We start from the raw sequence: 144,179 nt of genomic DNA, 5'->3' as shown, positions 1-144,179 counted from the left end.
GGGGGTACGGTTGGGTGGGTGGGGGCAGGATCAGGGCAGAAGAGCAGGGTGGGAGGGGGAGGAGACACAAGGCTCTGACAAGAGTATTTTCTCCAGTACCAGGTTTCTCTCCTGGTTCTCTTTCCTGAGATTCAGAGGAGAAAGAGAAAACCCGGCCCTGGCAAGAGGGCTCTCGCCAGCACTGAATCCCCCCCCCCCTTCCAGTACTTCTCTGAATCTGGGGAAGGCGGGCCACCTTCCCGAGGCTCAGAGGAGAAGAAAACCCGGCACTGACAAGAGGGCTCTCGCCAGTGCTGTGTTTCTCCCCCTGGTTTTCCTCTGAGTCTGTGGAAGGCGGGTTGCCTTCTCCAGGCTCAGAGGAAGAGGCACACACTGCTGGCAAGCACTCTCTGGAAAGCACTCAGCAGAGGTGTGTCTCTGTCTCAGCCCTTCTCTCAGCCTGTGGGTATGGTGGGTTGCTGAGCAAAGGGCCAAGGTAGACCGGGGGTGGGGAGGGAAGAGGCCAAAGGGCTGCTTCTGGCCTGTGGGCCTGTGGGCCTGGTTTTCCCTATGCTTCTGCAAAGGTCACTTACAGGATTCTAGCATTAAGTTCTAAACAGCCATTTCCTTCAAGCAGGCCTTTCCATTTCCGTCCTTCAAGCTTTCACACATTCTTCCCTCATGGTACTATTGACCTCAATATCTCATGGCTACTGAGCATGGTTAGTGTTCCATGTTCCCAACCTAAACTAGAGATGGGAAAATGTATGGGATTATTTCTTCCCAGGTTGAAAAACAGGATTCCTGAAGATCAGGAAACTACAAAGAAGAATAGATCAGCAAAATGCATAATTTTCATCCCAAAAAATTCTAAAGGAATTATTCTGCCAAGGAAAACATTTTAATGATTAAGGGTCTGGAGAACAAGCCCTATGAGGAGTGGCTTAAAGAGCTGGGCATGTTTAGCCTGCAGAAGAGAAGGCTGAGAGGAGACATGATAGCCATGTACAAATACGTGAAGGGAAGTCATAGGGAGGAGGGAACAAGCTTGTTTTCTGCTGCCCTGCAGACTAGGACACGGAACAATGGCTTCAAACTACAGGAAAGGAGATTCCGCCTGAACATCAGGAAGAACTTTCTCACAGTGAGAGCTGTTCAACAGTGGAACTCTTTGCCCCCGGAGTGTGGTGGAGGCTCCTTCTTTGGAGGCTTTTAAGCAGAGGCTGGATGGCCATCTGTCGGGGGTGCTTTGAATGCGATTTCCTGCTTCTTAGCAGGGGGTTGGACTGGATGGCCCATGAGGTCTCTTCCAACTCTACAATTCTATGATTCTATGATTCTATGATTAAGCAGTTTTGCAAAACAAACAAAAACAGAACCTGTTTCCCATGTCAAAAATGAGGTTTCTGCGCAGAAAACACTGTTGCCTCCTCCCAAACCATGTTTTTTCTATGAATAGAATAAATAGTTCTCAACACTCTGAATACTTTTCTGATAGCAGGGAGAAAATTCTTTCCACAGTGGGACAAAACTACTGAAATTATTCATCCCCATATATTAAAGATAAAATAATTGGAGATTTGCATCTCTACACCATACACACCAAATTTTGTCCCATTCTGGGAACTAAGCCAGGTCAGCCCTGGTCAGTACTTGCATAGGGTACCATCAGGAGATACCGGGCATCTTCAAATAGGGTTTGGGAATAATCCATGCAGAACAGAGAACATGACCCAACATAGCCCAAGCTAGAAGGCCAGGGTGAACATAACTGGGCTTGATGTGTGTGACACCATTTACTTTTATTAGTGGCTGCAGAAGTCCTACATTCATAAACACATACTTAAATTTTGTTCAGCTACCAATTAACATTGGTCTGTTGAATAGAGAGCAGGCAACAGACGGTACTTAATGACATCACCCGCTGCAATTGGTTGAGGCTGTTTTAAATTACATGTTTCTCCTTTTGTTCCTAAGGGGCCATTCTGGCAGAGGCTGGCAGTAGCATTTTCACTAGCCATAACTCCTACATACAGAAATTGTGCATGAGTGTGTTCATACAAATAGTGGTCTCTGTGGTTTTATGTCATGGGCTGTACTGTGAAGGCTTTGGTTTTGATCCCTTATGGTCATTTGACTGAAACAAAGCAGCCGCTTTATTTGCAAAAAATAATTTTCCATCATTGTTGACAATAATTATACAGGCGTAAGAACTGTATATGTCAGCTGATAACCAGCTGACACATATAACCAAGTCTACAAAGACGTCATCTCTCTTGCTTTAAAATAGGATGGGGTGTAATTCAGATTTCAACATGTTTATGGGGTTCAATGGTTTTTGGTGGGGGAAGGGTGGCATTGATGGAGGAATAAAGTCTATAAGGTTATCTATTAAAGATTAAACTGTGTTTTGAGTTTTATTTTGCTTTATTTTCACCCCTTTTAATATCTCTTAATAACAAGCATAGAACAAACAGATACCCCACACCTTTTTTTGTTTGATAAAAAGAGATTTTATTCTATCACAAATACTGGTATCTCTGACATTAAATGCAATGCATTTTTTCAGCAGCTGAAGCATAAATTCAGACAGCACGCACGCACACACACACACACACACACACACACACACACACACACACAAGGTTATGTTATAGAAAATCAAAAATATAGTCAGCCAACTATAGCCAAAGGCCAAAAGAGCCAAGTTTCTTAATCTGATCCTAAAACCTCCCAGCTGTTGGTGCCTCCAAGAAGGATGTTTGATAAATTTGGAGTCACAGCTAAAAAGACCCTACTCCAAGTAAATACTAGCAACTGACCTTCAGTGAGAAGGGGCAGAAAGAGCAAACTTATAAAAGCTGAATAGAACTCCAAGGATGACCTTGGAGATGTCTACGGACAACGCTGGCTCTTCAGCTTAGAAATGGAGATGAGCACCAAGCCCCAGAGTCGGACACGACTAGACTTCATGTCAGGGGAAAGACTTTACCTTTACCTTAAGACTGAAATGGCCAAAGAAAGAATTAGTAGTATTTTTTGTTACTGCTTTAAGATTAATTATAGCCAAAAGATGAAAAGAAAATTATGATTATGAAATTGATGATTGGTATAAAGAGGTGTGGAACATTGCAATAAACAATAAAGTGATTTGTGAAATAAAATGTAAAAAGGGGTGAATAAAAAGAAATCATTTGAGGTAATATGGGGCAATTTCTTAGGATATATTTGTCAAAGAAAAAGGAATAAAACCATATCAACATACACTAGTATTTTGGAGGAGAGGTCAATATAAGAATCATTAATATTAAGGATGAATATATGCCCCATGGGTGGTGGGTGCACGTAGAGATTACATGTATAAAATAAATGTTTAATTGTTTAACTGATTCATTGTGTATGTTTTGTTTTAATGATAGTTATGTGTGACTTGTATAATTTACTGATTATGTAAAAACTTGAAAAAAGAAAGACCTGCCTTGAGTCTCAATTCTGGGAAGAATTATTATTATTATTATTATTATTATTATTATTATTATTATTATTATTATTATATTATTATTCTAGTAGGCAGTCAGATGTTCCACTCATTCCAACTTTGCATTTGGCTTCCTTTGCTTTCCTCTGCTCAGTCATTTGTAATCATTATGATGTGGGCGCATTAATGTGATGCACCTGTCCTCTGTCTATTTCTGGCACAGTACAGTCTGTTGTACAGACTAAATTGTGAATTGCTGGCCAGTAAAGCAGCTTGCTTGGGCGTCAGAGCCTTTTCTGAGGCTGAAATATCTTCAAGGAGGAAGAATCAGGTGATATTAAAGCAAATCTCTGAAGGCCATGGCAGAGGTCAGGGAGAATGTTAGTTCTGCATTGCACCATGAACTGTTAGGAGATCAATAACAGCAGACACGACTAGACGTAATGTCAGGGGAAAACCTTTACCTTTATCTTTACCTACGTTTTTGCAGTCTACACTCCAGTGGTGGATAGTGCTAAAGGCAAAATACTAGAGCTAAACATACTCACATATTTTTAGCTTGCAACTTTTAGGGTCTTGCCTTGAATCTCAGTACCTGGGCCTTCTTCTGCAGTCATTAGGGTGAGAGGAATCTCAGAGTTAGAGCACATCTTGCAGTTCATACACACTTGCACATTGCATTCAAGTCAATTGTTGAAGAGTTATATGTTCGTGAGCCCTTCTGCTTTAAGTTGCTTTGGCACACCTTCCTAGACTCTTTTCTTAAAGACGGCTTAAACAATTTCCTTTGGTCAGGCTAGAATTCCCATGCTTTTATATGCATGCTTTCAAAGGTGTTAAAAACAGACCTGGAAAACACAAAATTTGTTTTGTCAAAACAATGTTTTCTCGTTTTAAAAAGATTAAAGATAACTCTTTACAAAAGTTGTAAAAAACCACAAAAGGATTGTGCCATGGAAATGTTCTTGTGCCCCTCTGAGGACTCTCTAGGGATGAGAATCCCCGCATTGCTTCCTATGCTTAGAAAACCAGCAAGGTTTTGTTCAAAGCAGTTTGTGGCATGAGCACTAAGGCACTATGCCTTTTGACTGCTATACTGTGGGCACATATTTGGAAAGGAGAAAATATTTCTAGAGTCCAAATCATCTACACAACCCTAGCCAAATCCTAAACTTGGATATAGACCTGAGGACTAGACAGACTTAAATCAAAGCTGTCCAACTGTGGGCACAGAACTAAAGTAGGACTGTGAAAAACTGGTTTTCAGTAATCCAGTTATGGTTAAAACCAAACAGACATTTATCTTATTGTAATGCATATTTTAGTACACCAAAATTTAAAAGTTGGGATTCCCATGTTAAAACTAAAGGCCTGCGGCCTAAAGTCAGACTAGTTATTTTAAATGTCACTTGAAATCAGTGGCAAGCATCCAATCCTTCTTTGGCAGAAGCATGATTCAGCAGGTGGTTTGAAAAAGCACTGGTATGTACCAAACAGCCAGCTTAATTGGCATCTGGTCTCAGCCTGTGCATATCTGTAAGATATTTTGTCCAGAATACCTGGCCGTCTTTGGATAGCACATGGTATAATGCAAAGGATGCAGAAAGTACCACGGATTACATCTAGAAGCAATTCAGAAACCATATCTCCCTTTTGTTTGGTGTTATGATGCCATTTGGTTGTGCCCTCTAGCATTCTATCAAGTTGAGGTTTCTAAGTCATCTTCGAGGGAAGATCTATGTACAATGTGTTGCAGCAGTCCAATTGTGAGGTAATCGTATCATAAACCAATGCGTCCAGGCACTCCCTATCCAAGAATAAATTAAAAGCTGAAATTAGTAAAAGGCACACAAAGCCATCAGGGACAAAGCTGGGTCCAGGAGTTTCCCCAAACTTCATGCTTTCTCTTTTTAAAGCACAGTATATTCCTTTCTACAACTGGCTGTAGCCACAGTGTTCAGACCCAAGCAACATCTGCCTATCCTGCAGTGCTTCTACTTCAGTTTATGCACACATCTACAGTGCAGTTCAAAAGAACACTCTACACATGCACAGACTTTCTAGGGCCTGTAATGAAATCAGGATGACTTTGTAATATTACAGGAGTGCCAGCAGAAGCAAACCCACTGAAATCTGAATAAAAGGATGGATTTTCTGTGGCAGTCCTTTGAGTGAGGCCAAGAAAACCAGTCTACAATCAGAATTCTACCTGTGGGTTTTACATGTTCCCAATATTAAATACTGGCCTTCAGCATTGTATAGAATGTCTATAATGGCATTATTCCAAAAAGAAAATTGGATGCACTGCAAAGCATTTGTAGATCTTCAATATCTGCAGGCATGGCGAGGCTGAATTTTCTTTTTAACAGACCCATTTAGAAAACATTCTCTCTCTCAAAACGTCTCCCAGTCTAAACAAATGATATCCACTGAAAAGTACCAACTCTGACAAGGAGCGTATCTGATAGTATAAACAAAATGCAAACATCTGCCAGTCATTTGTAAAAATGGTTTTGATTTGACTATATCAAAATAAGGAGGCTTTTTTATATTTTTATTTTCTAGCCCAACTCCTGTGGTTTTTACATATGTAGCTTTAGAAATCAAGCACCATTTAGTAAAATGCAAAAGGCATGTTGACAAGGTTACTGCCTATCAACATAGAGGGGGAAATGGCAACAGGGTGTGCAGATTTTAAAAATAAGGTCTATTGTGTTGTCCTGACATATGGTGGGAGCAAAACCTGGACAGCTCTGAATGCCAATGGGAATTTTGCTAGTAATATAGAATGGAATATGACATCAAGGCTGCGCATAATACTTTACTAGGCAATAACATATATTCCTGTAAGACAGTGGTGTGCAGAGGTCTTCCAGATGTCTTTAGCTTACAACTCCCATCTGTCCTAACTAGAAAAGTCAATCATGAGAAATTATTGGAATTTCAGTCCAAAATCATCTGGTAGGTCCTAGTTGTCCATCTGCACATAAGAGAAATATATATTGAAAATCCTCTAGTTAATTAATACAATTAAGCTAAGTTATAGACGTACATGAGTATACAGGCAGTCCCCGAGTTACAAGCATCCAACTTACAAATGACTTATAGTTAAGAATGGGGGTGAGATAATAGGAAGCGAGAGAACTCTACCCCTAGGAATGGAAATTCACTCTTGAAAGAGTTATTATGGGGAAAAGGTGGCTTCACTGAAGCTTTATCACCAATCCTTGTTTCCACAGCAAGCCACTTTTTTCAAAATCCAATTATCACAGGGACAGAAAGTGAGGTGAAATCTTCTGAACAGGAGCACAGACAACAAAAGAAACATTACAGGGATGTTCATCTCTCCCTATGCTATCCAAAACACACACACACAAACATATATGTATATAGCTGGAGTTACACTTAAAATTCCAACTTACATGCAAATTCAACTTAAGAACAAACCTACAGAATCTTGTTCATAACTTGGGGACTGCCTGTATAGGATAAGTGAAATAAACCTAGGAATCTGCTGTATGCCCATCTAAGTCAGTCAAGTTTCCTGCTGTTTATGTTAGACAGATATGTTGGTCCACAATTGGCTGAGGATGTTGAAGACAATAGATTTAGGACCTCATCACACCTTTTTCTTTTTAGCATCCTAGAACACTAAAAGGACAGCCCAGCAATGGATGGGCATGCTGCCCATCATATGATGTCGCTGGGGTTCCTGTGGAAACCCTGCCATCCAACAGGAGTGTTAGCATTATAGGACACTTCCCTCCTAACACAGGAAGGCTGAGGTGCTGTTCTGGCTCCAATGGAGCCAGCACATTTCAGTGCCACTTAGGCGCCACTTGCCCCATGTGATGGAGGACGTTTCACTGCTTGAGAGTGGCTTGCAGGGTGACAGAGCCACCCCGCATCCCTGCCGTTTTGCAACGGAGTTTGGCTATACAGCACGGGGGGGGGGGGCATCATCTGTGTGATGAGGTTATTAGAGGACACTAGGTTCAGGATGGTTGACCTATTTTTCAGAAGTTCACCAGGGTCTTTGGCATCTCTGGATTTTGTTCCCACTCTTATGCACTTAGTATGAAAAGGCTCCCAGTTCCACAAATATACTATTAGAAATATTTGCCCTCTGGTCACCTCCAGAATATTCTTCCTAATATTATGGGGAGATCTTAAGAATTATGGAGGTTTGCAAATGCTCCAGAGCTCCAAGGATCCACTTCACATGGAATTCTTCCTGCACCTTCCAAAGCTACTTCAGAAATGTTTATGAATGAGTTCCCAGAAAGTGGTCATTATGTCCTCCATGGTACTTGGGAATGTCGGAGCAGAAACAAGTCAGCTGCATAGTAAGGCTGAGGTTTGACATTTGCTCTTCTCTCTGTTGATTGACTTACTTTTAGACATTCTGCTGAGTAACTGTTCAGTAACTAATAATGCTGGCAATCTTTTTCTTGAGGGTCTCCCATGTCCTCCGAGGACCCACTGCACGATATGAGAAACACTGCCATAGTGTTTTAGCCAGGGTAGCTACTTACTCATTATTCATTAAAAATAACCACTTCAGTTAACAGAGTACAAATGAGGGCATTGATTTGCATACATTCTAACTACATTTTAAACAGAAATCTACTTATCTCATTATAATGGATGGAAGAAGTCAATTTTTAGCTAGAACACAAATACATGAGGTATTGTACATGTAATCTACTGTTGTCCAAAATTTATTAGATAATTTTTAATGAAATTTTCAACAGAGGAACTTGTCTCTTGCTACCATCACCTCAGGGACTAGTTCATCCACAGTTGTGTTTGCATGTAGTAAATCTTCACCTGTTTCAACACCTCAAAATGATTTGCTGTCTCTAGGTGTACTAACAACATTCTTTATGTGAGAATTTTATGGCTTAAGAACTATAAAGGGGCAGCTGCCGCCATGGATTGATTAGCCAGAGCTTACAGCTCTTGATCAGAATTTAAATATATAGAAAACCAATTGCAGTCTTGTTTATGTAACTCGAGATAACATAGGTGTTTCTTTCTCTGCTCCCTGGTTACTTGGGAGATTTGTCTTATATCAGCAGTTGCTTTGCAAATCCCCTTTTAATATTACTGCATGTTGAATTGGGACCATATTGAGCACTCTGGAATAATGTTTTTTATCCAGTGATAAATCAGAAGGATCCAATTCTGGACTGTGTCTTGCTTGAAAAAGTACCAACACAACAGAAGAGAAATGTTGAACAGGTCCGGTCCTCCCATTAGTCATAATTAGCCAATGTGTCAAGTGGAAGATATCTTCCCTTATCTGTTCTTCCTCAGTACCTCCCTCTCTGTCGTCTCCTGTGTTGGCAGATAGACCTGTGTCTTTTCCACAGACTCCCCACAAAGTAATATACCATTGTTGAGGTAAGATTAAATTAGCAGTCCAAGGACCATCATCTATCTCTCAGACAAGATATGAGGTCCACTTGTCCTTTTTCTGCTTTAGGATTTGGAGTAACCCACTGTTGAGGTAGCTTTGATCTGTGTTGGTTACACCCCATTGAGTGTGCAAAGACATTGTAAGGATGATGATGATGATGCTGATGATGATGCTGATGATGAGTCTCCCAGTATGAGACTCAAGACAGCTTAAAAATGCTTAAACAAGAAAAACCTAAAACCTGACAATAAAAAGGTTAAAAACAGAATTATTGTTTATATTAACATATAAGTTGACCTCACATATACATTTTGGGGCCAAAATTATGAATTTTGATAAGATCTGTGGATACATCAAAGGTCATGCTGCAGAGAAAAGAAAGCACCAATGCCACCTCAGGGAGCCATCTATCCCTGAGGTGGCATTGGTGCTTTCTTTTCTACTCTAATGTAGAAACCTATTTCAGATAATCAAGCAAAAGATTTTTACCATGGATTTGTCAGATCTGATAGATACCATACACAATTCAAATAATATGTGGGCTTTCACCCCATTTGTCAAGCTACAGCTTCAATACCTCTTGCGTTGGCTTCTCCCCTATTGCCTATGAATCATAACATCCTTTAGCTCACCCTTCATCCTGGTTTCTCATGAGAACAACCTTAAGACTGCACCAGATTCTCGCAGCTGCATAATAAATCTGCCAAACCTAGATAAATGTTCTTAGCTAATGAGAGCATTCCTCATAAGCTTCTACTAAATCGTGCAATATCAACATGTTTAAAAGCATGGCAATACCCATTATATGCATAGCTTTATATGAGTATAAATATATGAGTACACAAATTGACAGAAATACAATTATAACACGCCTCAAGAAAACATGGCAGGACTTAAGCTCCTTACAGGTAACCATGCAGCAGGACTATGGGTCATCCTGGCTGTAGAGGAAAAAAAATGAGGTTGTTCTCCAACTGGTCATGGCTGGCCTTCCCTTTCTGCTTCCAGTAGAGAGGCTCCAGTGACTTACTAGAGATCTGAGAGGATGGTGGATGTTCTTTTTATCCTTTTAACCTTACCCCAGGTACTGCAAAGTTTCCCAACCTTTAAGAGTTCAACTGGGAAGATTGTAGAATGTGACTCTGGGGTATGCTTGTGCCCCTTCCCTTCTATTTTTGTGGACTTCAAACCTTCCTGAATCTCCAAATGGATTGTTTTCATGCCAAAACAGTTGGTGCTCCTGGAAGCTTCCGGACACAACTATTTTCCTTTTAAATGAATTACAAGGCTTATCTGCAGTGCATAACATAAAATAATGCCTATTTATGAAAATCAAAATGCTTTGGAGTTTCAATTTTATTTTTTCAGTAGTCCACATGGCATAAAAATTAACTGTTTTCTTATCATACTTGCCCACCTAAACCCTACCCATCAGCCATTTGTGCATTTTAAGATGGTTGCCCTGCAGGCATGGGGACCAAAGAAAGGATGGCAATCCTCCAGTGGCAACACTTAAGAGTTTCTTGAATGGTCTTTCGTCCCTAGGTATGCTTGTTAGACAGTATGGGATGAACTTGGAGAAAAATAAGACATCTGATTAGCAGGAATAGTTTTAATTTTCTCTGTGAATGTGTAGTGGTGTCATTCTATGACATACTATATATTTAATGTAGAGCCCTTCTTATATCTTGTAATTCCCCCAATCAAACAACAGGAATTTCCAAGGGACAAACACTGAAGACATCTACTTTTTTTGGGGGGGGGGGGGGATAAAATATTGCACTTCTTTGGGCTTAGGAGTCCAAAAAGAACCTTTTTTTTTAAACACTCATGAATTAACTGCCAACGCTTCCTCACAGGATAGATCCTGACAGATGGAGAGGAGCAGATGTGCCCCATATCCTTCAACAGCTATGTGAATGCATGGTGCTAAAATTCCATCTCCGATTCAGCCACCTACCTAACTCTACTCCTACGGCTGACAGCTCCCAGTCCGTGAATATTTGACTTTGCAGCTGACGAGGTGAAGGAGTCAAATGAAAGTAGGCTGTGCAAAAGGGACAATCATGCTGACTTTTGTCCAGCTATGATTTTTTTTAGCTGACTGAAGCTATTATGGCACCACAAACTACCCTACTAGAAACTTTTAGAGGATCCTCACCAGTCAGTCACCAATTCTCTCATACCAGAAGCGACCTGCAGTTTCTCAAGTCACTCAGGACTTGAAAAAAAAAGTCAGTGAATGTAAAAGGTCAAATGAAGTGTGAATTTGAATCCATTTCAACCACAAATACCAATAGTTTGTTATGAAAAAGGAGTTTCCGGCTTACCTGATCTTGTCATCTTTGCAGGTTCTATTAACATGCTGATTTCCCAGTGGGGCAGCTTAATTAATGGTTAAAGGGATGCGAGATAGCAGTTTATTTAATCTCCAAGTTTAGAAAATCCCTTTGTCTAATCTTGCAAAACTTTAATCACAGAAGAATCCTTTATATGATATTTTCTTGGGAAAGTCTTGCAGAAAAAAACCCAAATTTGTTTCATCACATTGAGAACAATTTTATTAAAGATAGAAAATATATTTGCCATTTTTTTTCCTGACTGAATCATAGGTTTCTCTCACATAAAAACATGGCAAACCATTCCCTGACCAGAACAGCTCTTATACTTGATTTTAGTAAAAAAAAAAAAAAAAGTAATAAGATCAGAAACACTTTGGAATGTGCAAATATTGTATGAGAATGGTGAAGGCTCTCTGGTTCTTTGGCATCTGGATTTGTGATTTTCAGTGGCTGAAAATCAATATGCCTCAAATTAGTAAATAGTGGTAATAATATGGGTCACGATTCTCTGCTTTTGTTTCAATATCCCTGTTAGGTCCTGGAGTTGAATCTCTGTGAATATAGAATACAGCAGGTCCACTGTACAAGCAGTCCCCAAGTTACGAACAAGATAAGCTCTCTAGGTTTTTCTTAAGCTGAATTTGTATGTCAGATTTTTAAGTGTAACCCCACACTTTTGACAGCATAGGGAATGGTTAACACCCCTGTGGTGTTTGTTTTGCTGTCTAGGGCCTTGTTCAGGAGATTTTACCTCACTTTGTGTCCCTGTAAGAACTGAATTTTGAAAAACGTGGCTTGTGGAAACAAGGATTGGTGATAAAGCTTCAGTGGAGATACCTTTTCCCCATGATAACTCTTCCAGGAGTGAATTTCCCTTCCAAGGGGTAGATGTCTCTCACTTCCTGTTGTCTTGCCCCTATTCTTAACTATGAGTTGTTTGTAAGATGTCTGTATGTAACTAGATGACTGCCCAAGTTGTATTTGTTTTTCTGCAGCAAGGAGAAAACTGGAAATTAAGGAGAATGGGGATGAAAAAGTCAAATGTTTATTTCTTTAATTTATGACAGCATTCTCCCAGTTCCTCTGTCTCCGTCCGTCTGTCTGCCTGTCTATCACACACACACACAATTGGGACAAAGGGAATGAAGTTGTCTATCAGCTGCTGAATTCTGTGTGTTGATATTTCTGTTTCTTTGAGGAAACATCTTGGTTAAATGGTAGGGAATCATTTTTTATGGCCAGCTTAAAGTCCACTAAATAATGAGGTGTGTTTAATGTTGAAAGTGGTGTGCTGTGATAAATGTTAGAGAGCAGCTGGGATTGGTGGCCCCTGATCAAGAAAACAAGCAGTTTGGTTACCAGAAGGTTAACTCCTCAGAGACTAGGAAGGACAATACAAACAAGTTGTAGTCATTTCTCCTGACATAAGGTTTGCTTTGAACAGCATCCATAAAGCTGAACTTCACAGGGAGGTGTGATTCTTCTCAGTGATTTACTGTTCTTGAGACCAAGAGTCTATCTCGTGATTTACACAGCAAATGAGCAATCTGACATCGGAGGGACTAATTGCTTCCATTTATCAAGCTTACCAGAACATGTTCAGGAACAATGTCTCAAGTCACTGCCTTCGTAAACTAGCAAAGCTCTGGCTTAAGGGATGATTGTGGAGCACATGGAGCATATGTCTTGGATATTGGTGGTAGTGTTCTAGTTATTTTTGCCTACAGTGAATTCATTTTTAAAAAGTTGTATAGTTATATTTCTAGACCCTGTCTAATGGATCTAAGATGCGGTTTTTGTCATGCCTGTTCCCTTCACCTACATATTTTTATTTTTACAAAAATTATATTCCCTCAAGGCTTGTATCCCATATTTGGCCATTCCAAAGTTTTTCAGCCTTGTGAGATAGGCAAAGTTGAGAACAAGAAAGAGAATATGACTAGTCCAAGGTCATTTGGTGAGTTTCATGGTTCAGTGGGGACTACAACCTGGATCCTCCAAGGCACAATCCAGAAATGTAGTTTAATTGCCACACTGACTCTCACAATAATAGAAGGTGCAAGTAGAATCTGCAACAGAAAGTTGCAATTTATCTCAGCAGCTCACCCAGCATCCTGAGGCCTACCATTATCCAGATACTGGATTATTATTATTATTATTATTATTATTATTATTATTATTATTATTATTATTATTATTATTCCACATTTCACAATCCACTGATTCCTAGGTTGCTGTTTTCTCACTTTTATTGACTTGTAAGAATGCAAGAAGACCTCTGCCAACTCAGGCCAGTAACCTATCTAAGTGCCGGCAGTGGCCATCTGGTTGCCTTCAGTAATACTACAAGCAAGACAGCAATGACACCTTGTTGTTCATATTTCCCAACACTTTCAGGCATTTTGCCTCTGATAGCAAAAGTCATAGATGACCATCACACAAACTCCTCATGGCACAGTTTCTCGGGTGAGAAAGGTGGAGTAAAAATGTTGCAAATAAATAAATAAAACTGAAACATGCAATCTCAGAGTGGTCCAGATGACAAAAGTCATTAATGAGCAAGAAGACACAAGCTGGAAGAGGCTGCACTTTCGCCTAAACCTATGGGGAAGGGCAAGGTTTTGCACTCTCGGTTGCTTCCTTTCCACTGAGCTAATTGTGTGTACATTATATTTGAGCTCATTTTGCAGTAACTGAAATTAGCTGAGTACAAAGGGGAATAGTGGAGGAAGAAAGCGAAGCTGAAACATTTTAGAAACCACTGAAAAATGGACAATAGTGGATTTAATCAGGAATGTTCCTGCCACACAGTTGGGGGGTATACCATCTGATAATCTGTCCTCCACTAGCATATCCAATCTTCTTTTAAAACTATGAAGGCTGGCAGATATCATGACATTTTAGTATGTTAAATAAATTTAAAAGTTCAATTGTACACTGCATGAAAAGATACTTCTTTTTATTTAGACATCTTTCAACACCAGGAATAGCTTCACCAGTGGGATTGCCTCTGTGTTTATTTGGTTTGTGTCACATGCATGTAAAGAGGCTTGTGTGTGTGTGTGTTGCTATCCTAAGCCCCACACTTTCTAAAGTAAGTACTTTTAGCATTTGAGATTGTCTGAAAGTTACACAATCTGATTTGGCAAGCTTTGCGGTAATTCTAGACAGGGTTTAGTTACGCATTCTAATGCATGCTCAGGGGGCCTCAGAGTTTCACAGATCTCAGGGTTGAGCCTTCCCACAGAATACTGGCTCTCCTGAAGTAGTCGTGCTTAATCCCGGCTCAAATTAAGATCAGCTCTTCCATGCAGTTGCAGATGGCTGGAGGAAGCCAAGTCTGAGCTGGGAAAAACTGATTTAAATTATTAGGTTGCTTAATCCTTAAACAAATTTTTGGCAAGGAAGCAGCATATTTAAAAAACAAACACAAAGCCATTTAATCATCTTGGAAATTAAAAAGAAGGAGTGAGTCAGACTGTTGGTCAAGAGATTGGGTTTCAAAAATGCATTGCATGCCAGTAATAATTAGTGTGTCACCTCCATTCACAAGGAAGGGGGTTCAGGGCCCTTTTCTTTTGACAATGCGTAAGTGTGTGTCCACACACACATTTCTGGTGGGTAAGGTCTCACAAAAGATGAATGATGTAGAGCTCTCTTTTATTGATTCTGATTTACAAGCGATAGGTTACATAGGGACGTTGTGAAAGACATGCAGAACCATGACTGAAAGTCAACTCAGATTACTCAATTCAGGCCACACTTTCTTGTTCAATGGGGTATTAACAAATATTTACATTTATCTCAGCAGAGGTTGTAGTGGTACAGTTAGAATCCATAACATTCCCTCTTTTGAGGCTAATAATATACTGTATTTCCATTATACATATATAAAAATATGGTCTAGGACTGCTTTACAGCTGAAACAGAGACAGAAAGAGGGTAGGACTTAGTGAATTTTCATTCTTCCATAAATTTGTTAATGTGTATAACACTCGGAGGGCTGGAGGAATACTTAGAAGTGCACCCTCCAGCCCATTCCAAAGTCTCTATATCTCCCAGCTTTTTGTTTTTTCATGTCAGGAGCAACCTGGGTCGCTTCTGGTGTGAGAGAATTGGCCGTCTGCAAGGACGTTGCCCAGGAGTCGCCTGGATGTTTTGATTGTTTACCATCCTTGTGGGAGGCTTCTCTCATGTCCCCGCATGGAGCTGGAGCTGATAGAGGGAGCTCATCCGCACTCTCCCCGGGTGAGATTCGAACCTGGCAGCCTTCAGGTCAGCAACCCAACCTTCAAGTCACAAGGCTTTAATCCACTGCGCCACCGGAGGCTCATCTCCCAGCTGAAGCTACTGCTATTAGGCAGAGTGGTTATATGTTGGCTGCTACTGATAGGCTTGTCTTGCTGAACTCTATAGCTGTTCATTTTTATCATGCAGCTTCGCCCTTTATCACCCAAAAATAGTCTGTTAGATTAAAGAACACTTTCTGATCAGTAGTACTGAAGCAGGATTATCTGACGGTACATCTGGTTTCTACGCATTGGAAAGGGACCACTTTGTCTATCATTTCAAGGAAACAAAATGTTTTGAGCCATGTCATGGCTAGGTAGCATAACTTTTCCATGCTTTATCTATGGACAACATTTGCAATGCTGGTGGTTGCGTACATCTAGCTTTTAATGGCAAAGAGGTAAGTGAACTCATTTTTGCCCTTTCCTGCTAATGCAGATAAACATCTGAGTTGTCCCTTAGAAATTTTATCTATATTTCTGTCAGTATAACTGTTGAATTTATCTACCAGTGTAACTGCTTAGTGAAGAAACGGCATTAAATGATGCCAAAGATAAATCTGTAAGATGTATAGAAACATCAAAGCTTCTTTCGGATCTTCCACAATTGTGCTCAAAGTCTGAAGGTCTTCTGCATTGTTCATTCCTCTCTGTAGGTAGACCCCCATAGATGTTTGGAACCAAATGGTGAGATTAAACAGTCCCATTTATAGTGGGTAATTCTGTCCCATAAGACTTATTTCTTCAAGCTTTATTCTTTGAAAAATCCTTTAAAGTTTCCAGTCTCGCAAGAGCCTGGTGACCTGCTATTCACTGATGGTCATATTTCCCTCAAAGACAGGACACACCTGCTTTATTGCTCTCTTGTGTTCGTTAATATATTCTGCATACTTTGAAGTAAATCAACAATATCTTCTTTGGCTTGTAATTGCATTGCTTCTTGGAATATAAATACATAAAGACGTATTTTGAAATTCTTTCTCTGTAATTATGCAAAATCACAGTCAGTACTCAGAGAGCAGTACTACCTTTTATAGGGTTCTATAACTATTTAGAAATCTATGGCTACAGGACCATCTCTCGTGAGAACTTTCGATTCAGATTATGAAGAAAGATTCCAAGCTTGGATCTGCTTAAAATTTTAATTGCAATATATTAAAAATTCATCTCCTGGACACTTACTAAACCTGCTGCTTTGGGAATTCAAATGGAGCCCGGCTATTATAATACAAGCCTGGGGAGCTTCTTGTAAAAGTTTTAATTATCACATTAAATAAAACATCACTTGTCTCTTTATGGGGTACATCAGCTTATGCAGCCTTTCTCCTGGGTTTTAATAGCTTAATAAAAGTTACCATTAATAGAGAGCTAGATTCTTTGTATGATTGTTTAGACAGTATTGGAAATTTGCCTTGTACTTGATTAAGAAGGGAAAAATACATTCTTAGTCTGGTCTATTGTAACATCTAAAGCCATTTCAAAGCATCATTCTGACTAAAAGGGAGCTCGTGGCCACCGTTGGGTGCAGAATTTCACTTGCAAAGTCCCACCTCAACCTATGAACTGGAATAATTCTTTAGCCCAGATACACATGTTTTCTGTACACAGAGCCTTTTCCCCATGTGATGAAGGAAAACTTTTGCTATTAGTTGATTAGAAAGAGACACATTTTTATTCATTCTGGGCATCTTGCTTGTGACGTGGATTGTGACATTAGGGAAGGGCCTGTCAAGCCTCCTCATACTCCTCTGGATTTGCCCCCAAGTATATTTCCAGATGTGATGCCATCTTTGGGCAGTCTCCTTTCTCCCCTATGTTTTATGCTTACATTTTTCACAAGATGTCTCTAAAAGAATCTGAGCAATGGGTGTTGAACAAATTCAGGGCCTCTGCTTTTTGGATTGGAGCCCTTCAAACAGCAGGGTGTCCAAATCCTATTTAACCATTATAATTTTATTGTGTGTATGTACCTGTCAGCCTATGATGCCACCATATGTTGATTTAGTTGCCTGCCAACTTATTATGGCATCACATATTTCACAGGGTTTTCCTAGGAAAGGAGCACTCAGTGGTTGTTCCAGTTCCTTCATTGAAAATTCAGCCAAAAGCAATGGTTCTCACCCTGGGGTCCTCAGATGTTTTTAGCCTTCAACTCCCAGAAATCCCAACAGCTGGTAAACTGGCTGGGATTTATAGAAGTTGTAGGCCAAAAACATCTGGGGAACCCAGGTTGAGAACCACTGGCTTAAAGCATTTGGTATTCCCATCCAAGTACTGACCCTACGTAACTTCCAAGATCAGATAACTTACCTTGCAATTCTTTAATATATTTACTAGAGAGCATGTCCCAGTGTATTTTTACTCATGTGCAAAAATGATGTTATTATTGGAATACAAATAGAGAAATCTGATTTACAAAATTAAAGAATCATAGAATTGCAGAATTGCCCCCAATCTAGTTCAACTTCTTGCCAATGAATTACACTGACTCTTTTTTAGAGAGAAAAAGCAAGAAACAAATAACAACAACAACAACAACAACAACAGCAACAATTCCCCAAAGCATTGCTGACAACTGTTTAAAAACTTAAGATGAAGGAGAGCCGACCACTTCCAAAGGTAGCCTGTTGTGCTTCTGAATACATCATGATAATGTTCCTAATGTTTCATCAGAATCTCCTTTCTTGAAATTTGATTCCATTGTTTTGGGTCCTACATTCTGGAGCAGCAGAAAATAAGCTGATTTAATCTTAACTAAAGTAATATTCAGTCTGTGGTCTGTGACCAATGCAATTCAAAATATTTATTGGTATTAGTCATGGGACACTGCAAGCATGTAGTGGCTAAAGTGAGCGCATATCTTTCTTTTTTTCAAGTTTTGTGCAAATAAATGCATGCTGCACAAAATGCTTATCTTTGAAAAACACACTTTGGTCAGTGGGGAAACTGTGTTCAAAATATGTGTGCATGTGTGTACCTTCAAGTTGCAAGTCCACTTATAATAAATTGCATAGCCAAAGAAAGCATGTCAATTAGATACGTTCACAAATCAATTCTCTCTCTCTCTCTCTTACACACACACACACACACACACACACAAAGCCTTAAAACATTTTTCAGCCCATTACAACAGAAACAAAATGCAGGTTGGATTAAGACATTTGGGCACTAGAACCTGTCTGAATTTGGGGACTGAGCAGTATCATCCCTGGTTCATACTTGGATGGGAAACCTCAAATGAATTCCAGGTGCTGTAGGCTGTATTTCAAAGAAACTTGTTCTCATCATATATCAACAGATAATTTGAAGGCACACACAAACACACATACACAGGTATAATGAGCATACTGCTAAGGCAATTTTAACACCTTAAGCAACTCTTCCAGGATCCCTCTCCGTTCTGGCGTGCTTTTTACAGGTAAGGCTGGATCTACATCTCAGATTATCTGCTTTGAACTGGATTATTAATCTGGGATAAGAAGATAATCTAGGAACAGATATAGGGCAGTGTAGATCCAGCCTTGGTTACATACATGTCATGATTGATGAAGGCATCAGAAGAGAAATGCCTAATAGTATGCCTGTGACTTCTAGCCTGCACAAACCCAGCCTATGCTACAGCATCATGGTGTACTGAACTGTAATATTTATTATAATCTAATTGCTGTGAGTTGCATTAGTGACCATGAGGCTGAAATACAGGATAAAACTATAGGGATGGAGCCAGAAGATTACAGCTGCCCTTCCCCCTTGCAATGCCAACCAGACTATTATAGGATTTGTTAATAATATATAAATTTAGTAATATCACAAATGAATATCCTATTTTCCTTGGTTTATGGTAAAATCTTTGGGTATGGAAGGGTCCAGTTTACAGATATGGAAGGATTGTATGTGAAACTTATTGAATCAGTTTGTTAGCTCCTTTGTCACATGGGTTTATGGAAGTATTTATTTTATCGTTGCCACTTTAAATGTGAATACCAATCATGAAAATTAAACACGGTAAGCTTCAGAGTTGTGGGCTCAACTCTTCCTTTCCCTCTTTTCTATTCATGTTTCACGTTTTTTATTTTAAAGAATCCACATTTCTTCATATCACAGGGAACTGTAGTTTGTTCAAACTTAGCATTACTGAGGATAATTTCATATTCTGGTTAGTTCTGAAACCACAGGTTAATCAACCCACAGTTCTCCATATTTGTTGTTTGTATATCATGGGAAACTATAGTTATTTTAAAGTCAGAAACAAGTGCTCTTAGCTTCCTTTTCTGAGCTATTAAAATGGAAGGGGGGTAGATCCTGAAGAAAAATGCACAAGCCCTAGGTGTGATATACTTCACACACATGGTAGAAATGAATGATAGGCCATGACGCACGTGAACAAAATATTATGTTGAGGCAAGTGTTGGCTATGATGCACGTGAACAAAATATTATGTTGAGGCAAGTGTATGTGTGTTTGGTAAAATATATGTTGAGAGCAATTTATGACATCTTACTAGAAGCCAGGTAAATCTGATTTTCTTTTTTAATAATCCTTTTTTCTTAACCAAGATTGCAATCTGTTTGCTGTATCAGAGAATTGGTTTCCTATATTAAAACACATCTTTACCTCTGCTACTGGTTTAGAAATACCACAAAATATGCAAGCTTTTGCAAGGCCTTAGGGAGCACCGCTAGTTTAAGCAACACATGAAAAGTATTTATGAGTCTTTTTTATGAGGTGGTCAAAGCAAAGACCATCTAACATGTAACATAAGATGGCTAGAGAAGAAAGGTTTCTCAAAACTAGTTTGGAGGGTTAAGCATGAATGGAATTTTATTTCAGTTTCTATTGTTTATATAAATTAATGACGTTTTCAGATGGGGTCTTGAATGATAACACAGATCAAGGTAATCATTCCAGCAACACAATGCCCTGGGCTAGCAATAAAATAAAGTCATTGAAATAATTTTAAATACATATTTTTAATGAGGAAGGCAGGTTTAAAACAGAAATGGGACAAGGCTTTTCAAAAGAGGTGAAACATACCAGACAAACCCCAGCCTTTCAAACAGATTTCAGTGCTTTAAAGTAATTTCTATAGCACTTGTAATAAGAAAAATGCCTCAGAAGTTGTATTGTTTGCTCTCTTGGTAACTTGTGAAGTAGGATGCCAGTATTCCCCATTTCGCAGATGGTGAATTAAGCAGGAAACATAGGATTCTGGACCACACAACAACAGAGCTAAAGCTGGCGAGTCATTTGAGATGTTTTAGTAATAATAATTAACTTTCCCAAAGTCTAGTTCTCCACATTTGCAGGTTCAACTTTTGAAGGTTTGATTATTTGCAAATTTGATTAATATGTTCTCTTTAGGAATCTTTAGGCTCTCCAGCATAATGCTATGGTCAACTTCCAATGGATGTATTTTCCCAGGTTAAAAAACAAATAGTGCTTTTTAAAAAAATATGGGGAGGGGGGAAGGGAGCTGTACAGCTGTGTTCATTGCACTAAAAAGTGATGTAACAGACAGCTGTTCCCTTCCACACAGCTCTATAAAATCCCACATTATCTGCTTTGAACTGGGTTATATGGCAATGTGGACTCAAATAACCCAGTTCAAAGCATATATTGTGGATTATCAGCCTTGATATTCAGGGTTATATGGCTGTGTGGAAAGTCCCTCAGAGAACTGCATTGGAGGGTGATGGATGCTCCATCACTGGAAAGTTCAATGCTAGACGGCCCTCTTCTCAGAAATGATTTTCTTTGGATTCCCCTGGCAGAAATCAGACCAACTGACCCTTGGGTTTCTGTCTGTGATTTAGTAATTCAGGTCTGAGCCACTAGTAAAGTATTCCAAAGCCCCAAATTATTTAGAGTACTAACACATATGGAAAATAACAAACAAAAATTAAAGGAAAAAAAACATACTTTGTGGAATCTACTTACTCAAGGATGAGTCTGAGTCACAATACTGCAATGGACTTTTTTCCTTTCTGGTTTTTCTTTTTCTTTTTAAGATTTTTTAAATTAGGGTCAGACAAGTAGAATATAACATAACTAGCTTTGCCCGGCCAGGCGTTGCTGTGGCTTATGCTTTCAGAGTGTTGCTCTTTATTTACTGTCCTGATTTTAGAGATTATATTGTTCTGTATTATTATTAATCGCTTTGAATGCGATTTCCTGCTTCTTGGCAGGGGGTTGGACTGGATGGCCCATGAGGTCTCTTCCAACTCTACTATTCTATGATTCTATGATTCTATATCACAGTAATTATTACATATTATATTTATAATCTTATATTATCTGCTTAGAACTGGATTATATGAGGCCCCTTCTTCACAGCTGTATAAAATGCACACTGAAGTGGATTATATGGCAGTGTGGAGTCCAGATAATCCAGTGCAAAGCAGATAATATAAGATTATAAATGGGTTATATAGCTGTGTGGAAGGGCCTTGAGTCTACGCTGCCATATAATCCAGTGCAAATTAGATAATCTGTGGAACAGGCCGAGGCTAAGTCTGCCTGTCCCCTGGGCTGAGTTGGTTGCTAGGAGACCAAGTGGGCAGAGATTAGTCCTCTAACTGGCAGCAATTGGATAAAAACAATTATTGCTCTCCTTCTAATTAGGACTTTATTTTTCTTTTCTTTTTGTTGTATCAACCTAGAGGCATGGATGATGGGTTGTGTTGTCAAATTTCGATGTTGGGGGGCCTGTAGTTTTGTTGTTTTGTTGGTCGCTGTGATGCCATCACTCATTTATATATATAGATCTTATTTCCTCCTGAGAAAGTTTAGAAGATATCATGGGGTAGTCATCGGGAGTAGGGAGCAAGCTTGTTTTCTGCTGCCCTGGAGACTAGGACACGGAACAATGGCTTCAAACTACAGAAAAAGGATATTCTACCTGAGCATTAGGAAGAACTTCCTCACTGTGAGAGCTGTTCAGCAGTGGAACTCTCTGCCCCAGACTGTGGTGGAGGCTCCTTCTTTGGAGGCTTTTAAGCAGTGGCTGGATGGCCATCTGTCGGGGGTGCTTTGTATGCGATTTTCCTGCTTCTTGGCAGGTAAGCTTGCATAAGGCTTTTTACCCTGTTGGCAGGACATAAAGTTGTAGAAGATATTTTAGAAAGTAAGATGAATCAGTATAGCTTACCTAAAAGCATAGGTCTTCTTTCTGTTTTACTATGCTGCCTCTTGTTTCCTTTTGATATCCATACAACTGTTTACTCACCAAGCTACAATAAATCTGGGAAACTGAATTTTTGGGGGGAGTGTGTATGTGTGCATGCACTCCTTTCTCCTTAATCCTATTACTTTTTTCTCTTATTTGTTTCCTGATTCCATCGCTGGCCAGTCAATTGATTATAGTCATTCTTTGTTATTGAGTTGGCTGTGAATTGAGCTCTTGGCTGGCTAAATCCCAGGAATCCTCCTTTGACTACTTAAGTGTTTTTTTTACATTTTCAGAGGCTTGGCTCCCATGCTTTCTGAGAAGCAGGTGAGAAGTTCTCATATGGTAAAGAATTCAATTTCCTGACATCTTTTTGTAAGTCTGACTTATAGCATCACAACGCACTGTTTCACTCTGTTGTATAAATTGGAATCCTTTTTTTGCCCATACAATGAACAACAGCCCACCAAACCCACTTTGTAAGGTCATGAGGGACTGTGTAGAAGAAGTAGTTCTCAGAAGGGAGCAAAATAGCTAGAGAGGCATGCATGTTTCCTCTTGCAGTTTCTTGGCCAATTAATCAAAAAAATATTTTCCTGTGACAGATCCTATCCCACCTCATGTCTCAGAGAGAAGAGAAGTTTAGATGTATGAGGGAAAATGAACCATCCACTGTTTTTCATTGCACCATTCCCTGAAACCAATAACATTTGTCATATCCCAATATTCTGCTCCTACTTCAAGTCACTGATACCTTTATAGGATGACAGTACTGGGGAATTTTACCAACCAGCCCACATTTGACCATCAACTTAGTATTGAAACCGGGCTTGGCTTGGATTGGGTCTGCTGACTTCTCTACCGACGCTCTCTACTCTGTTCCTCCTGGGCCTTACTGGGGACTTTTGTTTTTGCTTTTATTTTGTTTTCAGATTTTATTTTTATTTATTTATTTTGTGGGGACTTCTCTTAATTTTCTCGCTGGCACATGTTTCTCACTGAGCTTAGCGAAATATACTCTGTAATTGATGAGTCTCCACAGCAATTGTAATTGGTTTTAAATGTTTTTAATGCTTAATATTTATTTGTATCTTATTTCTGGATGTTATTATGCTTTGCGTGATTTCTGTCTTGTATTTTATGTTAAATGTGCTTTGATTTGTATTCTATTCTATTTATATACACTGTGTATTTGCAATGTGGCAGTGAAATGACCAGATTGTCAGCAGCTCTGAGTCCCCTTCAGGGTGATAAGAGCGGGGTAGAAATATAGTAAATAAATAAATAAATAACTATGGTTATTTCTTAGGTGGGTCCATATCAGTGGAATGATCCTCTTTAGGTTTGAGAGGCCTTTAAAGCAATTATCAAAGGGCTAAGTCTATTTAAGGGGACAGGGTTCAGCAGCTACCTTGGATAGTTCCTTGAGAATGCAGACTAAAACCTGGTATGGATTCATCACCTCACTGATATGGAGCCCAGCCCACCAGGCTGCTCAGTGCTCATGGCCTTACAGTGCATTTGACCTTAATTCATTTCAGTGGGAATTAAGTACATTTGTACATATTCTGCAGCCTGAAAATGGCTGCAGAATCAACTATCATGTCAGACTACACAGAGAAGCCATTGAAATCCACAAACATGTGGAAAATTTCAACAGAAAGGAGGAAACCATGAAAATGAACAACATCTGGCTACCAGTATTAAAAAACTCAAAAATCCGAACAGTAAATAAGAAGCAACACTCTGAAAACAGAGGAGTTCCAGACATGAATCAATCAGGGGCAGCTAACGACTCTGAACAAAGGATGCCCCCCAGGCAGGAAGAAGCCAGGAGATGAAGCTTTTCAATGCTAATTAAGGTGGTTAACTATAACATTCACACTGGCCTTCAACTGAAAAGAGTTCTTCTCTCACCCTGGACTTTCCACAGATATATAAACCTTCCTTGCTTAGTTTCTCCATACCTCACAACCTCTGAGGATGCCTGTCATAGATGTGGGCGAAACGTCAGGAGAGAATACTTCTGTAACATGGCCATACAGCCCGGAAAACATACAACAACCCTGAAAATTGTATATTTTTACAGTGTGTGCTTTGTTACTGTTGGCGCATGTGTAGATGAAACAAAATTAGAACAGATTCTTCAGCTATCATTGCTCTATTGCATTTCAGTCTGTTCACAAAACATTTTGATGGAGAACAGTGATGGAGGAATCCTTGCACTGATGTAAGAAGCTAACCAGCAGATCTGGACATTTTCTCAGTCCACTAAAGTCCACTAAAACTAATATTAGAGGTGTGCATGGACTGAACGGGGAGGTAGAATCTGCTTCCCCTGAGATTTGCTGACAGGCTTTTTCTATCAGCACAAGGATCCAATAAGATCTTGGCCCAGGATTTCATTTTGCCATTTACTCTGTGTGATTGCTTACCCAAGCAAGAAATAATTTATGCTGTAAAAAGTGTTTTAAATGCAAAATCCTGGTTCAGCTTTACAAAATTAGCTTTCTACTCTAACCTTCTGTAGAGTTCAGCATCTTCATTTAAATGGTGTAATGTTTTCAGCCTTGGTATTTGATACAGTGGGAATACAAGATTTCAAACACTTTACAATAATAATGCCCCTTTGTTCCATTCTAGATGCAGATGAATTGAAGTACCTGAAATGTACAAGATTTTTCAAAAGCTGAATGTTTTCCAAAACAGCTTAAACATTCCTTCGTCTGTCTCACTGTGGAGTCTAAGCTTTAAACCTTGTGTGAGCATCTGGCATGTTTTTAAGTTCTAAAATTGCTTCTAGCCAGTTTTCTTTCTTTTAAAAAAAACATACAAGTAATGCTCAAAACATGCTGGCAAACAGAGAAATTCAGCATGACGCTCCACATTAATTCTTAGACTGTGGCTTTCCATTGCATGCTTGTGGTATTCTTTCTAAATAGTACAAGGACGTGGAATTTGTAAGCTTCTAGCTTCCTGGTGATAATCCTCCTAAGCACATGGTTTGTGAATCTGGGTGACAAACTGATTAGTGATACCTTTACAGAAATAAATGTTATATCTGAAATGGTGTTTTAACATCATGTTAATAACACTTTAAAATTACTTTGGATCTATTAAATCATATATAAAGTAAAGGCTGGGAAGGCAGAGTTATTAAGAGCATGAATGCTTTGGCGTAAAGGCAATACCTTGGCCAAAATTGAGGCACTAATATTAGCACTGTGGCCAAGGAGCCCATGACATCAGTGTGTGTATCTGTCTCCTCTAACATTATTTGGCCTACATTGGTTAGGGAGATTAGGATGAGGCTGAGCAACCCAAGTATGCCCCCAACCCAGTTAAACCATTGGAGCCCAGTTTGAGGAGCTTAGTATGTTCATGTTAGACTTGTGAACAGCAATGGATATGAAAATGAATGCTGAAAGACACAGTCACAGCCTTCTAGAGTTATGTGTTCATAAGTGATTTGTATTCATGGCACCTACATATTCAATAGCATAGGTAATACATACGAATGGCGAAAACCTAACAGTTCTGACTTACTGGGCAACAACTACTGTAGGCAATTGAGGTCTCTTCTGTCTATTGGGACTCAGGAGAGTGATGTTTCCACCTCCTCCTGTCAGCGATCTCTGGTGTGACAGTGAAGAGCTAGATCTTCATTACAATTATATTGGAGATTGCTCTCAGGAATTGATGGATATGTCAGTCTACTTCATACTGATTGACTGGAGATCAGACCCTTATTGCTTGCAGGGACTTCTATCCAGTAAGTCAGGATTGGGCAGTTGTGCCGCGAGATACTACATGGCTGTAATGGGTGGGAGGCGCTGCTTTCTATTGATTATCCCTAATTTATTTGGGTGCAGCAACCATCTTGTTGCAGTTAAAGCAGGAGGCATGTGGTAGGTTATGGAAGTATATCCATTTCATGTAAAATTTCCATAGATGACCTATTTTTGCACAAGATTTTGACTATTCTTCTGTATGCCAGTATATACACACATCAAAAGATAATAATTGAATTAGCAAAAACTTCTGGTAATTCTGTGTATTAAAAGCATATTACTGGGCTCAGAAACATATTACATCTCTAACTTCCTGTTCCATACAATCCAGCTTGTTTTTATAAGCATTATTTCGTTCTTGGCTCATATATTCTCACTGAGTTATCACAGTAAGGACACAGAAGTGTTCTTTATTATTTTTAAGTGAACCAAGGCAGCCTCTCACTTATCAGGTTCCTTATTTGGCAAATAAACTCCTGCCTACATTCTAGAAAACAGTGCTGTACAAGTTTACATTTGATGGTTGGATTCAGAATTAAAAGAAGCAGAAATTGTAGAAGAATCGACAGAAGAAACTGGAGATGTGTCTCAAGTTTTTTCATGATAGTTGTTTTATTAGTAAAAATGCCTTACATGTTTTAGTTTGTGTGTGCTCATAGGATCTTTTCAGGTACTTACATAAAATCATAAAAAGACAGCACATAAGTATATAATGTGACATTACAAAAATTGTAATTATATATTGCCTATAGCCTATATGTTGTTGTCAACTGCTGTCAAGTTGACTTTGACATATGGTGATCCAATGAATAAGTTTCAGGGTCATGGTTTCCTTGATGTACATATTCAACTGTAATGTGGTTTTTCTTATTTTCTATTGCCTTCTATTTTACCCAGCATTACCTTTTCTAAGGTATCATGTCATCTCGTGGTATGTCCAAAGTAGTACATTCTCAGTTTAGTCATTTTGGCTTCTAGAGAGAGTTCAGGCTTGTTTTGCTATAGAACCCATTTATTTATCTTCTTAGCAATCTAGGGGATCCTTTTTTAAAAAATAGTTAGATGTAAGTAATTGCATATACACAACAGGAAAATATTTTTACCTCATATAACACATTCTGTTGATTACATTTTATCTTTTACAGTTCTATACATCTATTACTTAATATTTATACCTAGCCATTTTCCTCCTTCCCCTTCCAACCACCCTTTTCCCTCTGAGAACAGATGCGGCTCTGCTCATTGATTCATATTATTTGTTTGATCATGAAGATTTTTTAGTTCAGTTCAGTTCCTTATATTTTTCTTTCCCTTTCACTCTGGCTATAAGCTTTTTCCACTTCAACTCCCAGTCCACAAGCATTCGGTAGATTTTACCATTTGCTCTGACATTGCCAAATTAGAAGAGATCCTGTAGGACAGTTATAGATGCTGTATAGTTACAAATTTGGCAGTATTATGTCCAGCACAAGCATAATGCTTGGTCAAAATTTAAAGTCTGTATTTTTTATTTTGCATGGAAATTGTTGCAATTTGAATATTGCCATGATAAGTCATGATACATTTTGATGCACACTTTGAGTCAACTTATTGGACAGGATTTTGCATCCACAATGGTAAAATTAATTTCATCGGAATCAGCAGAAAAAAAACTGTACAGGATTTCAATTTACTAGCCACTCTTATACATTTAGTTTCAATTTTATTAGACCCCAAAATGAGATTTCTTATTCGACATAAAAGTCCTTAATTACTTCTAATCGAACTGGATGTGTTGAACTATTTCCCTGGACCAATGGAAACACATAAACAAAGGCTGGGATATTTTACTCTTGTAAAATCTTTCCTTTTAGCTCAGTTACATCTCTATGTATATGCTTTTCCTAACTTCTGCTTCAAAGATGTAACCCTTTGTTAAATGTTTTCATTCATCCAGTAAATTGTTTGAGATTTCCAGGCCCAGAAATGTCTACAGTTTGATCCAAATACATGTGTATAAGCCATAAGCAATGTGCTAATGTAATAATGATTTTATGTAATGCGATATTATGTATTTAAGTGCTGTCTTTTTATTTTATACAGGTCTCTGAAAAAGACTCTAATAGTACCCACAGGCCAAAATCTATCAGGCTTTTTAATAACTCTCTTCTGAGCACCTTGAGATCCAATGTCTTCTTGGGACCCACAATTAGCCATGCTTATAATAAATCCTTTGAAATCAAAGGTGCTTAACTTAATGTATATGGTAATTTCCATACACACACACACACACACACACACACACACACACACACGGCAGAAGAACAAGCCTACAAACACTCACATGTACTTGTATATGAATTATGGTATTAGCTGTGCAAAGGCGGTCATTAAGATGTATTCTTTATAAATTACAGTTGCATATCAATTTCTTCCAAGGAGATGAAAGCAACTTACATATTTTCCTTCTCCTTTCCAACCCTGCCTTCATTACAATTCCTGTAAGAGAAGTCAAGCCCAAGGATACCCAAGCAAGTTTACAAGATAATATATCTTATAAGATTTAGTCTGACACTCTAATTACTTCACTTCACAAGCTCAGTACAATGTTAAAAATATAACGTGTGCACAATAGCATACAAGCAATAATTACAGTAAGCCAATGTCCTTGATATATATGCATTAAATATGGTATCTTGATGATTGTGAAAACATACCCACACTGATCTTGGATTCCTTCCATTTGACTGTGTACCAAGGTGGATTTTTCCAGCTTTAGCTGATAATGCTAGTTACACCCACTTCTAGAAGACAGAGGGCAAGCTAATTTTCATTTATCCTTTGGTGACTTCTATAAGTAACAATTGTAAGAAAAATAATCTGTGCTTGTTCACTTGTGAGGTAGGTTACACTAATAGTGAAATACAGAAGGTCATATTCTCAACTTGATGCATGTTTAAAACTAAAATTTTCAAGCTCAAATTTCTGGCCACCATATCTAATATAAACAGATATGATATATCTCAAGGAATGTTAGAAATCAAACACAGGAGAAAGGTGTTTAATATGTCACAAATCAATTTTATTAATTTAAGCACAAAATGAATGGAGGAAAATATCTGTACACAATTGTGGACACAACACACTTTTTTGTACAATAAGGCCCAGACAAAACCTTTTTTTAGTCAGCATGTTGACTATAAAAATTGAAATAAAGGAAAAAATGTCCATCTCTATTTTGCTTAAAGCAAAAAAGGAAACAAAAGACTAATTACAGCCCCTGTCATTAAAATAGTTATGTATGTGCTTAACTTTACATACTATGAGTAGACCATGAATTGGATTGCTCTTGGTATATAAAGTTATTGACCATGGGGTGCCATATTATTATCAAACAGTTTGAAAAAAATCCATAAAATAATTATACACTGTAGCAGCAATATGCATCCTCCATGAAAGGAAGAGTTACCTCACAGCTACTGTTGTTGTTTTTCTAGCAGCTGGCTTAAACATTGGTTTATTTCATAAAACAAAAATCCAGAGGTTGGAAAAAGAACTAGAAGAACCAAGATATAGAATAGATACTTCACTGGCCTGGCATGAAAGTTCAGGCTAAGAATTTAGACCCATGGATGAAATACAGACTTAAAAGGGAGCTTCTCTTAGCCATGCTTATAACTTCTCCCAACACTCCTGGTTAAAAACGCTGATGAAATGGGGAAATGCACAGATGGTACTAATGTATACTTCAGCCACAGTTATGGCAGGAGAAAGAAAAGTATGGATAGACTAACCACGGGTAAGAAAGCACCATTTGATTATCTAAACCAGCTCAAAGTAAAACAGGATAAATTGTTCATGTTAATCATATTTTGCAGAAGATGAGTATGGTTCAAATGTGGTAAAAATAGTTACAAGCAATCTAAATATAATTGGCAATAATGGTTTTAGTGAGCCCATTGCCAGCAATGGACTAATAGAAAAATCTGGATTACTGATATGGGATGGTAAAAATTAATGATGTCAAAAATTAGAGGGTCATAAATAAAAGAAAATTATTTTAAAATGCCCACACATTCTTCCATAGATTGAATGTTTTACACCTGTAAACCATTTATATTTGAACTCTCATCCTAAATATAGAAGTAATGGGAAAATGGTCTGCTTTGCCAGTCACTGTAAACCACCACTCATCATCATGTTCTGCTTTTTTACTATGTTGTCAGAGCCATATTGGTTTGCTTTAGAGGCGCTCATCATAAAACACTAACTCTCATTCTACTCTATTCTTTGGCAGACTTCAGTGTGAATGTTAGAAAACGTTTTAGACATAAATTGAGCCCTTTTTTTGAGGGGAGGGAGCAAGAGAGCAACAAGTTCCAAATGATTCATACTTAATATATATTACCTGAATTCTAGAAAGAGTTATTCTCTTTCTACTCTAAAATTAAGTGGACACTTTTATTCGAACTTTGGTTTTCTTTAATTAAGTCAACATACTTAATTTTTTTCCTTCCTTCCAAACTCAAGATTTATTAATAAAGAAAATAAGTTGGATTGAGTTTTCTTCCTCTATGTGGTCAGAACTGGTCAGAACTTCCCACTGGTGGAAATAGAAGGGAGATTTCTCCACTTTCTCTATAGTCCTTCTCCACTGTTATGGAGGGCCACTTTTCCAATGCCATCTCCCATCCCAGCAGTAGGGTTCTTTCATTGGGTCTAAAAAGCCTTTCATGAATGGAGAGAGTCCTTTCACCAAAAAGAAGACAATTCTGCATCCAATCTAATGAAAAGAAAGAGCAGAGTACTGCTCTTAGTTTTCAGGCGTGTTCTGATACATTCTTTGTATCAGCAGAAAATACGCACGTATATTTAGATTTCTGTTTTTCTTAGAAAATTAATTAAAACACTGAAAGATCAACCAGCCCTTCATTTGCATGTACTTCTCCAAGATAACTTGCCATTTAAACATGTAAACCACTATCAGTTGATGTGAGTGAAATATATTTTGCACTTAGACCTATTGACTCAAGTACAAAATGTAAACCAGAAGCCAACCCATGATGAGCAAGATTGCAAGAATGGGAGATATAACTAGTATTTTGGTATAACACATTTGCCAAGGAAAAAAAGTTATAGAAAGAAAAAAGAAATAAAAGAGCGATACCTTATTGACACTTGACATCCATGCTTTTGGTCTTGACAAATTGATCTAAAAATTTCCATTATCTACATATTTATACACAATACTTTCATAAGGCACAGCACAATAGTTCGTGCACACACTGCCTCATACTTCACCAAAAAGCCATTACTACCTTTCAATAGTATTTGCCTAAACAATATGTAAAACATCATCCATTCATTACAAATTTACACAAAAACATTCTTTCTGTACACGATTGTCTCAGTGATGTACCTATTCGCTTAAATTAGACATACTTTAAACTACTTTGCATTGTGCTAAAATCAAATAATTTTGTTATCAGAAGGCAAAAGACACATCGTAGCCATCCATTTATCATACATTATCCACATTTAGATGATGATGATGTCAAAACAGAGTCTGTTCATAAATAAGTAAAGATTTACAGAGTACCCTGGGTCAGAGAATTAAAAAAAGTAAACCTTTTTATGAAATGTATCCATGGGATTCTTTTTTTTAAAAAAAAAAAAAGCTCAGTCTTTGTTGTGCAATCAAGTTTGTTGTACTTCCGAAGTTGCATGTGCACCACACTGAAGATCCTAGAAACCATAAAGCATGTCCGAGTCCCTTCACAGGTATGAACCTTTCAATGTAGCAAATGCGGAAAGGGCACATTGTTAAAACATTCTCACCATGGCTTGTTTTCTTCGGATTCACAGTACTAGAATCAACAGCTGTTTCTGAAGAAAGCGACATGCTCCTCCATTTACTTGAAGGGCAAAGGTTAAGACCAGTTGCAGCTGTACATCAACATGATGAAATCACAAAAGTTCTGTAGCCCAGTGCTAACACAAAACACAGGCACACTGTCCATGGGCAAGAGGGACGTTGTGGGGTTACAAAGTGCTATTATAAGTACTCCAGTTCCAAGGCATGATGAAGGGCCATTAGGTCAGAGTGGCTTGTAATCCTCCAGAACGGCATGGCATGCTGTGAATGACACAAACACAACATAAAGAGAAAAAGCAAATATATTGTTTTATAGGAGTCTTGCAATATCTCTAGCCATCCCATTCCAGAAAGCAGGTGGCCGAGAATACACCGACATAAATGTATCAACTAAATACAAAAGGTCAATGTTGACAGAGATATAATATATTAAAACTGATTTTCCACACTGAGTGTAAAATCACAGATATTCTTCTATTTTGGCTGATTGTGTAGGGAGCTTTTGCAGCAATTACTACAAACAACTTCAAATGGTAGTTATGTGACATTATTCAATATTTTTTTAAAAATGGGATAATAAAATGCTATCCCGGGGACCACTGTCTGGCTACTGTGATGGACTGGATGAGGGCTAACAAATTGAAGCTTAATCCAGACAAGACAGAGGTCTTCCTGGCCAATTGTGAGGTCGATTGAGGTATAGGGTAGAACCTATGCTAGAAGGGGTTACACCCCCTGAGTACACAGGTCCGCAGTCTGGGGGTCCTCTTGGATTCAGTGCTGATGCTTGACACCCAGATGTCAGCAGTTAAAACTTGTGCGCCAGCTGCAACCATACTCTGAGAAGCCTAACTTGGCCATAATGGTCCACGATTTAGTTACATCCAAACTAGATTATTGCAATTCACTCTACATGGAGTTGCCTTTGAAGATGGCCCGGAAATTGCAACTGGTACAAAGGTTGGCAGCCAGGTTGCTAACTGGAGAGAATTATAAGGAACAGATGACGTCCCTATTAAAACAGTTCCACTGGTTGCCGATAAATTTCCAGTCCCAATTTAAAGTGCAGGTTATTATCTACAAAGCTCTAAACGGTTCAGGTCCTGCCTACCTTCACCACCGCATTTTCCTTTATGAACCAGCGTGGACCCCAAGATCTGTCGGGGAGGCCCTTCTCTCACTCCCGCCACTGTCAAAAGTATGGTTGGTGGGGACAAGTGAGAGGGCCTTCTCAGTGGTGACCCCCTGGCCCTGGGACTCCCTTTCCAGGGAGATTAGGCTAGCACCCACTCTGCCCACCTTCCACAGAGACCTCAACACCTGGATGTTCCAGTGTGTGTTTGATAATGGTTATGCCTTTCTCTATGAATGCCCATCCCAAATTGGCCATTACAATGAACTCAGCGCTTTATTCCTGCCCCAGCACTTTTTGCACATGCCCATGCCCAGCTCTCTCCAATTTCTGGTCTTGCCTGCCTAACTCCTGGTTTGGGTTATTGATGTTCGTTTTGATTTATTTTACTCGTTGTTTTTATATTCTGCTGTTTGTAATTGTTTAATCAGATTGTTATATGTGTATTATATTTTTAAATGTGTTTTTAGTTCGTAAACTTTGTTGTACTGGGCTTGGCCCCACTTGTAAATCGCCCCAAGTCCCTTCAGGGAGATGGTGGCAGGATATCAAAATAAAATTATTAGTATTATTATTAACTCCAACACTGGGATCAGGGCCCTCATGTGGTTGAAAGATATGAGATTTAATACAAGACATTGGCCCAAAGTGTTCACCTCCAAATGGATAGAATCTTTCTATCCTCTTTGTCTTTTGACAATACATAGGGAAAATAATTTCTATATGCATTTCCCTATAGTAGTGTAAAGTAAAGTAAAATCATTCATATTGCGCCAAATTGCTATGTGTGTGTGTGTAAAGAAATCCTTGCAAAGATGTTTGCAGGAGATCTCTGCAAAAGAGCTCAGCTTTGCAGAGAGATAAGCCATGCCTAAAGCAACAATGTATCTGTTTGCTGGCAGATGGCTGGTTTTGTCAGTTGGAATTTGAGCTTGCTGGGAGTGCACAGAAATTGAGAGGCTCTCTATATAGCTACGGTCAAGTAGCTGATTAAATATGCTATGCTGTATATATTTTGAATGCTGATTGATTAGTTATTGATCCTATGCAACTACAAGGACATTGTACGATTGCTGAACTGTTTATTTGACTTCAACTCAACAAGTAAAGTTTCCTTTTGTTCTTTCAATTCCTCTGCCTGGTCTGAGTCTTTTGCACATGGTGTTCACTGGACGCTGCTGATTCCACTGTACACTCACCTGGTAACAATTCATACCAGCAGTGCAATCCTAAACTAAGAATCCCTGCTAAGTTCCCTGGAGCTTGCTCCCAGAATAAGAATATGTATAGAATTGGGAGTTGGTAGTGACCCTGTGGGCAGGCATCACAGATTTATAATTAATAATAATAATAATAATAATAATAATAATAATAATAATAATTGAAGTCCTCAGGAATATACACTGTGTAGTTTAAATCAAGGAAGCTTATGGTGACTGGGCACATTCATGGACTGCAAAAGGCCTATTTTAGTATATGTTTCTGCATTTGATCTATTAACATTAATAATTAAGATGGGGCAATTCATAATTTCTCTACTCCATAGTTTAAAAATCTCTTTAAAATCTCAGTGAAGAAATAATTTTGAGTAGTATTTTTCTCAGAAAGCAAACAGGACAATTTATTTAAAAGAAAGGAAAAGTTTCCAACTTTGCATAAAATACAGAAAGACACAGTTATACACAAATTATCTAACATTTGGGCTCAAACAGTATATTGTTCACTGTCAAAACATTTTTATAAATTTTGTTTGCAGATTAAATCATTCATTAAAGCAAATATTCAAAATATATCACTGTGTTGCCCAGACCATATTCAAGATAATCGTCTCCCAGTGGTTCATATTAAAATGGCATTATTCAAGTTGACCTATAACAGTGTTCCCATATGGAAAATTTTACAGCTGAATGTTTAATTTTCATTCTACTAGCTAAATAAAGAGAAAATCTGAACCTAAACCATAAGCATGTTTGTAAGACACCTGTATAAACCAAAGACTGACCAACAGGAAAAAAATACAGATTATATCATCATAAAGAATGAAAACGTGATTTAAAAACTTACTATCCTTAAGTCATTAGGCAGACTTTTCAAAGTCAGCAAAATATCTTTCATATGGATCAGGTTGAGAACCTAAAGAGCTCCAGATGTTACTGGCCTGCAACCTCCATCATCCCTGACTCCTAAAGTTTCTTGCTGGGAGTTAGAGCCAGACAACATCTAGATGGCTATGTATTCTTCACCCCAATATATTCCCAAAGATAAAAAATATATACATAGAAAACAATGTTCTAAGCCTATTAATCATTCCAGTCTCTCTTGTTTAGCATCAGAATTTGGGCCCCCTTATGGCAGCCATTATCACACTTGCCAAAAAAGAAGAAGAAACCACATGATTAGGTCAAGGCTTCAGATATCATTTCTCAGCATCCTCATCACAAGCACCTCAGAAATATTTAGTCTGGCCACTACTAGGCTGCAGTTCTTTTGTGGGGAAGGGGGCATAAACAGCTGTAACTATGATGACAGGCTACAATGCAGAATCTTGGTCAATAGTTAATTAAAGTATAGATCATTACAGCCAGATGCATCTTCTTCAGAAGCAAAGAGAAAAACAAGAGGCTTGTTTGCTTCCCAAGTCTATGGTCACTTGCCATCAGTAAGCTTTGAGCAGCTTGTAAGGAAGGTCTGAAGACAACTGACTTTTTAATGTTTACTTTGGTTTGTTCCCACTATCTGCTTATGAGAAGTTTAGTACCTTTTGGGGCAGAGGTCCCATTTAGGCTTATAGTGAACAAGGTGTGAATTTAGCAGTCTATAAAATATTACTTTGGATCTAGCTATGTATTGCATATAACAAAGATTAACAGAACCGCTGGTACCTATCAAGAAAAAATAGTTTATAGCTGAAGTGATTTTCAGCAGGCAAAAGCAATGGTGGTGGTTTGTGTGATTGACTAACTTTCTATCTGCCACTTCTTATGAAAAGCAATGCCTTTGATGCTTTCAAGCCCTTAGTGCAGTCATTTCAAGTTCGTCAGTACATAGCCCATATACGCAATGGGATATTAAATGTATAAAAGGGAAGTAATAGTTCATGCTATGGTCAGACCTCATCTGGAATATTGTGTCCAGATGTGGCCATCATTGCTTAAGGAGGATATTGACTAACTGGAACATGCTCAGAGAAAGGCAACAAAAATGTCCCCAAAATGGGAAATCAAGCTCTATGAGAATGGCTTAATAATCTGGGTTAAACATGATTATAATGTTTAAAAATCTGAAGCGATGTCATGTAGAAAATGGAGCAAGTTTATTTTGTGTTTCGCCAGAGACAAGGCCATTTAACAAATGGATTCAAATTACAATAAAAGTTTCGTCAAAACTTTAGGAAGAACTTCCTGGTGATAATAGAGTAATTTGACAGTGGTATCAACTATCTCAGAAAGTAATGGACTCTCCTGCTTTGGAGATTTTAGAAAAATGTTGAATGGGCATCTCTTTGGGACCTTTTACTTGTGGATTCTTGCATGGCAGGGGGATATACTAGATGGTCCTTGAGGTTCCTTTCCAACATTATGATTCAGTGAAAACAAGTTTAAAAAGTTTGTAATGCTGTATCTGTGTTCTTCATACCCTAAGCAAAAGTTCCACCAAATGTAGACTTTCCCATCAAACTGTCATTTAGCATTCTGGAATTAGATGCGTGAAGTAAGAACAGACAGTCACTATGGTAGAAATTCCAGACCATGGTTCATCCCACATAAACTCACTGATCATTAGTGGTTATTTCTATGACCATTCTTTCTTATGTTTCTATAGAGAACAGCAGCTAATCCTTTTGGCCCAATTTAATAAGTACTCACTTGCTACTTGAAATGTAAACACCCTCCAAGTTGCCCATATTTCCTGTGGCATTTACAGATTTTACATTACCACAAATTCCAACCTCAAATATCTTTAAGTCTGTTCATAAATTTTTAAAAATCGAAAGACTGTAATTTGGGAATAGCTAGGCCAATAACCAACTATTCGGGCAAACATCTGCTGCCTCTTTCTAGATGTAATTTTAATGGCCTTTAGATAAGTGAATTCCCCAGCATGACAAACTCCTTTCTTCCACTCCCATTTGTTTTTTGGGAGTCAAGCACGAAGACAGAATACTATGCATAATGACCTGGACTTTTTACCATCTCACCTGCATCAACTGTTCTGTGAACTGCTCCACATAGGTTTTCTACTTTTACTGCTTGCTTGAATATTTTAACTATCTTATAAAATGGGTTTATAGGAAATAATAGGTTATGGAAAGGTGACAATGCCACGATTTAGTCAAGACGAATGAAACATAAGAGAGTGTTGCATCCTGTGTGAATTATATTTATTTTAATCAACCAAAGGGGAAGCTTTTCATTGTAAAATAATTCTACTAAAATATATGCAAATTCCTTTTCTTACAAATTCAGTTACAAGTAAGAGCCCATAAAATACAGCCCTTTCTGTGTTTTGCAATATGTACCAGTACCAGATATGCTGGAACATGTTTAAATTATTTTAAAAAATAGAAATACACAATCCCCCCCCCCCAGTTTTGTAATATGTACATGAAAAGCTTTAAAAGAATTGGAAAATTTATAGCACAAGGTTTCTATTATGAGATTAAGGATTGGTATCTGATTTCCAACTAGTGTCTCCTTCCAAATTTCCAGAAGAAAGTAAGAAGCAAGTAGATAGATATACCCTGTTTTCCCCAAAATAAGACAAGGCCTTATAATAATTTTTGCTCCAAAAGATGCTTTAGGGCTTGTTTTCAGGGGTAATCTTATTTTTCCAAATTGAATTTTTAAATGAACTATATCTAGGGCTTATTTTTTAAATAGGGCTTATATTTCGAGCATCTTCAGAAATGCTGAAAAATCATGATAGGTCTTATTTTTGGGGTAGGTCTTGTTTTGGGGAAAGCAGGGAATATATATTAGAATATTATAAACATAGCTACCATGACCATGATAATATGAAAGGCTACCTGAATATTTCCCAGCCCAGTCCAAATGTCACCATTATGTATCTCATCTCTATCACACATGAAACTGGTAGTTATGTAGTACAGGAACTTTTCAATACCAAAGTACTGTACTGGAATCCCATATGTTATATCTTGCCCCTCAGTTTTTCAGAGGTAAGGTTCCACGCAGTGTTCTCTGAGCTGGCATCTCCGCTGGATGGAGTTTAGAGGAAGGAAAGAAGAGACTAGAAGCATCCAGTTGAGGAACAGCTAGCAACTGAATGAGCTGTTTGGTTTCTTGATTGTCAGCTGGTGGCTATGATAGGAAGCTGGCTTGGCCACTTGAGCCATATCGCAACCAGGACTATATAAAATTAGTTTGCACAACATGTAAATGCAGCTTACCCTCAAAGTCATTTTAAAAATGTATCTTTGGGATCTGGCTGTTCCAACTGTAAGCTTGGTCTGCATTAGAAACAAAAGTATGCACTTCTACAGTGTGCTGCAGATGGTGTTACAAAGAGTGCAGCCTGGGCTCCAGCTTGCCTCTCCATTCAAGTCTTTGCCAGTTTGGGTCAACAGAATAGAGAAACTGCATTTGCTGTGGTGGGCAAAAAGCCAGCACAGTTTGTTCTTTCCCCAAAAAGAACAGGGAAACTTGGAGGAAAATCTCCCTGCTGGCAGCTATGGGAGCAACAGAACCACAGGTTGTCCTTTATTATTCTGGCCTTGAGGCAAAGCCACAATTGAGACCTTTACATTGAAGGCATATAAATATAGTCACGGAGAACTTGAAAAGTAGTATTTTTGAGGTGAGGTAAGAATCTGAATGGTTGTAGATTCAGGAAGATGTTTTGCTTAGACATGAATACATATAGTTACCACATTCCTTGTTGATATAATCCCACTGAATTTACTGTTTTTTTGCCCACAGGAAAAAAAATCTGGCTCTTCTGGATTAGAAGTCCTACCGGCAACATTAAGGAAATTCTTTCAGAGGACCTTCAGTATTATCTGATCTTTTCAGAAATGTAGAAGCTTTCATGTGTTTTGTGAAAGGCCATTCCAGAAACTGCTTAACTAGAACTAAATACTAATACAAGTGGCAAATGATTTCTTTGGCAAAGGAGCTTTCCAACATCATCACGTGGAATAGAATCAGGAACATGCATTTGATTCAGACAAAACAAGAACCAAACCTAGGAGCGTCAGACCTGTTCTGACGTTATTTGAGGCAACGGGATTTCTCTCCTAAGCAATCAGAACTAAAGCCTAGCCAGACCCAGAGAAACATTTGGACTCTAAAAAGATCGGGGAACAACTCTTGTCTAAATACAGCATCTTTTGCATTTTTCCCCATAAACATTTCAAGAGAGGGAAAAGTGAAAGCAAATGTATACATTTTAGTAATAACCTCATAAAACTCACAATTCTAGCTTCCTTTTTTCAACGGGGAGATCAGAAGAGACAAGAGAGAGAAATCCAAACCCGCATGTAAAAATAGCATTGCTTTGTAGGTCTATAGACATTTCATGACAGTCAAGCATGATGCAAAGAATGAGATGTACAAGAATGCCCCAATGAAGTAGTCATATTCTTCCAATGCCACCATGTTGCATTTGTAAAAAGTCAATGATTTTCAAACATAACTAATTTCCTGACAAATGCAACTGCATTTTGCAACTTTTTTGAATGGCAATACTTCTCCTGTATCAAAGAAAACATTCTAGGACTATCTTCCATCTAAACTACTGCCACAGACTTTCTGAAAACACCAGCTTTGTCATCACAAAGAAAGCAGGATAATATCTTCCAAATCTTTCACAAAAAGGGCCTTCAGGCCATCTAGACATCTGCTTGATGTAAAACTATATAGAGTTAGAATTATTAAAAGTTCCATCAGCCTGAACCATCATAATTAATGATGATGCTGGAACACGCAGTCAGAAAACATCTGAATGCAGGAGCGGCCAATGAAATTGACAATGCCAAAATTACCATTCAACCAACAATAACTGGGAGGAGCAACATTAAAACTCAGAATGGGTATGCTATTTCTCATCCCTCAGCTAGAGCACTTCACAATAGATGGCTTCTCAGTAGCCAACCCTCAGGGGAAATCACGAATTAAACTTATAATGAAATCCTGTACTTATATAATCAAAGTAAATTCCATGGCATTCTGTGAGCTTTAACCTCAAGTTGAAGAATCTGTGATGAAAAGTCAATGTAACTTAAAATTTTGTTCTGGAAACTGAAAATGTTGTCTTATTACCTTCTTTGCTCCTTGTTCTTCTTCTACACCATCTCCTATAACAACATACACTACTTTTCTTCCAAACCTTTGAATTATGCGTTCAAAACAGCTTTCTTTTCCTGAAAAAAAGAGCACACACAGTTTGAAGCTGTGCAATGGAAGTAAATGATCAAACCCCAATTTTGAGCCATTATATACCACTGTATTAATAACTATTAATAAAGCTATAAATATTTCACAATGTGATATCATTATATCAAAGACAATCACTGAAAATAAAATCAGGATCTTGGACAGTCTACAAATACTCCTTTTTGTCTTTCTTGATTAGGTTTTCACTATTCTGGTATTCCAAGCTGAAGAATACTGTTATTTCCTGAGGATATGCCTTGGTAAGTTTACCATTATTTATCCCTACTTTTATTATCCGGGAAAGTTGAGGTGGTATTTCTGAACTTGCATATTTATAGCCCTATCATTGTTTCGTGGTAATACAGCTTGGCTTGGAAGTGAAAAGAAACCATCAACTCTCTATTTCTATCATAGTAGTAGAGACTCATAAAAATGCATATCTAAGTGAAACTAAATAACAACAAATACACCCATATATACATAATTTATAACCTGAAGGAAAAAATATATATTTTAAAGCAAAAATGAGCACTTATGAAGGTCTGTTGCAAATTTTGCCCACTTTTGTGCTTTTGCATACTGTATCCCATCTGACTCCCTATGAGCCTGGAAATCCCCAATGGGTAGCTGCACACTCATGAGCCTCTCAGGTTCGATCTGTTCTTTAATTACAATTTCTTCATCATGGGAATCCCCCCTCTGGGCAAGTCACATAAAGTGGTCATCTTCAATATATATGGCCAATTTTTGGAGGGGTTATGTGAAGTCAGTGCAGGTGTGTGGGACCATGGTGGTTGCCTATAGCTCAAATTTATTTTAAATAGAAACAGCACTTTTAAATTAAAAAAAAAACACCAAAATAGGAAAGAATAAAGATGGAAAGTTTCATTTTTTAAAAAATAAGGGATTCAACAAGCCATGGCTGATAACAAATGAGAGACTCCCTCCTGGGCACACACAAGACTGGGCGACTTGGAAGGCGCTGAACAGACTGTGCTTTGGCACCACAAGATGCAGAGCCAACCTTAAGAAATGGGGTTACAAAGTGGAGTCCATGACATGTGAATGTGAAGAGGAGCAAACCACAGACCACCTACTACAATGTAGCCTGAGCCCTGCCACATGCACAATGGAGGGCTTTCTTATAGCAACACCAGAGGCACTCCAAGTGGCCAGCTACTGGTCAAAGGACATATAGTATAATGCCAAGTTTTTAATTTTGTTTGTGTTTTCAAATACATTACAACTGTGCCCTTGGTTCGCTTCTGACATGATAAATAAACAAAATAAATTAACAAAGCAGTTTCTAGTGTATCATATGTAGTCCGTATTCAAAGAAAGAAAGAAAGAAAAAACAACAATCTCAATGGATTCATACAAGCTCTTGGACACACCTAAAGTAGATCTTTGGATCCTGGCCTATATATAAATATATCTCAGAGGAAGCAGCTCTAGAGTCTCCCTTTAACTTGGAGAACTTTAATGGATACTGTAAAATTAAAAGAACAAAAAACAAATAGAACACTGTTATACATAAGGTTCTTATACACCCAAGCCATCAGTGGGAAGAAATGGGAAGCAAAAAGCAGCAAGTGACAGATGTAGTAATGGGCCAGACTAGAGGAAACAATCTTCTAAATTAACTTTAATGCTTCCTGTTATTAAAATTTAGCTGAAGATTTACAGACACAGGAAATTCTGCAGGTTGCACTATTTTGAAGTGTATGAAAACACAGAATAATTAGAAATTATATTTCAGTATTGGAAAAAAGAGAGTAATAGCTAAATGTTTGTACTATCTTATTTAGAATTATAATTTCAATTAATAAGCTCTGCTCATTGTTAGAGTAACTCACCTATTTTAGTTGCACTGTAAATATTTTCGATTGGAAATGCTACACCTAAGCCATATAGCAAGACTTTTGCAAGAGCTGGAATAAGCTGAGTAGTCGTCACTAGAATATTCACACAGTTTGTCCTAGAAGAAAGTAAAAATATTCTTAATAAAAGCATACTAATATAATCCTAGCATAGCTAATGGTGAGGACTGCTTTGAGCTGTAGCGTAATAATATCTGGAGAACCCAAATGCAATCTCTGCTCGAGGTCAAAAAGGTAACTGTTAAAGGGATGCTTTAGGACAAGAACAATAAACAAGGATAGAAATCTACTGGCCCATTCTTATTTAAATGCCATATTTCAGGGCTATAATTTGAAATTACATAGCAATCTACAGCAGCATGTGTAGATTGCTATGTAAAAAAATGAAATGTGAAAAGTAAAAACTAAAAATGTGGGTTAGAGGAAAGAATACACATTAGACATGGAGATGTAGAGTCATATTTTTAAAATGCACTCATTTTATTAATGCATATTGCTTTGGATTATTATTTTGCTTTATCTTGAATCCACTTACCTAGAGTGAATGAGTGTTAGTGCTTTCAGTGCAAGTGTTAACCAAGAATCTGTAAGGGCTTCAATTTCTGCTCTAAGCTGCAACCAAGCTTCTCTCTTTGCTGGACCCAGAAGACCTGCAAAGAAAAAAGTTCAAGCACTGTAGTATTTGCATTTCAGCTAAGATCACTTACCACATCTTACAGTTCTATAGTGTCCACAGTTCTAAGTAGCTGAGTAAACAAAGCCACGTTGAAAAGGTTGAGAAAGCAGTGAGACAATTATTATATAGGAGGGAGCATGACGGGTACTTGCCTCCAACGTTATTTTTGTAGGTGTTGTAGATTTCTTTTACTCGTCTGTATCGGAAGGCCAGTTTTCTCATCCAATCCACTCCTCCGCGCACACCCGTTGCTAAGCATAAATTAGCACTGGTAGCTGCTGCAGGGAAGCCATCTGTTCCAAAGTTATAGGTGCTGATTTTAGTTGCAAGAAATAAAACAAATATCATGAGATTTTTTCCCAGAGAAACTATAACTGAATATTTTACTCAGAATTCAGTTCCATTGTAAAAAGGAAGTGAAAGAAAAATTGTACTAGAATCATTATTATTATTTCGCAGTCTCTGTTGTGACTTGAATCAGTTTTGACTTACCTTAAGTCCTGGCCATTGTCATCTGATGAAACATCATCAATATGAACTTGGTCACACTCCTATAATAAAAGGAAAGTGCCACTATATTTACTTTTATTTTATAATTGTAGATTAATATCTATTGCCATTGGATGATTAAAAAGATTAGTAAAACAATAGATACATTTATTTCTATAACAGAAGACATGCACACTGTTTGATGCTGCACTTAGGTGGAAATAATAAAGATATAGTTGTTTATAAAAGATAGCAGTTAAAATAATTATCCTGCAAGTCCCATAAAGCTTCCAGCTACTTAAAGTTGTTTCAAGCAATGCTGCATATGCATAACTAAAACCAGACATTTTTGTAAATGTAACATATTAGAAAAATTAAACTAGATGCTAACCACCAATGAAATTATGACCTCTGATTGCTGTTGAGCCACACACCAACACAGCCTGAGGCCAATGTTTCAGAAGAACGCAGACAGAAATAAAATTAAGCACTGTAAAAAAAATCTGTCTTTTTCTTCATTCACTTGAGAGTTCAGATTTCTTTCTCTCTTGCCTCACCACGTCTTATGGTTTAAACCATTAAAACAGCAAGTCCAAAATGCAGTTTTAAACATTTACCAAAAAATATCTACAAAATAACCCTTTTTCTCTCTTGAAATCATTACACACAGCATTAAGCATGCACATTTGTTAAGGGGGTTTATCTGCCCAAAAATTGCTAAATGAAAACATGCCATTTGTTTTAACATTGAGTTGTGGAACATCAATTACTATTTGCATCTGACATTTGGCGAGCAAATAAAATGCCTTTCAGGATGGCAGTTTAATTTGCATTTGAGTTATGTATCTCAGTTATTTAGAAACAACCTTCTTTTTGCTCTTAATATGAATCTCAACAGCAAAGATTATCCATTTTAGAAAGCATTAAATACATTGGAGTCACATATTTCTGTGACTGATTCCCTCTGAACAAATTTCTTGCTCTCTCTATGGACTTGTGATGGAAGGAGGGGAGATAGAAGTGGAAAGAAACTCAAAACAGCTGTTCCTTAACAGAATTAAAATCATGACCCTTAACCTCTGTTCTAAAACATCTATTTTCCAGCCAACTCTCTCCCAGCAAGAAGTGAGCTCCAAGGAGGAAAAGACTTTGACCTCATAACCTTCTTCTCCTCTCTTGAGGTCAACAACCTTAGATAAGAAAAAAAGGAAAAAGTCTATGTGGCCTCACATGATGACTTGGAACATAAGTCTTTTGAACACAGATTGCCTTTTGAAAATATAGTGCAGAAGAGCACAACACAACAAAGTGCTATGGATGGAACAAGTTAGAAGGATGTCTGAAAGAGAAAATATTATCCAGTGCAAGTTTGCTCAACATGTAGTACCTTAACAGAATTAAGATCAAGCCTCATCTTAAATATATATATATATTGAAAAGCAATTGTTTTTCATTTGTCAGCCATTTGTACAACTCTTTTCTTTATAATCAAAGAAATTTGAAATCAGAAATAAAATATATGGTAAAAACTCAAGATATCCTATGCCTGTGCCTAGTTTTAGAGCTATAGTAACACGAGCATCAAAATAATCATTCAAATGGGAATAAATTAATAATCTCATCACACTAGAGCATGAATCCACTTTAAATCTGGTTTCTGCCTCCTACAGAATTCTAGGGTTAGTAGTTTGGTGAGGCCCAGGACCTGTCTGGCTGAGCTGTTTAGAGCCCCCTCCCTAAAGTGGATCCAAGCTCTAGTGTGATGAAAATATAAGAGAGCACTTTCATGCCCATTACACTTTGGTTACTCAAATCATTCTTACTCTTTTTAACTTACAGCAAAACATTAATACAATTTTAGCTTTGAAGAGGCTGGAAATAATGGAGAGAGTGAAAGAGTAAGAAGTTGCAAAACTAGACTGATTCCTATCCCACCTGAATTAGCAGAACCAACAGAATGTAATTCTCAGCATTATTCTATGAAAAGGCCAGGGAACTGTAGAACAGAAAAAAGTAATGGGTTGAATCCAAAGGTGTCACTGCTCTGAATGGAAGGGATGTGAATTGTGACAAGCTTCCTTGAATAGAAGTCCCCTCTCCCTCTTGGTAATTTCCAACACTTTTCTGAGCAGTTCCACAATACTCCAGGGAAGGGTTTCAGGAGTAGAAAAGGATACAATGTGAAAGATGAATCACAAAAGTAGGTGCACTGGTTTGCAGATACATCTGATGAAATGGGCTAGGGTCTATGAAAACCTATGCTATAACTTTTCTTTTTCTTAGGGTGCATCTGCAGTGAGAAATTAACAGTTTGGCACCACTTTGATTGCCATGGCTCAATGTGACACAATTGTGGGAGCTGTAGTTTAATAAGGGCTTTGGCCAATTTAGAACTCTAAAGACTATAGCATTGACCCATGGTAGTTAAAGTGTTATCAAACTGCATTAATTCTGCAAAGCAGATGCACCCTCAGTGTCAAAGATGTATAGAATTCCTTGGGATCAATTTACAGATTGCAGCTATGGGCAAAACAAGGATGGCTGCCACCTTCCAAATGTCCAGTGCTGTTTCTGTTTCCCATTAGCCCATGTAATTTTACTTGTTCTAATATAGAGCAAAAAGGTGAGCCAATTACAGTTGGGTGACAAGAGGCATGACTTAGGAACAAGTGAGCACTTCATTGACACCCTCTTCATGGCCCTATGAGCTGCTTCTTGCACCACACAAAAGTTTAGTCAGCTTCTACACTGCCATATAAAATCCAGGTTATCTGCTTTGAAGTATAGCCTCATTTTTTAAAAATTTACTGATTGTACACTTACCACTCTAACATGACATTGGAATCCTTTAATTCACATATGACTACAATCTGAGTAAAGGCAGCCACAATGAACCTCTTTTCATGAGGATTGTAAGATATATTGATGGCTTGATAATGACCACCTATGGAGTTTGTGACTAGGACTGTGTTTTAGGTCCTGTTCTAATATTACGGCTTCTGAACTATTACAAGGTCTCATATAAAGATAAATGGAATCTCTGAAGTGTGGCTAAGAACAGTGGCCATCTAGGCAATAAAACATCCCAACATTTTCTACCTTTTGACAGTGAGATTTTCCTCAGATAGCATTTCAGGTGTTGAGTGAGAAAAAGACAAGCAGGATGGATTAGAAAAGCACTGTTGGGGCAAGAGAGAGATCTTGATGTCAGGGGAAGGAACAGTGGGGGAAACAATTCAAAACAGAAACATATGTGAACAAAACAAAATGATGGAAAGAAGGAAGATTACAAAGTAAAAGAAAGGCGGGAAAGAAATACCACAAATTGGGGAGATAAAGAAGCAAAAAGAAAACAGTTCAGCAGGTTCTGGTTTAATAGCAACAACAAAGGGATAAAATATATATACATAAATACTTCATGCTGGCAAAGAAACTAATTGTCTAACTCCTGAGACAAATGCAAAAAAATAAATCATTAAACAGCAACTTCAGCTGACAGATCCAATTAGCTCCTAATTCTTAACGAATCTATTGTGCCTTTTCTGTAAACATCCTGTGTTTATTTTCTGTCTTTTGAGGACCTTTGTGCTTTGGAGGAGGTTTTAGAAGCATTGTTCAGAATCTAGGTTAGGCATAATTTACACAGGTTTACAAGCTTTAACGATTTGAATACTGTTATTTGCTGAACTGAGATAATTAGGGCTTGATTTAAAAGAACCTCAATTAAGTGTTATCTTAGTGCTATCACTACACTTTTGAAAGTATCTGACACTCACAATTTCAAAAGCTCAGAGGATTCTGAAGCATTTAAAATAATGAGCACTTCAAACTACACAAGCAAATACAAAATACCTCCACTGGATGATAAAAATGTGTTTTTTATACATAACATGAATATGATCTATGACAAGAATATAGATGCTTTATCTAATTTATAATGGTAAAAAGATATATAATTTTAATAATTAAATGAATATTTCAGTCATTTCTTATTCAGTCTTCTAAATGCATTGATCTATATATTTTGAAGAAAATTGAAATATTTTCAAGAAAAAACAGCCATGATTTTTTTGCATGTATAATGCACATTTCAAAACCATGCAAAAGTCCAATTCTGCAAAGTTACTGTATGAGTGTGTTCCAGAAAGGGGTATTTCAGAAAAGACTTGATGCTGAATTACTCTGTCTCATTAAGGCAACCCTCATGTATTTGAGTTCAGCACCATATTTGTGCCATATTATTACCATCCTTGCAGTTTCCTAGAAAATGGTGCACACTTTGCTCTAGCCCATGTGCAAAATATTTTCATTAAGTATGGAAAGATCCCTACAGCATTATAAAACTACCTCTTTGCATGTTTCAAAACTTCAAATTAAGAAATACTATCATATTCAATACTGGGTTTTATCTTTGCTTTTGACAATGTTTCTTAATACCTAAATGTTTATGTTCCTATTCCGGCGTTTGGTCATTTTTTTGGTGCTGGTCATCGACCATAAATATATATATAATTTGGGAGCACATAAAGTCTGGAGAAAGGATGTATGAAAAATGTCTAAACCAGCCTTCCCTCATAAACCCATCTTAACATTATTTCTACTTCAAATTATGGAGCTAAGATCCAAAACATCTAGAGGACAAAGTTAGAGAACAATGATCTATACTGAACATTTAAATTTCATGTAGCTACAGCAGCTTGGATAGGAGTTAAGGAAAGAACAACATAAAGATGCTTTAGTGCTCATTATACCTCAGAAAAGGAGCCGGAACTACTGACCTCATTGGTCAGGCTAATTTCGGTGGCATATGCCGGTCCTTCTCCATTTGCATCACGGAGCCCATTGACTCTCATCCCACAACGTAGACCCACTTCTGGCATGGCTCAGTTGCTTAAATGGAGAGGAACTCACATATGCTGCTGTTGCAGCAACATAGGAGGCTTCCCGTGTTACACTAACAACAATGGGGGAAGCTGGGCAGCAGGCGCTTCGCACCATAGGATGGGGTTAAGGGTAAGTTGGGCAATATGGGGCGTGAAGTGACAGGTGACCCAGGCTGCCACTGGGCACCACTGGATTTGCCACAATTCATGGTGATTCCAGTGGTCTATATGATAAGGTCGCAGAACAAAGAGTCTTGCAACAGAGATTATATCTAAAATGTGTCACTACTGAAATTTGGTAGCGAGAAAAAGAAATGATGCAGTTTGCCATCAAAATCCAGCAGAATTTTGCCACTACTACAGTATTGCCATCAAGTGAGTTGCTTTAATTCTCTTCTCCCACATTGTCTACTGAAGAGAAATGATAGAAATCCCCACCACACAGGGCCGGTCCGAGATAATTTTAAATATTAAGCGGGGGGCAAAAATTGTGCCCGCCAGTGCTGCGGGAGGCATGGCTATGTGTCGCGGGAGGCGGGGCATGGCCAGACCTGGCCCTGCCTCCTGTGCCCTGGCCCTGCCTCCCGCACTGCTCGCCCTGACCCCACCTCTTGCACAGCGTGGGAGGCGGGGCCAGGGCGCATGAGGCGGGCACCGCCCAGATGGGGCCCCGCCTCCCGCCCCACGCACCCTGGCCCAGCTGGCCAGGAAGCAGCAGAAAAATCCCTCCAGGCCGTGGGAGCGCGGCCTGGAGGGACTTCTGCTGCAGCCTGGCTGGCTGGGCAAGGGCAGCCGGGCCAAGGCGAGCGGTGCGCGAGGTGGTGCCAACCCTGGCTCCGCCTCCCACACTGCTCGCCCTGACCCCACCTCTTGCGCAGCGTGGGAGGCGGGGCCAGGGCACGTGGGGCAGGAGGCGGGGCACCGCCCAGACGGTGCCCCGCCTCCTGCACCTTGGCCCGGCTGGCCTTGCCCAGCCGGCCAGGCTACAGCGGGAGAGCTCACTCGCCGGGGGGGGAACCTCGATGGCCCCCCCGGGGACTGTGCACCCGAAGCAGGCGCCTCAGTGGCCTCCGTGTTGGGCGGGCCCTGCCACCACATAACCAAGTTGAAGGAACAATGGAGAGTATCAAATGGCACGTCTGGCATAGACAGCTCATTGAACATTATGGAATAGGACTCCACCAAAGAGCAGAAAATTACAGAATGCCTGTTGCTTCAAAAGAACATGCTTTAGGTCTTTACTGTTTTTTCCCTTAAAGCTTCTTCAATAATTACTTACACAAGGAGATTAAAATGTTTCAGTACACATACATTAGAATAAATTAGCAAAATCAATATTAATTGATTAGGTGTCCAGTTACAATCAGAGAACCATTTTATTACTTAAGATAAAAATACATCAACAAATATATCTACTAAAGTCTAACAAAAAATTTTGGCAAATGTTAAATGCAAAGTAGCAAATGGCTCTAGTTACTGGACATAATTCCATAAAAAAATAACTGTGTGTGGGGTGATTATTTTGTTGCATGATTTTGTTTTTGGGTAATTTTCTATGCCATACGAATGTCACAAGAATATAAAATATGTTCAATGCACATCATGAAAATCAAGAAATAAAGCTGAAACATAGTACTTCTCAGCTCTTAAATTTACCTCTGCTGTATGATGTAATGGCTATGCCTCAATTTATTTATTTTGAAAAAGTAAAACCAATTCTTTCTGCAGGCTCAAGTAAACAGTGCATGGAAAGGCTCTGGATACATTTGCACATAATGAAAAGGCATAATATGTATAACTTTATATCCTTTGAGAATGATAAAACAGTGCAGACTACAGTTCCAAATCTGCTGATTATAGCTAAAATGCACTTCCATGTTTGCTTAATCTCCACAATTTACCGTGAGAAAACTAACACCATGCTTTCAACTAATTGTTTCAGTGATTTGCTTTACAAAGTAAAATGAGCTGAGGGAGGGGAAAAACCACTCCTTCAGAACTAGGTCTTTTCCTTTAGCCTTTACATCAGAGTGTCCTTTGAGATTTGCTGGACATTAGCCAACTCACAGGAAATGATCAGTAGATTCTCTGTTCTCCTCCTATCTGTCATTATGCAATTATCCCCACTGCTTCATTTTCCTTTACTGAGTGAACACTAGAGAAATTGGGTCCAAGTATGTGTGAGAACAAGCTGATAAAGCTCCAAGCACATATTTATATACATCCCCAAACATCTCATTAATAGTCTGAAATCCAAACACTTATATAAACTGCTCCAGAAAAAGTATACAGCTGAACCTCTGTATCCATGGATTCTGCATTCACAGATTCAACCATTCATGACTTGAATTATTTTTTTAATCCAAGAAGCAATAACTGATTTTGACATTTTATTTAGGTAAAAGCAAAGGTAAAGGTTTTCCCTGACATTAAGTCTAGTTGTCTCTGATTCTGGGGGTTGGTGTCCATCTCCATTTCTAAGCTGAAGAGCCAGCATTGTCCATAGACACCTCTAAGCTCATGTGGCTGTAATGACTGCATGGGGCACAACTGCTTTCCCGCCTGAGAGGTACCTATTGACCTACTCACATTTGCATGTTTTTGAACTGCTAGGTTGGCAGAAGCTGGGCTAACAGCAGGAGCTCACCCTGCTCCCCGGATTCGAACCGCCGACCTTTCGGTCAGCAAGTTCAGCAGCTCCTATGTAGGGACACCATTTTACTACGCCATTATATACAATGGCACTTGAGGACCCATGGATTTTGGTATATGCTGGGAGTCTTGGAACCAAACCCCTGTGAATACCAAATGCCTACTGTATAGTACATGCCCATTTACATACTGTCATCCTGAGTTACTTGCCCATTGACATGCTGATTTCCTGTATTGGGACTCTGACAAAACTATCAAAGAACATATGTACAGTTTTTGCATACCCATGTAGCTCAGATCTATCTTCAAGTATTAGCTAGTGTAGGTATTCCAATAAATAAATGAAGTCCTTTTGGGATAAGCTGGAATTGCTTCTACATAAAATTGTATAAATATAGCATTAATCACACTTTCACCCCTTCTGCTCTCATTTTGTCTTCTCCTTTTTTCTATTTTCTCCCTGTATAGATAGAAAATTCCTCAGGTGATGTAACAGAGAAAGCAACTAGAAATAATAATCATTATGACACAGAATACTGGCAGCTTCACTTTGGTGCTGTTGGAACTAGATGCATATCACAGAATAATATTTTTCTTCAATTAAAGCATTTTACTCTAAACCATTTTTATGGAAATGAGTATCAAAGGAAAGAAGCAAATATAAACATGACAATGTTCGTTGCATCTGCAGGATATATCCTTCTTATAGAAGATACCCAGGAACTTTTTTTGCACATATCTCAGAGATTAAAAAGTGCTGGCTTTCCTATGATCACTTTTCAGTAAAGACATGCACACTATACTGTACAGAGACATTGTACAGTATACATTGCTTCTTTGACGTTATCCTTCTTTTATAGATGTGTGCTATTCTACAGTTGTTCGTATATAACGTTTAGTTATCAGTTGCACGCAATTCATTATCACCACTACTGTTTTGATATGAGTTGAACAACAACTTGTTAATGCCTATGTGTTAAACATGAGGTGAGAAAGCATGCTTTCAAATGTCTTTCTGTAACTTCCTTTCTGATTTAGTAAGCTTCTACTTAGAAAAACCAATACACACAAAGAAACAGTGCACACATAAAGAGAAACCTGTTCTGTAGTCACCCACTTTCCAGTTCTGTATATTCACTCCCATAGTGCCATAGGCATACGGCCTAACATTACTTCTCTAGTACATCTTAAACACAGTTTTGTTCTATGATATGATCCTGGCATATCAAGATATTTCTGTTTTGCATGCTACTGATTAGTACAATTGCAATGAAAAAGATGGTAATCCTGTATACAGTGGGCTCATGATCTGTGGATTCAACCTACATGGATTCAAATGTACGCAATACTGTACATCTGAATCCACAGTTGGGAGCATAGATCCTTCACAAAGACGAAGCTGGTGAGGCTTGCTGTCGCCTCCACTGCTGACCAAAACCACTTTTAATAGGGGCTTACTAAATAAGCTTCCACACTTCCACACTTAGTCTATTCCCTAGAATCTGCTCCCAGAATTTCTGGCAGTGGAGACTCGTATAATCCAGTTTAAAGCAAATACTCTAGGATCAGATCCTGAGATATAGGGGCAGTGTGGAAGGGGCCACAGTATCCCTGAAAGTCTCACAAAGTACACGGCATACGCCCATATTTCAAATGATGTAGGGCAAGCCCTGGTTGCCAAGCATGATGCATTCTTCACGTTCCCCACCCCTGGCATATGGGGCTTGCCACTCACTCCCCTATTAGCCTATATCATTTTAATAGGGACATGAGCATGTGGTTTTTGGTATCTGGGCATCGGGAGAGCTAGAATCAATTCCTCATTGATAACAAGGGTCCACTGTGCCCATTTCCTTGAGTAAAACCCTTGCTGAAGTCAATAATACTTATGTCAAATATACAGTGGGAAGAATACATTCCTGGTCACATCCATACATCTCAAGACAATTTGCAGCAGATTAAAAAAAAAATCTTATTTCAAAACCACTTTCATTGACAACTAATTTCCTTCCTGCCATAAATGATAATGCTGTAATGAAGATGGCTTGGCCTAATTTTTTTTTAAAAAAAGATTGAAGATAATGAGCTCTGAAGTCCAAGTCTTTTGCATTAGGTTGACAGATCTTAAATGGGATTTGGGGAGGGGAAACCAAGCAGATCCCGAGTCTACATCTCTCTGGCAGTATACAACTGCAGTACTAGAATAACTAGGGTGGTACTTTACATAAACATTTGTCTGATCATATGTACAGTTCTAGTTGGAGTCATCCTGTCAGGAGACAACTAACCACCATGTACAAAATGGCTTACTACATAGAGACAAAAGTGACTGTTTTTATAATATACTTGGATTTTTTTCAAAATGTACAATTTAATTTTAATGTTTTTATTTTTGATAGCCTTTCCCAGAGATTTCATTTGTGGGATGTGGAATTAATAATAATAATAGTAATAATAATAATAATAATAATAATAATAACTACTACTATTCTGCTTTATATTTCCAAAGGGGATTATTTCAAGAAAGTAAATAAATAACTCAATTGTTGTGACATGAATGTTGATCAGACCAAGTCACAATTAAACATTTGTCTTCTAAGGTGCCATAAAGAAAGGGACAGAATCATCTCTGGATAAAGAATAGGACTCAAGAACAGAACATATAAATAAATAAAGGAAATAGTCAGAAAAGTATTTTTAAATTGCCTTTAAACATCACATTCACATGAACACGATTAAGATCAAAATAAGCATTTTTTTATGTTCAAACAACATTTCCAAAATTACTCTTTAAAAAAAGGTCTTCCTTTATCTACATTTGAGGTCTAAATGAACTGTCTCTCAGACATGGACAATAAAAGCTTAAGTGCTTCTGTGAACTGCCTAACCCATCATCACAAAATTCCTGTTAACATACAAGATAAATCCATGTGAAAAGGGAGAGACTATAGTTCGCAGGTCCTCAATACTGGCATTCAATTGGCAGAACCTGTCATCCCTGTCTGGTCTGTACTTTGTGACCTGAAATTTTCTCTGCTTTCCCACAATAATTATTCTGTGCAAAGGGTAGAAAAAAGGCGCAGATTACCTGTGGGATAGCCACAAGACATAGAGAACAAAGGGCTCTTGAAATCCATTTCATTCCATTTGACAATTTGTGGATTAACAGTAAAGGAATTAAAACTGACCTTGAAGAGATTCCATTTGAAACCAGTGGAATGAACCTGCACAATTTACATTCAGACAAAAAATTATTATTACAACTATAGTGTATACCTGATAGATAAACGATAAAGACAAAAATCTGTGATATATTCCAAAATCCAGAAAATAAATTACACAGAAGGTCTTGACTTATTTATGAATGAAAACAATTTTCACACACTCACACAGAGAGGTAATTTATTTGCAAAACAGGCTAAAGCCTTTTTATTCATGCCAGCTTTTAAAGAAGAAGGTTTTAAGATCAAGTCAGGGGATGCTATGGTTTTTAGTTTTGAATATATTTTATAGATTTAACTGAATTTTAAAAAATACCAAAGATATTGACTTCTATTTAAATGTTGTATACTTGTAGATTTTAAATTGTCTTGAATTACTTTTAATATAAGCTGCTTTGAGTCTCCTTGTGGAGAGAAAAAGCAGAGTATAAATAAACATAAGAAGAAGAAGAAGAAGAAGACCTGTTTTCAGTTAATATCTGTGTCTCAACAATCTCAAATGATTCAAGAATTTAAATTAATTAGAATAGGAAAACCATGTTTCAGGAAATTTGACCAGGGCTGAGCCTAGAAATGCAGGATCATGGCACTGTTGGAACACAACATTCCTACATTTGCAAAGTCAAAGCACTTCTTTTAGATGTCTGAAGGGTTTAAAGAATTTCTAACAAACCTCTTTGTGTGATGTAAATTGTAGAGATAAACAGCCTTTAAAAATCAGTACATGGGTTTCAGGCGCAAAACCTGGAGCGCGGATAAGGAAAGAGCAACCGAAGTCACTTCCTGCTACCCTTGCATGTTTGACCGGTGCACCACCCATTTTCTGTCTATGTGTGTTGTTTGTGTGTGTGTGAGAGAGGGGGGGGGAATTAAAGCTTACTCAATCATTTTTGGCCACAGCATTTGGTTTCAATAATCACTCACTCAGGTGGCAAGGGAATTGGACAGAGCAGCCATCCAATGGAAATGTGGTAAGATTGACAGGAGAACAAGAAAGGTCATTGGCTGATAGGTTTATACATACTGGGAAGAAAAAAATGCAGGTGCTATGACTATGTGATCAAAAATAATCCAATGCAGTGAACACATAGAATCACAGGCCCCTTTCACATGACTGAATAAAATCCCACATTTTCTGCTTTGAACTGGAATATATGGTAGTGTGGACTCAGATACCTCAGTTCAAAGCAAATTTTGTGGGATTTTCTGCCTTGATATTTGGGGTTATATGGCTGTGTGGAAGGGCCCACAGAATCATATTGTTCCAGAATTTCTAGTTTGTATCAAGTTAGTTTCAGGGAAGGGGGGGACTGTGTGGCCTTCAATATCAATTTCAGTTTGAATTCAAACAGGGGAGTGTGGGTTAATTGGAGTCAATCCAGTGCAGGATAATGCTCACTGGAACTGGGATATTTTGATTCCCAAGCCGGCACAGCCAGCATAGGGAAGATTGTTGCCAACCCCACCGAGGGAGACCAGCCCTCTTGGAAATAGTCTGCCGGAACTATTTCCAAGGGGGCAGGGCTGCCTTAGGGAACAGCTTGCCCCTCTTAGTTTACTTTGAGCCTTTCACTGACTCGCCTTCCCGTCCATTAACAGTAGAATATTTGACTTGGATAGGGTAGGAATTCCCCCCTAGTATTCTAGGGGGGGGGGGGTTGCCTACCCTATACTGTTTACAAAGGCAATTTGGAAGTGGGTTTTTAAAAATAGATCATCCTGCTGAAAGCAGCCATAGCTTTACATTGGTGTACACTTAAGGCATCCCTTTGTGATGTGGGCCAGGAATGGAAATTCTCACTTGTGTTTACATAACCAGGTGAGGGCAAATGGAAATAGCCTTGAAACGGGGAGAGTTCTGGCTCCATAAAATCCTTTGGGCTTGGGGCAGAATTATTTGTATGTTTTCCTGAGCAGTCACCCTGGAGACGTTAAAGTTGATCATATCCAGGGACCCAGGTGTTTTGTCCAGCTTAGCTGAAGGGTAGATGAGTTGGTGTCACTACCTCGGATTAAAACACACACCAGGTTTATACTCCTTTAGTTATATGTTCCAAGTCACAAAAAGTTAATTCAGGTAACATTTTAAATAAAAGTTGTCCCTATTTCAATTCACACTGTTGCCTGGTCTCTTATTTCGGTGGTGGGATTGCAAAGCCCTGGTGGAGTTTCCAGCCCAGATGTCTAGTGTCTTCAATAACATGATACACATGTTTTCTGAGCATTCTAAGCTCAAACAGAAAGTGATATACAACTGGTTTAACAATGAGGACAACACCAGAGAAAGGGAACAAGTAATACATTACTACTACTACTACTACTACTACTACTATTATTATTATTATCATCATCATCATCATCATCATCACTACTCTTACTACTAGTATTATTTTTCCAGCAGATGTCAAACTACAGCTGGTAGGAATATTATGCTCCTTCTCCAATGCTATCCTTGCAACAATTTCAGGTATGGAGAGCATGTAACTTTTTATTCTTTCATTTAGCTGAGAACATAGTTTTCTAAAGTATCCTAGAGAAGGAAAAAAATAGTTGCCTGGCTTCGAAGGTTTGTGTGCCTTCACGGTGCCTTCTGACATGGTGACCTTATTAATTTTCGTAGGGTTTTTATAGGGCAAGGAATGCTCAGAGGTGGTTTTGCCAGTAGGGAATATTCAATAAAGTTGTTGAACTGCCATAAAGCTACTAAATTCCTTGGATGGACGCCTTCAGTCTAATGAATGGTAAAATATCTTGGATACTAAGTGATGTCATAACCTCCTTTGGATAAAATTATTTCCAGGTACCTTTGAAATCTGGATTAATGTTACACGTTTACAGAGTTTTCCCACTAAAGCAAAATTACATTTTCTAAACCCAAGATATTGCACCTTAGGAACAAGCCCCACTGAATAAAAAGGACCAACTTTGAAGTAAACCTGTGTAAGTTTACACCAATTGTCATTATGATTATCTCATATATTTCTGACAGGAAGCTTCAGATTAAGTTCAAAAGGATGCCAAATAATAAGTAACATAGTTGGATGCAATTTAACTAACAATAATAATAATAATAATAATAATAATAATAATAATAATAATAATAATAATAACTTTATTTTTATACCCCGCCCCATCTCCCCGAAGGGACACGGGGCGGCTTACATGGGGCCTGGCCCAATAAAACAAACAAATAACTATAACAAAGCAATAAAACAATTATCCCAGTAAAAAACATCAACATCAATAAAAACAATCATTAAAAACAACAAGCAGGATACAGTGTTAAAAACAGGAGACTAAATCGTAGATCCCAGGCAAAGTGCAGAGTGTTACGAAATGGGGAAGGAACTACAAAGAAGTAATTATCTGGAAGGAGTCAGTTTTGTTGTATGCAGTTCTATTAGTGAGCAGTCAACCCCCCTGTTCAAGCAGCTTCACTGGCTGCCGATAATATTCCGGGCCCAATTCAAGGTGCAGGTTATTACCTATAAAGCTCTAAACGGTTCAGGACCTGCCTATCTTCGTGACCGCATCGTCCCCTATGAACCTACGCGCTCTCTGAGATCTTCCGGGGAGGCCTTCCTCTCGCTTCCGCCTTCCTCACAGTTACGTTTGGTGGGGACGAGAGAGAGGGCCTTCTCGGCCGTGGCCCCTCGGCTCTGGAACTCCCTTACCAGGGAGATTAGGTTGGCGCCCTCCCTACCATCCTTTAAGAAACAATTGAAAACCTGGGTGTTTGGGCTGGCCTTTGGAGAGACAGCTATTGGATGACCAGCCTCATTATAATTCTATCCTAAATGTTATTAGGTTCCTTTCATTGGGATATTTTAATCTAATGATTTTATCTTATATTGCTGCTATAGTCCCCTCCACCTTTGAAGTTGACTGAATTGCATTGGTGGTTGTTTGATATTATTACTATTGATATTATTACTGTTGTATAAACCTTTGTTTTAACCTCTGTTTTATCATCTTCTTGTGTTTTAAACTGTGTGAATTGTTTATGTATTTGCGTTGTTACTTTTGTAACATTGTGAGCCGCCCCGAGTCCCCATGGGGAGATGGTGGTGGGGTATAAATAAAGTTTTATTATTATTAAGGAATAAATCTGATTTTTTGGCAACTGCTCTGTACCTTCTTCATGCCCTTAAATATACTCAAAAGAGTGCAATCAAGGGTAGGGGCAGGCATTGTTGCACAAGGAAGAGAAAACTATTCCCTTAGCATCTATTCTGCTAGCAAAAGGACATTGTTGGATACAAGCCAACATAGCTACAAGCTACAGAATAGCAATTATTTCTGAGCATATCCATATATTTGCCTTGGACTGCAACCCTCAAACAGAAGAACAAGGACAAAAGTCAGGGTTGAGCAGTCTTTTGAAAGCTGTGTAATAAAACAGTAAGGATGCTGTCAGTAATACCCAAGGGGGTGGAAGTTCCACTTTCAGGACGTCACCAATCTTGTTGCAACAATCCCAACAAAGGCACAGTGCACTTTGACATTCCTCTTTCTAATTTCTACCTGTTCTGCAAGTTTGCACTGTTCACTCTAGGCTGCTATTGCAAGCTTCACACTCAGAGATTCTGCCTTCTTACCTATGGCATGACATGGTCATTCTGTAATAAAAAGTAATTATGTGTGTGATATCATCATCATCATCATCATCATCAAGGACTCAAAATGCTTCATGAAAGCAAAATCAGATAGAGCTAAATGTGTAGACATTTTACTGTAGATACTTCATTATCTCAGGGTGGGTTTTTTGTTATTGCATTTTGTTTGTTTGTTTATGTCATATTTCTGGGATTATACACTAGATTGATCCAAGCCCTGAAACATTTTTGAGTAACTGGTGATTTTTATATTTTTAAAGTGACTGAATCCATTTTTCCCATCCCAGCCTAGTTTATTATGTGGTCTCACATATTTGTATCCTAGACAAAGTCTAATTTAACTAGGGCTGCAATCTTTTCAAAAGTGGAAGGTTGTGTGTTATTATTGTTTTAAAGCTTTTTTTCATCACAAATTCTTTGGACCAAGTCTTGAATTGTTTTCTTCTTGTAATATATTAGACATTTGTAAAGATGCAACTAATCAATAACTAATCTATTACACACAATCTTTTCCTTTCCCTTCCCTTGTCCCCCTGTGCCCCACTCTCCTAATAAATGTTTAATTTAAAAATTTGGAAAAAGGTCTTGAATTTTGTGACTTTTTACTTTCATTTTTTCTCTTAATTATATCTATAAAATATTTGAATTTGTTTCTTTTAAAAAACAAAGATTAGTCAGCAGCAACAGCTTATGGTTGCTATAGCTTATATAATAGTTTGCTCATATCTGTTGTTCTTGTTGAGACAATGTAGTAAACAATTTTTCATACATAGTGTAATCTTACAGTGAAGAACTCTATTCCAACAATAGACTTTTTTATTGCTGGAAGATAATAAAAATAAAATGTAAAGATATAAAGGGAGGTCATAATGATGATCTTGAAATACATTGTTGAACTGGCAGTATAAATTTAATATAACATATCTTACACTTTAATTATTTAATGATTTGAGAAATTATAATCCTATGGCAATTCTATAATCCAGGCAGTTGAAAGACATTATTATCCATTATTCACTCTGAGTTTTCAACACGTAATCTTCATAACCAAAAGCGCTTCTATGTTTGACCATCCATACTAACAGTTTTCTTTGACAACAACGAAATCCAGACCAACCTCTATTTTTCTGAACAAGCTGCTATGATTATGGTGTACCACTTTTGATGGTCTTATTTTGTGTGTGTTAAAACATTATTTCCAGGATGGGAAATTTATGATATTACTCGAGTCAGCGCTAGGTAATAGTTTAAGAATACTGTTGATGAATTGTAACAGGATTCTGAGAATGAGGAATAGTAGGACAAATGTTAAGGCAGGAAGTGAATTTTGTTATAAGAATCTCACATAAGTTAAGAATGGAAGTAAATAAAACCCACCAAAACCGCAGAATTTGGTACTTGTCCACTGAGGTACATTTAAAGTACTTTTTAATAGATGATCTGGAATACTGTATTACCGAGAATACCAATTGCTATGGCTAGATTATCATGATAACAGCCATTGAGGATATAAATGTATTAGTTTACTGTACTAATCTAATGGAACTGCCATCAAGGCACCTAGCCTTCCAATGTCAGCTTTAAATCAAGATGTCAACTCCAAAAGTTCATTCTTGTTCTGTTATTGAATGATACACCATCCAAAGTAGGCCACATTACCTTGTTCTCAGACATTGCCTATTACCCACCTATTCAGAGATTCTATACCTTTTCAGGTTTTAACTTCAGTTTACTGGCTCCCATAATTATCTCTGCTTCTAGGATCCAGCCCTGCACTTCCAGAGCCTCTCCTGATTCCAATAGAATAAAGAAATTTCTTTGCATTTCAATAATACCATGCTCTGAATCTCCAGATGTCAGCTCGCAGTTGCTTCACATTATTGATAAATACCATGGGAGTTAAAAAGGAACCTTGCAGAACCCTACAGTGTAATTGCTATGTAGCTGAGGTTTCCCAGCATTACTCTCCAATACTAATCCTGAAAGTAGAAATGGGACCATTATAAAGAAGTGCCTCCTACACTCATTCCACCAGGGTATTTCAGAAAGATATCATGCTCAATATACCAAAAGTTATCAAAGGGTAATTGAAAATAAACAGGGTAGCGTTCCCCTCATCTTTCTCACTGCAAAAGTCATAAGCTAGAGCAACCAAGGCTGATCCTGTACTTGGTCAGGTCTGAGAACACTATAATTCAATAATCACTCAGGACTACTTGCAACACCATGTCCTAAAGAGGATGCGCTAGTACATCCTTCAACAAAACTAACCAAAATCTACCACTCCACAGAGCAGACATGGGCAAATTTTGGCCCTCAGAGTGTTTTGGACTCCAACTCCCAGAATTCCTAACAGCCAGTAGCCTAAATTTGCCCATGCCTGATCTAAATTCTCCCAGTCAACCTATATCTGCTAGAATAAGTGGGAAATGATCAGTGAAAAGTGGTCAAGAATCACTCTGTCCACATCCTCAGACTACAATAATTGAAACTGCTTCCAGGGACCTGATGGTGCTCTAAATATTTTTTTAGGCCCACAACGTATGTGGATTGATTGACTGATTGACTAATGCACAATCAAGTTCTGTATGGATACAAACAATTCTGTCCTCTTGGATTAGAGCATATCAGTTCAATCATAACAAAGAAGAAATCTGTCAGGCAATTCATTGAGAATGCAAGAGTGCCAAAGAGGTAGTCTTTCTTTGCTGCCACCACTGTTTATGGTAGGCATAATGATGTACTCTTGTATGGTCATGGTTTTGGTCACACTCATACTCTAGCCACAGTGCTCTAGACACTGTACAATCCATTTAATTGCTCAAAGTTCCCAAAAAAGCCTGGCAGTTTTCTAAGCTCTGCAGAATCGGAGACAACACTCTGGAGCAACTGACTTGAAAAACTTGGAACTTAGTTCATGGTCAAAGTGGCTGGATCCCATAAGCTCTGACAGCAGTGAGTAAATCATACTGCATGGTTGGGAAGGCAAATACAGTAGAGTCTCACTTATCCAACATAAATGGGCCAGCAGAATGTTGGATAAGCAAATATGTTGGATAATAAGGAGGCATTAAGGAAAAGCCTATTAAACATCAAATTAGGTTATGATTTTACAAATTAAGCACCAAAACATCATGTTAGACAACAAATTGGGCAGAAAAAGTAGTTCAATACGCAGTAATGCTATGTAGTAATTACTGTATTTATGAATTTAGCACCAAAATATCATGATGTATTGAAAACATTGACTACAAAAATGCGTTGGATAATCCAGAACGTTGGATAAGCGAGTGTTGGATAAGTGAGACTCTACTGTATTCCTAACCATAAGAGCTGTTCAGCAGTGGAACTCCTTTGTGTAGTGGAAGCTCCTTCTTTGGAGGCTTTTAAACAGAGACTGGATGGCCATCTGTTGGGGGTGCTTTGACTGTGCTTTCCCTGCATGGCAGGGAGTTGGACTAGATGGCGCATGTGGTCTCTTCCAACTCTATGATTCTATTATCTGTCATCACTTGTTCAATGGTCAACAGTCCTTACTAATTTATTCATATATATATATATATATATATATATATATATATATATATATAGCAGATGGATCTGTTCCATATTCTACTAGTGTAAAACAGTATCCACAATGGGCTACTTGCAAAGTAGTAGCATGAACAGCACTACTGTACAATTTAATCTAAGGTTGGTTAGGTTGCAATTCTAACCATATTTTGCTGAAAATAAATCCCAGTGAAAACAATTGGATTTGCATTCAAATAAATATGGCAATTATTTGTTTGGTGGCAGTCAGATAATCAGAAGTTCAGATGAAGTGGAGTACAGGATTACATTGATATATGTCACTAAACAGTCAAGTATTTAGAACAAAGAAATTTCAAAAAATGACAAAAAGGGATAGAATACAGAGATAACATGCAAACTAGGGTAGGTATTTGTGCTTTATAGACATGATCTCTTCTACTCAACAGCTGCACTCAGAACATGTCCAGCTGCTGCAAAGTGATTCTACACATCTGCTCTATCAGATGTAATATCGAAAGCCTAGGATATAGGTAACACACCCTTTCTGTGAAACAATTGAATACTGTGCACTGTTAATGCACCATGATCCCACTGTTTATTCCAGAGGTACATTATTGTGAAAGAGAAACTTTCAAATTAACAAAACAACTGTTTGCAGCCATATACTGTTACTGTACTGTATAAGTATCAATACTGTCGGCCTTTTAAAATCCTAAATGCTATTTTCGCAAACCCTCAGATAACATAGCACAGCATCTGTGAAGTTTCCTTAGGATAAAAACAAGGTTTACAATATGGTATGTGAAGGAAAGGATGAAAACACTGGTAGTTGTGAAGATTCAATAAGCAAGATAGCATTTCAGGTCAGGTCATTCCAAAACCAAAATTGCCCAATACAGACAGTGAAGTTCCAGCCAAAACCAACTGTGATGTATATGGATTGATACTGCATCTACACAGCTAAAAAATCCAAAAGGTCAGATATATTGTATTGCCAGTCCATGTATAATTAAGTGCTTCCAGTCAGCCGAATAAGTTGATGCTGAAAACATCAGAGCAGCCACAGTATTTTATTCATAGTTTCTCTGCGTCCACTATGATCTATAAGAAACTAACATGACCTTCCCACCAGTCAGTCTTCCAGAGCAGAACAGTGGATGGCAAAGAGGAGGGAGAAAACAGAGTCAAATTCACTATGCTGAACCAAGGAAGTCTCATCTAGTGGTGATTAAATCAAAACTGCCTCAAAGCTTTCTTTAGAACTCAATGCAGAGGGGGGTGGGGGGTGGAACCCGGCTTAAAAGGCTGGAATGGCTCAGATAACTTCTTGACCATTGTTCTATATATTTTTCATCCTCTGCACTTCCTGGTTTTGCCTGAGACCAGATGTGCTGAAATACTCTCCATAAAAGGTGTTATCATAACTCACTAAGAAGCAGGAAACACAGGTAATCCTGTAGGCAGTAAAATACGTTTTCACACTCAAAATATTTGCATTCGCTTTTCATCAGAGCTGAACATTTCTCAAAAACTGTCACTTTAGCTGTTCAGCAAGTTATAATACTAGCAGTAACAACGTTTTTCCCAGAAATCTATTATGTAGAAAGGTAACAGAGTGCAACAGGAATATTTCCCTTATGTTCTCAAAAGAAAAAAAAGGAAGTTATTTTCTCTATAATATATTGCAGAGCAAACATCTACTGCATTGCAAAGCAATGTTTGGCTAGGATTGTGTCCTTACAGTGGACAGCCAGTTGTTTATGGGATGGGTGGGATTCGGACCTGAGCAGAATAGAGCTCTCCTGTGAAGGTTTCCCATCGTGTCATAGACAAAGGCATATTGTCTCCATAAAAATTCTGTCCTCCAGGAATGTGTCTAATGCCCTTCTAAAGCAGTCCAGATTGGTGACTACTCCTCTAGCTCAGTGGTTCTCAACATGTGGGCCGCAGCCCAGCAGTGGGCTGCGAGAATGAAAATCTGGTCCGCGAACCTACTTCCTATTTATTTATTTTATTTTATTAATTTTATTTCCACTCCTTTCTGCAGAGCTGACCATTGCACTGGATAGACCACATCAACTCTAGATTATTAAACATGGTTTTTTGTGGGTGAGCAGATGGCGACTACTGGATGGCATATGTTGTGTATCAGAAACTAGAGTTGATGTGGTCTATCCAATGCAATTTTCTGAATCAGCACCCCAAATAATCAAATTGAATCTAAAATTGAACAAAAACCAGTTCATAACCCTTTTGGTACTAATGTTGGAGAGTGGTCCCCGGTTAAGCGGTCCCTGGTCAAAGTGGTCCCTGGTCAAGTGGGCCCCGTTCAAAAAAAGAGTGGGAACCACTGCTCTAGCTTGAGGTAAAGGATTTTTTAAATTCTTTAAGAGAAATCTAATTAAATCTTGCCCTCCAGCATGACTCTATAGTCAACTTACCCACAAATGTGGAAGGCAAACTATATTCGGGGTCAACCCTACCATTTGTAAAAATGAGCAGCTACCACAGTTGGCATATTTCAGATCTCATGAAAGAACAACTCCATTTTTATTACCACTCCATTATTACAACTCCATTTTTATTACCACAGAAAAGGAGAGACACTTGCGAAATTTTCTCCCTTCTGTGGCAAAATAACTTGCCTGCCTTTGAGTAGTATGCAGTTTGACTTGGATGAGTAGAGGAGTGCCATTTGCTGCTATGCAAAGACATACCAGCAAAATATCATGGGTCAGCCTTGATTGCAATGGTTTGTTAAATCACCATCAAGTTCCATTAGGATTAGTTTCAATTTCATGCCATTAGAAAATTTTACCTGTGTATATATGTATATTTATGATTAGATACAACAAATGAAAATACTATGAATATTGGACATAGGATCAATGTGAAATAATTATTTTATACTTTGAAATAAATTAAATAAGAGAAAACAAGAACAGCCTTAAAAATACAGCTCCTTGTTGTTTTTTGACTGAATAAGAATCCAAGGCATGTCCTCCAGTAAAGTCATTACTTGTATCAAAACAATAAATGCCTTTAACATTAGGTTGCCTTATTGAAAACACTTGCAAATATATGAAATCTTGTATTTTAAATGTGAAATAATAAATACTTGGCCAAGGAAAGGAGGAAAAATAACGCACATTTAAATAATTTTATTACATTCTTAAGTTGCCAATTCATCTGTGAGTAGTTTTCTTTGCAGATGAAAAGAAATCAAAATATAGGACAGATGTTTGAGAAACCACATTTAAGGTTTGTCACACACCAGCATTTTTCAAATGATATTGGCTCATCTATTAAATAAGGTGTATTTTGCTTGATTTTTGAGAAAAGGAAACATCAGGAAATATTTAAAGGCCAATTGCTGCCAATTAACTTTGATCAGCAAAACTTGTATTTGAATCTTTTGGATTCTTTTGCCTGTCTGGAATAACATACATTTATAAATTCTAACAAAACAACAATGTGATGATTAATGTCTGTTGGCAGTCCTGCCGCAAGCTTGTTTAATGGTTCAATTTTAAATAAACAGCTGTCTTTGTTATGATGGGAGCATAACTTGACTGGTGATATATATTTCTTTTTATGAAAATATCAACAGAAATTGCCTGCTCCGCTATAAGATGAAAGAGGCAGCTAGAAACGGCTCTTCATAAGCCAGAGACAGTTTAGAAGAGGAATTCTCATATGTATAAGCACCAAAGTATATACACACTGAGAGGAGTTTTGCTTCTGTGTGTCTGTGAATGATTGATTCATATTGCAAAACTGACTACTTATTCTTTTCTTTCTCAGCTTTGCGAGGACCTTTTTGAAAGATCAAAATAGTGATTGGGAGCTGGGCACCTTTGAATATAGAGGAATATGAGTAGTATTTTGACCATCCAGACTACAGAAGTTGTTACCGTTGTATTCAATGAGTTTCCTACTCACATTTCATTATTCAGGGAGCATCCACACTCTAGAATTAATGCAGTTTGACACCACTTTAACTGCCATGACTCAGTGGTATGGAATCGGGGGGGGGGGGGGGGTTATAAAAGTCTTAACCTTCTCTACCAAAGAGTGATAGTGTCTTGCCAAACTCCAACTCCCAGGATTCCATAGCATTGAGTCATGTGAGTTAATGTGGTGTCGAACTGCTTTAATTCTATGGTGTAGATACAGCCTAAGTGTAAATCTAGCATATTGTATGAAAAGAAATCACAATTACTCTTGCTAAAACTAATTGTAAATAAATGAATAGTTCACAGTTTTTGACAGCAAAATACAATACACAGAAGATGCACAACAGTTGTGTGCACTACTGGATCTCTGGGATCGTCTTATCCTGTATAATCTGCCCCATATGTTCAGGTCTTCTGGGGGACTTTTGGGCCACCCCAAACTGTGGAATGACCTGCTGGAAGACATTCAACAGCTGGGTAGGCTGTGTGAGTTTAAAACAGAATTAAAGAATTGGGTTTAACAAATGATAATTGATATTTCTTTGAGTATATTTATTCATATAGCACATGTAAAGCAATAGCCTATTTGAGGACTGTCTTAAGGGATGGAGAGATTCTATGCCAGTGAATCATTATGTAATGAGACATAAATCTCAGTTTGCCTCACTTTGATACTACAAATAAGTAGGAATTCCTGTTTAGCATTAAAGTGGGCCATTAAAGAGAAAGGGCAACAAAGACACTTTTGGATAATGCAGGAAAGGAGTGCTTTGCGATAGAGATCAACACCCAAAGACTAGGTGCTCCATTTATCTCAAGCCCCTCCTCATAACAGGATTTGGCAAAGCCCTATTTCTAGCATATCCATATCCATCAATCTATCCACAGGTTTGTTGGTGATGGATTGGAGCAAGATTAGAACTAATGTTCTAATGATGGCAACAACAAACAATTCCACAACATTCAATGGGTCCTCAGCCTGCTTTTCCCTGTCCACAAGAGTCCTTCTGAAAGCCATCTGTTAGCCTCAGAATTGAAAACTTGATATCAACTAACACTGAATAAATTCTATGCCTTGTTAAAACAATAATTACTTACTTCTAAATCATTGAAGAATAGATGTGTGTCTGCCAAGTTGAAAATCATCTCCTCCATTCTCAGCCCCAGTGAAACAGAAGTAGGTGGATCCTCCAAAGGGGGGAAATGGAAACAGAAATTATAGTCAGTAAGATAAAGGTCTGAGTTCTGCATTGAAAACATTTTGTCTCTAACTAAAATATGATCAATGTTGGAGCTAGTTTATGTAATTTTTATATAGTCAGCCCTTCACATTTGCTGTGTTAGGGGTGCAGGACCCCAACGAAAGTGGGAAAACTGTGAATAAAAAACCCCACTGTTTTTATTACCTGAGAAACACCTCTCTAGGAGTCTCTAGATCAGTGGTTCTCAACCTGTGGCTCCCCAAATGTTTTGGCCTTCAACTCTCAGAAATCCTAACAGCTGGTTTTTTCTCATATCAGGAGTGACTTGAAAAACTGCGGTTTGCAACAGCTGGTAAACTGACTGGGTTTCCTGGGAGTTGTAGGCCAAAACACCTGGGGACCCACAGATTGAGAACCACTCCTCTAAATGTTCCTGTGAATCAATTTGGAGGGCCTAAGAATGCCCAAGGAAGTATTCTGTATAGAAATCTCTAGGGCCTCCATTGCACCTTTATGGCCAATTTCTGTTGGAGGTTCACTATAGTGCTGGACAACCTAGAGTTTCCTAAAGAAAACATTTTAATCAAATCCACAAATAATAAATACAGCAAAGTGAACCCCGTAAATGTAGAGAAAACTACATATCTTCAGAAATAATTACATTAGGTGACTTTCTAATAAAAATCACAATAAAGGATCTAGAAACAAATTGAATTGTTAAGCATAATAGGAGTGGGAATCATACATCTTTTCATATATTAATAGACAACCAATTGCAGAAAACCTAGCAGTACAATCAATGTTAAAGTATGCTGACAGCTGAAGCACATCGACATCTGGAAAGCTACATAATTTCCACCTCTTCTATAGAAGCACAAATTCCAATTGAACTATATTGCAAACTCTAATTGAAGGTTGTCAGGTGCCAAAATAAATTTTGTTATACCAAGAAAACAAAACTGTTAAACAACGGTAGGAATGACTTGAATTAGTGGTAAGAAAAGACCATCCTGAACAGATGGGCAGAACATATCCCAACACATCTGGAAGCACCAGGCTGGTGGGGGCTGGCATTTACTATTTCTTAAAACTTCCATAAAAGCTATCAAAAACATTTTACTAAGTTCCAATGTGGCCAGGAAAGAATTATACTGATGAGCATAGGCATGGAACCAGAAATATAGGCAAGAATAATATTTTTGAAAACTAGTCATGTTGTGAACCAAACATGACTACAAGATGGTCCACAAATCATGATCCTAATTTGACCTAAGTCAAATCTGGCATCATGTCTGTAGCTATGGGCCTTTCATAATATTTAGATTTTCCCTTGTAGAAATATGGTTGTAGCAGGGGTTCGTTACTGTTGAGGAATCAGAATAGAGATGACTCAGAGGTTCAAACAAGTGGGATTGTATACAGTAACATATTCAAAACATAAAGAATATACAAGTACAGAAAACAGAATATTTGCCAATACTCAGACCTTTTTATTTTGCAGATGTTTTATTATTAGATATGATGTTGCTTACAGTATATGCATTTTTGTTTTTTTTAGCATTATGCTACTTGTGTAACAGCTTTACTTGTGACAGTATTGCTCCTCTTAAACCATATGGGGAAATTTATGTATCCTTGAGACAATTGCTTGCTCTCTCTGAACTACAGTAGAGCCCTGGTTATCCAAAATAAACGGGTAGGCCCGATCTTGGATAACCGAACGGCTCAGATAGGGCAAGGGCTCGCTGAGGGACATCTCCCTGGATCTCCCTCAGCCAGGCCCTTGCCGGAGGAAAAAGTTTCCTCCGGAAAGGGCCTGGCCGAGGGAGATCCGTGGCACGCTCCTGTCCCTCTAAGAAATGAGGAGCGTGCCACGAGTTTTCCTCGGCCAGGCCATTGCTGAAGAAAACTCTTTCCTCCAGCAAGGGCCTGGCCGAGGGAGATGCGGGGAGACATCCCTCGGCGAGCCCTTGCTCCTTGGAAGGAGCCCACAAGCGCTGCTGCCTAGCAGCGCTCATGGGCTGCTTCCCAAAGGGCAAGGGCTCGGACCAGGGAAGCAGACCACGAGCACTGCTGCAGCAGCGATCACAGGCTGCTTCCGGGACGCTTCCTCGTCCTTCTCCCTCTACTTTTCTCAAGCTCCATTTGCACGAGAGAAGGAGAGGAAGAGGCGGGGCGCTTGCTCCTCCCTCTCCTTCTCTCAAGAAAGAGAGGGAAGGGCACCCCGGCAGCGCCTCGGATAATACAGAGCTTCTGTTAACCGGGGCTCTCTTGTAGTTGCTGTAAATATTTTGTAGGCTTGAAGATTACTCTTTTGACCAAACTGGATATTATCCAGAAATCCATTGTATGTTGTATATGTTTCTATTATGTTGAATATGCTTTATACTTTATATATACAGTAGAGTCTCACTTATCCAACATAAATGGGCTGGCAGAATGTTGGATGAGCGAATATGTTTTTTGGGGGGTTTTTTTCGTGTCAGGAGCAACCGGAGTTGCTTCTGGAGTGAGAGAATTGGCCGTCTGCAAGGACGTTGCTCAGGGGACGCCTGGATGTTTTTTTTTATGTTTTTACCATCCTTGTGGGAGGCTTCTCTCATGTCCCCGCATGGAGCTGGAGCTGATAGAGGGAGCTCATCCACACTCTCCCCAGGTGGGATTCGAACCTGGCAGCTTTCAGGTCAAGCGAATATGTTGGATAATAAGGAGGGATTAAGGGAAAGCCTATTAAACATCAAATTAGGTTATGATTTTACAAATTAAGCACCAAAACATGTTTTACAACAAATTTGACAGAAAAAGTAGTTCAATACGCAGTAATGCTATGTAGTAATTACTGTATTTATGAATTTAGCACCAAAATATCATGATGTATTGAAAACATTGACTACAAAAATGCGTTGGATAATCCAGAACGTTGGATAAGTGAGACTCTATATATATCTAGAGAGAGAGAGAAAGAGAGAGCACGCAGAAGGAACAGGAATAGTTGCTTTGGGACTGAAGATAACAAAGACCGTAAAATCTAATTTGGACATAGGGTTGCTATTGCTAACTAGAAAGGCAAGGAAATGTTGGTTAGAATTGTTTTGCATTTTTAATATTGTATTCTTTCATTTTTTTTGCACTACAAATAGAATCATAGAATCACAGAATAATATTCTTGGAAGAGACCATGTGGACCATCTAGTCCAACCCTCTGCCATGCAGGAAAAGCACAATCAAAGTACCCCTGGCAGATGGGCATCCAGCCTCTGTTTAAAAAGTTCCAAGGAAGGAGCTTCCAGCACACTCAGAGACATAGAGTTCCACTGATGAATAGCTCTTACAGTCGGAGAGTTCTTCCTAATGTTCAGGTGGAATCTCCTTTCCTGTAATTTCAACCCATTGCTCCGAGTCCTAGTTTCAAGGACAACAGAAAACAAGCCTGCTCCCTCTTCCTTATGAACCTTTCACGTATTTACACATAGCCATTATGTCTCCTCTCAACCTTCTTTTCTGCAGGCTAAACATACCCCAGTTCTTTAAGATGCTCTTCATGGAGCATGGTCTCCAGACCTTTGATAATTTTAGTTGCCCTCCTTTGGACACCTTCTAGCTTGTCAATATCTCTTTTGAACTGTAGTGCCCAGAGTTGGACACAGAACCAGCCCTTGGCTTTAAAAATTTGAGGACCCCTGCTGTAACTGTTCTTTAGGGTAGGGAAATGACATCTAATTCACTTCTAGTCTGAAGTAATTGTGAAGGCACACTGAGGGAAAAGGTAACTATATGTCTGGCTACTCAGCGGCAATCTGTTTACCCTATGATGCACTTTAAACTCTTTAAAGCAAACACTCTTGAAACTGAAAAAAGATAACCAAGAATATGTTTATTGAACAAAAGCAGTGTTAACTTGTCACGACCCAGGCTGCAGAGCACCAATAACCATACACAGAGGCCAGAATCTATCTAATATCTTTATTAAGGAAATATATAAAGTTAATAAAAACAAGTATAGGAAATAGTCCAGAAGTAGACCTTTCAGGAAAGGTCAAAATTAGTCCAAAAAAGCAATGTCCAATATGAAATATTAAGGTCCAAAGTTGTAAATCCAATAACCGAAACACTCACTTGCCAAGCAAGTGAGGGGAGATGACAAGGTCCTTTAGTCCATGAACTTGAGCAAGGCTAGGAAATAACTTGATTCTTGGAACACAAAGCTTGATTCAAGGCAACAAGGAAACGAGGAGCAAGAACAAGATCCATGGTAATTACTTGGCGAGGTCCGGAAAACAAGGCAAGATCCGGGGAGAAAACAAGGCTGAGAACGAAGGCTTGGAACAGGAACAAAGGCTTGAAAACAGGAGTAGCTGTCCACACACGCTGCTCCGGTAGCTGACGAATTGACTCCGCAAGATTCCTTCGGGAGCAAGGAACCTAAATAGGCCTCGTTTTCCCACCAGAGAACACTTCTCTGGGGAATCAGAAACGAAAGTCAATCTCTGTGTCCAGATGTATGACTCCCTAAAATTTCTCATGGCAGCAGGCTTAATCATCTGAATGCTTTGCTGAAATTCTCAAACTCCTGCGATTAGCTTGTTGCACTCCTTTTTGCTGGAGATAATAATTACGGCGCGAAAAAGGGGGAGAACTCGACTCAGGGCTTGTTTGGCAGATGTCTGGAAGACAAGCTCCTGCAGGTGCAAAGGCTCAATTTCTGGCTGGGATAGTTCCTTTTCTGGCTGAAATGGTGGAAAACCCAAGTTTTCCTCTTCATCATTCACAACAGCACTAGGAACGGGACTACATGGCCCATGAGTCATCACACTATCCCCCTCCTCAAGCCCCCTCTCAAACTGGGACTCTCTCCCCGAGGCGCGAGGCCGCGGCTTGGCGGGATAGGTCAGATGGAAGCGGCGGGTTAAATCGGGGGCATGGACTGTGGAAGCGTCTTCCCAAGAACGTTCCTCGGGGCCAAAACCCACCCAGTCAATGAGATATTGTAGGCGGCGGCGGTGAAAGCGAGAATCCAAAATGTCCTGAACCTCGAATTCCTCCTCCCCATCCACCAAAACAGGAGTGGGGGCCGGCCGGTCTGCATCAGGGCGCACACCTTCCGCCGGTAGGAGCAGAGAGCGATGAAACACTGGATGAATGCGCATAGAGCGCGGAAGTTGGAGTTTGAAAGTCACGGGGTTAAGTTGCGCCACCACTGGGTAGGGCCCAATGAAACGGGCATCTAATTTCCGGCAAGGGCGATGGGAGGGCAAAAAGCGAGTGGACAGAAGAACCCGGTCTCCTACCTTGATTTCGGGGCCCGGCTGGCGATGTTTGTCAGCGTGGCGTTTATAGTCCTCCTTGGCTTGGTCCAGTTGCTGGAGCAAAAGTTGTTGCACCGCTGTGAGTTCCTGCAGCCAGTCCTCTGCTGCGGGAACTTCTGAGGTTTCAATGACAGGAGGAAAGAAACGTGGATGGAAGCCGTAGTTTGCAAAGAACGGGGTTTCTTTAGTTGAAGCCTGGACCCCATTGTTGTAGGCAAACTCTGACAGCGGTAACAGGGAAACCCAATTGTCCTGCTGGTAGTTCACATAACAGCGAAGGTATTGTTCCAACGTGGCATTGGTGCGCTCAGTTTGCCCATCCGTTTGGGGATGGTGAGCCGAAGATAAACGAGAGTCTATGCCCAATAGTTTTTGTAGTGCTTTCCAGAACCGAGAGGTGAATTGGGACCCACGGTCTGTGACCAAACTCTTGGGCAATCCATGTAATCTGAAAACATGTTGAAGGAATAGATCTGCAGTCTCTTTGGCCGTGGGAAGGCCATCACAGGGAATGAAATGGGCTAACTTGGTAAAAAGGTCCACCACCACTAGGATCGTGGTGAATCCGCAGGAAGGTGGTAGATCAGTGATAAAATCCGCAGAGATTATTTCCCATGGGTGGGATGGGGTAGGGAGGGGATGCAGAAGCCCTGAGGGTCTTTCCCTTCTTGTCTTGGAGCGCTGGCATACTGGGCAGGTGTTGACATATTTCTCCACATCCTTGCGGATCTTGGGCCACCAGAAGTCTCTTAGGATCAAATGCATGGTTTTGAATAGTCCGAAATGCCCTGCTGGCTTGCAGTCATGACACAGACGAAGTGCTTTTTCCCTGCCCGGTCCTGGGGGGATGTAAACATGATTTCTATAGCAAAGTAGCCCATCCTTGAGCGAAAAGGGAAAACGTAGCCCTTGGCGAAGTTGGTCTTGTGCCCAAGCATCTGCTTGCTGACTAGCCCTGATTTCCTGAGCACAAAGGGGGCCTGGAGTAGAGGGAGTTGATTCAATGGGAGTGGATTTGGTGTTTCCCACTGTGAGCGTGGCAAAGTTCTCGGGTTGTAGCAGCTGGGACTCAAAGGTCTCCTTGCGCCCTGCAGCGTATTCCGGTTTCCGTGACAGGGCATCTGCTTGCTTGGTCTGGGCTGGGGTTACATAATGAATTTGGAAGTTAAAACGTTCAAAGAATAAAGCCCAGCGTTGTTGCCTCTGATTTAGCTTGCGGGCAGTTCTTAGATGCTCTAGATTCCGATGATCAGTATGGACTTCAATGGGATATTTGGCCCCTTCTAACCAATGTCTCCAAGTTTCAAAGGCTGCCTTTATGGCCAAAAGTTCTTTTTCCCAAATAGTGTAATTTCTCTCTGGTGCAGTCAATTGACGGGAATAAAAGGCACAAGGATGGAGATGATCTCCCACTGGTTGTAGGAGTACAGCCCCAATCGCCACATCGGAGGCGTCTGCCTGCACGACAAAAGGGGTTTCAGGATCTGGATGCTGAAGGATTGGCTGGGACGTGAATAATTTCTTTAGTTGCTGGAAACCTTTCTCTGCTTGATCTGTCCAGCGGAAAGGCTGTTTCCCACGGATGCAGCTGGTGATTGGGTCAGACCAGCGGGCAAAGTCTGGAATGAACTTGCGGTAGTAGTTCGCGAACCCCAAGAATCGTTGCACCTCTTTCTTGTTGGTTGGCGCCCGCCATTCCAATACTGCTGTGACCTTTGCCGGGTCCATGGTGAGCCCTAGTGGCGAGACACGATATCCCAGGAAATCTACCTCTTGTAGATCGAAAGCGCATTTTTCCAACTTGGCATAAAGTCCGTGGTCCCGCAATCGTTGTAACACCATTCTGACGTGATTCTCATGTTCTGATTGTGATCTAGAAAACACCAAAAAATCATCCAGGTAGATAATCAGGAACCGATCTAGATAATCCTGAAAGATATCGTTGACAAAATGCTGGAACGTTGCGGGAGCTCCACATAAACCGAAATTCATAACCAGGGTTTCGAATAAACCGAATTTTGTCTGGAAGGCAGTCTTCCACTCGTCCCCTTCCCTGATGCGAACTAGATTATAAGCTCCTCGAAGATCCAGTTTGGTGTAAACTTTAGCCCCTCGAAGCCGGTCTAAGAGGTCTGAGATCAAAGGCAGGGGATACCGGTTTCGTTTAGTGATATTGTTCAATGCTCTATAGTCCACCACCAAGCGTAGGTCCCCTGACTTCTTTTTCACAAACATCACTGGGGAAGCGGCTGGGGATTGAGAGGGTCTGATAAACCCCTTGCGGAGGTTTGTCTCTAAGAACTCCCTGAGAGCTTCTTGCTCTGGTTCAGTCAGGGAGTAGAAGTGTCCTCGCGGAATCGGGGCCCCCTCCACCAAGTCAATGGCACAGTCATAAGGTCTATGTGGGGGTAGTCTCTCGGCTTCTTTTTCATTGAATACATCCCAATATTCTGAGTACTTCTTGGGCAAGGTGATGATGGGTTCAGCGTCTGTGGCATGGCATACCTTGGCTACAAGGCAATGGTTTTGGCAATATTTTGAAGCAAACTGCAGTTCTCTGTTGGACCAGGAGATGCTTGGGTCGTGGAGTGTCAGCCATGGAATTCCCAAAATCACAGGGAAGTGGGGAACCTCGGTAACAAAGAAGGAAATCTCTTCCATGTGTTCCCTTATCCACATTCTGGTGGGTTCCGACCACTGGCTTACTGGACTTGTCTTGAGGGGGCGGCCATCGATGGCTTGCACCACACGGGCGTTCTTGAAGTCGTGATATTGTAATCCCAGAGAGTCGGCATACTCTCTGTCAATGAAGTTGTTTGTGGCTCCTGAGTCTATCATGGCATGGACCATGACGGGTCCTTTTTTTACTGACCACAAGGTGACCACTAGAAGAAATAGGACCCCGGTTGGCGGCTCTTGAGTGGGTTTTTTGACCGGGTTGGCGAGCCTCTCTACGCCCGGTCGCTGGCTTCCCCCGCCGGCTGTGCGCCAGCCGCCTCAGACGTCTTCGTCTCCGTGGAGGACGCCGCCGCCAGACGAGCGGCGGGCTTCCCTTTGGCTGGACACTCTCTGGCAAAGTGGCCCCCGTTTCCGCAGTACCAACAGAGATTTAGGCGTTGGCGACGGGCCTTCTCGGCGGCATCTAATCTGGGACGCACATTGCCCAACTGCATCGGCACCTCCTCGCTTCCTCTGGGGTATGGGGCTGGTGGCGGGGGTCTCCACACTGGGCGCGGCTGGACGCCGGTGGGAGCGGGAGGTCTCGCTCCGGTCCTACCGCTCTGGCCTCGGATCCATTGTCTTCTGTTGGCAATCATGACTTCAGCTCGTAAACATTGATCAATGAGTGCTTCAAGAGAGTGTGGAGGATCCACCTTGGAGATTTCCCTCAGCATCTCGATGTTGAGACCCTCCCGAAATTGTCCTCTGAGGGCTATATCGTTCCATCCGGTGTTATGGGCCAGCACTCGGAACTCGGCTATGTACTGGGACATGGGTCTGTCCCCTTGGGAGAGGCGCCGGAGTTTGTGGCCGGCTGCCTCCAAATTGTCCTCAATCCCCCAAGTCGCCTTAATGTGATCCAAGAATTGTTGCGCTGATCTTAGATGTGGGGAGTCTTGGTCGAACAGTGCCGTCGCCCAGTTGGCCGCTGGCCCGTCTAGGAGACTGTAGATCCACGCCACCTTGATGTCTTCTTGGGGAAACTCGGCATTACGGGCCTCTAGATAAGCCTGGCATTGGCGACGGAAAACATGAACCTTAGAAGCTTCTCCAGTAAACTTGGTTGGCAGCGCCAGGGCCGGGAGACGGATTCCGCGTTCCTTCAATCCCCTTATTTCTCCCTCCTGCGCATTGAGCTTATCACGGATGCGGTCCACTTCATCCTTGTCGATGGTGTAACTGAGTGGTTGGGCCCCCGGTCCGGCTCCGGTAGACATTCTGGCCTAGGTTAATTGGTGCTTAGGGTGGCGGAGTCAAACTGTCACGACCCAGGCTGCAGAGCACCAATAACCATACACAGAGGCCAGAATCTATCTAATATCTTTATTAAGGAAATATATAAAGTTAATAAAAACAAGTATAGGAAATAGTCCAGAAGTAGACCTTTCAGGAAAGGTCAAAATTAGTCCAAAAAAGCAATGTCCAATATGAAATATTAAGGTCCAAAGTTGTAAATCCAATAACCGAAACACTCACTTGCCAAGCAAGTGAGGGGAGATGACAAGGTCCTTTAGTCCATGAACTTGAGCAAGGCTAGGAAATAACTTGATTCTTGGAACACAAAGCTTGATTCAAGGCAACAAGGAAACGAGGAGCAAGAACAAGATCCGTGGTAATTACTTGGCGAGGTCCGGAAAACAAGGCAAGATCCGGGGAGAAAACAAGGCTGAGAACGAAGGCTTGGAACAGGAACAAAGGCTTGAAAACAGGAGTAGCTGTCCACACACGCTGCTCCGGTAGCTGACGAATTGACTCCGCAAGATTCCTTCGGGAGCAAGGAACCTAAATAGGCCTCGTTTTCCCACCAGAGAACACTTCTCTGGGGAATCAGAAACGAAAGTCAATCTCTGTGTCCAGATGTATGACTCCCTAAAATTTCTCATGGCAGCAGGCTTAATCATCTGAATGCTTTGCTGCAATTCTCAAACTCCTGCGATTAGCTTGTTGCACTCCTTTTTGCTGGAGATAATAATTACGGCGCGAAAAAGGGGGAGAACTCGACTCAGGGCTTGTTTGGCAGATTTCTGGAAGACAAGCCTCCTGCAGGTGCAAAGGCTCAATTTCTGGCTGGGATAGTTCCTTTTCTGGCTGAAATGGTGGAAAACCCAAGTTTTCCTCTTCATCATTCACAACAGCACTAGGAACGGGACTACATGGCCCATGAGTCATCACATAACTTCAGTCAGGATTATTGAATAATAAGCCAAAATATAACAGAAATGAAGCTTGTAGATAGAGCTCAATCACATTGGAAATAAACTCTTTGCTGTATTTGAATTAATAAGAGATAAAATATAAACTAATAATGATGAAATACAGAACCGATAATAGTAAAATGCTATAGGCTTTCTGGTATGTACTCTGAACTAAATTGGCTGTGATATCTTTAAGGCTATAAGGATTTTGAGGTAAGGTATATACGCAACTAAAATGGCTGTAAGGTTGGTGCACAAGGCTATAAATTAAAATACTTTCGGCTATGAGGCAAGTATAAATTATAATAACTATGAGTTATGTGGCCATTGGCATGACTGCATGAAGCGCCTGCTACTCACATTGGCATGTTTTCGAACTGCTAGGTTGGCAGAAGCTGGAGCTAACAGCAGTTGCTTTCGGAGAGTAACTGTTCCTGGTTACTCCCCCCAACATTTATCCTCTAGACTTTCACTATCTAATGTCCCTGTCCCCCGAGGTTTTTATTCTTATCCCTTTCTCACCCCGAGTTTTAACTTAGTGTTCATGCGGCCCGCCGTTGTTATATTGCTTTCTTGACTTTGTGTTGTACTGCACATTATTATCTATTGTATTGTTTAATTGTATTTTGATATGTTGTTTTTTATATTTTGCTATATTGTATTGTCCTGGGCATGGCCCCATGTAAGCCGCCCCGAGTCCCCGTTGGGGAGATGGTGGCGGGGTATAAATAAAGTATTATTATTATTATTATTATTATTATTATTATTATTATTATTATGTGAACCCCGGTGGCGAAGTGCGTTAAAGCACTGAGCTGGAGACCGAAAGGTCCCAGGTTCAAACCCTGGGAGCGGCGGGAGCGGCCGCTGTTAGCTCCAGCTTCTGCCAACCTAGCAGTTCGAAAACATGCCAATTTGAGTAGATCAATAGGTACCGCTCCGGCGGGAAGGTAACGGCGCTCCATGCAGTCATGCCGGCCACATGACCTTGGAGGTGTCTACTTAGAAATGGAGATGAGCACCAACCCCCAGAGTCGGTCACGACTGGACTTAACGTCAGGGGAAAACCTTTACCTTTACCTATGAGGTATGTACTTTGAATTACAATAGCTATAAGGTAAGTACCTAAGGCTATAATATCTATGTGGTAAATACAATAAGCTATGATATGCTCTAACTATGCTCTGAGGTAAATACTCTTCTTTGGGCTATGTTGGTAAATACAGAACTAAAAGCTTTAGTAACTATATGGTAAGCTCTAGCTATGCTGTTGGTAAATACTTAAGGCTATAGGGTAAATAACTAAAGGCTATAAAGACTATGAAGTAAGTACGTGATATAGATGGCCTGTTTGGTTTGCCAGGCCAAAAAGAACCCAGACAATTATCTGACCTAACTCTAAGAAGCTCTGATATGGAATGCCAAGAAGGGAGGGAAATCTCTGAGATGAGCTCTGAGGCAGCAAGGCTGAACCAACTCACCCAGGCCTGGAGGGGAGTTTTAAGCTCCACCCCTAAATTAGTGCAAATGGAACAGTCCATCAAAGGAAAGCCAAACCAGGAAATGAGCAGAGGAGAGAAAAGCTAAGTAAGACATCACAGTAATGATATTTAAAACCCTACATTGGTTGGGATCTGAATACTTTTTGGAACATCTCTCCTACCGTATAATTGTTGAGAACTGAGATCTGCCAGAGATGCCATGCTTTGTGCTCTGTGTGAGGTGGAGGAGAGAGGCACTACAAAATGAAAGATGGCTGTGGCACCCCAATTATGGAATGACCTTGATAACCTTGAAAGTCTGACTGGCAGCAATGTTGATTTTTTTCATTGCAATACGTCAACACATGGCCTTCAGGTATTAATTTGTTCCAAAGTACATGCACATGGTTTTAACTTGTTGTAGGCTTAAATGTGGTTTAGTGTTTGTTTTAACTTTTGTTATGTTTAATACATTTTTCTTATTCAAATTATTTAATCTGGATGCATTTTAAATTCTTTGTATTGTACACTGCCCTGAGGTCCTGCGATAAAGGATGGGATAGAAGTGTTTTATAAATAAAAAAAACAAATAGATTCCAAGATCCTCAGAAGAGGTTGGTCCCTCAACTTGCTAGCCAAGACAAAATGTTGCAAAAATAACTGGAATTGGACCAAACATTTTCACATATATTCTGCTGCTAAATTATTACCCCTTTCATGAAAGTATCCATACTTTCAAGGACACTGATTAACCCCCCCCCCCCAATGATTTAACTATAGCTCACCAATACAAAAGCAATAGTCTTCTTCAACCCACATTAATGCTTTGCATTAATTACCATAACATGTTGCTTCTTTCTGGTATAAAAAGTCAGAATACATTTACCATTGTGGTTAGTAAATACAATGCAGAGGTATATTTTCAATCCATTACTCCACTCTGTGGCCTTTGTGTCATGTGATTTTTGCTACATAAGATGATCTGGTAAAGTAATAAAGATGGAAACTTGATTTTCAAAGGAATAAATAAAGAAATAAGAAATACAGCGGATTTATTCAACAGGCAATAATTTTTCAGAGTGTTTTAACACCATAGGAATAAGAACAACAAAACAAAACAATGTTTATATATTGTCTTCAGCCATTTAAATTTATTTATGAAAGGAGGAGTGAGATACATTTCTATATCGCCTCCAACAAAACAAAAACGTTGATAAATTTACATAGCTACTCAAACCCATGGAAGTAAACCAAAACTAAAGGAAGAAAAATTCTAACAGATGATACTTAACTTTACATACAGGACTAAAGTTTTAAATGTCCTGAATAAAAGATATACTAACTACCTACCTATCTATCACTTGGAAACAATATACTGAGTAGAAGAACATATTTTTTTTCATATACAGGCAGTTCCCTAGTTACAAACATCCAACTTACAAATGACTCATAGTTAAGAATGGGGTGAGACAACAGGAAGTGAGAAAAATCTACCCACAGGAAGTGAAATTCACTCCTGAAAGAGTTATGGGAAAAAGGTTTCTTCACTGAGGCTTTATCATTAACTCTTGTTTCCACAGCAAGTCATTTTTTTTCAAAATTCAAGTATCACAGGGACAGAAAGCAAGGTGAAATCTTCTGAAAAGGGGCACAGACAGCAAAACAAACACCATAGGGGCGCTGTCTGAAGCTTACACACACACGGCTGAAGTTACACTTAAAAATAGACCTGTTCTGACTTACAAATTCGACTTAAGAACAAACCTACTGAACCTATCTTATTTGTAACTTGGAGACTGCCTACAAGGCCCCTGGAATATTCAGACTAGGATAGAAAGAATTGCTGCTTGAACCCCTGGACATTTGCTGTCTGCTAGTGTAGACCAGGGCTGTAGGTTGGATTTGTCCAGGAGTAGTACTACGCAGTCTACAAGTAGGAGGAAAACTGATCAACTGGATAATTTTCCTATTCAATCTGTTGTCCAGTGTTGGCTCTTGATAGGCAACATCAATGGCCATTTTTTTCAGGGTTTTGAAAATTGAGGTGGGCATTAGACTCAATGGTGCATTAGACTCAAGTAAATCCAGAGAATTACATTGAGAGCATTCAGCAGTACAATTTTCTTTCCTTATTTCTTCTCTAGAATCACCAAATGTATAGAATAACTATACATGAAAGAATATTTATTGCAAATAACAAAAGTATTTTTTAAACCACCCAAATGTTGACCTAATAAATGAATAATTCACAAAGCAGTCCTAAATATATAGGAAACAATCATTCTCACTTACGTCAATCTTTTCAAATTGCACAATTCATGTAGATTTTATGATCTAAGCAAACAAATCTTTTGGAGCCAGAATAGACTAATCTGATTGTCCTATGGATAAGATGAAGCATGAGAAGGTCTAGTTGAGAAAACAGTCTAGGAATGATATCTAAATAATTAGCCACTTTGAGTCTCCTTGTGGAGAGAAAAATATAAAAATATAAGAAGTACTATCACTGCCAGAACAAAAACTGGAAAAGGTACCAGTATCCTTAATGGTTGCATAGAAATGGGAATTTCATCAGGTGTTAGTTGTCATGTGGCCAGGTAACAAGCAACATCTGTTGTAATTCCTTGTTCTGCACAATCTTTGAAGGTCGAGGAGCTTTTTCCAAACTCTACTCTCAAAACCCTATGCCTAAGTAGGAGACAGTAGCACCCACAACTGCAACCCAAGTTTTGCAAACCAACTGGTATTCTACCAGTAAACAAGAAGAGACAGAAGGCTACAGATGCCACCATGTTGTGTCCAGACACTCAGATTCTACATCTAACCTACACAACCCCTCTTTTCTTATATTATAGCCTGTTTCTCCTGCAGGCTCAATTTTAATATATTTGTCTAAAATATATTAATATTTGGTAAGCCTAAACACACGTGTCAGGCAAGGATTGACAAATCGCAGTTAAGCCAAAGGCTGTTTTCCTGGTTAGCAGACTGTTCAGATACAATTTGTTTTGTTCGTTTCCTTGAATGTAATAGTAGAAAAATGTTTTTTTATTTGCTTTTCTCACTCTTTTGGTCTGGAAACAATGAGCTCCAGTGCACTTTACAAATATACTTCTTAGGAAACAGACATAGGCTTGTGCTGGTAATCTTATTTCTGCATGTTAGCTGGCTTCAGTATTGGAGGTCTAATGCACTTTGGCATGTTGTTCATAGGTGGTGTTTTAGGAGATTTTGCTCCTAGGGAGTGTACAAGAGGAGAACGCACCCTGTGAATGCTTCACCTTTCTGGCAGGTGAACAGTTGCTACTTTGGAGCAGGAGGAAAACTTCCTTGCTAGTATGATCACTACATAATAGGCCTTAAAATGGGCTGTAGCTTATTTCTGGTCCAATTCAACCTGAGTTTTCTTTTTGCAGAACTTTAGCCAATGTCTGTCTATGTATGTTTGGATTCTTTCCTATTTATGTATTCTTATCAACTTTGGAAGTTAAATATGAGAAGTAGCATAATAATAATAATAAAAAACAACAAATTAGGCCTCTGGTTAAATTTTCTATTAAAGAAAAAATTCCAAAGAACAAACCCATTTCATTAACAGAGGATACCTACACTGACCTTAACTAATGTATCTCATTTTATCTAAGAAGTCTAATACTATTATGATATTCCCAGTTTTCCACCATTAATTTTTCTGCATAGTAATGTATATCAAAGCAAGTTTACTTATACGAAGTGCCTTTTACGTCTTATGTTACTGAACTTCTATAATGGTAAATTCAGATTGTGGTTTTAGAGTCCCTTTATCCCAAGTCAAACCAAATTGACCCAAACATTCTACAGGATACGATGGTTAGTGAGTTTATTATGTTTCAAATCACTATGCAATAATGTCCAGAAGTCTAATGAAGTTAGGTTGAAGGTAAATAAATACAATAATCAAAGCAGTCTTTTGCTACCAAAACCATTATGCTGGGATATGAAAAGTTAAGGAAAGTACCTTTCATCGTATATTTTTAAGAGTTTCAGTTCAGCACGAATTCCTAATAAGATATCACAAATGAATTGCAAATCTCAGATGAATGTTGAATTAAAAGGAGAATTACCAGTGTACTTAAACTACATATGCCTGTCTTGAGCATGGATGTCAGAACATACACAAAAAAACAATCAGCTTGTCATTTTGAAATGCTCACCCCCTTTGTTCTGCAAGGAAGAGGTAGTTGAAAAACAGGAAAGTTCACTTACTGTGCAAGTCTTGGCTTATTTTCCAGTTAAGCTGGAAAGCCACAATTGAAGAATTCCATGAAAGAAGCTTTTTGTTCTTCTTTTCCTCTTTACAGGCCATATTAAGACACACAGAAAAATCTCACAGAATTAAATCAGGTGGACTTTTACCTCTAAGGGGGGAAAACCCTTTCAGCCCAGCATTGCAAAATTTCAGATGTCACTAGGGCATTCAAAAACAATACTGACGCATAGTTTGGCAGAACAAGAGAGCTTCGGGTTAAGTACCCATTCCACCCCCTCTGCTGCCCTTCAATGTGGCGATTGTCTAATTTCTTCTCTGATTTAAACAAATCTATGTTTTGTTATTACATCTAAATAAGATAAACATATTTTTTCTTTTGCCAATCATGCCAAGTCTGAAAACAAAACATTGATGACAGAATGGGAACGAGAAAGGAACAGTATACAGTCCAAGATCCCTTAAGTGCTCATTCATGTAACTTAGGGTGAAAATTGTGTGGTCCTTCAGCTGTGGCTGGACTGCATCTTCCAGTTGCCACTACAACCAGCCGTGAAGAATGTTGGGGGTTATGGTTGAACAACACTGAGATCTCCACCCCTAATTTAGGCAAAAGACCCCTGATGTGCCCCCAAAACCCTGGTTTTATAAACCTACTCTCCTCTGCCTGTTTCATGTTTTGCAAAAATAACGTCTGAAAGAATCAGTCATGTTGGTCTACATCTTGTGATATACACCAGCTGCTAACACTGTATGTGGTGAAATAATAGCCACAAATGTGGAGAAAAAATGTCTGTATTATTCAAAGAACATGTATAGCTTCTACACTTTCCCTTTTTAGCACAATATCTACACAGCTGTTAGTCATTTGTTTCATGGGATCCAGACATCTTTATTCAAGGTAGCATTGATATTCCAGAGAAACTGCTTTTTCCCAGCACTCTTAACATTTAGAAAATGTTGCCATTCTCGAGCATATCTACATCCATCCTGCCAGGTGTAAGAGATGTAACTGTGTAAAATTCATGGGCATCTCTTGGCTAGAGTTCATGTTATCAATAGTAGTCTTGGAAAAAATCCAGTGTTGTGTGAACAGATCCACTTGGGCAGAAGAACATTCTCTTCCTCGCCTTCCTTATGTGCCTAACTCCATATTTTCTCTGGATAACACCCCAGTTCACAGCAGCAGTTTGCAATGAGGGAGAGACAGACCCTTGAATACAAGCCATTTTCCTCTATTATATTTTACTAACTTTAGTAGATGTTTGACCAATAAGAGCAAGAAAAAGTCATTGTTGCTTTTCTCAATATCCGCACCCTAAGAATGATTACAGAGTGAGCAGACTAAACTATAACAGAGCAAACCAGTATTTATTCATTACCATGACAGCACTGTTTGAAAAATATCTATGATGCAGATGACCTTGAAAAGGCTAAAGTATCTGCAGTATTTGGGAATAAAAAAAATCAAGTAATCTGCTCCAAACTCTTTAAAAGCCTTATTAACATCTTTAACATTTCTTTAAGGGTAAAGGTTTCCCCTGACGTTAAGTCCAGTCATGTCCGACTCTGGGGGTTGGTGCTCATCTCCATTTGTAAGCCAAAGAGTCGGCGTTGTCCGTAGACACCTCCAAGGTCATGTGGCCGGCATGACTGCATGGAGCGCCGTTACCTTCCCGCCGGAGTGGTACCCATTGATCTACTCACATTTGCATGTTTTCGAACTGCTAGGTTGGCAGAAGCTGGAGCTAAAAGGGGGCGCTCACTCAGCTCCTGGGATTTGAACCTGGGACCTTTCAGTCTGCAAGTTCAGCAGCTCAGCGCTTTAACATACTGCACCATCGGGGGCTCTTTACCATTTGTAAAAATCATGCTACTGAGATTACACTAGCAAATATTAAAGGCTTAAAAGCCTTTATCATATTATATTTGTCCATCACATTATTGCTATCTACAAAATTTTGCCACATGCATATCTATTTATTCAATTGTTTAAAGAGTGTCTAATGTATTTTCTAAAAATAGAGGCAATTGCATGCCATCCTTTTTTGCAACTGAACATTTTTGCCAGCCAAGATGCATATTGTAAGTAGTTGCTTTTGAAGTTCCGCTGTAATAACATTTCATTATTTTGTTCATCCTTCACTTAATGAGAAGCTTTAGAAAGCAGTAGTGATGTATGAAGGTTTTTGTGGAAAGTGTCCACTCCTAGGCCTTGTTATAAGAGCCAGTACAAATGTTTATTTGTTCAGTAGTGAATTATTAATTATGTGTAGTTGAAACAATTTCTTTCTACATCATCAAAATTTCAAGATAACAATAGTAATGGAATGCCGAGAGGTGTGCTAATTATCAAAGGCAGGGCCATTAGCCAGAAAAAAATCCAGAGGGGGGGGGGGTGAAACTTTTAAAAGCGAATCATGAAGAGTAATTCCATAACGCAAAATAATTTAGAAATCAGACTCCATCGATAAACTTGAGTGGACACTCAGGACAGATAAACTTCAGTGGACACTCATGGGGAGTTGGTTAACCAGTTAAAATCCATGAGTAAACCAGTTTTAAAAAAATGAAAATTTCAAGGGGGGGGGGGTTGAGCCCCTAACCCCCCCCCCCCTTTGGCTACAGCCCTGATCAAAGGGATGAAGTTTAGATCATTGAGAGGTGATACAGTCAAGTTCAGAGAAGGTGGAACTTCCAATATACCAGATAATGTAAGATGCTCTGGACTATAGGGAAGGAATGCACACTACACATCTTTCAATCCCAGGATAAATGCAGCAGGAGGAAATTTAGCATGTATTCCACTGTCTGAGATGTCGAAAGTATAAAGAAAACTTCCCTTAAAAAAAATACTAGGACTTTATTAGGAATGATCTGCAATTCCTAAATCCCACTGAAACACCAGGACTTAATTCTGAGTAAACAAGCACATGTTTGCAAAGATCAGTTCAAAGAACGTTATAATCCACAAAGAAGTATAATTTATAATTGGGCATTTCTTATTGTACTATAAGTAACTCTTGCATTCAATGCTACAATAAACTTCACTGTATAGATTTATTCAGAATAAACATACAATTATCTGATATTTACTGTTATGGTACTTACTCTTCCGTATCTGTTAGCATAGGATCCTGTAAGCAGTGAATGGAAAACGATGATTGTCTCATCCAAATCCCAAATGAAAACCCTCTGCAAAAAGATAACCAAATCAATCAAATCACTCCATGAAAGTGATAACTTGATTAATAGATATAGGGGTGATGACACAGGTTTGAACACTGGGCTATACTAAAACAATATTTTCTTACAATTTTGGATGAAACTATGCATTCTATGTAAATGCAGAAGAATTAACACAGCATCACAAAATTAATAGCACACTCCTATTGGGGTCTAATTGTAAGTAAATCCAATTGATCTCAATGAAATTTACTCAGAGGCACATATAGGAGTGTAGACTAGACATATCATTTCTCGGATGTTCATTCTATTACAAGGGCACTCATATATATTATACAGTGACAAGTGGTAACCTGTAGAAAGTTTGTAAAAGACAGACAGAAAAGGACAGGATACAAAAAAGCATAATTTCCACCTACTGTGAATTTCCACCTAGCAGAGCAGAGCACACCATGTCCCACTCTTAAGGAAAGGTGTCAGAATGTTTTGGGTTTCTTTTCATGGAAGGAACAATAAACGATGGATAACAGGACCCTGAATAAACTGTCAGGCTATAGTGCCAGCTAATGAATTGGCTGAGAGATAGCAAGTTCTACTCATTATTCCTTAACTAGGATATTATCTTCCCACATAACAACTACCCAGTTGTTAATAAACACTTTCATCTTGACAGAGCTTGATAGCACTTATGATTGGATATATCTGTCCATCTTAGTGTATAAGAGAATGATCCTACCTAATTGTCAGTGAGAAGAGAACTCGATGTTGAGTAAGAGCTTTAATTTATTCCCTCCCCAGAGAAAGAGGGACCATTGCCACATAGATACCCTGGGAAAGAAGCCAGGGGTGACAGTTAATAAAGGGAGAAGCCAGTTGGAGTTGAAGAATTTCATAGAATAAATTCCTCGTGACAAAGGCCAAAGTTTGAGTAAACAGGAGTGCACCTGGATTTTATGATTTTACTTCAGCTTCCCTTCTTTCTTTCTTTCTTTCTTTCTTTCTTTCTTTCTTTCTTTCTTTCTTTCTTTCTTTCTTTCTTTGGCTTTCTTGAGTTAAAATCTACTTATATTATTGTGAAACTTTGTAAACTGAAACTTTCTTTAATGTTTCTGGAGTGGGTGACAAAATAAATAAATAAAATGGCTGCTTCATATACATACCTCTAGATCAGAGTCAGGTGGTGGTGACGGATTATTATTCCTTCTGCCTCGACCACGTGATTTGCCATCTGAGCTGCGACGCAACCTGTCTGCCTCTGAATCTTTAATGGGTGTGGTGGGGCTGTGAATTGTGCTGTATTCTGCTGCATAAAGAGAAATTTGGTCATGTTTTATTTTAATTTTGCTCCAGTTATGCTCCAGTTAATGAAGTAGATTGTTGCTGGATGTGACTTTTCAAAGAGATAATTTGCCTGCTGCAGAATTCTGAGAAATGTAGTTTAGGGCGAGGCCTTTGGAATTCTCAGCCAGAGAGGTTCTCAGCTTCCCTAAACTACATTTCCCAGAATTCTGCAGGAATGCAACCACATGATAGGAAAATGGGAGTCCCCACTTCAGAATGCTAATGTGATAAGATCCTGAGTGTGGATGAAGGAATAATTGTAGGTGGGGTTTTTTTTCAGAATTCTATAAAATATCCTCTTCTGATGATATCTCACAAATCTGAGATGATGGAGACCCAGGTGTGATGGAACTTGATGAGCTTGTCACCAAAGGATGGAACCATGGCATAGATGAAGCTGATAATAGCGGAGCAAATGTTGAGAACAGGGTCATTTTCCAGAAATAAGTCAAAGATATCGATAGGAGTCTTGATTAGGTTTCTTAAATTAACTAGATTTATATTTAATGGCAGAAGAAGCCTTGTGAAAAGAAGTGGATTATAGAGGGGTCTGCTTCTGCTGACCGCCAAAAAGTGGGATTTAATCTCATCTAGATCCAGTTGAGTGCTCATGAAAATATGATCTAGACAGCTGTGATTGAAGTTGAAATCCAAACATGAATGCAGTAGATCTCATGGAAGGGTGTTTGTTTTAAAGACCTCGAAGCCTCCCAAAACCTGCTGACATTTTCCTTGTTTGTGGATATAAGTGCTGAATCTTATTCAGCAATCGAATGCTAGCATTGCTCAATAGAACATATCTCTTTTTATCAACTCATTAGATTTTGGACTGAAATTCTCAGCATTTCTCATCATTTGATATGCTTAAAGTTTGAATTTTCCTCATCTTCTTTTGAAGCAACAGAAGGAGGGTATTTGCAGGGAGATACACACAAAGACCTAAGCAACTAAGCCTTACAATGCAACCATATACAGATCTCTTCAAATCCACGTGCCATGATATCCTACTTGGCTTACTCTCAGGTAAATAAGCAAGTGAATACAATACTAGTCTTGCAATTAATATGTAAAATAAAGCTTAAGCAAGGAGCTCAGGCACTATAAATACTATTGTACTTCTTGTAATTTGCATTCTTACTTTTAGTGCTGCCATTTATAGATTGTTTTAAGTGGCAATTATAGGAAAAGTCTTTTTTTAAGAAAGCCTCATGGCTCTTCATCCCTTTTCCCACACTATCAACCCCTCCTCTCTCAATACTGTGTAAATAGTACCATAAATTCAGAATTCCTTTACAAATACCTTTCAAGTACAGAAAAATATGGCCTATAGGAACAATAAAATTAGTAATTACCCGCTGTAGGATCTGTGACTGCTTGACTTGTGATGCCAGATGGTGGTTCTTGTAGCTGGTATGTTGCATTGGAGGAAGGTGTTGTTGGACTGGTGTTGCTGCTTGTCATATAATGTGATGGATATGGTGAACTGTTATAATACTGTGCATATTGACCTTGGCCAAAACTGGGGTAAGATGGATATTCCTGTCAGAAAGTGGAAGAAATCTCTATTAAGCTTTCCATCAACATGCTGCTAGATTTTTAAAAAGTATACATCTCTAAATATTTGCACAGAAATCTCTACAATCAAGGACTAGAAGAGCTGTTGTGGAGTTAGAAATTAATCTGATAAAAACTGATCATAACAGCATATATCAAAAATATTTTGTGATTTTAAATTGTTATATTTCTTTTGTCGAGCTCTTGACAAAGCATGGGTTATAAACATTTAAATATTAAATAAACAAAAAATAATAAAATGTGAATTGCACAAGCAAATCTCAAAGTCATTCCTAAGATTCTAAGTAATCTTATGTTCTGTCATGTCTTTTTCAATAGTCGATTTGATATTTGTCATTTAATTTTTATATTTTTATGCATTTACCTGTTGTGAACTATTAAATCCGGTTGAATTTGTAAGTGAATTATTTCCAGCATATATTCCAGATGATGTTGTAAAACTGCTTCCTAAAACAAATAAAGAAAATGTGTATATGAGCAGCCAGTATAATGTCTTTGGAAATGCCATCACAATGCATCAATGGTAACATGATAGTTTTTCAAAAATATTTTCCATATGTTGATGCAGTAATTAATCTACTTTTGTCATCAGTACTGGAAAAAAATTACACTGAGAAGTGATAAATTATTGTTTTTGGAGCACTAGATGATCATATATGAAGGTTAAAAAGTTACCCAAATGGATTGCATTAAAAGCAGAATGCAAATTCAGAATCACTTGGCTTCCTTTTATTATTTTAGGCATTGTAGGAATCAAGCTACTTGATTAGCCGAGTTATATGGTACACAGCCTGCTAGACTGTTCCATTCCAAATAGCAGGTGGGATATTCACATGTTTGAACTCCTTCAAAGACATTGTGTATAGGAGAAGACTGGCATGAATATTTTCTATGTGTAGATAAAGTTTGTGTTACTGAAAGATATGCTCTTCCCATTATGTACTAGAGAAATCCAAATCAATGACTAAAGCAGTACTATTTCTAACTGCATAGTTTGGCTGCAGAATACTTCTCAAATCAGTGTAGAAGTAGGATGTGATCCAACAAATACTTCCATGCACATTTTGAGTAACATAGGCTTATGTATAAATGTAATTATGACAGAGTAGATAGATTTAATCCTATATACTGTATAGCAGGTAAAATTACTCACATCCTATTTCTTTTTTCTTTTTCTATGCTTTCTTCTTTTCAAATCCTATTCATTTCAATGAATCTACTCTAACTTTTCCCTCTTAACCCTGAGAGGAACCGAGAACCTCCGATCAGTAAGACTTACATTTTAAAGTTGTTAAAATGTAACATTTTAGAAATATTGCTACAGTTTTCTCCATGTTTTAGAAAGTAAAATGTTCACTCAAAGCTCTATGACACTTCTGTTCTTCTCCAATAATAACACATATAATTAAAGCTCATTAAACCACTCTTGAGTGTACAGCCTTGGGCAGCACTCCCCTCGTTGCTCTGACACCGAGAGCATTATTACATGACATTTCAAGTAGAAAGGCTATTGCCCTAAATGTGCCTGGACACAGCAATCCTCTCTCAACGTTAGCTACCCAAAATAGACAGATGGACCGTCTGATTTTAATGCCTTTATCAACAAAGCTGTACTTTTAAAAGGGCAGTAACCTCCTTCTAGGCCCCAAAGCAAATTTGAACATATGGACATTTAAGAGTCAAAGTGTGTGGAGAGAAGGGCTGAGGGAGAAGGGGCTTTCAGAAATCCTACCAGTTGCTAGGATGATAAAGATCTCGTGAATTGGCAAACGGTCCTTAATTTGCCTTCATTCTTTCTCATTACTATATTGAGCACCCAATCCAATAAGAGAGATGCCAGAAGAACAAAATAAGGAGAAAACTCATTGAGTGTTGATAGTTCAGGGTAGGAAGTAACTTTTCTTTCCTCTCTGAAAATTGGAAACTATAAATATTTTGTACAAACCAAAACTACTCCTAGTAAGGGCAGTGGTGTGCGGACGTGTATTGTCACACAACTACACAAAGCCCTTGAATAGCAGTCCTTTGTATTTTGTCTGAATTTCTCCAACTATCCAAAAAGTCTTTGATAGATATCAATACCAGACACACACTCAGACCACAAAAAATGAATCACTGCATGCTGCTCTTCTTTCATGCAAATCACAAAGGGGGTGGGGGCAGCGATTTTTTTCTTTTAACACAGACACAGATAAACTGATATAACACTTTCAAAACTGCACAGCTTTGGGGAATCAGTGACCTTGATCAGAAAGTGCCCATAGGACAGTGTGGTCAACAGAAGTTTTAGTATAAACAGGGTGCGGATAATTTTTGAATCTCATATATAGAAAGAGGGGGCATTCTGCTCATATATACAATTGGCCCTCTGTATCCACAGGTTTTACATCCATGGATTCTACCAACCAAAGCTAGAAAATATCGAGGACAAGAAAACGTTGTTTTTTGACTTGCTTCTCTTCCATGTTTTTTATTTTACTGATTTTTAACTGTCTATATGTATGTTTGCATGTATGCTTACCTACATATGGGGAAGTGAGGCAAAGAGATAAAGATGAAAAGGAGAGATGAAATACATATAACTTTTCATGATGTTTTAAAAGGCTTGCAAGATCCCAAAATAGGGTTGTATAAACAATTCTACATCTATTATGAACACAGTTGGTCATGGTTTTTTTTTTAATGAGGGGTAAATAATTGATGGGGAAAACTCTAGAAAGTGGAGGAAGAAATGGAAGCTATAGGAAGGTGCAAACAGAATTGATGAGGAGAAAGATTTGGCTTAAAGTGAGTTAAGACAGACAAAGAAATGCACCAAATAAAAATAATGTACTGGAGAAATATTTATGAGCATTTTTAAGAGAAACCTATAATGGGCAAAATATCTCTTTTAGGATCTTCATTACTTCTTTGGTTCAGACTTTGTGAGAATAACTCAGCATACTAATTGTACAACCACATCATTATTTTTAAAGATAAACCATGCAGTCAAGCTAATCCTGATTATGTTGCTAAAATACACAAATTAGAAATGTTCCACAATCCCCCCCCCCCCTCCCGCTCCCCAAGAGTAGCTGGAATTCTGCTGTATTTCATTACAGCAAGATCAACAAAATGTCTTGTGGTATCTAAGAAACAAATGTAATAATTCCTCACAAATTAATGCCATCATAATTTGTACCCGTTCAGAACACTCTAACACTGGAAATGCGCACCATCTGAATAACTCAAATTGCACCACATGAAGACCGCCAAGACCCAAAATGACTCAATAATGACCAATAAAATTTCTAGGTGAAGGGACCTTTTGAAATGTTCTATACTGGGGAAGGGCCTATTTCTAAAATAACTTTTTTAAAAAGGACCCTTGAATCAACTGTTGAATGCTATGCCCTAAAAAGCACAGTCCTCCCTTTCTCTTAAATGTTTTAACTTGCTGAGAGAGTTGGGCCATCCTGGCTTCCCTAGGGAACATTGAAACCTGGGAGCAGCCACAGAGAAAGCTTGCTCTTTGGTTCCCACCAACAAGCCTTAGAAGATGGGAAGACAGAAAGAAGAGCCTCTCCAGAAGAACCCTGGTCTCCAGAGTCATAGTCCAACACTCAAACCACTATATCAGGCTGGTTTTCCCTGAAGAACTGTGGAGGAGCCAAAATGCAGTTGGCCAGCCATGATTTAACTTTGTTTTTTAAACAAATCAGTGGCAGTTATTTCCTTTTGCATTCAGATGGGTATGCAGATAGTATGGCTTCTGCATGATACCAGACTATCCTCCTGTACAAGGCTGGAAGTAAGAGTTCAGAGTGGGATTTTCCACCACTCTGGAACTATTTCTTGATGGTTAAAATGATCCTCATGAATAGGTCAAGAGGAGATGTTGGGAACTGCAGTAGAAAGGTGAAATGACCCAACTGGGTGGAGACACCTTACACAAACAGAACATTTGGTTTGTGGAAGGTGTCTCCACCCAATTGGGCCATGTCATCTTTCCATAGGAACTCTGCAGTCTATCTCACCCTACTTTGTAGACCTCAGGGTAACTTTTTGGGAGAGGTAATAGAGCACAAAGGAAACTGAAATAGGAAGAGGCAATGATAAAGTCCCCATCTACAAAGCTCCTGCTCCTTCCTTTTCCATTTCCCAGGATCCAACTTCTCCTTTATGAAGCAATTTGTATCTTCAGCATACATTAGGAGATTCTTATGGAAAAGTAGACAATCTAGTCTCTTACAACAGAGGGGGGCCACTTCCAAAAGGTGTGACTAGCACCAACCAGGCAATTTAATAAGATGAGTTTACCTGTTTTGTTTTATTTGGTGTTTTCTCTGGTAATGATAATGATGACAATGTATATTAATGGCTTTTTTAAACTAAGGGTATACACTGCTCAAACAATTATGAGAATGAAGGATTGTGTGATATTTTAAATAAACAAACTAGATCTAAAGTATTAAGCAAACATTCTTAAAGCAGGCTTTAATGGATTTGCTTTATAGTGATAGCTAAACAAAATTCTGAATTAAGATTAAAACTGAGATCAGAAATACACATAAGAACTGCTAAATATGAATTGAACCTACAGGCAGGGTTTTCTGGACCTATAACATTGTCCGGTTTGTTTGATCACATGTTAGACTTGTTAGAAGGGTATAAACTAAAAAGTAGTCCATAAATAGGACTGGGCTTTACTTTGAGGTAAGAGATGCCTACTGACTATTTCTAAGTTTTCAAAGCTAATCAGAAGCTGCTTTGACATTGGCAGTAATATACTCTCACAAATTCCGGATAAGACTGCTTATAAGAATTCATGTAATTTGGCACAAATAGACATTTCACTAAAAAAACAAAGGAAGTAAAATTAGTAAATATATAAATAAGTCTATGCTTTTTTAAAAATAAGAATCAAAGAAAGAAAAATTGGCAAAAAGCTATTCACTAAACTTGCTGATAGCTACTGTTTCTTCCTGAACTATGCAGTGATCTATGAGATAGTCATAACTCTGCAAATTTACAAGAACCTATGAAAAATGTTACTGCATTTTGGCCAGAATATTATAAGAAACATCTCTTTCATCCTATAGCCATTACTGACCCCCGTGGAGAACAGGCAAGGTCTCGGAGACCATAACAAATGTGGAACAGGTTTTTTAAAAGTGCTACATAGACCACCCAAGGTCAGCTTAGAAATATGTCAAAAATTCTTTAGAGTTTCCTACATTTTCAGAAAGTATGTCATGGCACCAAAGCATGCTGCTCTTATGTAAAAAACATTAAGAGCAACAGAATGTTTAAGTTCCCTGTGCAATATCATAAAATAGAAAGCCTTAAAATAAAATTATTCATTTTGCAACTTCAAAATTTAGAAATAGATTTTTTATAAATGTATCATGAAAGATACTGGGACAAAATAATTTTCCTTTGTATGGAATATTGTCCATTCTCACTAAATTTGTGACAGAAATTATGACCTTAAAAGAAATCCTGCTTAAAATTCTACTTAATGTTGAATATAGTACTTGAAAAAGGTATTGATTTCAAGCCTTGCCTTAAAAAATGTTAATGTAAAGTGGAATTTCAAAAGGATGATGTAGTAAGTAGTGTCAGGAATGTAGCGGGGGGGGGGGGGGGCTTGAGGGGCTTCAGCCCCCCCCCCCCCCAAATTCTCAGGGTGGTCCGCGAGAAGGCCTTACATTTATTATTTAAACTGTTAAGTTTATTCATATCATAACCTGATCACCATGCTCAATATATCCCATGTGCATGGGGGTATTGGGATAACAATACAAAAGGTTTGCTAGAGTAGATCCTCCCTCCCTCAGACTCAGCCCCCCCCCCCCGAATCAAAATATCAGTTCCATACTGCTCAACACAGCTCTTCTGTAATGCATAAAACTGTTCTATAATGGTTAAGATGCAATTGTTAAGCACATTGTATTAAAGTAAGTCACACTGCACTGAATAGGGTCTAATTCTGAACAGAAATAGATAGGATTTCACCATTAAATTAAGCAACATTTTTCTTATGTATAGGTAAACATTTGACCCAACCATGAGTTCCAGAACAACAAAAAATTAAACCGCCAAAAGGATTCTTTCCTTGCAAACTTTGTGGCAATGTACTTTGATCCAGACCTCATGTCAGAACACAACCTCTGTCATTCTAGGTTTTCTGTCAATTTGGAAGGTAAATGTTGCTCTTGCTTACAGGCTAAGGACTAGATCAATACATCCTAAAAGCCATTCAGCATCAACAACGTCTGATCCGGTTAATACATTAAGTCTTCTCTGCTTCATAACATCTGTTCTAAGGTTTCCAAAGGGCTCAACAGGCATAGCTCCCACTGACCCAGACTAAATTTAGAGATCATATTTCTGGTTAGTTTTGAATCCTTTTCTCTGTTCCTGAGGAAAACTGGATTCCATAAGTAGTGACACAGAGAAATATACAATGTATTAGGCATAATGTATAATATCAAGTAAACATTTAAACTGCTCAGGAGAAAAAAAACCCACAACTGATAACATCTAATACTTATACAACTTCCAAAGTATACTGCCAACATTAGCTAAATCATTCTGACAAGTTAACTTGTAGGGAATGTCATCTCAAATTTACAGATAAAGAAAACACACCTAAGGGATGAAATCATGTCAACTTATATTTATATTCTTGATACAGTTTTTCACACTTATGTTTTCTATCACAGCACAGAAGGTTTTTTATGGCAGTGAATTTTAAAATAAAGGTGATCTTGATTACTAGATCATAAAATAAAATAGCTGTGCTGGAAAAGCTGGCAAGGTTATTAAAACCTGTGGCTTGGATGGAAAATGCTAATACATTGTCAACAGTATTTAAGTGCACATAAAATTCTCTAATTCTGCACATAAACTATACTGCTGTCTTTTTCAATTGGTTAATTGAATTAATTCACAATTTTTATTTAGTTGGTTTATAAAATAAAATAAACCAAACTCATATGCTAAAACCAAACGAACTGAGTGGATTCTGATCAGCAATACAGACCTTGCATCTGGTAACTGTAGGGAGCCTGTCCTGGCTGGGGAGTGCTGAACCCGGCCCCATAGCTCAGAAAGCCGGTCTGTCCAGGTGACTGCGTTTGAGACAATCCACCTTCTGTCTTGATGCCTGCCCACAATGCACCTAAATCAGTTAGTGATAGCAAAGCTATTTGTTCATATTCAAACAATTAGAGGATAGTAAATAAATAACAATTATTTATGCACTGACTATGCAGAGGCACACCGATACACAATCCAGGTGAAACATCAGTAGTTTTATCTAAAAATTCCTAATCATTCTAAAAAAAATCATATTTAAATTCAGCATCATCTACATGTAGATCAAGCTGTGCATCAACCTTACAGTGAAATCATACCAATGCCTGCTCAGGAGAAACTATAATCATGTTAAATGGGGACTGATAATGAAGTATGCATTCAACTGTGGTTTTAAGCAATTCTAAACATATTTATTAGGGCAGAGTTTGTGAACTGGAGAAAGGACCAATTTCTGTCCCCATGGTAGGCTGCACTACCTAATTTCATTTTCAAACCATAAATCAGCTGAAATCAAAATTCTAAGTTCACCAAGTGGATTTTTATCCAGAGGATTGAAGATTAGGGTTGTGAGTTGCAGTTAATTTGCCTACACAGAGAATATTTTTTTGTTATTTGGGATGGGATTATTTTTTCTAGAAAAGGTGGGAAGGTATAGGGGAAGGCTACAAAAAAAGGCTAGAACTGCATGCCATCCATGGGATACAATCCTCCCCTCCACCCGATCCCATTGAATTCAGTTAAGTTTCTTTATAAGTAAACGTATGTAGGACCTGGGTTTTTTCATTCACATAAATTGAGAAGATTAGTTATTGTTGAGAAATATATCTGGATATCAGTATATACATTTTTACATAGAGCTAAATCCAACTGTGAATCCCAATTAGGACTTCATCCCATGCTTGCTTGAGACTGTCTTCTCTGCTGCCACAGAGTCTCACAGAGGCCATCACATGACACAAGGCCACTTCTGATGGGACTCTGTGACAGCAGCACAGGGAAATGGAGGGAAGGCGCCGTTTTCAGGAGTCTACCCAAATCCCAACTGCAGAAGCTAGGAAAGGCACAGAAAGGACTGTGCCATCCCAAAAGATGGGGAAAGATAGGGAGGGGGAGAGAGCGGGGTAAAATTGTTCTCTCTGCTTTCTCCCGCCATTCATGGGATGAGGCCCTAAGAGTATATTGAAAGATAATTATATACATTCCATTGTTGGAACTTCAGTCTGTATTAACTGGGACTAGTAATTAGATTTAGTCCATAAAATACTTGATTATTTCATAAATTATGAAGTATTTAATGTTTTCCCTACTGTTGTTGTTCTGCTGTTCAGGAAACAATGTGGCTCAAAATGTAATATAAATACAGTTACAAAGGAATCACTCTCAAAACAAAAAACCCCACCAATTTAAAAACTAAACAACCAGAAAGCATGAATCCAAAGCAAATTAGTACAAATTAAAATATGTAATTTAATATGGCAATTTATGATTTTTTAAAAATTCCCTGCCTAAAAATTACAAAGGTGAAACCCTACTGGGGTGGGAGGACAGGGGTGTATTTCCAATTCAGAGCACTGCCATGGTGTCTTATTCTGACTAGCTTTGCAGCTAGAATTACATACAGAATTTTTCTGAGACAGATCTTGGAGCTCAGGGAGCTATATATGGGAATATAAAGCTAAATCCAGTTGTTAGTCCAACTCACTCTATCAATACTTATGTGATTATTTACAAATTTTCTACTAATTTGATGTCTGCAACATAGCCTGGAGTAACAAATAGATTTAGGCCATTTTGGACAGTACAAAATAGCAGGGGCAAAAAATAACAAAATGTAAAAACTCTAATATTTGCACCATCTATTTATTTTAATTTTTTACTTATTCAGGAAGACATTAGCCCACTTACTTCATTAATATTATGGCTTATTCTAGAACTTTTATATCAATAATACATAGATTTAAGCTACTGTGTAGACTATGAAATAGTAAGAGGAAAGAATAACAAAATGTAAAAATTCTAATATGAAAATACATTTGCAACTTCTATTTATTTAAATTTACTGCCTATTCAGGAAGGTAACTTGCTTCATTAGGAGTACAATTTATTCCAGAACTTTTCATATATAAGTGATTTATGATTGGAAAAGGAAAAAATATATAAGAAGTGTTCAGGTTTACTCTTGACACTACAAAATTTCGTAAGTGAAATCCAAGTGATGGTGGTAGAAAGGCATCCTTCCAAATGAAAATACATGCCAGAGGTCTTTCCTTTAAATTCTAATTCTAATTGAATTCTTATCATTCTTTGCCTTAAATTTAGGTTTTTATTATTTTGTGCATGTAATTAGACGAAATCTCATTCTACCTTCTTTATTAGACTGCCTATGCGTTTTATTCTGCTTAACTGGAAGATCAACTAAAGTTTTACACTACAATCCAATAAATATCAGCTCAGATGCAAGCCCCTTTGAGTTCAATGAGATTTATTTGCAGATAAATATGTTTGTAATGGAAGCCTATGCTTCTTGTATAAAATAAAATTATGGAGCTGTTTTTACTCAGCATGCTTAAATATCTCACACTGAATTTGGTGGGCCTCCAGACAGCTGTGGACAAAGCAAGAACGATCAGTATGTTCCAGATGCAGGGGCTGCTTCTATTTCCAAGAATCCCAGGAGGATTACTCAGGCTCTGGTACAGAATGGGAAAACCAGCCAACCAGAGAAAGCCTCGTTGTTTGGCAAGAGGGTAGACTATTATCAGGATCTAGCCAAGCCTACTGAATTGTACCCATACAATAATGGCAACAATTACCCTTCAAAGGAAAAATGGTTTTTGCTCATTCTTGTTCATCTCAAAGCCTCACATTCACCAATGGATTCACAAATAAAAGTGCACTGGTCTGTCTAAATGGGCTTTAAGAATAGGATTGGAGCTACACTTAGCCATATATAGGAGAAATCTACTAAATGAATTAGAACTTCACTTATCCTATATGTTTATGCATAAATCTAGATATTTTAGTCAAAAAACAACCCCAAAAACTCAGTTGAATTATCAATAGGTCAATGTGAATTCCTTAACTCTTATTTTAAAAAGAACTATCCCCTTCTCTGGTTAGAGTGACAAAAGGCAAGAGCTTAATTGGTTCTGGGAGAACCTAAAAGAAGCACCAATCCCATCTACTATCCCTACTGTGGCACTGCTTCTGGCCTTTCTAAATGTCCACAGGCAGCATTGGCCATGGTGGCATTCATGTTTAAACAAATGACTCTTGACATACCCATGGATAATATCAAAATCAATAATTATGTCCCCAAACCTGTTGACTTAAACATCAGGTCAACATATAAATGAGTATATACCAGGCATGGGCAAACTTTTTTCTCTGAGAACCAGGTCAAGAGGGAGGGGGGGCAGACACACGCTGGGTGGGCAGGCCCAGGAGGTGAAGGGTCTGGGAGGGGGGCAGGAGGGGCAGAGCAGGACCTGGGTCATCCTCAGGTTATCCTCCCAGGATACGGAGGGGGCTGTTCGCTCTATCCTTACACCGGAGGAAGGCAAGACACGCAGCGACTGCCCCGATCCTCTCCTTCCCAATTCCCCTCCCCTTCCTCTCCTCCGATCCTCGGGCTGTCCTCTTGACATTATGCCAGGAGGAGGGTGAGACAGGCGGCAGTTAATTAAGAGTGCTCCAGAGAGCTCTCAGCCACCGTATGCCTTATTCAAGCCATCCTCGAAGGATGGGGCTGCTCGCACAGTCCTTATACCGGGAGGAGGTTGAGACACACGGTGGCTGAGAGTGCTCCAGAGGGCTCTCAGCTGCTACGTGCTTTCCCCATCTTTTTGGCATAAGGATACCGTGGGCCACCATGTCCTGCCAAGAGGACAGGAAAAATTAGAAGGGCCTGAGTTAAGCATCCAGGGGGTTGCATCCAGCCCTGGGCCTTGGTTTGCTCATGTTACCTAATTTCCAATCATTTCAAATGTGGATCAGCTCTACTTTGCCAACCTAAAACAGTGTACATGTAATATGATCAAGTACAAATTTAAAGAAGCAACACTTCTAAAAACTAAGAAGCCCAAGTATAAAACCCAAGACTAATGTCAAATTATGTTCTATTGTTTTTTAGGTGTCAGGTTACCTTTCAAGATATGTAGACTGCATCACAGAAATCCTAAGATGTGATTTATTGATAAAGGAATGCTTTAAAAATGTAATACTGAAAAAAGCAAATTCAGTTCCACTACATAACACTCTCTTACCATCTCTCCAGAAAATTAACTCACCATATGATGAGATTCCATAGGGCTGTCCAGGCTGTGGGTAGGTTGAATAAGCAGTGGCTTGTTGCATCCCTGTAGTAAACTGCGTCTGCCCATATGCAGCCATGGTTTGTGAAGAAGGGGTAGGAAGAATATGTGGGTATGGTCTACTATTTGTTGGGAAATGAAAAAACAAAACAAAAGGAAGTCTTCACATTAGACAGAAATATGCAAACTACAGGACAGAATCTAAATTCCTTGGCTACTGTGCCAAAGTAATTAGTTAATTAATCGGTTTTCTATGTCCGAAAAAAACTAATTTGTTCAGTAAATTTCTTCACAGTAAACTAATTTCAGTTAAAATTTAACATCTGGATCTAATTACAATTCAAATGTGGTTTAACTATTATTTCTTTTTGAAAAAACTGGCATCTTACTTGGATGGGTATATCTGTGGCGGGGAAAATGGATGAGTTTGTCTTGGGCTAAAGCTACTGCTTCCAATTGCTATAAAGAGGCAAAGAGAAAGGACATGGAAATATAAACATACTTACACAGCACACTTAACATAAACATTATACATTACATATTTTTAAAAGTGAAATTAAATTAAAACTTTGCCAAGTAACACTTTACTAGATCCCAAATAGAACATTATTTTTAGTAATTATATTACAAATTAGATTTTTCTAACTACCCTTAAGGGATCATTCATTAAGTAAACCAAATGTTAAGGCTTTGAAACATCCTCATCATATTCTATTTGATTAATGTCCACATCATCTTTTGTCACAGCTCTACCCTCCCCACTATGCTACTGATGGTCTTCAATATAAAAAGTTTGTTTTTTAAATGTAAAGACATTATTTCACATTCAATGATTTTCTAACTTGTGAATGTGAGTCAATGATTCTTCTTCAAGTATCTTATGCATCTATCATGGGATGCATCTACAAGCAGAATCAATGCAGTTTGTCACAACTTTAACTGCTATGGCTCAATGTTATGGAATCCTGGGAATTGTAGTTTTACAAGGTCATTACCCTTCTCTGAAATTAATCCTGGAGTCTCACCAAACTACAAACTTGAGAATTCTATACCGTTGATCCCTGGCAATTAAAATGGTGTTAAACTGCATTAATTCTGCAGTGTAGATCTATCCTCAGAGCAAGAATCGTTTTCAGCTGGGGCTGCTTCTGTTTCTCTAGATGCAATCAAAGCCCAAAATCAACAGCATCAAAACAAAATACTCTTGGTTATCGCTAAGTTTAAATTGATAGCTTGCAAGGGAAATGACTGAATCTGTTAGGGAAGTAGATAGCTCATGATTGAAAATACATTGGAAAAACATTCTATATTCCCTTTAGTTCAAACATATCTTTTCTCTCTTGAAAAAAAAGATTTGGATTTCTAAAGCAGAAGCTATCTATGGAACGTGTTATATTGCTATTAACCATGAAATCAACAAAACATTCTGCCAAAATGAAATATTTTTATTTTTATGTTTGTCAATAAATTAAACTAATAATGAAATTATTTAATTGATTAAATAAATAATTCTTCACTTTTAATGAAGAAATGCATATTGGGTTTTTAAAAGATAGTTTTCTGATGTACCTCGCTCACTCAAATGAGGAAGGCTGTTCTCATTGCAGCAGGAAGCAAAGATAAAATTATATAATTTTATTAAGAGTAGTGTTATTAAGAGTTTTCTAAGCATAATTAAAGTATAAACATTGAGAGAAGAAAAGAAAGAAAAAATAAAGAAGAGTTTAAGAATCTTATATATTCCAAGAACGTGTATATGGACTGAGAATGTGGGATTAGCAATTTTTGGGCTGTATTTCAGGAAAGAATTGAAGAATGTACAGAAAATGTTTAAATACAGTAATTCTAATTCTAAGCTGTTCTACTTTTTAAAAAACATTTAATATTTTTCAGTCCATTGAAATTATTTTAACTTGCTTATACTGATGTAACTTGTTTATCTTCCTGAGATTCCATGATTTAAGGTGGGATATAAATATCTTAATAAAATAAACAAAGTTTATGTAATTGTTGGTTTGAAAGTGAAATAACTGAATTTCAAAGAGACTTGTAATGACTTGAAGGAAGGGTATTTTTTTCCTTCCAAGAAGAAATGACAAAAAAAATGTAGCACCCTAAATGCAAAGAAATTATTTCCTATTTGGCCTGGGTTTAGCGGGAAATAGCCGATTTCATCAGATTTGAAATGTCCCTTTAGTTGACATTTTATTATATACATGTGGAGGTGGCTGGGATATAGTATTTAGCAGGTGACAGAGAACATCAAGAACAGGAAAATCAGAAGAAAATCCAAGAAAACATTACATAGTTTTCAACTGGGTATTCAATTTAGACATGGTGAAAATGCTTGGATATCTTTCTTACCTGATCCTGAGAAACTGTCTAAAGACCCGTCTGCTGTTGTAGTAGCAATCTCACTGCTGCTCATTGGCTCTGTTTTAACTAAAAATATAAATAAAATATGTTCTGTATACACTAATATATGTGAAGAAACACTTGTGTGTATGTGCACAACATATAGGTACGTAGCTATTATCTGTTCAGATAATATGTGAAGGCAACACTTCACAAACAGCAAACAAACTTGCATTGGACAAATTATCAACATAATTATCAACAGATATGCAATGGGTGCATCTGTCCAAAATGAATGAAAGACATAACAAAGCTATGTATTAATATTTAGTTAAATATTAGTCAACCATAGTGGCTCTTAACTTTTGAGATTCTGAGAAGCTAGATGCCCCTTTCCCAGAAAAAAATGAATATAAACACAACTTTTAACTAAATAGAAACTAGATGCCACTTCCCCGGGAAAAAAAGAAACTTAAACACAACTTTCAACTAAATAGAAGTGAAAGTGAACTGAGAGTGGGAGTTTTTTTTTTTTTTTGCATCCATTTCACAGATGCCTTGAAGATCTTGTTAATTCTGGCTAGTGTTAATAAACTAATACAATTCTACAATTTTGCACACTTTTGTCATCTGGTCTAACCTTTTTCTGTTTGATCTATAAAATCCTGGGGATGTCATATAATGGGAATCAAGGGTCTGTCGGGATGCTATTAAACTACTGTTCCCATCAAGCTTAAGCAACATAGCTAATAGTGAAGCATGCTAGGAGGTACAATACAAAAAGACCAGGAAAGCAACCTGATTCTAACACCGATAACTAGAGATCACTTGCATGACAGCGTGTTTGTCACATACATGTACGTTGCATTAATCTCACTTCCCAGCTTTTGAGTGATTTGTTTTGGATGCAACTTTATAGCTGTTGTACATTTTTGCTGATATTGCTAAATCTATTAAGCTGATCGATCTGATCACTGATCGATCTACTTCCGCATGCGCTGATTAGCAACACCTCTCCACAGGTTCATATAAAAGACTTTCACAGCTTGACCTTGAGACACTAAGAAGTAATCCTGACCCTTCTGCATGCAAAACAGGTGCTCTACCACAAGGACCCCAAAGTGCCATTCGTTTGTGTGATTTAAAACAAGGGAATATTGATTAAGAAATAAAAGCTCAGATATGTGCTGCCTTTGAAATGGCTGCAGTCCACTACTGGAAAAAAAGTCATAGTGCAAATACTTGAAAGCATCAATGGCCATGATCACAGCAGGAGAGCAACCTCCAGTACTCAGTGATAAAAGGCTCCCCTCCCTCAGATTACAGGTCACCAAGGCTTTAATGTTTCTAACAGCTTGTAAAACAAACAGCTTAAAGATCCCATTCTCTCTCTCTCTCTCTCTCTCTCTCTCTCTCTCTCTCTCTCACACACACACACACACACACACACACACACACACACATATATATATATATATGCTACTTAGAATCAAAGATGATTTTCCAAGGCTCTTATCCACATACCTGTTCCAAATGAGAAGTGGTGAAAGTGACTTGGAAACCTGAATATAGAATGTCCCAGAAAAGGTTGCTTGGTACATATGATGTGCTGCTTTAAGCACCATATTGCTTATCTCACCTCATTTTAAATCTTAAATACAGTATGAATCCCATATCTATGATTTCATTTACCCACATCTGAAAAACATGTCCTCTCTATGTATTTTCTAGTTCCATCAGCACAACATGATGATATGCTTGGGCAAGGAAGCCTTCCGTTCAATAGGGCTCACTGTAATCCATGGTTTTACATTTACAAAGTATAGGAACATATTTTGTGTAGATACGAGAGTGATACTATATCTATATCTATATCCACACACACATACACACACATCTGTGCTGTTGGCTTTATTCTGGATTTATTCACTGGGTGAGTTTAGCCTGATTTTTAAAACTTTCTATAAGGTATTTTATTATTTAAATATATACATTTATTAGAGCACCTTGGTTATTTTGCACCACAAAATAGTGTAAATAAAAAATTTTAAAATAAAGATTTAAATGGCGAGGAAACCTCAAAATAGTGGATAAACCTCAACATTGAATCCTGAATAATAGACATTCATACACCGGTAAAAGGGGATCCCCTGAAGATGAATTCCTAAAATTTGAAAAGAGCAAGCGGGCTTTGATTGGGTAGGGCTAGAGTTCAGGCTTGAAATTATTTGAACATAAAAAATACAAATTTGTTCTGGATCACCTTCCCTAACTTGATGCTCTTCAGAGGTTTTTTACAACAACCATGAACACAGAAGGCTGATCAAAGAGATGAGAACTTTATAGAGATTGCATTAAAAAAAAAAAACCACACACACCCATAGTAAGTTTACAGCAATTGCCCCATACAATCTTTGGCCACTAAATAAATAAATAATCTGAAAACCATCTTGAAATCCTTTATATTATCTTAGTATTATTTAGCATGTCATTAGCTAATACTCATCCTTGATCAATAAATATTTCCTAATTTAAAGCTTCCTTGCATTATGGTCCACAATGCCTCAGGCACTCTCTTTTAACTGAACAAAAATGTATTTTTCAGCCCAAAGAATCAAGACATTTCAGGATGGCCATCGCTAAACATCCAAAAATGTCTATAAAAATACTCCTAATGCAACTACAAATGCCCACTCAGAATACCAGTTCTATTCACTGCTATAAGTTATGCAGCCCACTAAGTTCCAAAAGAGCAAAAATTGACCTGCTCAAAAACACAAAAAATGAGCTGCAACCTCCTAATTGCACCCAAACCTATATGACTGCAGCCAAGTATATCTCTCACAAGATTACAGAGCACTGCTTCTTAAACTGTGGGTCCTGACCCCAAATGGAGTCCCCTTAGCTCAATGTTGGGGTCATGAAAAACTTGGCAAAGGTAAAAGTGTTTTGAATGCCACCCATTTACACAACTGTTGTCAACAATGTGCAGCGTTAAAAATGGACTCTTCATGAATTGCTTCAGTTATACTTCTTCAAAAGGAAAGTCAGCCTATTTAGCAAGCCTTGCAGATACTGATTTATTATCAGTAAATGTTTGATTTTTATACCTATTTTATATACCTGGGGTCATGTAAAACTTTCTTGGACCAAATGAGGTCTTGAGTGAAAAGGTTTAAGAACCCTTGTTCTAGATAGGGTTAACAGTCTATATTAGTATTGGAAAGTTTTGACTTAATGACTCCTCCGAATAAATCCACAGCATAATACATTCATGACTAACATCTACAAACACTGAAGTCTTCCTAATCCTCCAACGGAGGAAATTCCCCACTAGATAGCAACAACAATACTATAAAGCAGTGGTTCTCAACCTATGGGTCCCCAGGTGTTTTGGCCTACAACTCCCAGAAATCCCCATCAGTTTACTAGCTGTTCGGATTTCTGGGAGTTGAAGGCCAAAACATCAGGGGACCCACAGGTTGAGAACCACTGCTATAAAGTCACTACTTCCTAATTATTTAACACATATAACATAACACATACTTTTTTTCCTTCATCAGTATGCATATACAACATTACTTGACCTGTTCCTGTCATGTCAGGTGTTCATATTTTCAGTTTTGAATTAAATGTTTGCTGAAACATATCAAACTCCTCTTTTCATTTGTGGTGTAGGGGCCTATAATATTCTTTCCATGTTATTTCAGACTCTGATATCTTTTTTGTTAAAGAAGTAACACTTTGGGAACACATCTACTTCATTAATTGAGATATATACACAATATAAAGTCAGCACACATGCAAGACAGGAAAGTTATAAGATAACTTCTTCCAGAAATCACACACACACATGCTGTATTTAAAGAGACAACTCCATTGGACAGTAATGGCAAGAGCTCTAACTGCTAATTGGAACAGTTCAAATTTCAGGTCAGTGACTTGGGATGGAAAGATGAAGTGTTTTCTTTCAACTTGTGTTGGTCACTAACCAATTCAGGCCCATACATTCTTACTTAGGCCATCAGCATTAAAACGATGCACCTACGCCATAAACTCCGCTGGACTGGCGTTGTTGTCCGAATGCCCAATCACTGTCTCTCAAAGCAGTTACTATACTCCCAACTCAAGAACGGAAAATGAAATGTTGTTGGACAGGGGAAGAGATTTAAAGATGGGTTCAAAGCTAACCTTAAAAACTGTGGCATAGACACTGAAAACTGGGAAACCCTGGCCCTTGAGTGCTCTAACTGGAGGTCAGCTGCAACCAGCAAAGCTGTGGAATTCGAAGAGGCATGAATGGAGGGCAAAAGGGAGAAACGTGCCAAGAGGAAGACGTGACAAGCCAACCCTGACCGGAACCACTTTTCACCTTGAAACTGATGCCCTCACTGTGGAAGAACATGCGAGCCAAGAATAGGGCTCCACAGTCATCTACATATCCATCTCCAAGACATCACACTTGGAAGGCCATTATACTCAGACAACAAAGGATTACCTTAATAAGTAAAGTAACTTAGGATAAATCCAAGACATTACTCCCTGAATCTAGTTATAAATATTAATAATATGAACCTACGAAATGAACTAATATCTAAGACAAATGTTCCATAATAAAGTACTCTAATTTCATAAAAAATAATTCATATGGGCATCAGTCATACTGTATTCATACCACAATCAATTGCACAGTTGAAGCCACATGATCTGCTTTCTCTGACATCGTAACAAGATTACCCTTATTTACTTGGGTTTAATGCACCATCAAATCTAATGCGCACCTCAATTTTCAAAACCCTGAAACCAAAAAAAAAAAGGATTTGTTGGAGAATATAATGCACAGCAGCAAAAGGTGCACTCTTTATAATATGTCATTACAGTTGCTGCATACTTAGAATTCCTTTGTTAAAAACAATTGTGTTGGAACACCAAAGCTTTGAGCAATGGAAAAGAAACCTTGGGGTGCATCTATGCTTTAGAATGAATTTGCTTTGCCTTTGTTCAGTACTATGGAGTCATGGGAGCTACAGTTTTGCAAGGTCTTGAGCCTTCTCTGCCAAATAGTGCTGATGCCTCATCAAACTACAAATCCCAGCATTGCATAGTATTGAGCTATGACAGTTAAATTACAGGTGACACCCCTCAAATAGAAGCTCCAGGTGCTCTTGAAGCAGTTATCCCTATTGCTTTGGCTCAGCACTAAGATTACCCTACAAAGCTAATCTAAAGCTAATCTATTCTGCTGGGAACCGAACAATAGGTGGCAAACATGTTGATGCTAGCTTCTGAGTGGACATGCATAAACCTCTGGCTATAGGAGACTCAGGCTGGATAGACACTGCCGAATAATCTGGTTTCTGAATCCAGATTATCTGCATTCAGAACCCTAATTTTGGCAAGGTGATGCAATTAAAGCAAATTCATTCTAATGCATAGATACAATTCTTTTTGGTTTCAGAGTTTTGAAAATTGAGTTGCGCATTAGATTCGATGGTGCATTAGACTTGAGTAAATAAGGATAATCTTGTTATGCTGTCAGAGATAGCAGATAATGTTCACTGAACATTTTGGAGACCAGAAATATGAAGCCAGCTACTTTGCATAAGAATATGTAGTAGCTTATTCAGTGATAACCCTTTACTTTCACTAACTTTTGCTGCTGTTAAATTACATGAACTTACAGCTGCTGTCTTATAGGCACATGTACATGAAGTGTTTGGTTGATATCTATGCACTCCAAATGAAATTATCACAATTACCATGTATTGCATAACCAAGCTTCTGACAAAGCGGCCTCTCATTTCCTTCATATCTTCTCTGCTGGGGTAAATTATCTTGGCTGTTTTGTGAAAACATGTTATGCTTGTCATTGTGCTCTATCCAGATTTAATACATCTCCGCTGCTTACATGCTTTCTCTCTCTTCTATAGTATTTGGAATACACCCATAATTAGATTTTCACCAATGGATCTTAACAAATCACAAGAGATAAATCAGAGGGTTTCCTCCTAAAGGGCATGAACAGGATTTATTCATTTATTTTGTTAATACCTTTTTCTCTGATCTTTGGCTTTTTTTTGGTGAGATTAAAAAATTCCCCAATATAACCCTTTCAGTAAAACTGTTTCAATAACTGGATCATTATATTTGGATTATTCCAATATCTATACCCTTCTTTTTGAAAAAAGCATTAACCAGAAGTCTATTTATTTTTTCAGATACAGCCACACCACAGATTAATATCAAAGCATTTGGGTGCTAGTCATCTTCTGTTTTTCTTTTCCTCTAATAGCTGCACACTAAGTTGACATTTCAAATAACTACCTATCATTCTCTCTTGCAAAGTTACAGAAACACCCTATCAGTGGATATGCAAAGATGAAAAAAGTCCTAATATGCATTATTTTATATTTTCTGCCACTGAATTTGAATTCTATGAAAGTCCTTTTTCTTAGAAACAGCGCTTGGAAATAGCTGGTGTTCTGAAGGAAAACCAAAAAGATTTTTAAAACCTTAGTTTATGGGTGATAAAACAGATGCCATGTTAATATTTATTTCTGATAAAAATAAATAAAAGTCCACTCTAAATTCCAAGAATATTTTTGAGGCCATGAGGGTTTGGAAGGCAAAGATTGGTTACGAACCATGAATATTTAATACCTGTCATGTATCCAACAAAATGAGTAGAACAAAAATAAATGAGGACAGACAGAGAAAAATATGTGATGTTAATTTTAATTTAATTTAAAAAATAGATACTGAATTTAAAAAAATACTGATTTGGAATGAAAACTGAGTTAGACATATAAAAAAGAAAAACCAGAAAATTATTGACTAAAATCAAATAACTCTGTTTTAAAAAGCCATTTACTTTGACTTTTTTTGTGGTAAAGTATCAATATTTATAGCCCTAATCATTGTGGATATTTACTTTCCATGCCATGGTGTCCTCTATTTACAGTCTTATGATCATAACGTTCTGGACACTTATAATACAATCCCACTGTGAATAATTTCTACAGTTGCCAGGTTAAAAAAAAGCAAAGAATTCTTGTTTCTTTAACAATTGAGCAGAAGAGGAAATTTCAGGCAGTGAAGCTTACATGACAAGCAAAATGTATTGAAAACTTTTCTTCTGCATAACAATTAAAGATACAGCAACCCTATTCTGTCTTTCATCACACAAGAAATGTTATTCCCCAGTACTAAGTGTGGATATGATTGTAGTATACAAAAATGTGTTTTCAACAGTTATAGTAACAAGCTAATACCTTCCTAATCTAGAAGTATGAATTACGAATGAAATGCAAAACACACTCCTTCCTCTTTCTCAATTTTTTTGCCACTGCAGAATTTGTTTAGGATGTAAAAAAATGTAGAAATGGATGAATGGTTAAGATGGTATTTTCTTTTGAAGTGAAAGGAAGGTAAGTTTATTTTTGAAGTCAGATTTTGGATTATGCCCAGTTAATGGAAAGATCCTACTTAATTTCATACAAAATGTTTCGACAGTGAGTTAGCTCAAACTTTTGTTCATAAAATATGTCAATTAGTAAGATGGGTTGGCTGCTCTAAGTTAATTATTTTAATTCATTATTTTAATTTTATAGAGCATTATATGTATGAATAACTGTAGTAACAAATACTTTCGTGGTTGTTTGCGACACACTCAGGTGAACATGGCTAAATCCTTCTCCTGTCAAAAATAGGGGCAGTTATGACAAGATTTTAAGTTAAATAAACAGATCAATCTGGATAAAGATGCAAATGTGAGAAAAATATAATTGTTCTTTTAAATTCATTTCTTCATAATTTTTGACAATCCCTTCCCTCATATTTAAAAAAAACATTAAAAAGAAAAGCTCTTATTAGTATGGTGTCTGGTGGTTGGTGAGGAGCTAGATGCCTCGTCCATTAGTATGAGATGACAAGACCACTGAATATAAATGAGCTAAGATTTCTAAATGCAGCATCAACCTAAACACTTATTGTGAAGTACTGTCTGTAACCACAACAGGACCACTCAGCATAAAAGGCATGTGAATTACAATAACACAACCGTGTGATAATCCCATAGTTTCTACTGATTAAACTGCATTCATTTCAATAGGTGGTATAATAGGGCAAATATTTTATACCAATTCAATATGGATTATTCTGTCATTAGTATGTTTACAGCAATGTTGAATTGTTGAGACAAGAGTTGAGACAATATTGAAAATAGCAGTACATGTATTCCTAGTCATTTTAACTAAAATAGAGCCATACATGATCAAAGTACTAACAATAGCTGTTAGCTCAAAAAATGTACTTCCACATACATGAAAACTTTTTGCAGACTTATAAACAAATGTTGAATTTATTCCTATTTGAGAACTAGATGCAATATTTATTATCCAGTATTACATTCTCTTAAAAGGATTTTCCTATAAATTACTTTTAGTTAAAATAAATTTAGTGTGAAAAAGTGAGTAGTGGCAGCCATGTTAATTCACTGCATTATAATCAGGAAAAAAATCTTTTGGTACCTTCAGGACTGACATATTCAAAATACTATAAGCTCATTAGACTCCACTTCATCAGATGAGATGAGATGATCTCTCTCCCACTAAGCCTCTGTGGTAATAAATTCCTTAGCTGTTTTAAGATTTTTCCTCAACTAAAATATAATCACTTTTAAATATTCAGTGCACAGTTTATTAATATTTTTCTGAATTTTTTTCTGTAACATTACAGAGGGGATTCTTTTTTCCATGCTACACAACATTTTTGTGAAGAAGGTGTCTCACTGCATTTCCCTTTTGTGTCAGACTGTATGTCAGAACAGGCAAAGACTTCCTGTTTCACTAAAGCTCATCAAATTTCATCTCCATTGTTTTAAAAATTGTAAGTTGAGGTAGAAAATATACACATGCAATATTCTGAAAATTTTAAAGGACTATCAATTCAAGGTAGAATATTCAGTGAATATACAGTATTCCTTTTCTTGGGGTGAAGAGTAGATTTCCATAACAGTCTCTGTAAGTTTCTGTAGATCAGGGGACTGTCAAAGGGGGCTCCCCTTGGGGCTGGAATGCGGGTTCTCATTCTTAGAAACTCTGAGGTTTGGAAGGAAGAACTCTCAGGATGACCTTCCAGTTAAGATTGGTTGAGGCAAAAAAACAAAAAACAAAAAAGCTTGGTCCTCAGGATCTATGGTGCTCAATCAAGTATGTCCTTGGAGGTGATCAGAGGGGGTGACACCTGGCTCAGGGACAGTTCTCTCTTAAGTGGCTTGTAACCCAACAATTATTTTGTAGGTTATAGGTTAGTTTCCCTTAACAGTGTTTTCATTCACAGGTTCCTGCACAAGTTCTAAAAAATAAATAAACAGGTCAGGAAACAGCTCTTTAGATCTATTTTCTTGTGTCTGGTCTCTTTATTTCATGGTGAGAATTCAATGCCTTCCTGCTGTGTTTTAGGGCTCATTCTAGTTTCATGATCCACTTGGAAGGAGGTGTGTTATCACAATAGACCTTAAAGAGTAGGCAAAGAGTATGCATCCCATCTGAAATCCTGCGGCTGCCTACTGCAGAATTCTGGAGCTTGTAGCTGTAGTAAGGTCCAGGACCCCTCTGGCTGAGCATTTTAAAGGCCCCTCCTCTAAATTACAAGCCCCAGAATTCTGGAGGAGACAGCCACATGATTTCAGATGGCATGCATACTCTTTGCCTACTCTTTAAACTCTAGGCCCCTTCCACATAGCTGTATAAATTCCACATTGAACTGGATTATCATCATCATCATCTATCATTGACTCATGTCTGAGTATGATTGTCTTCCAAGTGTAATGTCTTGAAGGTGTGTCCGTAAGTGACTATAGAAACCTATTCTTGATCCGTATGTTCTTCCACAGTGAGGACATCGATTTTCAGGTAGAAGGCTGTTTTGGTTAGGGTTAGCTTGATGTACCTTCCTCTTGACAAATTTCTCCCTTTTGCCTTCCATTCATGCCTTTTTGAATTCCACAGCACTGTTGGTAACAGCTGATCTCCAGTTAGAATGCTCAAGGGCCAGGGCTTCCCAGTTCTTGGCGTCTATGCCCACAGTTCTTAAGGTGGTTTTAAACCCATATTTAAATCTCTTTTCCTGCCCACCAACATTCCATTTTCCATTCTTGAGTTGGAAGTATAGTAATTGCTTTGAGAGACGATGATTGGGTATTCAGACAACATGGCCAGTCGCTTCAATGCTGGTGGTCTTTGCTCCTTCCAGCACACTGATGTTTGTCTGCCTGTCTTCCCAAGAGATTTGCAGGATTTTTCAGAGGTAACACTGATGAAATCGTTCCAGAAGTTGAGTGTGACATCTGTAGACGCACTACATTTTGCAGGTATATAATATTGGCTTTATAAACAAGCATCTTGGTCTCCCTACGAATGTCCCTATCCTCAAACACTCTCTGCTTCGTTCAGAAAAAATGCTGCACTCGCAGAGCCCAAACGGTGTTGTATTTCAGTGTCAATGTTGACTTTTGTGGAGAGGTGGCTGCCAAGGTAGTGGAAATGGTCAACATTTTCTAACATTACACCATTAAGCTGTATTTCTGGCATTGCAGAGGAACAGCTGAAAGAGCCCTTTAGTTTTCTTGATGTTCAATGAGGCCAAGCTTTTCGAATGCTTCTGCAAAGGTGTTTAGAGTAGCTTGTAGGTCTGGATTATATGGCAGTGTATCTGATTATATGTCAGATATCTCAGTTAAAAGTAGATCTTGTGGATTATCTGCCTTGATATTCTGGGTTATATGGCTGTGCAGAAGGGACCCTGGTGTGATACGGGATATTTCAGTTTTACCTTACAACTTCAATTGATAGGATGTATCCTTATAGAGAATCCTCATACCCAATACTGCAGTTATAGAATGACTGCACCATCTACGCTTTAGAAGCCCAATGTGACTTGAAAAGAAAGATCAGGTAAGTTCTTATGCAACTACTAAAGGTTGGTGACAAAAATGTTGTTTTGCACCTTCTTTAAAGACAGTACTGACATTGTACAAAATGATTTGCACAAAATATGGGCATTAACATTTTGAAAGCAGGGCCCAAGTTCATGATGCTTGAGTAATCATTCCCACATGGCAACATTTACATGCTCATAGTTCACAACTTGGAGAGTTTTATGAATTAAGGATGTAAAGGTTCATATACCAAATATTCAAAGGAAGATTTTTTTAAAAAAGTTCTAACATTGAAGGTGAGACTTGGACAAAAGGAGGAGAGATGGCAACATAGACAGAAATTTATCTTCAGCTCATTCCTAAAAACTTAAGATTTCTGCCAAACGTTGATATTTTTCTTTGTAAACATGCTTCAAATTTGTTAGGACACAATTCTAATTTTTTGTCTTTTTTGTGCTACTTCCACACTATCCGTTGTGTAAGTCTAAAGAACTTTAGACTTATGATTTCCTCTACATCAGTGTAAAGCTATCAAAATAGAGATCTATCATAGTGATATGATTTTAGTATTGACATAAACAATATTACCAAACACTGCACTACTTATTTCAGAAATTGATGTTGCACTGGACAGTTAAACACACCAGAAAACCAGAAAACCAGAATTTTAGGTATGATTTAGATTTAAGGATCTCATCACAAAGGCCCATGGATTTGCCATCCATGGGCTCCCAGTGGGGGATGTGGACAACTCATCGCTCCATGCCCCACATTGCACAATTTACGTTTTCCCCTATCCCATGGGGGGAAACATTGCCACCTAGCTTTCCCCCATTGCTGGTAACGCAACACAGGAAGGCTCGCATGTTGCTGTTGCAGTGGCATATGCCACTTGCTCTCCTCTTTCTGGATGGAGCCTGGTTGGAAGTACAGGTGAGTCATGTAATTGACTACATCCTGAAAGGTGAGAACAAGCGGCGTACAATGGGCCAAGTAGCCCATCTGATGAGAAAGCAAGAAATAATCATATCCTTGTTAAACAAAATAGTAAAAAATTGAGCAAGAAAAACAATCTAACACCACATATTCTTAGTCAATAAAATAAATGGTATAACCTAGACCCTGTTTGCATTTAAAATTTCTCATTTGTGAAACTAAACTATGTTCAATTCAGACGCCCCAAAATCTTTGCTTTGCATACTTTCTACATGTACTGTCAACCAAGACAAGCAAGAACTCTGATAGCTTTAGTTCCAATTGTAATCTACAGTAGAAGCAACCCTAGATAATCCCTTTCACCAAAAAGATATTTTAGACAATAGTGAATAGTTCAGTGGGAGACGAGACCTCAAAACCTGATGTTTCATGCACAGAAGCTTCCTGCATAACTCTTGGATCTTATCCAAAGTGTTTAAAAATATCGGAATGTTAGTGTTCTGAAAATACTACCATTTCACTACACAAACCACTTTCTATCCAAAAAGAGTGCTTCCACAGTTGTCACAGAACATGCTTTTTTCCACATGATTCCTCAGATCCATTGATACTGGAATAGTATTTTCTTTGTGTTAAGTTTTTAAGTCCAGTAGGGCTACATCTACACTGTAGAATTAAAACAGTTTGACACCACTTTGCCATAACTCAATTCTATGGAATCACAGGAGCTGTAGTTTGGTGAGGCACCAGCATTATTTGATAGAAAAGGCTAAAACCACAATTTTGCGTGATTCCATAGCAAGTATCAAACTGCATTACTTTTATAGTGTAGATGCAGTCTAGGCCATCTAGTTCCAGCTTCCTGCCCTTCACAAAATGGGTTTATCTGGATATGCTGCAGTTAGCTGTTGCTGATGACAGTACATATACTTGATGAGTTAGTACATTCTATCTTTCTTTGTAAAAAGTATCTGTTACTAATAGAAGAATTACAGACTATTTCTCAGGTTCCCAATAAAAGGAAGAAATGAAAGTATATCTATAAAATATGGATTGATATACAATGAATGAAAGCTAGAATAGTAGAAGGGTTTAAGTGCTGGATCAGGACTTTGGATGACCAAAGTTCTTCATATCATTCCTCAACCATGGAAATCTACTGGAGAGGTCACGCTCTCCCAGCCTGAACAAATCTTGTCACGTAATCTAATGATAGAACTTATCATCAGGTTGCCATATATCACAAATGACTTGAAAGTATACAACAACAACATAACGGATACCCTTCATAGTCACCTATACAACCACACATACCATTAACCATTTTCTGTTAAGTCAAAAAAAACTGAATAGTGTACAGTACATATAAAATCTAGATCATTAAATAATGAATATCTCCCATAACAGCATATACAATTCTCACATACCATTATCAATTTTCTCGTATTTTAAGTCAAAATAATTTACTATATGAACTAGTCCACCTTAGTATTTTAACAATCTGGAATGTTTACTATGGAAACCCTATGAATAAGGCATCCTATTAACAGTGGCCCTGTTCAGGTTTTCCGGATTCAGGTGAGTGTTTTTCTTGATTAATTTTATCAATATAGTCTTCCTCTTTTCCTATTTCATTGTACTTTACCAAGCATAACTATATTTTCTAGTAGGTCAAGTCTTCTCATGATCAAAGTGTGGAGCCCTGGTGGAGTAGGGGGTTAAAGCCATGTGACTTGAAGGTTGGGTTGCTGACCTGAAGGCTGCCAGGTTCAAACCCAACTTGGGGAGAGCGCGGATGAGCTCCCTCTATCAGCTCCAGCTCCATGCAGGGACATGAGAGAAGCCTCCCACAAGGATGGTAAAAACATCAAAACATCCGAGCGTCCCCTGGGCAACGTCCTTGCAGATGGCCAATTCTCTCACTCCAGAAGCAACTTGCAGTTTCTCAAGTCGCTCCTGACATGAGGAAAAAAAACCCGATCAAAGTATAACAGTCTTGGTTTAATAAGTTTGGCTTCTAAGGAGAGTTCAGGGTTGATTCCTCTAGAACCCATTTATTTGTCTTTTTAGCAGTCCACGGATTCTGTAAAACTCTTCTCTAGCACAAATTCCATATGTGCTGATTCTCTTTCTATCTGCTTTCTTCACTGTGCAGCTTTCACAAACATGCATAGAAAAGGGAAACATGACTGCATGGGTAATCCTTAGCATTCAGTGATAGAGCTTTACACTGCAGGATCTTGTCTAGTTTCTTCATAGCTGCCCTTCCAAGTCCTTTCTTGACTGCAGCCTACATTCTGATTAATGACTGAGCCATGGTCTGGAAAATCTTGAATTATTCAATATCTTTATTATCAGCCATGGTTATTATGCAGTGTAGAAGTATGCATTCACACACTAGAAAATGATTAAGGAAATCGAAGTGTGGTTCCTCCTTAATTACACTGGTGGTTACTCTCCAAATTGTCACTTTGTCCCATTAGATGTGTGATTCAATGGTTAGTATTCTTGCACCTCTTAGTATCCACATTGTATACAAGGCATACTACCAATCTTATCTTTGACTCATGAGTAACCTCTATTCCTGTAATATAACACTTTGCTAAAAGGTCCAGTATCTGCCAGAATAGTCAAAGTTTCTTGTGCCAGTCATGTCACTCTATCTTATATTACAGGTTGAGCATTCCTTACCCAGTATTATTCCAAAGTTGTCCGTGTGACACCTTTACTTTCTGAACAAATTTCATGCAACAAATTTTTTTGTACATAAAAATATAAGAAATATTTTTATAAAATTATATTTGGGCTATATACAGACTGTTCCTGAGTTACAAACATCTTACTTCATAGGTAAAAATGGGGGTGAGACAATGAAAGGTAGAGAAATCTGCCACTAGGAAGGGAAATTCACTCCTGAAAGAGTCATCATGGGGAAAAGGTGTCTCCACTGAAGCTTTCTCACCATTCCACAACAAGCCAAAATTTTCGATATCCAATTCTCACAGGGACAGAAAGTGAGGTGACATCTTTTGAACAGGGGCACAGACCACAAAACAAACAACACAGCAGTGTTAATCCTTTCCCATGCTATCCAAAGAAACACACACACACACACACACACACACACACACACATACATATATGGCTAGAGTTACACTTTACAAATGTATCTGTTCCAACGTACATACATTTTTCAATTTTAGAACCAACCTTTCTTTCTACTGGTTTCTTAGGCTACAATCCTATATATATTTACCCAGGAGTAAGCCCCACTTAACTCATTGAAAAGACTGTGTATGATTGCATTATTATTAATGTAAATGGAACACTGTTCTCCAAAAAAGTAAGTACAGTAGTCAATAAATGTCCCAAAGTTGGATAAAGGCTCATTCCTTTAAAACAACTACTCTAGGTAATCCATTTTACACTCCCACTATTAAAAAAAAACAAGAACAAAAGAAAGAAGAAAAGAAAGGGAATCTGGGTCACACTGGCTCATCTGAAAGTTTCAACACATGAGCAGCACACCTTGCACTTTCAAGATGAATCTCCACCCCTCCTCTTTGTAGCAGGGAGTTGACTGAGTAAAAACTATTGAATTGTCAACTGCAATGTGACAATTCAGTGGAGAAAAAGGGGGGGGGGGGCAATCTGGAACTCCTTAAAGCAAACCGAGAAAATGGAAATGCAAAAGAGAAAGCAGAGTTTCCTGGCTAGTTTGAGACTACTGGAAGCTAGCTATGCATGCACAGAATATTCCAAAGCATTCTATCAGTCATCTAGAACTCCATTCCTTCCCATAAAAAGTTAACCACTAAGTGTGAAGTGAAACATATTTGCCTCAAACAGATAGGTATCTATCAGCCACATCCTCCTGCAGTACATTTGAAAGGAATTATAGAATTTGAGGTTGGAACAGAGCTATTTAGGGTTGTTGTATGTCTTTCGGGCTGTGTGGCCATGTTCCAGAAGCATTTAGTTTTGATACCTTTTAAAATATGTGATAATATAAGTTTGGCCTGTAAAATATAGAGTTAACTGGAGCAATATTCTACTTTGCTTTAGAATTGCTTTCTTTGCATGCAAAAATATCCCCATAAAACTGAAAGACCCATTCTTATTTAGACTGCAGAGTGATGAAGGCAAATAAGCCTGCACTATGTTTATCAAGTATTGGCCACTGGATGGTTTTATTACATATTTACTTCACATTCAGTGAACAAGCAAGTTACACATTCTTTATGTTACAATTTCAAGTGAAACACATAGGAACCAAATACTGGCAACATCTCCCCAAACATCTTATATTTTATTCTTTTTTAAAAAAATTACTTCTGTATAGCTGTGGTTCTAAAATACCTTTTAAATTCTACACTAATGAAAACAAAAATGTAAGGAACTGTTGTCTAAAAATCCCAAGCCAATATAAAAAAACAGTTTTACCTTAATGAGATAAAACAACTTGCACTGTATTTTGTGGTATTTATAAATACAGCTTTGCAGCAAAGTGTGCCATCCCCACATAAGCCCTACATTTGATTCATAACTGGGTTATTTGCTAATATTTTTCTTGAAAACTATTCTCTATGAATGCTTAACTGGAAGTCCTTCCGGTTTAACTTCCAGGAAGCACATAGAGGATTATGACTTACAAATTTACCATTTTGATTAGAGACAATTAGAGTTAAATCCTTTTAATATTTTACAAAATCTTAAAATGCATGCTAACAGATGTGCAATCACAATAACTACACAAACCTGCAGTGGTCTGTGTATTAGTATTTAACAACCAGTCTGCAGTGCTGAGCAGAGTCATGTCACCTAAAGGAGAATTGCAAAGAAAATAAAATGCTAGTAGCTTCTCACAGAAGACTCAAGATCACAACAGGCAAATTATAATTCCTTTAAATATTAATATTAAAAGACAATACTCAGGTAGTGTTCTTAAACTACTTTTTCTTATTTTGAATGTTACATTTAAAACCAACTTGATTTTCTTGTATGTTTGTTTAGGAACAAAGGTAAGCTTCTGAATTTCAATTGGGCAAGTTGGTACATTTGGATTTTCATTTAAAAACCAGAAGTTCATTCACATAACAAATGTATAAGTGTGTTTACATCTTTAAAAAATAACAACTGAAATCTCACAAACAAGCTGCTTTGTGTTTAGAGGGGCTTATTGTAAGGTAAGAATGCATAGGGCTGCAACCTCAGTCAAATAAGTTTGTCTAAACTACACTAGTGCCCAATAATTAGTTCTGATTAAAATATTAGCTTAATATTGATAACTTAGTTTAGAGAAACTAAAGGAAAATCTAGAGAAATCAGAACAGAATACCGTAAATATAGATATATAGAAATATGGCTCTATTAATTTTTTTTTTTAAAAAAATGGCTGAAAATTTCAACAAAGTCTAATTTGATATCCCATAATATATCTTGAGCAGTTAATTGAAGGTAACAGCAGAGATTTTTAAAGAAGAAAACATCTATCACAAATATAAATATATATCATAAACAAGTACATATTAGAAAGCACTGTACACTTACCAAGGTTTAGTGTGCAATGTTTTCTAATAAAGCCAAAGTAAAATGATATTATATAAAATAGTTTTAAAATCAATTTTAACATTTATCAGTACACTGCCACATAGGCTTCAGATCGAAATCTGGTGCTCAGTTAAGGTACATTTATAGAGTTGCGTTTACCACAACATTGTTTATATAGATTTCCCCTGCATTGTCAAACTAGCTTTCAAGACCTCTGCCTCCTATACTACCTTTCTAAGAGATATGAACACAGTATTTCGAGAAAACAATACAGTCATCTGTATTTCAGTTCCATATACCACAGTTCTATGATTGAAGCACAGGATAAAACAAATAAGACTATTATTCTGAACAAATTAAAATTCTGTGCTTCTACAAATTGTGATTGGACTTCAGTCCCATGTTGCATTAAGGTTGCAATCTTATACATATGGTCTTCAAAGCAAGGAGCACTTACTTCTAGGCAGACAAATAGGATTGCATAACAAATGTAGAAATCTAGACACCACCAGAATTTTAGCTAGACTACTTCATAGTTAACAGAAAAGTACAGCTTGGTTTATTGTGTTGACACCCATGTGTCAAAATTGTAGCATTTCAAAATTCCAGGAAAAGAAGTGTAACTAACAAAGTACGGGCCTACCCTAACTTTTCAACCCTACTTGCCAGGAAATGGTTCTGGAATGGATATACATTCCACAATGTGAAAATCTTCCTTCAGTCTTAAATGGGCCTGCCATAACTTTACCACATCAATGAAAGTGCTTTATACAAAACCATGGGATGAATCTACATAAAAATGAAAAAGAACTCACCTTCTGTGCCATTGGGTGTCATGGAATTATTATTTATATGAGAATTATCAAGTTTCGGACCATTAGGAGATTCACTACTACCACTTAGACGGCTATGAGGGCTGGCTAGATCCTGCATTTCCATAGACCTTTTTTAAAAAAGAAAATTTGATATTCAATTCTGACTCTGGATGAACAAGCCATGCTATTTCACCATTTGTCAATAGCATTGATTTTATTACTTCATATACATCATCACTTTCCTTATCTACCTCATTTTTCTTTAACTATATTAAAATACTTTAATAACATGTGTGTGTATGAGTCTTACAAGGTGCCTGTCAGCCTAAGCCAACCCCATGAGTTTCATAGAGTTTTCTGAGGCAAGGAATAGTCAGAGGTAGTTTTGCAATTTCCCTTCTCTGAAATATTTTACAAAACATATTAATGTACTAAGATTACCATCAGTTATTCTTAGTACATTAATGTATTTTATAAATTATGTATCAGGGAAAAAATAAAGAATCATTTAAAAATCCCAAGACAATATAGTAACACTGTTTGATTGCATAATTTACCACCCAATTAGAATTTAATGGGCCTCCAAACCAAATAAAACACTTGAAGCAATAGTTGAACCTACAGTCTACTGACAAGGAATGAGATATTCCTGATGTATGTGTTTACTCTGGCAAACTACTTAATTGTTCCTCTGTAGCATTAAAACATTATTATGTCTGCTCTCATGTTTGCTTTGTGGATTACATAAAGTATGCCCAATTGAAAAGGGATAAGGCCAATATACAATGAATCCATACAGGCATTAGTCTGCCTTAGCACTTTGCAGTACTTGAACTGTCACTTAAACAAAATGAAACAAGAACAACTGAGAATAAGTGCAAAAGGTTGTCAATACTTGATGGCACATACCTCCCTCTGCTCTATCTTTTATCAGTGCTTAACCCAAACATTAAGATTCTTCCCCTTAATAATCATTTCATAATAGTCCACTTTGATTTGCTTTTCATAAACAGAATGTATGCATAGAACAAAAGGCAAAACTCAATTCACTTACTCTAGAATGAGAGGGATTTTTACAGAAATAGTTTATAGCACTTGATTCATTCATTTGGAATGAAGACTCAAGTTGTATTAAGCATTTTTTTTTCTAAAATGCTAATGAATTTTCATTTCTCAAGATTTTTGGTGATTTTATGGGTTTTGAATATATGTAGGAACTGAACTATGTCAACAAAGTTGTACATACTTACTTCAGAGTAAAATCCACTAATTTCAGTGTAAATTGTTACAAAGTAAACATGGAGAGACCTCCACTGCACATCTTCAAAAACTGAATATGTATTTTCACAATATGATATTGCTTGCCTGCAACTATGTTCTTGGTATCAAGGCTTGGTCTTAAAATTTCTATTTGGAAATATCTACATTACACATGTATCATATTACTCTCATTAGTAAAGGGAAGGAATACATGAAAGTGTATAAATGGAGCATTAAAGATTTTAGTACTAAAGAGAAACCACCTATACGTCAATCCTTTCAAAGTTTATATTGAAATTATTTTTCAAAGTACAAAAAGACTATTCTCCATATCAACATTAGCAACAACAACAAAAACCCAACTCTCGTTCATATGTCCACCACACAAAGTTTTTATAAAAACACTCTTCTAAGAAACTCTTTGAACCGAAAGGCCCGCTTGATCTTATCCTTACCTGCAAATGGATGAAGCAGCAACATCGGAACTGGTTTGGGGTTTTTGCACCTGCGAACCAGGGACACAAATAGGAGCCTTCTGTTATTCTACATTCATGTCAGGTCTTAATCTAACTACACAAAGAAATCTTCCTGAGGATGGTAATGCTGTCTTTTAACCAAAAGAAAAGGAGGGGGGTACTGTTGCACTGAAAGACATATTGTCTTTAAATTGAAGCCTCAACTGTTGTTTCCTCCAGCAGGTCTATCCCCCTCCTGCCCATGTCATGTGGAAGGCAGCCAAATGACGGGATAGTGATTCATCACTCGCCTATATGACAGCTGCACAGTGGATTACCCCTCCTCCAGTCAACATGCAAAGCAGCCTTGCAAAGGTACGGTCCTTTAGGAAGAGGTGCCCGAGGAAGGCAGTTCTGAGCGCAGCAACCATCTCCAAGGAAAAAAGCTCTAACATTACTCCTCAGCATCCTCCCAAGATCTTTCAGCTTTTCTTATCACTGGCTGAAACACAGCTCCCTCCCACTCCTTAACTCTTGACAGTCTCTTATCCTTATCATGCATGTTTCCATCTTACCCCCACCCTTTTCTGTCATGTAGGTTCAGCTTCCAGCCAATGTTAAAAGACTGCAAACCACTGCTGAAGGATTTAAAGTTAAGTGCGGTGATATAATTCTATAAATTGACTGAGATGTTACTGTGTGTCTGACTAGGCCAAATATTTCCCTTTCTCCAGTCTTCCCTTCCCAAGTTAGACTACAAAGAACCATATATGCTTCATATCAATTGGGTGTGGAGAAAAAACTTTATAAGAAGTTTCAAAATACTAAGTTTATACTTTAAAAATACACAAAATGAGCACTGTGGTCATGAAGAACTCTTTTACATTCTCAATAAATAGTCAATTTATTGAGAACGCATAACTATTCATGACCACGGTGTCTGCACACTTCAAGGGGAATTTCCTGCCAGTTTTTTTTTCATCTAAGCCCTTCCATGGTTGCATGATTTTGCTGCTTTTTCTTAGAAAATATGTTCAGTTGGATTGTTATTTAATGAATAGCCTTTGATACTAGAGTTCCTTCCAAACCCACTAACAACTGCCAGCAGGTGATAAAGCCCAGGTGAGGGTGGCTGCTTGTTTGAAAGCAGAAACAAAACTTCCCTGGCTATGACACACATTGTCTAAATGTCTGAATTTGGAATTCTACCCAACCAGAACTGACTTCTCTTAGATGATCACAGAACAAAGACAAGAGAGATGAGACATCCGAAGTGCCATAAAAGTCATCCAGGCAAGTCTCACTTATGTGTTTGTAGTTTTTGTTATTTTTAATCACAGACAGAATTACTCCTTTAGCAGGAGTAGCCCACTCCTATAAGCAGCCAGACGGCATATAATGTTACACCGAATGGCAAAAAGCAGGCACTAATACAGATAGAAAAGCAGAATCTTTCTCCCTCTCTAACTGTATTTAAAATGTTGCATAGTGTTCTTTTTAATAGACCATAGCAAGCCAAATCAAACTGGAATATCAGATGTATGTTTGTAAAACCTAGGCCCTTTTTTTAAGGAAGAGGGAAAAAAGGGCTAAAGTGTAAAATGGAAACTTTTTACTCTTAACCTCAGACACTGCAGTAGAATGCTTTTAGAATATATTCTCTCCTGCTACTCTGCTACACCTTGAGTAAATTATAGGTGGAAATAAAGCATACTTAAGAGCTCTATTTTAGAGGGCAATTTAAAAACAATAACATTTAATTAAATTACTAATAATATGTATTTATGTTTACCATCACCTTTATTACCAGTTTATAGCAAGTAGCAGAGTGTAATTTGTTAATGTCATTAAACAACCAAATTTGTAAATGGATAACAAAATGCCCTACTACCTTCATCTTTTAAAAACTAATGGTAGTAGATATTTATTTACATCTATATGATCACATGCTGCTGCTTGTATATCTTTTTAAATATTCTATAAACTGTGGGTGCTCCTATCCAATACCTCGCTTTCATTAGTCATACTTCAGTTACAGCCTTTTGCCTATTAAAGATTATTTAAACCATGTGTTGTGTGTTATGCCATTTAAAAATGATTCTTTAATCAAAATATCTTTAAAACTACTAATCCGTTCTTAGACTGGTCAAGTGAATCCACAGAGTGGTACAGGAAAAATAAATCTACGCTCAAGAATGCAAATGCAAACAACAATTAGACACAGATGTTGGTGAAATTAGTTACAATTTACAAAATGCTACACTGTTCATGCTTTCAGATTAAGCCAGGATGCAAAATATTGCAGTGCAATGTGTAACTGCATTCACAATGGCTAGTTTCTAAAAAGCAACAAATGAATGGGTGGTGCTTCAGCACTACTACAACTACTGTACTTATTACTACTTTATTAACTACTAATTTATTCCATTTAGTCTAATGCAATCTTACTCAAAAGTATATGGTCCAAAAATACAGTTTTATGACAATTTTATAGCATGGTGGAAGGCTTCAGAAATAGTTTGAATTGATCCAAAAAAATGGAAATTTGAAAAAAATGGGAAATTGGATGACTATGAGATGAAAAAATTTCAAAGGGAAACTTTTGAAGCTCTTTCCCCTTTTTGCCACCATATAATCACTTGTTGGGCAATCAAATGATGAACTTGAGCACACATCACATATGCAGCTCCTCAGCACTGAAGTGTCATGAAAAAAATGGATTAAAAAAGCTATTACCACTTTAGGTAAGCAACACCAAAATGAGGATTAGTAGTAATATCAAATTTTGATTTGTTCATTAAATATTTAAAGTTTGCCTTTTTCCTAATTAAATATATAATTTTTCACAGATGCAGGCTTTGTTGATATTCAATTTGTCTCTCTCATTTTGTTAAACCTCACATAGTACTTCACCAATCCACTGAATAGCCACATTAAATCTGTTAATACCATGCTCTTCAACCCCCAGAAATTATTTCCAGAAGGCAAAGTCGCTTCGAGAGATCATCAAACAAGACTTAAGGTACACATTTTATCACATTTTGCCTACCACAGAGCTCAGATGGAGGCGAAAACGCATGGCTGTTGTAGTGTTTATCATACTTTGGTAAATTACAAATCAAAAGCATCTGAGAAAAAAACCATGTATACAGTCAAGAAGTTAATAATGTTCTGTGAAAAGTAAACTATAAGTGGGAAAGGCTTCTAATTCTCAACAGCACAGAACCAATATGTAGGAACATATTATCTACATTATTGGTTTTCTAGACTTTTCCTATTAAAATCACTATAATTTAAAAAATCTTCAAGTTGAAATAAACATTTCCAAGTAAATATATCTAATATGTATGTTAATTTTTTTAGCCACAGAAATTCCATTGGCCTAAATTAAAAGTCTTAAAGGAAATGTCAACTTTTTATTTGCCTTTTTAACAGTCTGTTTTAGTATAAATAATGTTCTGTTCTTCGATATAAATAATTCTAACATTTTGAAGGAAAAGACTATAGAAAACCAAAACTAATGGTTTTCTGTGGACGACCAAATTCTGTTGTCTTCAATGTATGCTCTACATCCAAATACTATTTAAAAAGAACTTTACAATTCATATTTACAATTGTGTCAAATATTATTAAAATAGATTTAATTAGTGCCAGATCTTCCTCCCCCACCCCCAAACAGAATGTTTAATCATTTGCCTATGAAACAGTTTTGAAATATTTTGACATACAGCTGAAATGCAAAATAAAAGTCAAATGACACTCTGGGAGGAGGTTGTAATCACTAAAGTGAAACAATGCCTTATTTTCTGAATCTGTCACTGCCTGAGGATTTAAGTTTCCCAACACTAAAGATAATCAATTAAGAAAAAAAATAACCTCACCTATTCCTCAATTCTATTAATATGTATTTGTTTTGCACAAACTCAGTGTTGTATGTCTAGAAATCCAGTTTTCTTGACACCACTAGGGGAAAAAATCACTGAAGAATCTTAAGATTCAAATTTTTAAAAGTATGCTTGAAACAAACAAAATTAACACCCTTGCATATTATATTGTTATAGTCTATAAAAATTACCCTGTGATTTACCCTTTTGAATTTTCTTTCATTGCAAGCTAAATGATACTGTTTAAAAAGTGATCAAATACTGACCCTGAGTGAGCCCTTTCTCCCCAGGAAATATGCATTAATGTGTGCTTGAGGACAATTTAACAATACAGTATTTATTAACTTCAGAGTCTAAGCTTTTAGCAGGATTTGCTATCTTCTGAGTTTTAATTTATTTTACATCCATCTACTGAACAATTTCAAGAAACAAAAAAACCTAATGCTTTTTAGTAGTATTAAGATTCATAAACATGATGTAAAATGCAGTTTTTAAAGACATCCTGTGCCAGAATTCCAAGTGCTAAGTTCCCAGGTTACATAATATTGTCAGGTCCTTGTTTATCTTGCCATTTTGATAAGGCCCTCCTTTAAGGTTCAGCAGAGGTTTCCTGGTATTTTAGCATATTTAGCAGGATTTCCTGTTTCAGAATGACCTGTCAAAATCTTTGCCATACCCCCTTCCCCTAAACGTTTTGGATTTTCTTTTTGATTCTGGTCTCTCTCAGCCAAGCCTTTAGAAATCCAAAAAAAAAAAAACACACACACACACACACACACACACACACAAACACTTAAGGCCCTTTCACACAGTCATATAAATCAGAATATCAAGGCAGAAAATCCCACAATATCTGCTTTGAACTGGGTTATCTGAGTCCACACTGCCATCTATTCCAGTTCAAAGCAGAAAATGTGGGATTTTATTCAGCTGTGCGGAAGGGGTCTTAGTGTGCTATTTGTTTTCAGTGAGCCGCTAAGATTTCAACAAACCAAAAGAAACACAAAGAAGGTAAATTTAAATTGAAGAATTATGGGAGGTCTGATACATGAGTACAACATAGCAAGAGTAACTAAAAAACAAAAACCACAAAGAAGTAAGTTTAAATTAGAGAACCATGGGAGGTCTGGTGTATAAGAGTGCAACATAGCAAACAATGAAACAATTCCCAAATTAATAGTTAATAATAATAATAATAATAATAATAATAATAATAATAATAATAATAATAATAATAATAGGTCCGGGAGTGAAAGACCTGTCCCTCAGACACCACTGTGTGGAATATTACTCAGCTCCCTGGAAAAGTACAAACTTGTTTTGCAAACAGGCCATTGATGTCAGTGCTTTCGTCTTGAAATGTTTCAGTTAGGCCAAAACAGGGAAGAGAAAGAAGAAGAAATACATATATACAGCCCTGGAGGGATTGTTGAATCTCTCCCTGTTTTGCAAGATGGGTCAAGCTGTTGTCAAATCCATGCAGTTTGCTTTTTTTGTTTTCGTACTTACAGTGCAGGGCTTTGCGGCATCCACCCGTGTGATGTACTCCACGTTTTCTCTGGCTTCAACCAAGCAACCAACCAACGTGGCTCACATAGTTTTTTTTTAATTCCTGAGTTTGCATTGGGGGGAGGGGGGACAAAGCTCTATAATGTGGCCTGCTTTAAAAATAACAATAAAAAAATAAAATAACCCAACCACAGGCAACTAACTCTCTGGCTCTCTGTCTTCCCAGCAGTCGGAGAAGACCAGATGCGCAGGAGCTGAGGCTGGAGGGCAAGTCCCAGTTTGGAGCAAAGGGTGGGACAAGGGGGGTGGAGGGTGAGGTGGGTGCCTCAGGGAGAGAGAGGAGGAGGGGGGGGGGAGTCCGAGGGACTTCTGTGGCCAAATGTGGGAGGGAAGGAAGGAGAGACGCAAGGAAAGAAGGCAGGAAGGAAGGGGGAGTCCGAGGGGCTTCGGTGCCTGCCAAAGGTGCCTGTGCGCGTAAAAGCGGGGAGCCAGGGAGAGAGGAGAGAAGAGCGGAGGCACGGAGGGGGTCTTCAGGAAGACCTGGCCCCCGCCTCCTGGGCACCCTTTCCTAGGAAGGCTTGGGCTCGGAAGGGGCTCCACCTCCGGCGCCCTAGCCCCGCTTCAACAGGGCTCTCTCCCCCTTTTGCCCCCTTCAGCCAAGGCAGGCGGAGAGGTTATCGCAGGAGACCCGGCGGAGCAGACAAAGCAGCAGCCCAATCTTCATCTTTCCCCTCTCGCTGTCTCTCTCGCTTTCTCGCTCTGCCCAGTCTTGCAGGTCTGTTTGAATCTTGCCTCAAGCCTTTCTCTCTCTGCCTGTCTTTCCTTCCCCCTCTCTCCCCGCCTTCTTCCCCCTTTTGTTTATTTGCAACGCAAGCCACTGCTCTTCCCTTCTGTCCCTGCTTCTTATCTCCCTCCCGCCCTGACCATCGCTCTCCGCAGCCCTTTCGAAAGCGAGGCCGCCTTGGCTGGCGCTGCCCAGGAAGGCTCCCACGGAATGCGGACAAACAGTTGCGGGGGAAGGAAAGAAGGAAGGAAGGAAGGAAGGAAGGAAGGAAGGAAGGAAGGAAGGAAGGAAGGAAGGAAGGAAGGAAGGAAGGAAGGAAGGAAGGAAGGAAGGAAGGAAGGAAGGAAGGAAGGAAGGAAGGAAGGATGCTGCCTGTCAAGAGGCGGAGAGGCAGGCAAGCGGGCGGGCGGGCTTTCGCCGGGGCTTTGCGTTTGTTTTGGGTTTGCTCTCCTCCTTTCTGTTGAAATTGTCCACATGCTTGTGGATTTCAATGACTTCTCTGTGTAGCCTGACATGGTGGGTGTTGGAAGGGTCCAGCATTTCTGTGAAAGCATGAAAATGAACAAAATCTGGCTACCAGTATTTTAAAAACTCTTAAAATCAGAACAGTAAATAATAAGGAACAACGCTCTGAAAACAGAGGAATTCCAGACATGACTCAATCAGGGACAGCTAACACCTCCGAACAAAGGATTCCCCCAGGCAGGAAGAAGCCAGGACAGGAAGCTGGCAAGGCCATTAATGCTAATCAAGGTGATTAATGACAACATTCACACGGGTCTCCAACAGACAAGAGTTCTTTCTCCCACCCTGGACCTTCCACAGATAAATAAAGCTTCCTTGCTTAGTTTTTTTCCAATATACCTCACAACCTCTGAGGATGCCTGCCATAGATGCGGGCGAAACGTCAGGAGAGAATGCTTCTGGAACATGGCCATACAGCCCGGAAAACTCACACCCACACTTTTGGATAGTTTCGGAGAGCCGAAGACGGGGAAGTCAAAGCCTTCCTTCCCTGCGCCATCCGAAGGGCAAGACTTCAGGAGGGGAAGGGAGAGGATTCGCGCCGGATACTTTTCGAAGGGAGAAGGATGCCCAAAGCCTCTTCTCTTTAAAAAACCGGCCAAGATTTGCGTCTGGACTTGATTGGAAGCGTAACGGACCCCCCCCCCCCTTCCTTCAGTAATAAAGACACAATACGAATAGAGAGAGGAGGGGGAAAAACCCTGAAATATTTAACCTCCGCTAAACCCTGCCCAGTGCCAGCATCAAGCAACCTGACACAAGAACCACAAACCTTTCAGCAGTTCATAATGTACAGATACAAATGGTGGTGGGCAAAATGAATCACGGGAGCCCCCTTCTCCTTGGGTTCCCTTCTCTTCGGGGGAAGTAATTCAATCCCGCCCTTGTTCATACGTACTCCACGCTCGCATTTGACGGTCTTTTCATTGCGCCCTGTCTCCTTGGGCTGTTTTCCTTTTTATTTATTCTTGGTGGACCCAAACTTGAGTGAGGTTGGGAGACAGCCACGCCAACGGACGAGGAACATCTGAACCACCGTTCAGAGAGTTTGCACATCATTCTTTCCCAGACATATTTTCGTATCATTGTTGGCCTGATATTCTAAACAACCAAACACAGCATACCAAGACTAGAGACTTCTATTTTAACACACACTGGGACATTTCTGCATTAACCCAGACCCTGAAAACCGAAGAGTATACCCAAGGGAAGAAAAAATAGCACCAATATTGCTTGGACATTAAGTCCCAAAGCCCTAGATAACTCTGAGTTTGAACTCAAACATATACACATTTTTCTGATATTGTTACTACATATCAAGGGTCGTCTTACCTTCAGTTAATGCATATTGTGAATAGAAGCCATTCCTATAAAGGCAAAATACCTTGCAGCTTCAATATCCAACTGGCACATATTTTTTGAAGGAAATATAGTGATAAAACTCTAAAAGGAAGTTGTTCAATCTTGAATGGATACACCTAAGACTCTTCTTAGCCTTAGCAGGCAAAAAAGGAATGGAATGGGATTGACACATACCATATATGGAAGGTTAAGGTCAAAACCCACACATTTCTATTGGATCTGGCCAGCTAGCCAGAATAAACAGAGGTATTTTGCCTTCTTTATTTTTCTTAAACACCATGCTCAAGGTGTATTTATAAGGCTTCATTATACAGCACTAGGAATAACATTATTTACAATATCTTTACTATATTAGGCAAGGTTGTGCTAAAATCAACTGATTCTGCCCAAAAGAGTAATTGCTTTGGTGTGGATTTGTAAGCATGTTGTTAAAAGAATCTGCCATAGATATTTATCAATATAGGTTTTTAAAAACAACACCACCATTTCCCCACAAACCTATAACTACAGAATATACAATACAAAGACTGGCTAAATAGTATATGTAGATACTTAGTTTTGTCTCTCAAATAGATACATATGGATAATAAAATGTATAAAAAGGCAAGATAGTAAGGCAACGTAAGTATTTTGCATTTCTACGATGAAAATACAATTTTGCCAGGGAAAATAGCATTTTATTAATTAAACATAGAAGTCCTTACTATGAATACTACGTTTATTTCTTTTCTGATATTCTATGCCCAACACATTTGGAATTTAGCAGATACATTTGTACACAAAAATCAAACATACACAAATATTTGGATATAATTATAGTGGGCGGACAAGTAAGTAGCTAAGACAGATGTACATTAGTCAGAAAAATGTGATTATCTGAATATTTTCATAATCCTTTATTATTAAAGGATTCACCAATGAGTGTCATAAAGGATATGTGTTATTAATATAAGATGTACAATGTCAAACTCCTGATCTATTTATTTGTAATTATTTGGCAAAATGTCAGTAGTAACTGAAATATGTTTTCCAGTACAATCTTAGTGCAATTCTTTCCAATTGATGAATTAGACATACTATTGACTAGGGAGTGGGTGGAGTTTCAGGTATTTGATCTTTATGAATCTGGTTTTTTCCTTTCTTCAGCTGTGGCTCACCTTTCTCATTATTATATATACAGTAGAATCTCACTTATCCAGCACTCGCTTATCCAACGTTCTGGATTATCCCAACACATTTTTGTAGTCAATGTTTTCAATACATAGTGATATTTTGGTGATAAATTCATAAATACATTAATTACTACATAGCATTACTGAGTATTGAACTACTTTTTCTGTCAAATTTGTTGTATAACATGAGGTTTTGGTGCTTAATCTGTAAAATCATAACTTAATTTGATGTTTAATAGGCTTTTCCTTAATCTCTCCTTATTATCCAACATATTCGCTTATCCAACGTTCAGTCAGCCTGTTTACGTTGGATAAGCGAGACTCTACTGTAACTTGATTGTTCAGTTGATTCTTCAGGAGAAGGAGTGTTAAATACAGTAATACTTTTTAATACATTTTATTCTTTATCACTGAATAATCAATCAATGTACCCCAGTTCATAGTTCCTATTCAGAACAATTTGGTAATAAATTCCATTGAAATTAATGGGACATGGTCCAGACACACATATACACTTTGAATCAAGGTGACAGACAGTGAGTATTATTAGGTTGTGATCCAAAATGCATCTTCTTCAACCAATTTCCTCCTCCATTAAATCTGATTGACATCCATGCATATATATTCAGCTTGGTATTCTGGAGCAGGCTACTAAAGTCCCAGTGGGTTACTATTCTATGTTATTTTATTTTTAAATCAACCTTCTTGCTGTAAAATCCTTCACAGCACATTGTTTCATTGTTATTTTTTAAAAAAATTAAATTATTAACACACTTAAACTTTTTGTGAGCATTTAGCAGTACTTCAATATTATAAGAAACAATACCTGGTGAGCAAATGTATTGCCACTCCATGCCACATTTGAAATAAAAATATAAAAATGCCCCCCACCAAGATATCATTATGTGAAACACTCAATGAAATAGTTAGTTTTCATACTGATCTAATGAAAACTAAAGATTTAACTTGACTCCTACAAAACTTCAGAAAAGATTTCTAACTTACTTCTTTAAGAGGGAGGGAAGGAGAGCAGCAAGAGGCACCACAACAAAGAAGGCACTGCCTAACATCCTTGCCAGACAGTTGGAATACAAATCTGGGCACTACCAGAAGATCTTGTGCAATAAGAGAAGAAGTCCATTATTTTGCATCCTGAATCTTTTGCAGAACTTAATATTCTTCATAACTAATATTTTGGGACTAAATCCAATGTTAATCCCTACCTAAATTAGGCCCGTATAAAAGGGAAAATTAAATCAAAGACTTCTTATTTCAGTGGTCATACCCTTAAAAGTATTATGGTAAATGTTGTGCTTTAAGTAGCAGATTACTCCACAAATAGTCCTTATTTGACACAGCTGGGTAACAATCACAGTGTTGTGGCTGTTGTAATTGTATTGCTGTTGTATGCTTTCAGATTGCTTCTGACTGACAGCTTGTGTGGTTTCCTTGGCAAGATTTGTTCAGAGTGAATTTGCCTTTACTTTCCTGTGAGGCTGACAGAGTATGACTTTGCCCAAAGTTGTCCAGTGGATTTCCATGGCAGAGCAAAGATTTAAACCCTTGTCTCTGGAGTTATAATCTAACTCTCAGACCACTTCACCACTCTGGCTGACATGCATTCAATCTCATATTGCAATTTACCATTTATATGGAAGCAATGATAAATCAATAACTTCTTTTTTAATTTCCTAAGCTTTTTGGATCTAAATTATCTAAAACTGAAGAAACCCAACATAAAAGATAAATGTATAGAAGCAGAATTTAGGACATGCTAAAGCAGTTTCTCTGAGAGGCATGAAAAGAGAAGTCTTGACCCAGAAGACAGAATGTGTTCCTATCTTCCTGTCCAACACCACCCTTCCATGCCCTTCCAAAGTAATGTAGCAAGTTGTTTGTTCCACCACAATTGTTTCTAATACCTAGAAGTCAAAGAATATTAGTTTTGCATTACTAATTGACTTGATTGATCAATCATGCTACTTTGTTGGCTTGATCTTCAGCCAAGAGTTTTTCAGAGTGGTTTGCACCCATGGGGAGGGAGGGGGGAAACTACAGGAGAGTCAGGTAAAACTATTAAGGGCCCACAAACAATACAGCATAAACATGTATTAATTGGTTCCAGACTTAGTCATGCTTGGAGTAGACCCAGTGAAACCACTGGAGGCTACGTTACACAGTATGAGATTGGTCTATTGATTTAAATGGACCTATAATTGTATAGGACTCACAGCACTCCAAAACCTGGGGCTTATACATAGTGATTCCACTTTAACTGCCATGGTTCATATTTATGAATCCTGGGATTTGGATTTCAGGGATTGATATTCAAAATTTTCGACTTGAAAGCTTCAGTGGCTCACCAAACTACAAACCCTAGGATTCCATAGGATATTGCCATGACCATTAAGCAATATAATAGGTCCCTGAGCAAATAAATAAGTCTTCTCTGGCACCATAAAGATATAAGGTTTGTTACCTGATGAGACTTGTGAAAAACATTCTGTAACTGGAGCACTGGAACAGGCAAGATTTATTTCAGGTTTACCTCCAGTAGTGTGGGATTTCAAAAGAGGGTTTCAGATAGGTTGGTTCATACAGGAAACAGTGGTTCTTCATATACATCATGTATATGGCCACCGTTTGTGGCTTCCCTTGAATTCTCAGACACACCAGAGTTCTAGTAGCTCTCATGTTTCTTTTTGTTTTATATCTTTTTGATGGTTCTATATAGTTGCAACAAAAGTAGGTCTTAACAGCTGATACTCTGCTTATACTTGAAGAAGGTTCATGGAGACAACATGTGTAAGTTCTTCTCTTGAGTATACTTTTATGCTACCTGCATTAGAGCTCTGAGGTTGAAAAGTCCTCTGTTGTACCATTATATGTCCACTATAACAGGATCTGATATCAAAGCCTTACTTTTGATGCCTGTAGACATTGTCAGTGTCATGCCATTACATTTCCATCAAGTAAAACAACTTTTATTGGCTATAATATGAGTTTTCTCAAACACAATGTTTGAGTTACCCTACAAGTCACTTAATATTGAATAATAAAATCCAGTTCAGGACACACAGATTCATTTATGTAACTTTATTCCTATGCGTAGTTCCACTGAGGTCTAACACTCACAAACCAAGCTGTGCATACCACTTAACTGTCTAAAAGACCAAGATGAAAACAGACCAGTAACATTATAGTCTTTCTACAAAACACTTCTTATAATGATTTATATTAACATGTTAATGTATTCTCAATATGAAGAGGGGGGATTTAATATAAAAATCATTTTCCATATGAGTTGACAGTAATTTGGTTATTAGTTTTAATAAAGCACTCAGCACAGGCAATAACCATGCTTTGTGGCTAGATCATAATTATTATGAGTGTACTTTTCCAAATACATTTAATTGTGCAAAAAATGACAGATTGAATTATAATTACTCAAATAATCAGATCTTGTCTTATATTTTATTGCTTCATCGGGCCCTACTAAAACAATAAAAGATTTGCATGCATATGATTATGAAATATTGGCTAGTCTTACTTTGAAATGAAAAATAAAAACAGGCATCACTGAGAGAAAAATAAAACAGAACTAGCAATGGGTGTAGCATAGCCAAAACCAAGTAGTTTTAAGATCTAAGTATTTTTAAGACCCATTGTTCTCAGTTCTTGATTTAAGTGAAAAGAGGGAGAAGCAGATGCTAAACTGCAGTTAAAAGTGTAATGGATTTTAAAGCGCTTAACTTTGGATTGCTTTTAGTATCCTAATATATTTGCTCACAAAGAAAAGTGCCTGATTCTCCTATGAGCTGCACTAGCTGCTAAAGATTATGTTTTTCCTTATACATCAGCAATTTGTCATAAAATTATAAATGTCTTTGTTTAATACATTAAAACAGCCCAGTGTTTTCATTTTAAAGCATATTTATCTACAAAAATAGATAACAGTTATCTTTTTTTGTTGATAATTTTTCTTTATACTATTCCCTAATAGTGCTGCTTAAACTACAGGTAACGGAGCTTAGCCCAGAACCATATTTAGGGTAGATCCATCAAAATCAATAGGACTTAAAATTGACACAAGTCCCAATGATTTAAATGGGTTTAATTCTAGGCAGGACAAGTTATGGATCAAATTTTCAAGAAGCTATTTATTCAGACCCATCCATCTTGACTTCCTCCACTGATATCAGTACAACTTTCATGCAAGAAATTCTATGAAAAACTGCATTCATTCATTATGAATGCTGCTGATGTCTCATCCCACACCCCTGAGAATGGATTGTACTAATTGTTTAGAACTTTAATGCTCAATTAATTCTAAGGAGAGAATTACAGCGATTACACACTTAAGTTGTTGTTGAGTTCATGTTTTTTATGATGTTTTACATGTTTTTATGTTGTTAATGCCTTGTAATGCAAATGTATTTTATGGTGATGTATTTTAATTTTTGTCCCACTGGGCTTGGTCCCCATGTAAGCCGCCCCGAGTCCCTTTAGGGAGATGGGGTGGGATATAAGAATAAAGTTATTATATATTATTATTATTATTATTATTATTATTATTATTATTATTATTATTATTATTATTAATTTGCACTTATTGCAGTCAATAAATAAAAATTTGAATATCTTTGGAGTGTCTAAGTTGAAGCTAATCTTCTAAAAGTGTATTTAAATAACTGACCTTGAGTTATAAGTCCGAAACAAACAAAAAGTCCGGATAGGAATTATTAGATGGCCTACTAGCTATATACCTTCGTCTACCTATTGTTGTTTTAATTTCAAATCTGCTTCGATTCTCCATGACATATACATACTTGTATTTTCATTTACCAATAAGGCATTATTCCAAATGCAGCTCCAAAAAATGCAGACAGCATCAAAAGAAGCAAGATCTAAGAGTCAAAGTACCAACGCTACACACAGAGCTTCCACTGTCTCCTTTTTTTTAAAAAAATGCATAAAATCTAAGCATTTATAATTGCAAAGCAATGGTTGGGGTGGGGGGAAGCTGACAGCTTCAAAGTTTCTCCCCTCCCCCTTCTTTCCAGCAGCATTAGCTCCATTTCTGCAGTCTCACAAATCGGAAAAAGAGTAACCTCTAAAGCTGTTTTAGACTGAAGGTCAGAATTCAAAGGACTGGTAACTTAATCCACAGAACACTGCAATCACATTGCTATTGGAAACACACTGAGGAGCACCAGTATTCTAGATGTTTTTATTAAGCCATGCCAATAAGTATACAATTTGAAGCCGTCTGCCCCCCAGTACATAGACTCATGGTTGCAAAAGATCAAGTTGTCGTATGCACTGAATATTACTTTAGTGTTCAGTGAGGTAAGGAAACGACACTCTCTGGGTTACGTGTTAATGAAAACAAGAGCGTTGGTTTGTTTATCCAGTACTTAAAAGAGGCACCCCTTCCAGCCAAGAAGTAAATAAAGGCTAAAGGTTTATTGATCCTTGGACACTTTCATGGTGCTAATAATTAAACAAAATAATAATTAAGTCTGAACTCGCCGTTTTCTTCCTGGGTGTATTTCTACTGATTTATCCTTCCTTTGTTAATTCCAAATAGTTCAGTTTTAAACAGAATTAAATCAAATGTCAACCTTCTTATGAGAATCTGCAATCTCTCCCCCCCGCCCCCAAGTCAGGATGAATGAAGCCAAAACTGGGATATAATCAACATTTAGCTCAAAGGAATTTATCATATATAGATTTTTCAAAGGGTGATCTAAAAATGCTATTATCTCAGAAAATCCGCTCTATGAATTTTCCTAACCCAATATTTTTATAGCAATAGAAAGTGGGGAAAATATGTCTTTGTTTAATTGTAAATGGGACTATTTAGGAATTCTAATGACAACTTTATATCCACTGTGAATATTTTTGTTTTTATAAAACATAATTCTGGAGACATAAAACATTTTGGCAATCTTGAAAGGAATTTTATTCTCTTGTATGGCAAAATGGATGAAGGTTAAATTAACAAAATTGGAAAGACAAACTAACTAAGTAGAAAAGGCATGTCCTTCTGTAGGTATCAAAAAAGCTTTTACTACACTGATAGAGACTGCATAGGATTCAAATTACTTCAGGGAAAGCAAATCACTGAGAAATGGTAGAAGGATAATTGTGGTCCTGGTATCTTGTCAACCCCTGCTGGCTGATCTGTAGAGCTCCAAACAAGGCAAGGCCTGAGCAGAGAGCTGTTCACTTTTCCTTCCTGTCTCAGCCAGCCGGAAATGAATTAGCCCCTGAGCAGAGAGTGAAAAGTGGGATATAAGCACATCTGTGGAATCCAAACAGAAATTAAATGTACTAGACTTTATTTCCTTGATTCCAAGATGTACCCCCCCCCTTACAAACATTTTAAAACATGGAGGGCATCTTAGAAACATGAGTGCTAGTCATGTATATATACCCTGTTTTCCCCAAAATAAGACAGAGTCTTATATTAATTTTTTCTCCAAAAGATGTGTTAGTGCTTGTTTTCAGGGTCAGTCTTATTTTTACAAATTGACTTTTTAAATGAACTATTTCTAGGGCTTATTTTTGAAGTAGGGCTTATATCTTCAGAAATGCTGAAAAATCATGATAGGTCTTTTTTTTCCAGGATAGGTCTTATTTTGGGGAAAACGGTGTGTATGTGTGTGTGTGTGTGTGTGTGTGTGTGTGTGTGTGTGTATGTGTATGTGTATGTGTGTGTGTGTGTGTGTGTATATATATATATATCCCTTTTCCTGTTGGTGGTACTGAAATTGTCTTACAATTGTTGACATCTTAGAATGGATGAAATACGGTATTTAGGATAACTTTGATAATACTGTTTTACCCATGAGGTATTTTTCATCAGATTGGATTAAGTTGGAAATTATACTCTGAATAAGTATGTGCTTTTCAAGTTGACTTATGGTGGCCCGACACATTGCAAGCAATTCTTTTAGGCAAGGAATACTCAGAGGTGGTTGTGCCAGTTCTTTCTATAGAAGTGTATTTTTTTTCACTGCCGCTACCATCACAGGTGCAAAAATCACATCTGAACCATATCTGGTTAGATTCATCCTGTATATTCTTCCACTATGACTCTTTCGTATGTATGGGCAGTTGCTGGCTCCATGTTCACACATTATGGGCCCAGTAGTGTGTAGCTTGCTAACTTTTCTTCTCCAGTCAATGCATCCATACATTTTTGTATTATGCAAATAAATAAAAAATAAAGGGATTAGAGTGTTATTCTTGGAAATGAGTTCACTCATGAACATTTATATGCTATGGTCTATTGTACTCTTTCCTGCATTTAGCATTTAATTTATTTAATTTACATGACCTTATTTCTAGAATTGCTCAAACAGATATGCAAAGGGCAATTTATTTTGGTATGGTTCTGTGGCCCTGACCACTCCAATTTTGCAGAGATTCTGGCATACTACATCTGTCCATGTTTTTTTAAAAGAAAAAAACTTTGTCACTGACCAGAAGTTCATTTCTGATTTCAGTTCAAAGCATTTTCAGGCCTAAGAGAGGCACAGGATGGTTGATCCTTTAGCTTTTAATGGGCAATCACATGCTTTGGCCATTTTTTGGAGCTATTTTAGTTTAGCTGGTCCTCAAAAGAGGTATGGACTACAATAGATCACTGGTGTCATTGGATCTTGCCTACAGCTGCAGATAAAAAGCTGGTGGGAATGGCTCCTCACAATACAATACACTTAGAGCAGTTTGATGCCACTTTGACTGTTATGGCATCATCCTGCAGAAACCTGGAACTCTACACGAGCAAAATTGAAGTACCATACTAAACAACAAATGATTCCACATGATCAGGTAATCTCAAATTGCTATAGCTATAGCTATGGTGTGTATGCTGATTTCAGGCAGTCCATAGGTAGGGCCATTTTGCTTATCAAGAATTAAATGCGGGATTTCAAAATTCTTACAATTTACTGATTTTGTCATTTAGCAACAGCATTTTTAGACCTGAAACTTTCCATCACAGCAGCCAAGCATCTCATGATAAAAAGGTGAGCAGATGACAAAAGCTGACTCGCTTTCTTCCTGGGGGGAAAAATTGACTCTCTTTCTGTTTTTTTTTTTTATCCCACTCTTGGTGCCGAAATTTCAAGTTCTAATCCCTGCTCTGGAAATGGTATATCTTTGTCAACCTAAAGATGTCTTCATCCATCAGAAATGCCAAGGTTGACAAAGATATACCATTTCCAGAGCAGGGATTAGAACTGCTGCCCTGACACAGAAAGGTGCTCTAAAAAGTATGGAAAGAGAGAGCATGGAAGTGCTCATTCCTCTGGACCTACATTCCCTCCAGGTGTTTTGAACCAGCTCCCAGAATTCCTGACCATTGGACAACCTGGCTAGTGCTTCTGGGAGTTAGAGGCCCAAACACTTGTGCGGGCATGCTCTGGATGATACTTAACAAGTCCTGTCCTTCATCTTGGGAGAGTCAGAAAATATGCCAGGAAATATCACTTTATAGGGGGGTGGGTTTTTTTTGTGTGTGGATGAAATGAACATTTTATTTTACCAACATTTTAAATATTTTGACAGTGACAGGTATGGATTAGTCTGTGCCATTTTATAATGATGTTTTTATATTGTGGTGATGCAGGAGTAGGCCTCGGGCCACCCAGAGTATCAATAGACAAGGACTAGGGACCTCATCACATGGAGGCTGAGAATCTGGGGATAGTGGGGGAAACCATGGGGCAATGTAATGCTGCATTCCCTTATCATCGTGGAATCCCTTCCAATGATGTTTCACTGCTGTCCCCAACTTCCTCCCACTTCCTCCTGGAGTTCTTCTATGAGGACTTGGGTATACACCCAACTCCTCTGAACTCCGTTTCTCATAGAGCCCAACAGAGCCCCACCAGACGTAGCCCTGGGTCATCTGATGGGCTCCGGGGGACTCTGTGCGGGCAGCATAGAGAAGACGCTTCTCAATCTCCATGTGATGAGGTTGTTAGAAATAATGGAATCTTCCACTCCCTGGAAACTCAAAAGTCCATTTGCCACATCTGGCCTGGTTTGATTCCTCTCTGCACTTGTCCTTGCTCTTGCCACAACTGAATCTGAATTGTTGCACTGGCAGATGAGACAGTGCAGATGAGGCAGTGCTGTTTTCAACAACAGTATTCAGAGGAGTATGCTAGATATATTAATTGTATGCTAATAGTTAAAAACACCATCATGTCCAACCATATGCTTAGATAAGTAGATCTAAATCATGATTATTTAAATTTCAGATTATGATTAATTATATCTTCAAGCTGTAAACAATCAAAGCAAGAATTATATATTATCTCCAATTGGAACAGAAGTTAAACAATTAAGGTCACTCATTTAGCTCTTCTTGAATGTTTGTTTCCAGAATCAATCAAGCCTAAGTGACAGATCAAAATGTAAAATGAATCATAATTGCAGGCAATACAAAGGTTCTTATGTGATTGTACCTAATGAGGTATCATTACAAAGCCTTGGGCATCTTACCATTTTTTGCATAAATAATGGTGAATATGCATGTTAACATGTTTTGCTAATCTGGTCAAAAGAGGGAAAAGGGTGGGTGTGAAAACAGACACATCACATAAACCATATTGTGATAAAGGGTTTGTCACTGTCTGTCCTAAAATAGCATTTTACATGTATATTGGTAAATGCATTTCTCAGTACTCTAGTTATTTTGTTAATAATTGTCAAAAATGCTTCCAGAAATCCATTTCTCAAGGAAGTGTGTAGCTACTTACCGTAAATATTCAGTGGTGTGTATGAAGTAAAGATGCTGCTCTGTTAGTAACTGTGATGAGGGGAAGGCTGATAAAAAGGTGGTCATATAGACTGATCTCTAATTTTTAAGACATTGATTGCAGACTCTATTGAAATCTTTATGTGCTAATGGTGAGGTTGAGCCACATATGGTAAGTTTGCTGCCAGAGGTGGGGGGCAAGATGAAATTTTTCCATCTATGTGCAAGAACCAACCTGATTGACAGTTATCTCTAACTTTGTACTTTGCTGCCTGAAAGACAAGATGATCCTTGTGTTGTCGAAGGCTTTCATGGCCGGGATCACAGGGTTGTTGTATGTTTTCCCGGCTGTATGGCCATGTTCTAGAAGTATTCTCTCCTTAATTCCTTAGACACAAGATGACTAGACTTTTAGTTCAAACTTACTTCACCGCATTTGTCATTACTACTAAAGGCATCAAATGAGTTTAAGAGAACAAGATAGTCTATATTGCAAAAACAGTTCAGTTCTCCAACAAATGGGTACTGCAGGGAAACCACATAACATCTGTCTTGTTACTATCCTCTCCCTCATGGTAGAGCCTGCTCTGTCAAATGGAAACTTTGAGGACTATGTCTATGGAGCCTTGTCTCCTTGTGCCAATGTGGAATGAAAAAAGTTCGCTTTTTGGCCTGTTTTAGAATCACATTCTTTTCTTTTATGTTTTGAATTCCAGGACTATAAATACTTCTATTTTTAAGAACTTCATTAATATCCCTGTGGATATAATCCTCAGTGCTTAAACATTTTGGTATGCTACATGCTACTGATATATATATGAAAATGTAAGACAGTTCTAGGAAGGTGTTTTAAAAGCATAGTTGGGAGTGGTGTCCATTAACTTTAAAAAAATCCTAAGAATCATGAGAAAAGTAAGGCATACAAGGCCCTTCCAAAAGTGACCTGTAAGTATGTAAAATATGTATAAAAACCAATTATTTATGGATAACAAATCAGCATCTGAAAAGCCAATTTTCCTTTTTATGGAATACAGTTGAAGCCTCTTCTGCAGAGTCCACTGTAAACACTTCATATTGTTGCTAACATATTTGTGTAAATGTCTAGGTGGTATTCATAAACCTTTAACTGTTGCTAAATTATTTGTGCCTTCATCATTGAGCTAAAGGGATCCCATTTGGGTTCAAAAGCCACAGTTTAAATAGCAGTGCCCTAGATGACTCAAATGAAGAGAAGACAGACTGCCAAGAGGCTGCAGATCTTGATAGTGCAAATATCTCTGAATCCAAGGAAATAGTGGCTCAAGCTGTGGTGAACTCTGCTCCATCACACAAGCTTTCAGAGACTACAGCCATTGAAGACAAGACTCCCCCATCCTTTGTTGAGCAATAGAGGGAGAAAGACCAAGCTAAACGCATGTCTTAGACCAGAGCTTTCCAAATTTTTCATTTGGTG

General features: G+C 38.1%; 1 protein-coding gene and 2 long non-coding RNA genes across 27 annotated transcripts; 2 read left to right on the top strand and 1 right to left on the bottom strand.

The window, feature by feature from the left end:
* Positions 1-29,505: 29,505 nt before the first annotated feature.
* On the bottom strand, positions 29,506-129,243 carry eya1 (EYA transcriptional coactivator and phosphatase 1). 25 transcript variants are annotated; one of them, XM_008108568.3, is made up of 20 exons: positions 129,106-129,243; positions 123,713-123,762; positions 121,998-122,125; positions 120,391-120,453; positions 103,767-103,844; positions 101,792-101,861; positions 101,379-101,524; positions 97,034-97,171; positions 90,371-90,453; positions 89,784-89,970; positions 88,251-88,393; positions 87,016-87,099; positions 67,852-67,941; positions 54,615-54,650; positions 43,895-43,953; positions 43,555-43,715; positions 43,262-43,376; positions 42,703-42,824; positions 40,733-40,833; positions 29,506-32,581 (listed from the first exon to the last, which is right to left on the bottom strand). In XM_008108568.3, exons 3-20 carry the CDS (start codon positions 122,119-122,121, stop codon positions 32,501-32,503), a joined length of 1,881 nt encoding a protein of 626 aa, XP_008106775.3. In that variant the 5' UTR covers positions 122,122-122,125; positions 123,713-123,762; positions 129,106-129,243; the 3' UTR covers positions 29,506-32,500. The 25 variants fall into 25 exon arrangements, with proteins under 25 accessions (XP_008106775.3, XP_062836327.1, XP_016848365.1 ...); XM_062980257.1 differs by having other exon boundaries at positions 88,251-88,390; XM_016992876.2 differs by having other exon boundaries at positions 97,034-97,156.
* On the top strand, positions 40,829-45,425 carry LOC134298853 (uncharacterized). Its single transcript, XR_010005963.1, has 2 exons — positions 40,829-41,106; positions 44,996-45,425. It is a non-coding gene; the product is annotated as an uncharacterized LOC134298853 (long non-coding RNA).
* On the top strand, positions 123,956-125,493 carry LOC103278519 (uncharacterized). The gene is made up of 3 exons (XR_010005962.1): positions 123,956-124,087; positions 124,311-124,364; positions 124,930-125,493. It is a non-coding gene; the product is annotated as an uncharacterized LOC103278519 (long non-coding RNA).
* Positions 129,244-144,179: the final 14,936 nt, after the last annotated feature.

This window comes from Anolis carolinensis, chromosome 4, assembly GCF_035594765.1.
Source record: "Anolis carolinensis isolate JA03-04 chromosome 4, rAnoCar3.1.pri, whole genome shotgun sequence".
Classification (NCBI taxonomy): domain Eukaryota; kingdom Metazoa; phylum Chordata; class Lepidosauria; order Squamata; family Dactyloidae; genus Anolis; species Anolis carolinensis.
The sequence above is the reverse complement of the archived record's forward strand: the minus strand, read 5'-3'. Positions and strand labels throughout refer to the sequence as shown.

Excerpts from the sequence above, each read along its gene's own strand:
- eya1 (XM_008108568.3), bottom strand. The coding sequence starts at position 122,121 with ATGGAAATGCAGGATCTAGCCAGCCCTCATAGCCGTCTAAGTGGTAGT. Across the intron at positions 120,454-121,997 it reads GACACCCAATGGCACAGAAG|GTGACATGACTCTGCTCAGC; the intron begins GTGAGTTCTTTT and ends ATTCTCCTTTAG. Across the intron at positions 97,172-101,378 it reads CTATGGAATCTCATCATATG|GTGCATTGTGGGCAGGCATC; the intron begins GTGAGTTAATTT and ends TAACTGATTTAG.